Genomic DNA, 144,179 nt, shown 5'->3' with positions numbered 1-144,179 from the left:
AGCCACTTCTCTCCAAAAAAAACATCAGGGACAGATTGATCTTCTGCAGAAAATATGGTGAATGGACTGCTGAGGACTGGGGCAAAGTCCTATTCTCCGATGAAACCTCTTTCCGATTGTTTTGGGCATCAGGAAAAAGGCTTGTCCGGAGAAGAAAAGGTGAGCGTTACCATCAGTCCTGTGTCATGCCAACAGTTAAGCATCCTGAGACCATTCATGTGTGGGGTTGCTTCTCATCCAAGGGAGTGGGTTCACTCACAATTTTGCCCAAAAACACAGCCATGAATAAAGAATGGTACCAAAACACCCTCCAACAGAAACTTCTTCCAACAATCCAACAACAGTTTGGTGAAGAACAATGCATTTACCAGCACGATGGAGCACTGTGCCATAAGGCAAAAGTGATAACTAAGTGGCTCAGGGACCAAAACGTTGACATTTTGGGTCCATGGCCTGGAAACTCCCCAGATCTTAATCCCATTGAGAACTTGTGGTCAATCCTCAAGAGGCGGATGGACAAACAAAAACCCACTTATTCTGACAAACTCCAAGAAGTGATTATGAAAGAATGGGTTGCTATCAGTCAGGAATTGGCCCAGAAGTTGATTGAGAGCATGCCCAGTCGAATTGCAGAGGTCCTGAAAAAAATGGGCCAACACTGTAAAAACTGACTCTTTGCATAAATGTCATGTAATTGTCGATAAAAGCCTTTGAAACGTATGAAGTACGTGTAATTATATTTCACTACATCACAGAAACAACTGAAACAAAGATCTAAAAGCAGTTAAGCAGCAAACTTTGTGAAAACTAATATTTGTGTCATTCTCAAAATTTTTGGCCACAACTGTACAGGACTACAGAGGAGGGTGGGGCAAGAGGGAAAGAGGGACAGTAGCTGAAGTTGGCCCAATAACATTCCCTCCCCCTAAAATTTGAGGACTGTCTTGGTACAGTAAAAATAGCATACATGTAATATAAAAGGGAAATTTATTACATAAAAAGTTATACAATCAATACATGATTAAAATTGAAAAGACAGAGGGCTAGGATGACTCGAGGCAATTTCTGTAATTAACAACCATATGGAATGATCTGAGTCTCAACTAGTTTTGTGGTATAACCACTTCTTCAGGAGAATCATTCTACAAGACAATACAATAAAAAGTAAGACAAGAGAATTGGTAGACACTAATTCAGCTCAAAGTTAAGATAGACAATAAAATTTCATAGGAACTGGCTTACCCCCATAATGGTGGTCATGCGTGGCACCAACCCGCCGGAACAAAATACCCTGTGCGGTGGACTAGGGGGAATATGCGAGGATCTCTAGGGGGGGCATAATGTGAATAAGAATAATGGCGAAGAGCACTGGTGAGAAGTTGGGGGGAGAAGGAAAAGAGGGAAGGGACAGGAAGGGGAAAATAATGTTTTGGTAATCCATCTTTACCTACTGGTGAGCTTAATGTCGCATTGTCTCCCGTCTAATCTCATCTAACCTAGGTGTCGGGCACTCCCCCCCCTTCCCCCTCCCCTTCTTACACTCTTTTCTTTCCTTCCCTTGCCCCCCCCTTTTTACCCCTCCTTACTCACACCCGTTACCTACCCTCTTACATCCCTTTCCCTCTTGCCTTACTTCCACTCTTCTTCTCCTCTCCCCCCTTTCTTCCTGCCCTCCCCTCCTTGTTCCCCTCCCTTCCCACCCTGCCCTTCACTCCCTCTCGCTTCCCTCTCACATGGGTAGTCTCCTTTCTTTTCCCCTTCCTGTCTCTTCCCTATTTTCCTTCTCCCCCCCCCTTCTCACCAGTGCTCTTCACCATTATCCTTATTCACATTATGCCCCCCCCCCCTAGAGATCCTTGCATATTCCCCCTAGTCCACCACGCAGGGTATTTTGTTCCGGCGGGTTGGTGCCATGCATGACCACCATTATGGGGGTAAGCCAGTTCCTATGAAATTTTATTGTCTATCTTAACTTTGAGCTGAATTAGTGTCTACCAATTCTCTTGTCTTACTTTTTATTGTATTGTCTTGTAGAATGATTCTCCTGAAGAAGTGGTTATACCACAAAACTAGTCGAGACTCAGATCATTCCATATGGTTGTAAATTACAGAAATTGCCTCGAGTCATCCTAGGCCTCTGTCTTTTCAATTTTAACCATGTATTGATTGTATAACTTTTTATGTAATACATTTTCCTTTTATATGACATGTATGCTATTTTTACTGTACCAAGACAGCCCTCAAATTTTAGGGGTAGGGAATATTATTGGGCCAACTTCAGCTACTGTCCCTCTTTCCCTCTTGCCCCACCCTCCTCTGTTGTTACATACTTTCCTGGATGATGGTACACTTCTATTGATTATTACTTTATGTATAGGAGGCTATAGAGATACATTACAGTAGCTTGGTACAAAAAACAGTATACAGTACAGTCCCAGATTCAGCCAAGGATCCTATTCAAACTGAGGTCGGGAGCCACAAAGAGGGAAGGGGGAGAGATGGGGAGGGGGAGGGGGAGAGATGAGAGAGGGAAAAAGGAAAGAAAAGAGGAGGAAAGAAGGAATAGATATGGGGGGAGAGGGAAAAGAAGGGCAAACGAAGAGGAGGAGAAAGAAAGGGAGGGGCGGGATCTCAGTCAGCCACAAGCAAGTTCAAACAGCTGTCCAAGGCGACCACACCTTGTCAAATTTCCAGGGGCAACCACGATTAATGTATGTCAATTTGTAGAGTGAAAGGGCAGCATTAATTTTACTTTCCAAGTAGACACCACAGGAGGGGCAGAGGAGGTCCAGTTGCATAAAATTTCCTTCTTGGCATAGAAGAGAAGATAAAAGATTAACAGCTTACTATGATGGGACCGCTGCTCATCATCAATGATACCCAGCAGGGCCAGTTCAGGAGACATGGGGACAGAAAGCTCCAGGCGGACATTTAACTGCTCAAACACTCCTGACCAGAAGGACACCAGAGCCGGGCAGGACCAAAACATGTGAATATAGGTACCCCGCTGCGTCCTACACCTTGGGCAGCATGGGTCCCTGTCAGGGTAAATTCTGGACATTCGTGCCGGAGTAAAGTAGACCCTAAGAAAGAACTTAGTCTGTACCAGCTTATCCCCCGTAGATATAACCAACTTCGGGCCCCGCTCCAGGCAATCCTCCCAGTCCTCCCTATCCAGGTCCGGCACGTCCGCCTTCCACGACTCCCACAATCTATCCAGTTTAGGAGAATCAATAGGGAGCAGTGTGCCATACAAAGCAGAGAGAGACTTCTGCAGGTCCGCACCAGACATTCGGTCCTCAACCGGGTCCAGCTGAACACATGGGGGGACAGGGAACTGAGCCCTAACTGCATTTGAACCTAAAAATATATTTTGCCATTATAGATCCTGCTTGCTATTTATGAATATATTCATATAATAAAATTTTGTTCATGTTATTTATTACACAAGATACACAGTAATAATTTTTTTCAGGATTATGATAACACTACAAATTCTGGACATATTGGCCAATTCATTCTATCTGTTATCTTGTGCTGACATATGGCTTGGTGTTCTCTAACAAAGTCATTCATTATTTAGGGAATCCACATTCTTCTCATAACAGGCTGGCGTATTTTGAAATCAATCTTTGTCTTTTTATATAATGAGCCCCTTGTGACTGTTTATACTGTACAAGTGCTTTTGTCTAAACTGATTAGCAGTTTAAGTAGCAGGCACTCCTTTTCACATTATTAGTAACCTAAATGTAAACATTGCATACCATCTGGACAATTAATCATCCTTAAAATCCATTTCCACTTTTGCAGTCAAATTAAAAAAAAAACTGCTATATGTTTACTATGTGTTCCCACTTACACAGTATATCCTAAAATAATTTAAAAAAATATATATATTTTACTTTTCCAGTTATTTCCTTGGAACACCAGGGGTATTTGATTTCAGGAAATATCCGATTGCCTCCTAGAGGATTAGGTATGAAGGAATGTTTGCCCTACTGAAGCAAACTGGATCATGCTTTAGGGTGTTTGCCTTCCTCTGGATAAACTGTGGATATAGAATGGTGTAAATGGAAGTTTTTTATTTATTTATTCTCTTTTTCTTCTATTGAATAAACTAGGTGGACTTTTGCCATTGTTCAACCTGTCTACTAACTATGCAAAAAACAAACAAACAGTTAATAGAGGATGATTTCATGACATTTAATAACATTCATAATATTTAAAGTAGATATAAACTCTAAAGTTGGACTTTTCAGGTATTATTCTCATTCTAACTGCAAACCCATACATGTCCCTCCTTTAACTCATTCAGCTTTGTGTATACGGTATTTAATTTGATATCCTGCTAGTCAGGTACATTTAAAAAAAAAAAATGTTTCATGGAAACTCAAGTGTAACTGGGTACCTATAAGTTTTGGTCAACACCAAATGTCAATATGACCAATGAAAGAAATAAAGACCATTATGGATGCTGCTGCTGTAATATATTCTTTATTTTTTTTACAGATAATTCTGTAGTGCCAACAATTTATGCAACACATTTACATAATGTACATTCACATTAATCCCTGCCCTTACATTAATCCCTGCGGCGGGTCGGCACGATCCCATGAACCGTCATAGCTGTACGTTGGTCCCTTTATGCGGGATAGCAGGCGCTGCACGCGCAGGTACCGATGCTCATGACCGGTGGTCACGGTGACCACCGGACAGGAGGCATGAGAAGCAGAACAGAGAGACAGAGAGGCAGAACAGGGACGTGTGTGTGCAAACACACACATCCCTGTTCTGTTCTGTGAGGAAAGACAGATCGTGAGTTCCTAATAGCTAGGAATCACGATCTGTCATTTCCTCTAGGTCAGTTCCCCTCCTCATACAGTTAGAAACACACTAGGGAACACAATTAACCCCTTGATCGCCCCCTAGTGTTAACCCCTTCCCTGCCAGTGATTTCTTTTACAGTAATAAGTGCATTTTTATAGCACTGACCGCTGTATAAATGCCAATGGTCCCAAAAATTTGTCAAAAGTGTCCGATGTGTCCACCATAATGTCGCAGTCCCGATAAAAATCGCAGATCGCCGCCATTACTAGTACAAAAAAAAAACTATCCCCTATTTTGTAGATGCTATAACTTTTGCGCAAACCAATAAATATACGCTTATTGCGATTTTTATTAGCAAAAATATGTAGAAGAATACATATCGGCCTAAACTGAGTTTTTTTAAATGGGGATATTTATTATAGCAAGAAGTGCAAAATATTGTGTTTTTTTCAAAATTGTCGCTCTTTTTTTTGTTTATAGCGCAAAATAATTAAATCGCAGAGATGATCAAATACCACCAAAAGAAAGCTATATTTGTGGGGAAAAAATACGTAAATTGTGTTTGGGTACAGCATCGCACGACTGCGCAATTGTCAGTTAAAGCGACACAGTGCTGAATCACAAAAAATGGCCCGGTCATTGGGCTGCCAATTCTTCCGGGGCTGAAGTGGGTAAGGAGATTACAATCTAAGGTCCATATCGCCATATCTCACATGCATACATACACACATACTAGGGCCAATTCAGACAGTAGCCACATAACTTAACAGAATGGCAGTATGTGGGGAGTCTTGGTATACACTGTGTGACAGCTGATTGGAGGAAAGGCACACACCACCACTCCGCATTGGTAGAGGAAGAAAGAAACATGCAAAGTTGTGCTGTGAATAGATCAGCTCTCTGCTAATCTTTTTATAGCAACCTCCCTGACACAAATTTTCGGCTGCTTTTATCTCCTGTGCTCGAGATCTTGTCAGAAGTTAGCATGCTGAGAACAGAAGGAAGAAGCATAAAGACATGGGACTTTGGAGAGAGATATAAGTAAACACTCTCTTTTCAGTTACAGCAAGGTGGTCTTGTGCCCATTCTGAAGATCTTGTCTTTGAGCAAGTGAGGAACTTCTCAAACTCTGTAGGAAGTAAAAATGCAGAATTCCTACAATTTGTAAGCTGTGTACAAGACCCTTTGCAGTTTTAACGGCGTCAACTGGAGAGTCTCTTTTTAAAATGAGAAATTTAGCATTTTCAGGGGACTTATGTTGTAATAATGTGATATTTTTTTTCTTCCTATACTTTGTCTATCCAAAACCTTGATTTTTTTTTATTAATTTCTTTACCAAAGATGTGTCAATGTAAATAGTGCATTTGTTGCCTGATAAATAAAATTTCTTTATTCAGTATTATAACTTTGATAAAGGTCACTCCTATCCCATTTTATGAGCCATTCATGCCTGAAATAAGGAAATTCTTAAAGTGCACTAAAGTTATTTTATTTTTTAAATAACAAACATGTCATACTTACCTTCACTGTGCAGCTTGTTTTGCACAGAGTGGCCCCGAACGTCATCTTCTGGGATCCCACTGCAGCTCTCACGGCTCCTCCCTGCAAGAGTTAACCCCCTCTGGGAAGCTCTCTCCCAAGGGGGTTAGCTTGCGGGCACGCTACCTTGTCATAACTCGGCGTACGCAGCCTCTGAGTGTATGACTCGGCCCCACCCCCAACGGCCACATCATTGGATTTGATTGACAGCAGTGTGAGCCAATGGCTGCGCTGCTGTCAATCTATCCAATGAAGAGCCTACAAGACCTGGGGAAAGCAACGCGGGATTGCGCCCACGGAAATTTGGGGCTCAGATAAGTAAAATGGGGGCTCGGGGGGTCCAGAGAACGCAATGTGTTTTTTCATCTTAATGCATAGGATGCATTAAGGTGAAAAAACACGAAGCTTTACAACCCCTTTAAGGGTACACAAATGTTCTGACTTAATAGTAGCACCTTTTTTTCATATAGACAAACAGTAGCATATATGATTATTTTATAAATGTAGACACTTGGATATAAATATAATTAGTACTGCAGTATTGATGAATCAAATATAGAATTGTATTTCTTAAGCATTTTAGACTCAGGCTTTTTCCTCAAACAAGCTAAGCTTACATGAACAGTATTTTGCAGTGTAATTTTGAACAGATTTCCTGGACGCAGTTGAAATGAGGATGCGCCCTGCTGAACAAATTCTTAGCCATGGAAGGGGGCCTTCCTGGAGACATAGCAGAAATTATATTATACTCTTTCTTGTGCAATTCAGTGTTTTCAGTGTGTTTTTAATCTCTAGACCTTCTACTTAATAGCTTGATATTTTTAACCAAAGGGTATCTGTTGCACTGGGGTTGATTTACTAAAACGAGAGTGGAAAATAGAGTGAAAAATATGGTGCAGCTTGGCATAGAAATCAATCAGGTTTCCAGGTTTTTTGTCAAAGCTTAATTGAACAAGCTGAAGTTAGAAACTGATTGACTACCATCAGATTTTGCTAATTTTTTACTATTTTAATAAATCAACCCCACTGTTTCTTGAGATAGTTTCTTGGCTTCCCAGTCCGTTCCACATGGTTTTGTTGTCATAACTGTATAAATACAGCACTAGCACTGAGATTTTTCCAAGCAGAAGGGTTAATTTTAATAAAGAATAGACAGTGGCGGCAATACCATTAAGGGCACCGCCCCCCTAATCTATGTGCCCGGCCCCTAATCTACTTGCAGGACACCAGACACATGGAATTTTTTTCTTAAACGTGATTAGAGATGGAGACTCTAAATGGTTTAAAAAATGGTGGGCTCGGGGAGCAGAGCACTGTGCCCTGAGCCCACCCAGTTGTGTGACATTAGCGAAATAATATTCGCTAACGCCTTCTTACCTCTCCTCTCAGCCAATTAGGAAGTGGGTCCTGAGACCCAATTTGCCGGGAGTCTTAGGACTCCCGGCCACTTGGGTCTCAAGACCCACTTCCTGTTAGGCTGAGAGAAGAAGCAACAGCCCTGCACTTCCCACGACAAGCTGGAGCAAGGAGCAGCCTAAGGTAAGGCCACTGATCGCCACCTTCCCTTCCGTCTCCCATGGCAGGGGGGCAGGCTGTCAAGTGGTCGCAGTAGTGAGAGTGAGCCCCCCCCCCCAAAATATTGAGTGCCGCCTGCCACTAATAAAGCATGTTCACTTTGCAAAGAATACCCAATCATGAGCAAAAAAATTAAAATAAAAAATATTTGACTGGACGATTAAAGTTAGCAGAGTTTCACCTCATTCGTTAAGCTAGGTGAACATTACCTTGCAAAGTGAAAATTCTTTTTGCTAAGTAAATATATTTTAGCAAATTAACCCCAATTTGTTGCAGCACATCTCACATCTCAAAAAAAAATCCACTTGCATTACAGTCAAAAGTGAACACTGTATTAAGCACATTTAAAAAATAATTAACTAAAGGTCCATAGCTCATGATTGATTATTCATGATGTGCATCTGTGTTAGGTACCTGGAAATGGGGGGTAATGCAGTATTTGGTAACTCTTGAAGAAGGAGGTAAGCACTTGTATTCAACTGCATACCTTCCCCTCTTTGAAACATGGAAACAAAGCAGGTCCTGGGATCTCTTACAAGGCACTGTTGTTAATCAGAAATCGGGACATAACACAACAATTAAAGATCAAAGATTGACAATGTGCCAAATTTAAGTAGCAATCAGTAAAGGGATGTACTGTGTTGGACATCAATCAATGCATAGAGTTTTTGAGTTACCGGTATATAATACTTTTTGTTGGATAGCCTAAGTTATTAAAGATGTAAGCTTTCAAGACAATATGTTAGATTTCTTCTACAATTGTATAATACATGATGAAGAAATCATTTTTTTTCTTACAGCTGTACACCAAAAATTAATCTATAGCCCTGTATGGTCTTTTAACCTCCCTGGCGGTATGATTCTGTCTGGAATTACGTACCAAAAGCGGTACATTTTTTTTCATGGAAATTTGGTGATATGTATTATAGGCCTGTAATTAAGTAATTACTTACTTAAACCTGACCAAAACAAGACTCTAGTAGACATTCCAGATGTGATAAATTTGAAACACAAACACATGAATTATAATTAATCAATAATATAATTTTATTCAACAAAGCAATGAAAAATAAAGAAATTAGTCAAAGAAAGAAATTCAATACACATCCATAGTGTGAAACACTTTGAAGCAAGGAAATAGACAAAGTCCGACATTGCAATCTGGGCAATAGTACCTTGATTCTTTTCGGACTTTTTTCCCATTTTCATACCTCTTGGAGCAGCAAACGACGCACATCCTGGTAGGCGCTAACTTTCGTGCGGTTGGCGGTACAGATTCCAAAAAATGACGACCTGTCAGGCACTCTGGATTCCCAACGTCAACAGAGCGTCGTCCGTGTCTGTTAGCAGACACTGATGCCGTCGGGTGATTGATAAAGATCTGCTCAGCCACCTTCCATATAAAGTCCGAATGAACAAGAGGTATGTTCGTGTTTTCTTTGTAAAGGATATAGGCGTTCCAAAGACATTGTTCAAGGAGATGCCTAAAAATCTTTTTATAGTACTTCTTTTGTTGTTTTCGCATCGCCGGGTAAAATGTCATCGCCTGATCGGCTCGGTCGACACCTCCCATTGTGTGGTTATAGTCGATCACGACTTGTGGTTTCAGCATTTCTTTTCTGTATTTTGTGCGGACCATGGCAGTGGAGGTGCTGTGCACGGTGCTCATGAGACACACATCCTTTTTGTCTCGCCAGCGCATTGCCATCATTTTGCCCTTTTGAAAGGCAACCATCTCTCCTTTTTTTATTTTTTTCTTGCCAAACGTAGATGGCATGTCACGCCGGTTTGGCCTCACGGTACCATACCCGTCCGTTTTATTGAGGAGCAAAACCTCATAAAGTTCTGGTGACGTGTAAAAATTGTCTGTTGTCACGCAGTATCCCTGGTTCAGCAATGGGTCCAGCAGTGACAGGACAGAAGATGTGGCCATCCCATAGCGGCTGTACCTGGGATTGAATTTGGTACCTTTCCCGGTGTAAATTACCGAATTCCATATATAGCCGGTGGATGATTCACATAGCATGTAAAATTTTATCCCAAAGCGCGCTCTTTTGGACGCAATAAATTGGATCCAACTCAGGCGTCCCTTGTAGGCCATCAGACTTTCGTCCACACTTACATCCCTTTCTGGCACATAGGTCCGCTGAAAGTTGGCAACAATCATCTGGCACACCTCCCAGATTTTTTTCAGCTTTGGCGCAGGATGTGTGGCCTCGTCAAATTCTTCGTTGTTGGCGAAGTGCAGGTTTTTCATTATTAGTGAAAAGCGATACTCGGACATCACAGTGCCAAAAAACGGAGTGGCCAGCATCTTATTGGTGGTCCAGTACCACTTCTGGAGCGGTTTGCCCACCACCCCCTGAAGGATGATGAGTCCCAAAAAATTCCAAATGTCCTCCTCGGTGACCGGTTCCCATTTTCTGGACCTGGAAAATCTGCCACGCAGCGTAGCAGATTGCTGATCGTGGTAGCGATTGGTCTCCGTCACAATTTGTAAAATGACCTCCTCAGATAAAAAGAGTTTCAAATACGCCATAGGGTTGTCGGCCTCCACATCTACCTTCATCCCAGGAGATCCAGTAAATCGGAACCTCGGGGGCGCTGTCTGGTCCGCATCGCTGTCTATAGGGCACCAAGTGCGCACATCACTCAGGTCAGGTGCGGGATCATCTGCGGCATCACTTTCTATATCAGTGTCAGTGTCAGATCCAGATGATAAATCTCCATACGATTCACTGTCGCTCTGATCTGCGAGCAACTCTGTGTCGCTGCCGCTATCGCTGTCGCTCAGCTGGTCCAAAAGCGCATTTGGAGGACAGCGCTTTTTTGATGCCATTTTTTATATGGTTTTATAAGGTTTTATATGTCAGCAATGACAATGGCAAGGGGCAATGAAAGGGCACTGTGTCAGTTTTCAAAGTGATACAGTGTAATCCTCTCAGATTACATTGTATCACCACCTTTTTATGTGTTTGTGTTGGTGCAACATTTGAATTTCCCTCCCAGTTCCGTTCCCATGCACCATTGCGGTGCAGGGAACGGAACCAGGAAGTCAGATGACTGATGGACGGCGCGCTGTGTGTCTCGGCGGCGATCACAGCAATGATAGATCATCGCTGGATCGCCTGGACAAGGTAAGGAACACCGCTGCGCTCTCTGCACATTCACCCCGAGCGTGACTCGGGCTAACCGATCGTAACATAAAAAAACAGCCCCGAGTCACGCTCGGGTTTACCGCTCAGAGGGTTAAAAACGATACATCAAATTTGCTTCACATTGCATTGCTAATGCTTCCAGTTTTTGGTATGAAAATGCCATATCTTTTTTAAAGTTGTACATTGCACTACCTCTAGTATGGCAGCATGTTGTAACCCCTTCATCACTCCTTTAGATGGGCTGTACCTGGTATTGGTACACACGAACCAGCACATATGAATAAAAAAACTGCCTAGCTACAGTATGTCCCCTTTCCTGCCTTGTAGGCTTGAGTTACATCAGCTCAGGGACTTGAAAGACAGAGGCATGAGCAGAAGAGAGGGATCACTCATGATTCTTTACTAACACAGCCCTACCACAGATAAAAATAATGAGAGAAAAGTCAGATGAACACCACTAAAAGACAGATACATTGGGATCTGGGATTACAAGCATAATCCGTTTCAGGAGAATGCTCGTATTCCAAAGTACTTGCATATCAAAGCGAGTTTCCCCATTGAAGTCAATGGAAACGAAAATAATTTGTTCTGCATTGACTTCAATGGCATGCAGTACCGCATACGGCCAGAGGTGGGGGGCGCCGGAGAGCCTCGGAAATGACCGGAAAGGCCCGAGGACACCTAGGTTAACCTCGGGAAAACCGTTTGGCTCTGCTCGGCTCCGGCACCCCCCCTTAGACCAAACGCGGTACTGCATCAGCTTGCATTCTTTGGTAAATAGTGCATGCCAGAAAGACACAGCAAAGTGAGAAATTGTAAAAACTGGGGCAAAAACTGGGGCAAAATTACATCAGATATAACCAAGAAAATTAACAGATATGCTATTGGTAGAAAGAGTGTAAAAGGTTAATTTCTTATACACTTAAATATACAATGGCGCAGATTCAGAGTTACGACGGCGTATCTACTGATACGCCGGCGTAACTCTACCTGAATCTGGCTATGTGTGCGTAGGTGCAGAATTTCATTCACACCATGGGGAAGTTGCAAAGAACATTCCCAGGAAGTAAATTCAGAGAGATTCTTCTGCCCTTTTGTAAAATGGCCACTACAATAAAAATAAGAAGGATTAAATAAGATAAGGTAATCAAGAAAACAAAAGACTACATGTAATAACAGATATTTTTATTTAACATTTTATTTGAAAAAATATTTAAATGGATCTTTATTTATTTTTTCTGATATGGGTGTTGATTACATTGCAACACTAAGCTAAAATGTGATTTTTAATTCACTTGACTGCTTTTTTACATAATTATGTTCAATCTGTACTTTTTTATTTATTTTCAAACAGCATACAACATGAAGATGTATGAATGTATCACATACGCAGACAGTACGTGCAGATCATTGAATAGAGTTTGGTACATTATTTTAACATTGAATATGTAGTAGATGACCAATGTCAATGGATAGAGATAGATATCAGCATAAATTTAATAGTTGAGGATGCATATTATAACAACATCTCAGGAATAGCTAAGTATATCTTGGGTTTATTACATGTATACTCTATATATAATGAAAGTTGTTGTTTAAGCGGGAGTTCACCCAAAAACATTTTTTTAACATTAGATTGAGGCTAATTAGGGGAGCAGAAACGGGTATTTTTTTTAAAATCAATGCTTTACTTACCGTTTTCGAGATAGATGTTCTCCCGCCGCTTCCGGGTATGATCTTCGGGACTGGGCGTTCCTATTTGATTGACAGCCTTCCGACGGTCGCATACAGCTCTATACGGCGCCTGCGCACCGACGTTCGGCTACTTTCGGAAACTCGTGACGCGCTGTATGCGACGATCGGAAGGCTGTCAATCAAATAGGAACGCCCAGTCCCGCAGCCCATACGGTTAAACATCATCAAAATGTATTTAATAGTAACTTTAAGCGGAATACCACCAAGACTGAGGCCTTAAATATTTCCCTTCCTAAACCTGTCCTCTTGACCCTCCAGAATAACCCCCCTTTTCATTGCCAAACTAAATCTATAACATATTTAGGTATATAACATATATATTTACACAACTACACTCTCAGTTATAGTCCCCTGCTGACCAAAATTCTGAGATCCTTAGAATCCAGGCATCATCTGAATAAACATAAACAATAAATATCATCTAAATAAACATACTGAAAATGGATATCTTACCTAAATTACTATATTTGTTTCAGACTATCCCGATCACACTCCCAATAGCTTTCTTTTGTACTTTGCGCTCACTCGTGATCAAATTTTAATGGCATCCATGCCTATCCAGATTGAAGCACAAACTCTTGTGTTATCCTAAGTCCGAAGGAGGGACGGGTTTACCCAACTTTGAAATATACCATGCCTTAGCTTTATCCTGCCACGTGCTCAATTGGTTACCCCGTCCTCTGACGAAGTCCACTGTTACTAAAGAACAAGACATGTCCCCTGTAGACCTTTGTGCATTCTTCTGCGGTTATGGTACCACTTACTGGTTTCTATTGTTTCTCTCTCCACTGACTGTCCATCTGGTATCATCGGAGGGAGTCTAATTCTCTCTTTTCAGCCTCGTGACTACTAACCCCTTTGTTTGACAACCTGGCTATACCAGATGGAAATGGTGCATCTGTCTATGGTAACTATGATAGACTATCTTGGCCCATTGTACGATTATTTGTGCACCCTACGCCTGGTTCCTTTAGACCCCATGCAGACAGGCTACCATCTTCTTTGAACTGGCTGACTAAGAAATGCTCGACGAGGCACTGTAAATCATTACACCTTTCCAGACATATACACAGACCTCTAACAGCATTTGAACGACTGTTACTATTTTCAGAGACACCTCATCACACTTTGTCCCTGGTATATAAGATGATCCTTTCCCACACTCATAACACACTTTCTTTTTAGATTGAACTATGGTCATGGGCTTTGGAGACTGAGGTGTTTATTCACACACAAATGTTTGGTCTCTTGCTATGCTCAAGAAAAAAACTTTAAACTATTTTCCAGGTGATATCAAAATCCAATTTCTATTAAGTGGATTTATCCTGAGTCCCCAGACTTGTGCTTGTGCTGTCACGGAGCGAGAGGAACATATCTACAAGTTTGGTGGGATTGCGATCAGATCCACCCATTTTGGACACACATATTTCAGGTACACAATGAGGCCTATGACTAGTCTCTTACCCCCTCCCCTAAAATGGCACTTCGGTCAATCTTGCCAGGTTCCATCAAGTCACATGAAATCAAGTCTACTCAGATTTTTCCTGTTAGCTGCACGACTGCATATTTTCAGGTTTTGGAAATCCTCTACCCTTTACATTTATGGGTAGATATAATAAATGATACCATGCTTTTGTAGGAAATACAAGACAGAGAAATGGACCCCTGTAAAAAATAAATTAAACTGTGGCACATTTGCCTCCATTACTCTACCTTGGACAAGTTTTGCAGTACAATATGCACTTAAAGGATCACTAAAGGATTTTTTTTTAGCTAAATAGCTTCCTTTACCTTACTGCAGTCCTGGTTTCATGTCCTTATTGTTCGTTTTTGCTTTGAAGTTGCTGTAATTCTGCTGTGATCTCCACACTTCCTGGTTGTCTGGCTCCTTATAATAACAGTACTGGGAGCTTTGCACGGTGGTCTAACCTGTCATTACTGTGTGTCTAAAACTTAACAGAACCAATCAGATTCATTTTAATAACAAAACACTGCCCTGGATTTGTTTGTTTTTGTTCTGTGTGTCTCTCTAGTTCACAGGAACATGAAACCAGTTTAAAAGTGAAACTAACCTGCAGGCACATTATATGATTGATTTTTATCTATTTGTAATCATTTTTAAAAGGAATCAGTTAACTTTTCTGTCTCTATACCCTGTAAACAGTAATTTCAGCAAACAAATTTGTTTCCTTTAGTGACCCTTTAATGCAGGACTGGTGGCTGGCTAGGCTATGGGGAATAAATAATTGCCCTATGTGCCTTACCCCTCTTTGCCTGCTCTATCACTGACCTTGTATTGATTGTTGTACTCCTCTACCCTCATTATTGATCTACCTGTTTGAAGGTAAAACATGGCACTCTTGTCGCTTTTGGAATCACCTTGTGTCCATTTTTTCTTTCTTGGCTCTGCTCATTCTCTTTTCTTTCTTTTATTTTCTTGTCTTTTTTTTTATCTTTTATGCATATTTTCTCTGGGCCCTTCCTGTCTGTTTTTAAGCTCATAAGCTCATTGATTCTGTTATTTGTTTTACCCTAATTATATGATTTATCACTCATAAGATACTCATTCACCTTGGCTAATGCCTACCTATGACGATTGTAATATTATTCATGTACTGTTATTGAGTGTTACTCCTTTTTTCCCCTCACCCTCCTTTATTTTGTACCCCTTTCAATTTTTTCATAATAAAAATATGGTATATTTGACCTAAATTTAATTAACAAGAAAGTGCAACAAGTGACAACCATGTTTAAAGTGCAGCAAACCAACTAATGAAAATATTACATTTTTTTCTGATGTGAGTACAGTAAATGGATTTTTGAATTGAAATGGGTTACAGCATGTTGCATCTTGTCTGTATTTTATACAGCAAATTTTTGAACAAACCTGATTTAGTGCTTTCTTATTCACAATTTATGGTTCCTTTAAGCACCTCTGGGTTTAAGTGCATCAGAGTTTTAAAACAAAACACAGGAACAGATAAACTGTAGCTGAAGTTTGCCCATTTCTTTGATCTTTGAAGAATGCCAGCGTTTTTTTTTTTCATTTGGTAAAATTTATAGAAGTCTATTACCTCTTAATTACACAAGTTATTTGATAGTGCTGATGCTGTTGGCTTCTATAATTTGTTTGGCAGTCAGTTGTAACAGTTGCACAAGGCTAAGCACCTTAGTAGATATTACAAAATAATATGTTTAATCAACATGAGTGCATTTACTGCTAATGTGTTTTTTTAAAGCCCAGTCAGATCCTCTTTATTTATTACTGTATTGCAGTTAGACTGCATAAACGACAATAAATTTGCATAAACTTGATGTTGAAAAAAAACCTTGAGAGTCTAAAGCTGGCCATACAGTATGTCTGATTCCTAGGAACCAGCCAAAATGTGCACTATAGGGGGCCTGTCCGCTCCCACTCTCACCCCAACATTAGATCTGAAATTGAAAGAAGCAAGTGTTAGTGGTGCAGCCCCTGGTTAGGTAGGAGAGTAATATTTTATATAGAAACATAGAAAAGTGACAGCAGAAAAAAAGGCCAAATGGCCCATCATGCCTGACCCATTTTCTTTTATTTATCTATATGTGTTTCTGTAAAAAAAAATTGTCTGAGTATAGATCTTTGTTTGTCCCAAGTATATTTAAATCCACTTACTGTTGACTGACTCACTATATCTGTTTGAAGTCTATTCCAAGCATCGACTAAGGTTTTAGTAAAATAATACTTTCTAAGATTAGTTTTGAATTAGATTACTGTTTGCCCTCATGTTATAAAGCGCTGCGCAAACTGTTGGCACTAAATAAATCCTATATAATAATAATAATAATAATAATAATAATAATAATAATAATAATAACTACTCTTTTGCTAAAACAATACTTTCTAAGATAAGTTTTGAACTTTCCTCCTGCTACATTGAAGTCATGTCTCTGTGTTCTTGAGATTGGCTTTATATTGAAAATACTGGCCTCCTGAACCTTTTTTACTTGATGTATTTAATGGTTTCAGTCATGTCTTCTCTTTCCCTCTAGACTGTACATATTAACACGGAACTTCACTCTCTCAATCAACATTGACTATGTTTAGTCCCTATGATGCTAGCATTAGTAAATTGATAGTAGGGTTGTCCCGATACCACTTTTTTAAGACCGTATACAAGTACCGATACTTTTTTCCCAAGTACTCGCTGATACCAATCAGCCCGCTCTCCGCCGCTCTCCACCGCTCTCAGCCCGCTCTCCGCTCCTCTTAGCACGCTCTCAGCCTGCTCTCCGCCCCTCTTAACATGCTCTCAGCCCGCTCTCCGCCCCTTTTAAACCCTGCTCTCTGCCCCCTCTAAGCCCCCGCTCTCCGCCACCTCTCAGCCCGCTCGTCACTTAAAAAAAAAAAGTATCGGGTGAAGTATCGGAGCATTTGCGCACAGTGGCGGCCCGTCCATAGGGGGCGCCTGGGCGCCGCCCCCCCCCACCCCAAAGCCATTAACTAAAGAAAAAAAAAAAAAAAAATGAAAAAAAAATTTTTTTTTTTTTGGCCCTTTAAGAAAAAAAAGGTCCTTTAAAGTGTTCGGGGCGGGCTCTGGGCGCCGGGAACAGTGGGATATTAAGGCATAGGCATCATTGAAACGTCCTGCCAATGCTGCAGCAGGACGTTTCATTTGCAAGTTTTTTTTTAAGCTCTGTGGCTATGTGCAGGACGCCACTCCAGCCAATCACATCGGTCCTGTGTCTCTCCAGCCCCTCACATTGGTTCCTTCTGCACTGCTAGGAAATGAGCAGTGCTTTTCCCGGGCGGGTGGCTGTGTCACTTTCAGTTTCAGTTCTCTGGCTCCAGGACATGGAGGTAAGTAAAATATTCTTATTAAAACTATTTATTTATTCTTTTAACCCAGTGTCTGTCCAGTGTCCACTCCTTCCACACTTCCTTGCTGGATGTATTGTCAGCTTGTGATGGAGAGTGGAGGGGGGGCCATGCTTCACCCGATCTGTGCTGGAGCCTTCATTATCTCCTGTGTGTGAGGGAGGGCTCCCTGCTCTGCGACCTACAGCCATGCTTTACAAGTCTCTTATATCTGTCTCTTATATCTCTCTTATATCTGTCTCTCTCTCTCTCTCTCTCTCTCTCTCTCTCTCTCTCTCTCTCTCTATCTATCTATCTATCTATCTATCTATCTATCTATCTGTCTAATTATCTATCTATCTAATTATCTGTCTGACTATCTATCTATCTATCTATCTATCTATCTATCTATCTATCTATCTATCTAATTATCTGTCTGATTATCTATCTATCTATCTAATTATCTGTCTGATTATCTATCTATCTGTCTAATTATCTGTCTGATTATCTATCTATCTAATTATCTGTCTGATTATCTATCTATCTGTCTAATTATCTGTCTGATTGTCTATCTATCTATATATCTATCTATCTATCTATCTATCTATCTATCTATCTATCTATCTATCTATCTAATTATCTGTCTGATTATCTATCTATCTAATTATCTGTCTGATTATCTATCTATCTATCTATCTATCTATCTATCTATCTATCTATCTATCTCTATCTAATTATCTGCCTGATTATCTATCTATCTAATTATCTGTCTGATTATCTATCTATCTATCTAATTATCTATCTATCTGTCTAATTATCTATCTATCTAATTATCTGTCTGACTATCTATCTATCTATCTAATTATCTGTCTGATTATCTATCTATCTATCTAATTATCTATCTATCTGTCTAATTATCTATCTATTTAATTATCTGTCTGACTATCTATCTATCTATCTATCTATCTATCTATCTATCTATCTATCTATCTATCTATCTATCTATCTATCTATCTATCTATCTAATTATCTGTCTGATTATCTATCTATCTGTCTAATTATCTGTCTGATTATCTATCTATATATCTATCTATCTATCTATCTATCTAATTATCTGTCTGATTATCTATCTATCTAATTATCTGTCTGATTATCTATCTATCTATCTATCTCTATATAATTATCTGTCTGATTATCTATCTATCTGTCTAATTATCTGTCTGATTATCTATCTATCTATCTATATATCTATCTATCTATCTATATAATTATCTGTCTGATTATCTCTCTATCTAATTATCTGTCTGATTATCTATCTATCTATCTATCTATCTATCTATCTATCTATCTATCTATCTATCTATCTATCTATCTATCTATCTATCTATCTATCTATCTCTATCGAATTATCTGTCTGATTATCTATCTATCTATCTCTATCTAATTATCTGTCTGATTATCTATCTAATTATCTGTCTGATTATCTATCTATCTATCTATCTGTCTGTCTGTCTGTCTTATCTATCTATCTATCTATCTATCTATCTATCTATCTATCTATCTATCTATCTATCTATCTGTCTGTCTGTCTGTCTTATCTATCTATCTGTCTGTCTGTCTGTCTTATCTATCTATCTCTCTATCTATCTATCTATCTCTATCTAATTATCTGTCTGATTATATATCTATCTATCTATCTCTATCTAATTATCTGTCTGATTATCTATCTATCTATCTATCTCTATCTAATTATATGTCTGATTATCTATCTATCTATCTATCTATCTATCTATCTATCTATCTATCTCTATCTAATTATATGTCTGATTATCTATCTATCTATCTATCTATCTATCTATCTATCTATCTATCTATCTATCTATCTATCTATCTATCTATCTATCTATCTATCTATCTATCTAATTATCTATCTATCTGTCCTATCCAATCTATCCCTCTGTCTAAATGCAGGTCACATTGTCTGTGAGTGACATTGGGGGGGGGGGGGGGGGGGGGGGGGGGGGGGGGGGGGGGGTTTGGTTGGGGTTTTGTTTGCGCCCCCCCAAAAAAATGGAGCACCAGCCGCCACTGTTTGCGCAAGTACTCATGCAAATGCTCAGTATCGGTCCAGATACCGATACTAGTATCGGTATCGGGACAACCCTACTAGATAGTAAAGTTATTTACTTGTTTTAAACTTTTTACATTTCTTCTCTTTCTTCCTGTAAATGGCCACAGCCAGGAATGCTAAGTAGGTGTTTTTCAATGTGATTTCTCAACAAATTGAAGCACGGAGACAGGTGGGTGTGGAAGTTTGCCTTGAATATTTAAAATGTTTAACTGCTTGCCGACCAGCCGCCCAGTTTTACGGCGGCAGGTCGGCTCTGCTGGGCGAGAGCACGTAGCTATACGTCACCTCGCCCAGCAGCCAATAGGTGAGACATGCCTGACCGTCTGTTCATACAATGTATAAACAGCGATCAGTCATTTCCCCTAGTGAGGCCACCCCCCCCTACAATTATAACACACCCAGGAACATACGTAACCCCTTCCCCGCCCCTTAGTGTTGACCCCTTCCTGCCAGTGGCATTTTTATAGTAATCAATGCATTTTTATAGCACTGATCGCTATAAAAATGCCAATGGTCCCAAAAATGTGTCAAAAGTGTCCGAAGTGTCCCCCATAATGTCACAGTACCGAAAAAAAATCGCTGATCACCGCCATTACTAGTAAAAAAAAAATATTAATAAAAATGCCATAAAACTACCCCTATTTTGTAAACGCTATAACTTTTGCGCAAACCAATCAATAAACGTTTATTGCGATTTTTTTTTTCCAAAAAATATGTAGAAGAATACGTATCGGCCTAAACTGAGGAAAAAAATAGTTTTTTTATATATTTTTGGGGTATATTTATTATGGTAAAAAGTAAAAAATATGATTTTTTTTCAAAATTGTCGCTCTATTTTTGTTTATAGCACAAAAACTAAAAACCGCAGAGGTGATCAAATACCACAAAAATAAAGCTCTATTTGTGGGAAAAAAAGGACGCCAATTTTGTTTGGGAGCCACATCGCATAACCGCGCAATTGTCAGTTAAAGCGACGAAGTGCCGAATCGCAAAAAGTGCTCTGGTCTTTGACCAGCAATATAGTCCGGGGCTTAAGTGGTTAAATAGCTTTTTTGGAAGATGGTGCTCAGATGCGGCGTAGTTCCGCTTTAAGTTCTTGAAGTCTTTCCTGATATGTTTTATCCCTTTACCTTATACCATTTTTGCTACTCGTCTCTGGATGCAAGATTTACTAAAACTGGTGCACATAAAATCTGGTGCATGGTAGCCAATCAGCTTCTAACTCCTGCTTGTTCAATTAGGCTTTGACAATAAAACCTGGAAGTTGATTGGTTTCTTTGCAGAGCTGCACCAGATTTTCCACTCCATTTTAGTAAACCAACCCCAGTGCAACAGATAGCCTTTGGTTAAAAATATCAAGCTATTAAGTTACGTGGTTTCTATGTAGAACTGCACCAGACTTTGCTCATTCATTATTGATGCATCCTAGAATTCTATTCCTTTTTCCACTGCCTGGCCACACTGTTTGCTCATTTTGCAACCATCTGAAATAAGTACTCCCAAATCTATATCCTCTGTAGTGCTGGCCAACACTGTACCCTCGGCCCCAATATTATACTCAAGGGATTCCCTTTCCCTGAGTGCATTATTTTACATTTAGAAACATTGAATGGCAGTTTACAGACACCTCCAGAGACAAATCTCTGTAACTTTAGGTGAAATTTTGAACCTAGCCTTTGCATGCCAACAAAAAAACCATTGTACCATCTTCACATAAATGCTATGCAATACAGCTAAATCTTGTTTTTGCTCTAAGTAAAACCTGAAGTGCTGATGTGTTAAAGTGTTATGAAATGAGATCAAGCTCAAATTGCTGGACTGTTCTGCTCAATGTCATGATTTATAAGGAGCTGTCAAACAGTTGTTTAATGTACCTTGACAGCTCAGCTGGGACAATCTTTTCTGCAGGAATCTGTCTCAGAGTGCTGGAAACACCAAGTAGATCTAAACAAAGACAAATCCCTTAGTCCTTGTTCTACTGATCTAGCCTTAACGCTTTACTTCTGTGGTTTGAACAAACTCATATGCACTCGAGTCTACTAATTTTGTTTAGGAAAATGTCTTTATTTATACATTGCATTGTGTTCTATAAATATGTATGCAGTGGAAACAGCCAGATATGACATAAAACACAAATCATACAGTTATCTTTTTATTTTTATTATGACTACATGTTCAACCCATATGAGTGGTGAGAACATAATGCTGGTTATGGATTGGAGACCAGTTTATTTCAACTAGTTTTACCTTTTTTGGCAACAGAAGAATCCTCAAAAAAATTTCAGTACCCTCCCGGTTGTAGATATAATAAAAAATAAATGAAAAGAGAATATAGTGCAACTAGTGCAATTGACACACATGGGGGGTTATTTACGAAAGGCAAATCCACTTTGCACTACAAGTGTACTGCAAGTGCACTTGGAACTGCAGTCACTGTAGATCTGACATGCAAGGAAAATAAAAAACAGCATTTTAGCTTGCACATGATTGGATGATAAAATCAGCAGAGTTTCCCCTCATTTCAGAGCTTCCCCTCAGATCTACAGCGATCTACTGTACAGCGATTGCACTTTCAAGTGTACTTACAGTGCACTTGTAGTGCAACGTGGATTTGCCTTTCGTAAATAACCCCCATGGTGTATAATTTTGAAGGAACCATCAGGTGGGAAATCAATCCACTAATGCTCACTGCTCAAAGACACCACTAGGTACCTTATCACCGAACACTGGTTAAGAAAAACTGAGTAAGCCATTCTATTTTTGCAAATCTTAGAAGCTACTAACAATTATCACTATCTTCTCTTAGGGCCTGTGCTGACAGATTTTTGTACACACCAGAACTGCCTCTTTTCCCTATAGAAGCCTATGGGAATGCAAAAGCAGCTTATGTAGCTCCGGAAATCAAATGCATGTCAGAAGAAGGTCGATTACAGGCAAAATACGCTTGTAATGAAACTCTGATTTGAAATTGATCTCAAATGCAGACTGAATGCACCTAAGGTCTTGTTCACATGACCGAGTTACTCGTCGGGCGAAACACATCGTTTTCCTCGTCGAGTTCCTTGTTAGGCTTGTCGAGGAACTCAACAAGCTTGCTTTGCGTACACACTGTCAAGACAAAATCTCCTCGTTCTCAAGCGCGGTGACATACAACACATACAACAGCAGGGGAAGTTTGATTTCAGTGGCTAAACTCTTGGGGCTGGTTTTGCTAATCTCATGTGTTTGCGTGTTAAGTAAAAGTTTGTTAAGAGACGATTTGCACTATTCAGTCTGTTACAGCTTGAAAAATGTGTTATCTCCATTACAAATGCTACTTTTACTCCCGTCTCATACTTTATTCTGAGCAAGCGCGGGTTTCTTAGCATACACACGCTCGAGTTTCTCGTCGGAAACCAGCCCGACCAGGAACTCGACGAGCCAATTTGAGACTCCCGTCGAGGAAATAGAGAACTTCCTCTTTTTTTGGCTCGTCGAGTTTCTCGACAGTTTCCTCGACGAAAATGTACACACGACCGGTTTCCTCGGCAAAAAATATCTCCCAGCAAGTTTCTTGCTGGTTTTTGCCGAGAAACTCGGTCGTGTGTACGAGGCTTAAGACTAAGCTGTATTTGCTCATCAAGCCCTAATCAGAGCCCTTTCAATACAAATACTGATTATCAGCAATTTAGGGAAAGAGCAAAGTATTTAGCGACTAATATTCCCGGGAGAAAGTTATCACAACTGGAGCAGAAAGAGTGTGAATCAGCTGTGCACAGTGATCAATCAGCTTCTCTCTCCAGCTTGTTCAGTTAAGTTGTAAGTTAAGTTAAAGTGGAAGCCAGTGACATCTTTTACCGGGCTTCTTCTTATGTTTTTAATGGCCTGGCTGAGATGACATCACTTTCATGCATACACAGCCATTCATTCATCTCAGCATTTACTGAAATTGTACACTGAGTTGTGTGTGCAAGTCAACATCGATACCCTGAAAGTACTTTGTTTAATACATACTATATTAAAGTGCATTTAGAAATTATTTTGTTATACTCGTTCCTTTTGGTCATTTTTGCAAGAGATAAGACATTCAGTCAGTGTTGTGATATCTATGCACAGCATCAAATCAGATTTTTAATAACTGAACTTAAATTACCTCTGCTGCCCATTCACAGAAGCCTTTGTATTTTATGAATGAGTTCACATGATACAAAGGCTTCTGTGATTGGGCAGGAGGAGGGGAGGGGCAGGCATAGCAGCTGCATGGATTCTATTCTTGAAGGAGCTGAGACCAGAGCCTCCAGCTGTATAGCTTTGGAAGCTATTTTCCTGGAGCACAATTAACCTGTCAGATGTAAAAAATAAAGATAAGTTCAGGAGGTGGCAAGTAACTCTTAACATGCCTGTCCTTTTTAGAAAGATGCTAAATTCTTGGAGTTTAGTTTTAAGTAAGCCTAGATGAATTTCCGCTTTCATTGTTCCTGGGTAACTACAAACATTTTCTGCACCAATACAAAGTACATAAGTGATTTTTTTATTGTACATATGTGTTTTTCACAAAATGTATTCTACATAACTTACCATGATCCTTGATCAAACCCTAACTCCTAACACTTATGCCTCGTACACACGATCGGAATTTCCGATGAAAAACTTCAGACAGAATTTTTTCATCGGATATTCCGACCATGTGTATGCCCCATCGGACTTTTTCCATCGGAAATTCCAACGGACTTAGAAAGAGAACATTCGTCTGTATGGAACTCCAATGGAGAAAAAAAACACACATGCTCAGAATCAAGTCGACGCATGCTCGGAAGCATTGAACTTAATTTTTCTCGGCTCGTCGTACGTGTTGTACGTCACTGTGTTTTTGACGCTCGGAATTTGGTGTGACCGTGTGCATACAAGACAGCTTGAGCAGAATTCCGTCGGAAAAAAACGTCTGAGTTTATTCCGACGGAAAAAACTATCATGTGTACAGGGCATTAAAGTAAGTCAGAAATGTGAACTTCAAGTTTACTTAAAGGCAATTTTTTTTTGAGTTATGGACAGCTACAAATTGGCCAGGTTTTTTCTGGTGTCTGTATTCCCACTAGAGAGATTAACGCTTACTATTTGACCTGGTGGCCGTTGTTGTATTTATAGGACAGTGAGTGAAGGGAAATCTTCCCAATGGGACACAGATGACTGTTTTAAGCATTCACTCCATTAAAAACAAACAAAAAGGTTTGGCTTTAGATACACTTTAACCCCTCAACCTAATACCTAACCCTAACCTTCAACTGCGAACATCTAACCATAAAAAAACAAACATAGCAATAAAACTGCAAATGTAATGTGGCAAATCAATCTATGCTGTAGTGTATAAACATCAAAAATGTATGTGTCAATGGACAATATACTAAGTGATCAATGCAAACATATCAAAATGTGTGCATCAAATACAACTAAACTGTGTATTTTGTTAGATACAAAATAAATAAGTACAAAACTACAGAAACATTAAGTGTAAAAACATATATCAAATCTTTTTTAACATAGTCATTTGGAAGATTCCGGTGAGTTACAGATGGAGAGGCATAGATTAGCTGATTACTGAGGAACAATTCTTTTCAGTCTGTATAAACTTCATTCCCAGTGGAGCTGTGTCTTTTTTCCTGTTTCTCTCTAGTAAAGGAAGCCATAATATGTTCTTTGATCTTAGTCCTTTGGAGTCTCTGGCTGGCAAAAATACACACATTTTCCGGATTTTCAGACCAGAAATGTAAAAATGGAATAGAATTCAGTGCATAAGGTTGATAATAAAGGCTAAACACAAATACTAAAAGTACGGAAAACCAAGGCATGAAAGTTTGATGATTGCATTACAGTACATTAACTGCACTCCTCCATGTCTTCCAGTTTATAAGACAGGCAGGTAAGAAAGAACTAATCAATATCTGTCCATAAACATTATATAACATAATCCCATTATAATTCTAGAAGGACAGCAACCTTTTCTAAAAAAGAAAGTATATAGGGACATGAGCACTGAGAAAAGTCACTGTGGATGTGATAGTTGGTACTCTTTACTTGCCCAACAGTATGAAAAAGATAAACCTACTAAGTTGTCCAATTGAGAACAGGTGAGTATGGCTCACAAATGGAAGAGGCTGTGAACAGAAAGGGGTCACGTTTAACGTAGTGCTGCTAAAGTAGCATGTGGAAGGAGCACATTGGAGGTGTGAGGGAAGGGACTGGGGCACTTGCCACAGAACTGGCTGGAGAGATCCAGACAAAAAAGAAAATGTTTGTCTGGCGAGGTTGTCTAAAGGACCTTGTTTACGTTCGCATTTGGTGGTGGTGGTGGGGGGGGAGGGGTAAAAACATGTGGTTGAGGTGCATTTTTACCGCCCATGAACCATTCACTCCTTAAAGTGTTACTAAACCCAGGATCCTGCATTCACTATATCTGTTTTCCCATAGTTCACAGAACATGGAAATGAAATTCTTTTAGTAAATATAAACTGCTAAATACCATTTCTCATCAGCAGTTAGAGCAGTCTTGTGACTTCTACCAATGTCTGGTTAAAGCTTATACGAGGAGTAAGTATAACAAGCATGCTTTACTGTATATACAGACTGATTTTACTGTTGTGGATTTAGTAACACTTTAAGCTGCAAAGACAGTTTATGGGGTGTGCAAATACCACTGCTGTGATGCTTTGCATTGCTGTACAGCAAAAATGATCCCCCATGTTGGGTTTTACCACCCAAAGAACATGACTGATTCAACTGAATGGAGCTACACAACCATGTGCATCGCAGTGTGGTGATGTAAGTTTAAGGCCCTTTCACACTGCCGAGACTTGAAAGTCATGTGATTTCACTGTGTTTTTGCCATGATTTTGCGGCCACGATTTTGACACGATTTCTGACATGAATTCAGGGAATGTCTGTGTATGAGGTCTATGGACCTCAACTCGCATCAAAGTCAGACCAAAGTAATACAGGGACTACTTTAAAGTCGGTACGACTTGAAGGCGTACAGATATGAATGGTTTCATTGGGAATCATGGGGTACGACTTGTCATGCAACTCTGATGTCCAAAGTCACAGAAAAAGTCGCACAAGTGGGAAAGGGGCCTTGGGGTTTAAACAATCTCTTAATGTTCCTAATGCAAATGTAAACAAGCTGTTAAAGTGACCAGACAGCAAGAGACAAAGTTAGGAAACTGAACTTTTAGTATATTGTATGTTGCTGAACATACCACTGCATGTGAAACTTTATCATGTATGGTTATTCAGTTTGGAGACTATAAAAATTGGTTGAAAGTTTTCCTTGTGTGTTGACTAACTCCTTAAAATGCTTCACAATTATTATATGTATATATATATATATATATATATATATATATATAGCGCTACCACCACAGGATCTTCTTGTAGTGGGGGCCAGGAAAATGTTCAACATCATCTAAAGTAATCTAAGGGCTGCCTTTTTCTTTTCAAATTTAAGCTGTGGGATACTCCTGAACACTGAACAGGCATGTGAGAACATTCTTTCCTTTGTAGCTGCTTCTCAGAACAGTCCCTTGAGCAGTAGGTCATGAAGTGAACAGCACTGGGACACAATAAACCTTTCTCCAGGCCTGGAAAGCCCTAATACGAGTGCACCAGGGTTTAACAGTCACTAGGATCCCTCTCTTAGGTCTGTACTCACAGTGTCCCTGGGACTTGGATGTATCCCTCCAGACTCAGGTAGACAGTCTTTTCAGTGAGACTCCAGACCAGATACCTGGTAAAACCCCTATTTTGCTCTCTAGGGACTTGCAGCAGAATAGGCTATGCACAGCTAGGACCTTGGTAAGACTAGCAGAATCTTGACCTGATTTGCCTGGAAGGGCAGCAGCCCTTCTGGCTGGGAACTTCTCCTGCTCGGAAAGAACACTGCTCTTGAAGCCTCCAGACTATTTATGCACTCTCCCTGCCACCATCTGGACACCTTCCCCAAGGAATTGGCTGGAGCTGCACAAATATTCTGACTGCTCATTTGACTCTTCCTCCCACTATATTCTGAAAGCCTCCAGAAGACTGGGGGAAGCAATCAAACTTCCATCCAGCAGAGTCCAGAACTGACCAAAGCGGTACACTGATCTTGCCAGTGAATGGCTGTGCAAGGGGTGTGTCAGTACATGTCTGATCATTGGAGGACAGGCAGGCTGTACTGCCAGCACAGCTAGAAAACTGACCATGATGGGAAAGATATGCTTCTATGCCTAATGTGGTGAGTTTGAAATAGGAAAGTAGGGGGATTGGCATGGACACCGGGTATTTCACAAAAATTAAGTAATACAAATGGAGCAGGATACTTTTAACACTAGTACATGGTACAGCAGACACATATCAGGAATATCTAATGTTGGGGTAACATATTCTGTAATTTCATTTATCTGTTCGTGACCAGATTTTTGTAAAGGTTTGATGCCCAGACTAAGTTTAAAAGGATCAGTATGCATCAGTTAACCTCCCTGGTGGTATGATTATGTCAGATTTTAGGTGCTGAAAGCGGTACAATTATTTTGCATGGAAATTTGGCGTTCAAAAATCAAAAACACTGAAATTTGCTCAGTTGCAGAATTGTCGCTGTCATTACTTTCAGTGTTTGATGACAAATTTCCCCACAAATCGCTATCGCTCAATTCTGCAAGTGATTCTAATTTATTATCGCTGTTTTCTAGCTGCTCTAAAACTACTTTTGACATAAAGGGCCACTTTTTGTTTGCTATGGACAATCTCCAGTTTCCAGGCAGAAAAAAACAGTCTTTATTTTTTTATAAAAGTGCATGCGAGACACTGGACAGAACACTAGGGACAAAGGGGATGTGTAAATATTTTATACAGTACTGTAATCTGTAAGATTACAGTATACTGTATGTGTATTGTGTTTTTATTTTTTTGAATTTGGCGCTGATCTCCGCCCCTGTGCGTCATAACGTCGCAGGGAACAGAGCTTGGCGGCACTCGGGCACTGTGTGAATCGAGCGAGGAGACAGCTCGCTCACACAGCGGGGAGACATCGCAGGATCCAGGGGACAAGGTAAGTAACTTTGCCTGGATCCTGCAATGCGATCCCGAGTCTGGCGCGGGGATACCACTAATAGTACTAAAATTCCACCCCGAGCCAGACTCGGGAATACCGCTAGGCAGGTTAACTTGACTATAACGCTATAAGTATTTTTTCTGTTTTGACAGCAGGTCTAGGAACTAGGAACACACACAGTTGCACTTTCCTACTTCTCTGCTTCAAAGTTAATTAACATTCTCATGGAAAGGGTCATTTTATATATTTTGTAGTTACAAAAAAGTTATTAATTCAGAAAGAATTTTCTCTTTTCAATAATACTAACGGAATGTCTTTTGTAGAAGTAGTCTCCCAAAGGAAACGTTTTAACAGCCTAGTAACATCCCATAACATAACAACACACATATAGGACCCTGTTAAAGGAACAGTTAACAGGATTAATTATTTTTTATTTGGTTATGAAGCACAAAGACAAAATCTCATACCTTAATATTTTCTTCAAAGCAGACATTTTCCCCTCTGTGATGTTCATTTACTCTTTGAACTTCTCTTGCCACAATGCTGCAATTGTTCTAGCAGTTTATGTTATCTTTAATGGAATAAAACTGCTCAGCAGAAGAGGCAGTAGACAGACCTTGGTTATCCTGTTGAACCGTGAAAATGGGAGTTTAATGAGAAAACTTTGCTCAAACAAAGAGTTATCTGTCCCTCTCCCATCATGAGCTAGAAGAAGCATATATCATCAAGGGTTACTGGGCACCAGCATGTTCCAGGGCATATCAGGTGCACAGGAATGTCCTATTAACAGATCTGATGTATCCCATCATCCCTTCATCACAGGGATACCCCTTATCACGATTTTTATCTAGGAAACAAAATATTACTTCCTTCTAGGAGACGACTGGTTAAAGAGTTTTTTATCAAACTATTCAAAGTTTTGTTATCTGAATAAGAAGTGCTGAATGGAGTGGTTCCTCTATTGGTATTGTTCTTCTTGATTAGTATTTCATTCTTTCTATGGAACACAGGATCTAAGAAAAACCATATCTGGAGTTTCTGTTTTCCTGTCATTTGCATAAAGCAGGGGTAGGCAACCTTGGCCCTCCAGTGGTTTAATATGTTCTTGGAGTAAGCCTGCATTGTTGAACTTGCAGAAAGCACAGTTATGCCCTGTACACACGATCGGTTCGTCTGATGAAAACGGACCGATGGACCGTTTTCATCGGACGAACCGATCGTGTGTACAGGGCATTAGTCTTCATACAGTGCTTATTATACAATAGATGACTGACTGCTGTATCATACAATATATGATTGCTTTTTGTTCCATGTTATTAGAGCATCCTAAATGTTTCATTATCTCAGTATGGTCCATTCGTTTTTGCCATTGTGAGTCTGGCACTATAATGGTACACACGACCGTTTTTCGGGTTGTAAAAAATGACGTTTTTTTTTATGTCATTAAAAACAATTGTGTGTGGGCTCCAGAGCATTTTTCACAATGTAAAAAATGGGCATTAAAAATTTCGAACATGCTCTAATTTTTCATGTCGTTTTTAACGTTGTTGTTTTTAACGGTTGAAATGGTCGTGTGTGGGCTTTAACAACGTGAAAAAAACGCGCATGCTCAGAAGCAAGTTATGAGACGGGAGCGCTCGTTCTGCTAAAACTACCGTTCGTAATGGAGTAAGCACATTCATCACGCTGTAACAGACTGAAAAGCGTGAATCGTCTTTTACTAACACAAAATCTGCAAAAGCAGCCCCAAGGGTGGCACCATCCGAATGGAACTTCCCCTTTATAGTGCCGTTGTACGTGGTTTACGTGACTGTGTTCTGACACTATCGTTTTTTTAACTGATGGTGTGTAGGCACGACTGATCATCAGTCAGCTTCATCGGATAACTGATGAAAAAATCCTTACAATCGAAATGGGATAGTTAAGTGATAAAAAAGATAATAACTGTGGGGGATGAGTTGATAAAGAAAGTAAAACAGCATGTAGTTTATCCCCCACACTGGTAAATTTGGTCCTATTTTCTCTCTTCGTAACGCACAAACAGCCAGTGCTCACTGTCATACCCTCCAGACTCCTCTCCTGTACATAGTGCCCAAAGTTAGATCCCTCCACATTCCTCTCCCTCACCTGCACATACTTCCCACTTATATACCGTCCATACTCCTCCCCTATGTCGCTTACCTACAAAAACAGTTCTTTAAAATTATACTGAACTTTTGTTAGTTCAATTAAAGGAAATCTCAGTCCTTATATTTGTTCTGCCCCATTAGTAGTACTCATTTAATTTTTTGATTACTACTGTGATGTATAAATACAAAAAAGTGCATATATGAAGAATGCATATATGACAGTCCTCCTCTGTGCTCCACCACCTATTCAAACTGCCTGTTACCTCACCTGGAAACCCCCATAAAGGTAAGGTCAGCACAAGCCTTCCCAGATCACTGGGTGTAATCACTGCAGAAGCTCTCCAGGAGATAATTAACAGACCTCAGGATCAGGTTACATCAAACTGCTCACTCTCCCAGCCTCCAGAGATAGAGCCAATAAAACTATCATGGTGTAGTATATCAAAATAAGGGACTACTTTATTTAAAACACAGTTGAAATGTATTCACAAGGACAGTGCACTCTCCAATCCAGTGCACCGAATACAACAGGTTGCACAATATCCAGAAGTATCCTTTTACATGGAAACATCCATCTAGTGGAGAATATAGACTGGGCACTTGCCTCATATCGGGCGTGCCGGCATCACGTGGCTTTGTCCTACTGATGCATTTCATCACGTGATACAGTGATTTCTTCCCTATAAAGAAGTCACTGTATCACGTGACAAAACACGCCTGCCAAGGTTGTAGTGATAAGAGTCTGACTCTTTTTGTAGTAAGGGAAGTGAGTGTGTCCAGGGATGATGAGAGTGAACTGTTGTAGACAGAAGCAGCTAGGTAGGGGCAGGACAAGAGTGAGATTTTGCTGAAGAGGTAGTCTTTTGCAGAATAGAGAAGAGAAAGGTGAAAGTGGTGAACTGAAGTAACTGTTTGTTGGTTGGAGGAATAAGGGGGTTGAAGACAGGGAGATCATGGAGTGGATGGGGTAAGTGATAAGAGAGAGAATTTTTTTTTTGAAAGGTTGCAAGGAATACAGAAGTGGGAAAATAGAAGGTCAAGGGAGTTGCAAACCGAGTGAGTAGAAGTATGGTATATTTGGATTAGTGTAATTGGACAGTTTCCAGAACAGACAAGGTACTCCAGTCCCCAAGGTAATTAAAAAGAAAGAAAATGAGAGAGCAATTGTGGTGTCCTTTGTGCAAGGTCAAAAGAGGCAGTTGGGCTAAGAAGTTTAGAAGTAGCTGATGTGTTAACATTAACAGGGATGTTAAAGTCACCAAGAATGACTGTGGGAATTTCAGAGAAAACATAATACCAGTCTAGGAGGATGATAGATCATGGCAACCCTCAAAGAAACTTGATAAAATGTATGAATACAGTGAGTTTCAAGCATGGAAAGGGACAGAGAGGAAGGTGAGGGAAGAACCTGAAAGGTGCTCTGTGGGGATAGAAGCTTTTCAGAGGAAAACCACACCATCTACAAGGTAATAACAAAAAAATACCACAAAGAAATCTTTAAAGTAAAAAAAAATCATTTTTCCAATGTCATCACCAATGCCCTAAACCGCCCCCGTGAACTCTTTAAGCTTGTCACCCAGACCATGAATCCAGTCTGTCTTGAAGCCCCCAACTCTGATACCCAAGAATTTTGCAATTAATTATCGGATTATTTTGTTAACAAAATTGAAAAAATCTGTGAAAGCATTCAGCAAAACAGTACCCCCTTCAACCCCCCCCCTCAATCACTCGCCCAATACCCACATAAACTCACCGCAATCAACAAAGTTCACTCTTAAACTCATCCCCATCAAGGCCACTAAAATATCATCGGTGCCCTGTGAAATAGCACAGCACCCAATGATATTATCCCCACCAAACTGCTGAATGAATGTGCCGATATCATGGCACCGCCTATCACGCAGCTTATAAATCAGTCTTTCAAGGAAGGCATAGTGCCCACTAAGCTGAAACAGGGCATAATCAAACCCATTTTAAAGAAACCCACCCTCGACCCAAAAGACCCAAAACACTGTCGTCCCATAACAGGCCCATAAACGTCTTCTCCAAGGTAATGGAGAAAGTAGTGGTACAACAGCTGCAACAGCATCTAGATACCCATAATGTGCTCGATCCATTTCAATCGGGTTTCCGTCCTGGGCACGGGACGGAAACAGCATTGCTAAAAATATGGGATGATTCTATCGAGGCCGCAGACGAGGGAGAATCTTGTCTTGTTGGACCTAAGAGCAGCTTTTGACACAGTAGACCACAAACTATTACTGACTCGGCTAGCTGAAGTAGCCAGAGTCGCGGAATGTGACTTATCCTGGTTCTCCTCCTTTTTGGAAAACCAATCACAAATAGTGAAATTGGGACCTTTCACTTCTGAAAAACGCACGGTGTCATGCGGAGTCCCTCAAGGATCCCCTCTGTCGCCGGTGCCGTTTAATATCTATCTTCGCCCTCTCTTTGAAATCATCAGTAGCCAAAAGTTACTTTACCACTCTTATACAGATGACACACAATTGTACTTTCGCATCTGCAACAAAAAGGATCATCATCTCGATCTAGAGAAATGCCTCTCTTTGATAGAAAACTGGATGACGAAGAGTTATCTTAAACTCAACGGTTCGAAAACAGAAATTCTTCTGTTTCACGCCAATCGAAAGAATCAACTTGCAACAACTTGGACACCTCCGCCCATTCTGGGCAAAATCATCGCCCCTAGCACCAAAGTCAAAAGTCTTGGAGTCATCTTCGACACCTACATGACAATGGATGCACAAATAGGGTCAGTAGTCAGCGGATCTCACCATCTGCTGCGCCTACTACGCAGACTTATTCCATTTATTCCTAAAGAAGACATAGCAGTTGTGGTGGGAACAATTATCAACTCCAGACTGGACTATGCAAATGCCCTTTACCTTGGACTCCCAAAGTACCAAATCACTCGCCTGCAAGTCGTTCAGAATACGGCCGCTCGACTTGTGACTGGGAAAAAACCATGGGAATCAATCTCACCTTCACTGAGAGCCCTTCATTGGTTACCAGTAAAAGACAGAATCACTTTCAAAGCACTCTGTCTGACGCATAAGTGTATTCTGGGAAATGCCCCCCAATATCTATGCGAAAAAATAAAAACCCACAACCCCAATCGCGTTCTGCGATCCACCAACCAAAATCTACTTCAAATACCCAAAGTCAGATACAAGTCCAAAGGAGAAAGAAGATTTGCGGTCCAAGGGCCTAGACTATGGAACGCTTTACCAACCTCCATTTGGTTGGAGGAGAACCACTTGGCCTTTAGGAAAAAGATCAAAACCCATCTCTTTTGAGTTCAAAGGAGAAATGGACAAACGAGCGCCCAGAGGCGATTCAGTTCGCATGTGCAGCGCTATATACGTTTTTCACTCACTCACTCACTCACTCACTCACCTCTTTTGTCCGCTGAGTCTGGGTGATTGAGTTCAGTGGGCTCAGTGAATCCAGAATACATCTAAATATTGGCTGGGCAGAAATACAAATCCTTTGGCGGGTACAACAGCTCTCTTGAAAACATTTAATCAGTGTATTTAATTGTTCAAGTAAAGTTCAGCTGGTGATAGATCCTGTAGATCTGCAATCATGACCACTAGAACACTTTGGGCCAGATCCACAGAAGAATTACGCCGGCGTATCTATTGATACGCCGCGTAATTTCAAAGTTCCTGCGTCGTATCTTTGTTTTGTATCTACAAAACAAGATACGACTGCATCTGGGCTCGATCCGACAGGCGTACGTGAATGACGCGGCTTGAGACACTGACAGCTCTTATATAGGTAAGGCGGGGCCACCCGTCACGTGACCCATCCACGGCTGGATTTTTTATTTATTTTTATTTTTTAATAAAGGACTTTGTGTGTTTTTTTACTATTATTTACACTTCCTTAGTGAATTGGTACAATGTACCCCATTACCAATTCACATAGGGGGGGCCGGGATCTGGGGGTCGCCTTTGTTAAAGGGGTCTTCCAGATTCTGATAAGCCCCCCGCCTGCAGACCCCCACAACCACCGGGCAAGGGTTGTGGGGATGAGGCCCTTGTCATCCTCCCCATGTTGAGGGCATGTGGCCTGGTACGGTTCAGGGGGGGGGAGCGCTCTCTCATCCCCCCTCTTTTCTGCGGCTGGCCAGGTTACATGCTCGGATAAGGGGTCTGGTGTGGATTTTTGGGGGAACTCCATGGCATTTTTTTTTAATTTGCGGTGGAGTTCCCCTTAAAATCCACACCAGACCTGAAGGGTCTGGAATGGATATTTGGGGGGAACCCCATGTCATGTTTTTTTTAAATTGACGGCGGTGTTCCCCTTAATATCCATGCCAAACCTGAAGGGCCTGGTAATTGAATTTGGGGGGACCCCCACGCTTTTTTTTAATGAATGAATTTTCTATGAATTGCCGGGAGCCAACAATTCATTATAGCCGCGAGTGATTTTAAATGACTTTTTTTTCTTTAGAAATTACACTTTGTGCAGAGACAGTTCTAAGTACGGGAAACATGCGCTATTTCACATGCTTACTTTACACCCCCCCCCCGGTATACGAATTTTAAAGGAATATTTCACTTTTATTGTTTCACTTTAAGCATTATTAAATTTACTGCTCCCGATACATACGCGGCATTACTCTATCTGTGCCTTGAAAAATTACTTGTCAATAGCATATACAAGGCACTACAAATTATTTTTAATTCGGTGTTCCCCTCATTTTCTTAAGCACTCAATTCTCATTTTTTACATTTTATTTGTGATCAAGTCCTTAATAGCCTATGCCCATGTAAACAGGCAAAGTCACCCTTTTGTACATAAGCCATCGATATAATCCGGTTCCCATTCAAATCTAGAATAGACATAACCATACAGCATGATCCCCTGAACCATCTGAGAATTCCCTAATACAACCAACAACAAATCTCTATTGCATATTTCAGCTGCTCTTTTCTTTGCTGTGGAAGTAATCCCCCTGAAAAGAAAGAAGGACCTTTGCGGTTCCTGCACATCGCAAATCCTTCCAAACAGATGAAAAGCCACGCTGGAGTTGCCATGGAGTCTTTTTTAGACTTTGGGCAATCTTAGTTGTTCCTGAGAGAAGATTATTCTTTATTTGAAGTGAGTATAAATCTGACAATGAGCCTGTGTGGCAATGGATTAGTAAGCAAGGGGTGACCTATTCATGCCAGCATTGTGCTCCTCTAATCTTGGAGTAAGAACTGAATAGCTACTGATCCTTGTGTAACATAGCGCCATAAGAACAAAAATCTGCTGTTGTCTATTCATTGCCATATCTGTGCAAATATTATAGAGAAATAGTATATTTTTAGATAATACGCCGCTTTCCTGTCCCACTATCAGTGATGGTACGATTTGTATTGACATTTGGAACAATGGTAATATTGCATGCAATAAGTGAAACACACAGGCTTACATTGGTAATGCATCTTGCACAAGAATGTCTGCATGCAGCTAAGCCTGTGATACTTCAATAGGATTCACAGAGCAGTCACTGTGGCAGTCACTGACTAACATTGTCCTGAGGAGGTGATTTCAGCTGATTTCCAGCTGGGCAGCTCCATTTATACAGATCTCTGTAACTCTCATTGTGTTCCTATTCATTCTTTTTATCCTTCTCTGTCATCTAAAAAGAGAAAAAAAAAAAGGTCATAACTCTGAAAAGATAGAAGGGTGGACATAGCAACTGTTAAAAAACGATGTGTTCTGCATTACAATAAAATTGTGGATTGCTAGAAAATAGTAAAATGCTCTGTATTATGATAGGCTATGTCTTTTCTGCAAAGGGAACACCAGTTGGTAGAATACTGTTGTATGAAGATTGCATATTTTGCTAGCTTGGTAATCATCTACTGTAGGCAACCTTTCAGATGTTGACATCTACCTGAACAACATGGAGGAGATCAAAGATCCCCTGGGGGGGATTGGCTGGGTGGTCTCCTTTAAAAAAAATACATCAATCCCCCCAATGAAAAGACAGCATAAAGAACACATAGTGCATCGCAGTAGTGTTCTTTGCCCCCTTTCATATCACCCCCCCCCCACATATCCTATGTCCCACTTCACCCCCACAGCAGTGTCCTGTACCCCACTTTCCTACCCCCAAAAAAGTATCCTCTGCCCCCTTTACACCCCACAGCAATGTACTATGCCCTCCCCTCCACAGTAATGTCCATTGCCCCTCCCCACAGTAGTGTCCTCTGCCACCCAAAGCAGTTTCCTCTGCCCCCACAGTAGTGTCCTCTTCCACCCCCCCCCCCCCCATAGCAGTGTCTTTTGCACCCTTCACATCACCCCCCACAGTAGTGTCATCTGCCCCCCATAGCAGTGCCCATTGCCCCTGACCCCAACAGTAGTGTCCTGTACCCCCCAAAGCAGTGTCATTTTCCTCTCCTTCACATCACCCCCCAACTGTAGTGTCCCCTGCCCCTCATAGCAGTGTCCTGTGCCCCCCAAAGCAGTGTCCCCTGTCCCCTTCACATCGCCATCCCAAAGCAGTGTCCCCCAAAGTGTCAAAGTGTGCAAAATCTGCCTCTAAAGTGTCTTCTGTCCTTCTTCCCCCTGAAAGCACTTGCCTGTAAAGTTGCGGCGGCGTAGCGTAAATTCTCCGGCGCAAGCCCGCCTAATTCAAATGATCCAGGTAGGGGGCGTGGATCATTTAAATTAGGCACGTTTCCGCGCCGATCGTACTGCGCATGCGCCGTCCCTAAAATTTCCCGACGTGCATTGCGCTAAATGACATCGCAAGGACGTCATTGGTTTCGACGTTAACGTAAATGGTGTCCAGCACCATTCACGGACGACTTACGCAAACGACGTACTTTTTAAAATTTCGACGCGGGAACGACGGCCATACTTAACATTGGTTGCCCCTCATATAGCAGGGGCAACTTTACGCGTCGCAAAAGCTACGGAAACGTCGTAAATTCACTGCGTCGACCGCGCGTACGTACGTTCGGGAATCTCCCGTAAATAGCTAATTTGCATAGACGACGGGGAAAACGACGTCGGCGACACCTAGCGGCGGGAAAAAAAATGCATCTAAGATCTGACAGCGTAAGAGCCTTACGCCTGTCAGATCTAATGGATATCTATGCGTAACTGATTCTAAGAATCAGTCGCATAGATACGCCGGGCCAGATTAGGACTTATGACGGCGCAAATGGCGTTGCGCCGTCGTAAGCCCTTTGAGAATCTGGCCCACTGTATTTATTGGCGTATAACACTCACTTTTTTACCCTGAAAATAGAGGGTAAACTGTGTCTGCGTGTTAGACGCAGGGGGCCATGGAATTTTTTTTTCCTGAAACTTCCCTCTTAAAGTTAGGGTGCGTGTTATACGTCTGTGCGTGTTATACGTCTGTGCGTGTTATACGCCGATAAATACGGTATATCAAGATGAAGTGCTATGTCACTAGTTTTTTTCTTCCAAAATGAATATTAATTAAAAAATATGCTTATCTTGCATAAAATGTTTGTAAGAATTTAAAGCGGTGGTTCACCCTAAAAACGACTTTCCCCTATTACACTGCCCCCCCGCATTACAATACGATTATGCCTTTAATTTTTTTTTGGCTGCTGTACATACCTGGGTACAGCTATTCACCCGTGTCCTCCGGGTTGCGAGTCCCGCGGGAGTGGGCGTTTCTAACATGGCGGTGATTGACGTTTTGACTAAAAAATGAGCTCCCCCCCCGTCGCGTAAGCCGCGTCACGACTGGCGAAAGGAGCCGAACGGTGATGCGCAGGCGCAGTATAGCGCTGACTCGCCGTTCGGCTCCTTTCTCCAATCGTGACGCTGCTTACGCCACGGGGGGTGCTCGTTTTTTAGTCAAAACGTCAATCATCGCCATGTTAGGAACGCCCACTCCCGCGGGACTCGCAACCCAGAGGACACGGGTGAATAGCTGTACCCAGGTATGTACAGCAGCCAAAAAAAAATTAAAGGCATAATCGTATTGTAATGCGGGGGGGCAGTGTAATAGGGGAAAGTCGTTTTTAGGGTGAACCACCGCTTTAAGCAAAAAAAAAAAACCTTTAACAACATCATATATTTTATGGAAGTATAGAGGGGTTGTTATTTTACTCTTTTCTTTATGTTGACCTTTGTTGCTAGAAACTCAAAAAAGGAAGAGAAGCAGAAGTTTTCCATAAGTACATTTTACATGTTAGTTGGTAAAGTGGAGCTCTATGCAAGTATAACAATACACATTTATGGAGCTCTGTAAACATGAATACATTATGTGACAGGAAGTCAGGTAAATCTGTGGGTGTTGTCACAGGTGGGACATACATTTCTGCCTTGTTTAGACAATACACCAATTGTTATTAGGCGTCGGCTGCAAAAGTAGCCAGAAAAGGTCTAAGGGCGTTGGAAAACTTCAGCTGTTCAGAATGAGGCAATTAAGGCCTCTATAAGTAATCCAGAGGATTACCACTGATCTGCTGCATCCTGAAGCTTTCTGAGTGAAGGAGAGCGGTAGCTGAAAGTCTTCTGAGGAGGTGAGGTGGTGATTGATTTTTCTGTGTGATGAAAATCAAAAGACTATTGTTTTTCTGCTGTATGACCAGCAGTGTCTGCCCAGCACTAGGCTGTGCCAGACTACATAGATAGGTTCCTGTGTGGTGAAGATAGACGCCCCAAGTGGCCAGGGTTCATTTTAGTTTTTTTTTTTTTTATGCTGTTTTGGATGCTTGCACTTGTTTCCAGCAAGATGGAAGAATAAACCAAAATCTTTGTTTTCAACTGTCTCCGACTGCCTGTCTGTATAAATTCAGTGTGTAGTGAACCCATCCAAGGGGTCACACACCCCGCTACCGAGTAAACCCCTTACAATTATTTAATATATTTTTTAAATACAAGCAGTGTGGGAGCCTGAGTTTGACCTAAGCTAAACAGGGAAAGGGAACCAATCATGACTAACGTACGTATGTAAAGTCACACAAAAGGAACTGTCCCAATAAATGACAAACATTCAAACTGAAAGAATGAATAAAGAGGGCACAATATGAGCCCACTTTCTTGGGACTGCGGCTCCCTCAGCCCTGCTAGGCAGGTAAGGGTTAAGGGTCTTAATGACAGCACCTGGCCGGCTAAGGAGCTCGGCAGGCCCGGTGGGATTAGCCAATAGGGTACGGTGGAAGCTGCTGGAAGAGCCTGGAGGCTATTTAAGGACCAGCAGTTTCCGGTGGTCTTCCTCTGGCCCTGTGGAAGCAAGCAGCGCGGACCCCACGGACTCCTGTTTGCAACGTCCTACCTGCCCAGATGGAAGACCTGTTGAAGCAGCTCATCGAGAAGGCGGGCGGAGCCGGAGGAGAAGCGTGGCTGCGTCAATGCCTATCGGCTGGGACGGAGAGGGAGGCGCGGCTCGGCGAGGAGGAAGAAGAAGGCGTGTCATGGGGCGGTGAGCTAAGTGTGATGGACAGCTCTGTGCTATCGCCTGCTCACGCCCCATCCCCTCGTTCAAGACGGAGTTCCCCGCCGGAGAGAGCGAGTGCCCCGCCAGTGGCTGAAGCTGGGATGTCAGCGCAGCAGTCGGAGGACGAGGCCGGGGGCGTGGCGACCAGGAGCTCGGGTGGAAGTAAGAAGAAGCGTGCGGCTTCACAGTCCCCCGCGAAGAAGGGGGGTCGCCGGGGTCAAGCAGAGAAGACTCCTCCAAAGGTCAGCAGAGGTAGACAGCCGGCGGCGCAGGCCCTCAGGCAGCAACAAGGTCCACCACAGGCAGGCGCTCAGCACCCAGGGGCGCCACAACAGGCACCTGGTTTACAAGGGAGACAGCAAGGCCCTGCAGCGCTGCTGGAGCAAGCGGCTCAGCAGCAGGGCATCCAGCCCCCAGCAGTGGGTGAGTTAAGCCAGCTATCTTTATTATCTGGGCTTGTGGGTTCATTGTCAGTACTTATCCAATCTTTGAATGCAAAAATACCTGTCAGTCAGAATGAAATCTTAACCCCTCACAACATATCAGGTAACCCTGCTGTTAACCCCATTGCTGCTCCTGTGTTTACTACTCAGTTAGCTACTGCTAGTGGTTCAGGCTCTGTTGAAAGTTGCAAGGAGACTCCTAAAGTCTGCGTACCAGAGAGGTTTATGAAGGAGGCATTACCTTGTGAGGTGTCTCCTTTGGGTTACCATCTGAGCCTGGCTTTAAAAGAAAAGATCTGGAATGGAGATTATGTAGACTTGCTTTCATTACTACCTGCAAATAAAGAGGCTGTCAGCAAGCGGGAAGAAAGAGAGGATGAGAGGCGCAGGGCAATACCTAGGTCTTTCAACAACTGGCTCCAGGCCTTTTGCATATTTGCAGGTGTGCTTGGAGAAAAACACCCGGAGCAGTGCGGTGGGCTTTTCCAGCATTTGGACCACGTGTTGGAGGCTTACAAAAATTTTGGCGGCATGGGTTGGTTCTTCTATGATGAGTCATACCGTCAAAAATTATCGATCCATCCGTCCCTTAGGTGGGGTATGAAAGATGTAGGCCTGTGGTTGAATTTGATGGCCCCCATGAAGCCGCCAGCTCCTAGGCAGCCCCCAGGAGCTACTCCCGCAGCGGCTCTCAGAAAAGGCTGTTGTTTTGCCTTTAACGAGAGCCAATGCCGTTGGAACAGTGCTTGCAAGTATAGGCACGAATGCTCTATATGCGCTGGCGGGCATCCAGCGATAAAATGCTTTAAGAGAAATGCTGTGGCCGTTCCTTCGCAGGCGCAGCATATTTTTCCAAAAAGCCTGCACACCAGTGAGGCTGGAAAGTCTGCGCCCGTGGCTGGACAGGTACCCAGACAGGGAGAAGGCATGTTTACTTGAGGAAGGTTTTGATCAGGGTTTTCCGCTACCTGCTTTTTCAGGGGAAGGTTGCAGGCTAGCGGGTAATTTGAAGTCAGTCGAGCGTTTCCCTCAGGTGGTAAGGGACAAGCTGTGCAAAGAATTGAGAGAGGGAAGAATAGCGGGGCCTTTTGACCAACCCCCCTTTCGGAATTTTAGGGTCTCACCGTTAGGCGTAGTACCGAAGCGGGAACCCAACGAATATAGGATAATCCATCATTTGTCCTTTCCCAAAGGAGAATCGTTGAATGACGACATTGCGGATGAGGTATGTAGAGTATCTTACGCCACTTTAGAAGATGCGATTTTAAAAATAAAGTTGCATGGTTCGGGGGCGCTACTGGCGAAGGCGGACATAAAGGCTGCCTTCAGGTTATTGCCAGTCTCGCCAAGAGCTTTCGACTCTCTCGGTTTTTACTTTGAAGGGCAGTATTTTTTCGACAGATGCCTACCAATGGGGTGCTCGCTGTCATGCGCATATTTTGAGGCATTTGCAACTTTTCTTCACTGGGTTCTCAGTGTGCAGTCAGGAGTGGACAGCATAGTCCACTACCTGGACGATTTTTTGTTCATAGGACCGTCCGATTCCGTTTTATGCGCGGAGCTTTTGTTAAATTTTCAGTCGATGGCGCAAGATTTCGGTGTTCCGCTCGCGGAGGACAAAACGCGTCGGCCCGGTACGTCGCTCGATTTTTTGGGCATCGAATTGGACACCGTAAGCATGGAGTGCCGTCTGCCAATGGCGAAAGTACTAAAGTTGAAAGTTTTAATTGCGTCGGTTCTCCGGAAGAGAAAAGTTCTCCTGAAAGAGATGCAATCGTTGCTAGGCGTGCTGGCGTTTGCGTGCAGGATAATGCCGGTCGGCAGAGTTTTTTCTCGACGCTTGCATCTCTCCATTTCAGGAAAGAAATCGCCATTTGATCATATTAGGGTGACCACCCCTTTGAAAGAGGACCTTTCAGTGTGGGCAAGATTTTTGGAGTGCTACAATGGCAGGTCTTTCTTCCAAGCAGATTTTGTCGTCGCCAGCGATTTTCGTTTGTTTACAGATGCAGCGGGTTCGAAAGGTTTCGGTGCTATATGGAAAACACACTGGTGTTGCGCAGTTTGGCCAGAATCTTGGGTGATTTCGGGAGCGACCAAAAACGTGGTCCTTTTGGAATTATTTCCAATATTAGTGGCTTTGGAGATATGGGGAGCTGATTTTGCTAACAGGCGAATTCTAGTTGAGACAGACAACAAAGGGGTACTTTATGCTGTCAATTGCTTATCATCGAAGTCGTTGCCAGTTATAAGGATCCTAAGGCAAGTTGTTTTCAGGTGCCTCAAATTCAACATCTGGCTGAAGGCCAAGTATGTCCCAGGGGTGTTGAATAATCTGGCCGATTCTCTGTCTCGCCTGCAGGAGGAGCGTTTTCGGAGTCTTTTTCCGGAGGCGGATGTGCTCGGTTTTCCTTGCCCGGCCTACCTGTGGGAGATGATCTAGAGGAAGTATCGGCGGCAATTTCGAGGTCTCTGGCACCCAAAACATGGGCTTGTTACACTGCAGCCTGGAGCAGCTGGATAGCTTTTGCAGGCCAAGAGGGTCATGCGTTTAGTCAGCCTTCTGAGGGCGCGATCTTAGCTTTTTTGTCAAATTTAATGCGGCAACAGTTGTCCTGCAGTCACATTACTAAGGTGTTGGCCGGCATTTCCTTTCATTTCCGTTTATTAGGTTTGAAGCCGTGTTCTTATTATTTTACAGTAAAACAGGCCCTAAAGGGATACAGAAGATCTAATCCGGTGTCGGATGGGAGGAGACCAATCTCGCTGGAAATCCTAAAAGGGCTGTGTAAGGCTACAGAGGCGGTATGTTTTTCGAGATACGAGGCACTACTTTTCAAGACAGCTTTTGTGCTGGCCTTTTTTGGTGCTTTCCGTGTTTCGGAACTGATACCGGCCAGCAAGAAAGGTGGTTCTGGTCTACGGCCAGAACAGGTGTTGGTGGAACAAGTTGGCGTGCGTATATGGCTGCAGCACTCCAAGACGGACCAGGTTGGTAAAGGTAGATGGGTAAATTTAAAAATGCAGAATGAGTTATCTATTTGCCCAGTAGCAGTGGTGAAACATTTCCTAAGTTTCAGACCGCCCGGGGGGGAGTATTTTTTGGCCCATGTTGATTCTCTTCCCCTTACTAAATATCAATTTGACTCAATACTTAAGAGGTGTCTGGCTAATTTGGGTTTGGAAGATTTCAAATTTTCATCCCACTCTTTTAGGATCGGGGCAGCCTCAGAGGCCGCACGGTCCGGCGTCCCGGAAGATGATATTAAAGCGTTAGGTGGGTGGAGATCAAAATGTTTTCAGTTATATGTTCGCCCTAATTTGTTCGTTTAATTTTAGGTACCCAGCTCACAGTGTGGATTCTGGGGCACTCCTTTGTATATTGGGCTCAGAAAAGAGCGAATCAGCGTGTGTACTCGTCCAATTTGTCATTGCACCCGGACATTTTCAGTGTTTCATGGAGAGGTATAAAAGGTCTGCAATGGGCCCAATTGAATTTTCAACTATCTAAACTTTGTCAAATATGGCCACAGCCATCGGTATTGGTAATCCATTTGGGTGGAAATGACCTAGGTAAGGTCAAAACTTTAGATTTAATTTTTGCAATAAGAAATGATCTGCAGCGTTTCAGCTCAGCCTTCCCGGATACGATAGTGGTATTCTCTGAGATAGTCCCTCGGCTCGCATGGCTCTCCTCTGAGCAGAGGAGGGTCATGGAGAAAATGAGGAAGAGGGTTAACAGGGCGTTGGAGAAGTTCATGCCACAGCTAGGGGGCTTCTCCTATCGTCATGTGGATTTAGAGGGTGGCTACCCGGGTTTGTACAGGAGGGATGGGATCCATCTGTCGGAGGTTGGTTTGGACATTTTTAATTTAGGATTACAGAATATGATTGAGAAGGCCGCGACGCTTGGGGGGGGCCGGGCTTGAGGGCAAGCCCGCCTGGTGGGGACGTTATTTGTAAATAAAAGAAAATTGTTGGAGTACTGCTCGAGTTTTCAGAACTGAGCAGGTTTTTTCAGCTACATGGTATATGACGATTTATGTTTGAACGATTTATTTAAAGTTATGGAAATTTATTGGTAAATCAATAAAGGTGTCGCGGCCAAATATTTGCCACTTAAAGTTGTGTCAAGTGTACTAATTTTAGTTATATCCGGGTAGGTTTTGGGCGGGTGGGGCCTGCAGTTCCATGAATAAAGAGGGCACAATATGAGCCCACTTTCTTGGGACTGCGGCTCCCTCAGCCCTGCTAGGCAGGTAAGGGTTAAGGGTCTTAATGACAGCACCTGGCCGGCTAAGGAGCTCGGCAGGCCCGGTGGGATTAGCCAATAGGGTACGGTGGAAGCTGCTGGAAGAGCCTGGAGGCTATTTAAGGACCAGCAGTTTCCGGTGGTCTTCCTCTGGCCCTGTGGAAGCAAGCAGCGCGGACCCCCTCCCTCCCGCCCCAGTCGCGACTACTTTATGTGATGGGTCACCCTGGTATCCAGGGGGGACGTTATTTGTAAATAAAAGAAAATTGTTGGAGTACTGCTCGAGTTTTCAGAACTGAGCAGGTTTTTTCAGCTACATGGTATATGACGATTTATGTTTGAACGATTTATTTAAAGTTATGGAAATTTATTGGTAAATCAATAAAGGTGTCGCGGCCAAATATTTGCCACTTAAAGTTGTGTCAAGTGTACTAATTTTAGTTATATCCGGGTAGGTTTTGGGCGGGTGGGGCCTGCAGTTCCAGAGAGGGAGGGAGGGTGAGGGTGGGAGGTTTTCCAATGAAGGCTTTCTTTCGAGTGAAGATCTCCCAAGATTCTCCTACTGATAATCTCCTGAGGGCCACACCTGCTATTGCCAACCCACCAATCTGGGAAGAAACCCCTGACCCCATTTACTTCAACCTCCTCAAAAAATTCCTCCCAAGCCAAACCCCTTTTAACCCTGTCATGTCGACCCTACGTCCTGGCTTCGTTTTCCTGAACCCGGGCCTAACTTTTCATGTGTCGACAAGTGGAAAGCTGATAGGAGGAGAAAGCAGAGTGCTAGAGAGACAAACTCAGTATTTCTCTGCTTCTCTTTTCACTGGACAGCCTGGGCTCATAGGAAATAGATTGCATGATGCTGGTCATTGGACTGAGAAAATATAGTGAAAGAAAAAAGTTCTGAATTAAAGGTGAACATTGCAGAAAAAGATAGTTTTGTTATTTTATCAATTTTTATGAGCTATTTATTTTTATCTAATTATTTTTGGCTCAACTTTTGCTTTAACTGTCATAGGATGAAATAAAAGTGTATATGAGTGGACGACATATATGTTTGTTTACCTATTTGTAAAAGCCCAGGCACCTCAATATCTCAGTGTTTTTGACCATGCTCACCCAAAAAAGTAAATTATAAAAAAGGAGCTGTGCTAATAGATATTTATAAGTGAAATAATAAAAAACACTAAAGCTCTATACACACGACCGGTTTTCCTGCTAGGAAAACTGCCAAGAGAGCTTTTGGCCGGGAAAACCCGGACGTATGTATGCTTCCTCGCAGTTTTCCCGACAGGAAAACAGCCGGCAATTCCGTCGGGGAAAATAAAGAACCTGCTCTCTATTTTCCCGTCTGGATTTTTTTTTTCTGCCAGATCTACTACTTTCCTATGGGAAGCACTGCGAGGCAATGCCAATGGAGCATACACACGGCCGGGATTCCCGGCCAAAACTCCATGCCCGTTTTCCTGCCGGGTTCTGGGCTTTCCCTTCGGTTTTCTCAGCGTACTTTTTACCGCCGAGAAAACCGAGCATGTGTACAGGGCTTTAGAAAAATATGAAACATAAACCATCAAAATATTGAGCATAATCAGTCCAATAAACAGTGGCCTGGATTCAAGAAGCAATTGCGCCTGTGTAACCATAAGTTACACAGCGCAATTGCTTACTTGCCCCGGCGTAACGAATGCTCCTGATTCAGGAACCTTGTTACGCCGACTGCAGCTTAAGATATGCGCGGCATAAGGCTCTTATGCCCGCATATCTGAGGCTGCATTCTTGCGATGCCCGATAGGTGGCGTTCCCGTTGTGCTCAGCGTATAGTATGCAAATTGCATACTAACGCCGATTCACAATGTTGCGCGAGCCCTGCGTACGCAATTTACGTAGTTTCCGTACGGCGGTTTTTGCGTAAGGCTGCCCCTGCTATTAGCAGAGGCAGCCAATGTTACGTATACCCGTCGTTCCTGCGTCGCGAAATTTGAAAGTTACGTAGTTTGCGTAAGTGAATCGTGAATGGCGCTGGACGCCATTCACGTTCACTTTGAAGCAAATGACGTCCTTGCGGAAAGTTTCCCGACGGAGCATGCGCTCTACGCTCAGCGCGGGAACGCGCCTAATTTAAATGATTCCCGCCCCCTACGGGATCATTTAAATTGCGCGCTTACGCCGGGCATTTTGCCGGCGCGCCCACGCAATTTACGGAGCTGCTGCTCCGTGAATCAAGGGCAGCGCAGTAATTTTGCGGGGGTGCAGGGCAAAATCGTTGCCCTGCGCCTCCGTAAAAATAGCGCAATTCTACCTGAATCCAGCCCAGTAACAATAAACCTTGATAGTTGAAATCCGTGAAAAAATCACAAATCACCCAAAAAAGTGTTTTCATGCTTTTTAAAGCAGTAACTAATGACTTTATGAAATACACATTACAGAACTCTGTATACTTATGTTAAAATTTAGGTTTGGGTTGAAAGGGAAAAGTAATAGTAGATGGTTAAAATGAACCAATGATCTGAGTTTCTGTTGGCTTTGTTATGTGTAGACTTCGCTCAATGCTAGAGTGAAACTTGATGGGTATAATTATACCAACAATAAGCAAACAAACCTGGGTGGCATCGCTATTTTTCCAAGTACATTTTAGGTCAACTTGAGAATACATTTTAGGTCAACATTTTACATTGAAGTGCATGAAATGCATTATTTATAATATAGATTAAAGAACATCAAAACCTCCCTACACATTTCCATAAAGCATGTTTTACTTAGCTGATTACATGTGCGGTAAGTCTGAAAAAAAAAACAAATCTGAAGTTACACTGTACAGTAACGCTGTGATACAATGCACAGTCAGCTACATTTAAAATGCTGGAATGGTGTAATGGGAGAACTGTTTTTTGTTTTTCGTTACAGGACAGTACCACCAGCTTTCCTCATTAACTGGGCAGAACCACCAGCTCTCCTCATCGGTGGGCAGAACATTAGCTTTTGTTACCATCAAATCAGTACCATCTTCTTCCTTTATAAAACATTAATAGCTCTCCTCACCAACAAAATAAAGCTGGGTACACACTGTGAGAAAATCCGAAGAAAAATTCCATATGAAGCACGATCATTAAATTTTCGTATAGTGTGTACACAACTTTCAACCTTCACTTCAGACTTTCCAAATGAAAATTTCCAAAGGGACTAGCTCCAAAATGTTTCTCGTACATGAACAGAATGAACAATTTTCGTTTAATGTGTACTGTTTTCATATGTTTTTGTGCGAGAAAAAAAATCAAATATGAAAGACTGTGCATGATCACAAACAATAAACAACATAAACAAAAAACCTTTGTTGTACAAAAATGTTGTACATTATTTCCACCCTTGGTTCCCATTTGTTGTGAAACATCGAAGAAAACCGGATGATCATTCGCCCAATTTTCTTAGGCTTCATTCACACCTTGGTGTATTTACGCCCGACGCCCGACGCTTGTGCCGCTGGAGGGGTGATTTAACATTGATGTCTATGGAGATGGTTCACATCTCCACGCCGAACGCCGAAACGCCGTACGCCTGAAGCTCAAAACAAGTCCCGGATGGCGGCTTTCGGCGTTCGGCATAGACAACAATGTTAAAACGACTCTTTTTGTCGCGGCAAATCGCGGTACAATACGCCGCAATTTGTTGCGGCAAAATACGCCGCGTTATAGTGTGAATGCAGCCTTAGGCTGCATTCACACCTAGGCGTAGGCGATTTGCGTAGTTTTTTACCGCGATTTGCCGCGACAAAACGCAGCGTTTTTTTACCGCAATTTTCGCTGGAGGGGTGATTACTCATTGTGTAATATGGCCGAATGCCGAAGACGCCTGAAAAAAAGGGTCAGGGACTTGTTTTGAGCTTCAGGCGTTTCGGCGTTCGCCGTTCGGCGTGGAAATGTGAACCATCTCCATAGCCGACAATGTTAAATCACCCCTCCAGCGTATTGCAGGCTGCAATAGCGGCTGGCATCGGGCGTGAAAACGCCTAGGTGTGAATGGAGCCTAATAGTGTATACCCACCTTAATACCATTAGTAACTCTCTTCAACAGAGCAGTGAAGTCAGCTCTCCTCTACTAGGACTGTTGAAAACATAAAATTGATAGTTCCTTGTTTATATATCAGACTGGGAGTCCAATAAAAAACCCCAGTCGTAATCAAATGGCTGATAAATTTAAGACCCCCCTTACAATCTATTGAACATATAAAACTGAAAGGTTGTTGCATTGATGGGTGGGACAAAAACATAAAGTGCACTGGTAAAAATGTAGCAGTTTTAGTCAACTGCTTTGTAAATGGACATAATGTACTGTTTATTAGTCTTGGTGAAGCCAGTTCTTTATTTAGTGAAATGTCAAACACATGGTAATGCAGTCTCCAGAGCAATCAGGAGATATTGTTCATAATGGGGCAAAACAAGCAGCTGGAATTAAAAACGTGACAAACCTTTACATGGGTAGCATACAGTGGCAGCTGGTGCTCAATTCTGAAAAAAAACCCATCAATTGCAGCCTCACTGTGCCATCAAACGCAGCCACTGTGTCATCAAACGCAGCCACTGTGCCCATCAAATGCCGCCACTGTGCCCATCAAACGCAGCCACTGTGCCCATCAAACGCAACCACTGTGCCATCAAACGCTGCCACTGTGCCCATCAAATGATGCCACTGTGCACATCACACGCTGCCACTGTGCCATCAAATGCAGCCACTGTGCCATCAAGCGCAACCACTGTGCCAATCAAACGCAACCACTGTGCCCATCAAACGCAGCCACTGTGCCCATCAAATGCAACCACTGTGCCCATCAAACGCAACCACTGTGCCCATCAAACGCAGCCACTGTGCCCATTAATTTCAGCCACTGTGCCATCAAACACTGCCATGGTGCCCATCAAACGATGCCACTATGCCCATCAAATGCTGCCACTGTGCCATCAAACTCAGCCACTGTGCCCATTAAATGCAGCCACTGTGCCATCAAATGCAGCCACTGTGCTCATCAAACGCAGTCAATGTGCTGATTAATTGCAGTCACTGTGCCATCAAACACAGCCACTGTGCCATTAAACGCTGCCACAGTGACCATCAAACGCTGCCACTGTGCCATCAAATGCTGCCACTGTACCATCAAATTCTGCCACTGTGCGCATCAAATGCTGCCACTGTGCCTATCAAATGCTGCCAGTGTGCCCATTAAATACTGCCAGTTTGCAATCGAATGCTGCCACTGTGACCCCCCCCGCCCGCTCACCATCTGCCTAACACTTACCCTGTCTCGGTGGGGCAGTGGGTGACGGCAACGAGCGGGGCCCTCCATTCGTCTCCTGCCATCCTCATCTCCCATCCTCTCCTCCTGATAGGCGGCGCCTGTCATTTCAGCCAACCAGGAGATGGGTAACAGACCCAAACACCTGATTGGTGGAGAGGCGGTTCAGTGTTATGAAAGCAAATATTAATTTGCTTTTCGAACACACCTGGGTGAACTGTGACCGCCAAGCATGTTGTTCGCAGTTTACCTATTTTGAAGCCTATTAGAGCCTATGGCTCTAATCAGGTGCTTAAAAAAAAACCTGCTGCTGTAATTCAGGTGCTCGGCGCCCGAAAAGGGGTTGGGTACCGGAATAGGGGGTGGCAGTGGCACAGGAATCTATCCTTAAAATTTGAACTTTTGATTTTTCATGTTCGTGTCCCATAGACTTTAATAGAGTTGGCATGTTCACTAGAACCTTTTGCCTGTTTGAGATGTTCTGGTGCGAACTAAACCGAGGGGTGTTCAGCCCATCCCTACCTGGGTCACCAGAACTCTCCTCTATTTCTGTTCTAGTGAGCACTTTAAATGAGGGATTTTCTTTCACTTTTGCTTATGGTGATAATGGTAAACAGGACAAACAGAGATGGAGAATCTCCCTAATGAGGACAAGACAGCAACAAAAACCTGAGTTTGAATCCTATTCTGCTCTACTTAAAATAAAATAAAAATGCATTTAGTTATATTTATTTATTTACAAAAAAATTAAATAAAAAATACAGCACTCTGGGGAGACATACTGGCCTTGATTCACGTAGGGAGGCTTTACGTTGTGTGGGCGTAGCGTATCTTATTTACGCTACGCCACCGCTACTTAGAGAGGCAAGTGCTGTATTCACAAAGCACTTGCGTCCTAAGTTACGGTGGCGTAGCGTAAATCGGCCGGCGTAAGCGCGCGTAATTCAAAGTAGGCAGGTCGTGGGCGTGATGTATTTAAATTAAGCGTGACCCCATGTGGATGCATGGCCAAACGAACGGCGCATGCGCGCACATGTTCAGTATCACGTTGTATTTACGCCCAAAGATACGCAGGCTCAATGCCTGTGACGTGAAAGTAATCTACGCACAGCCCCATTCACGTACGACTTACGTAAACAACGTAAAAAGATACGCTTGTTCCGACGTCCATACCTTGCATGGGCTGCGCCACCTAGAGACCAGCTTTATCTTTACACCGGCGTATGTCTTACGGCGTAACTAATTGCGACAGGCGTACGTAGGTTCGTGAATCGGCGTATCTTGCTCATTTACATATTCAACGCGGAAATCAACGGAAGCGCCACCTAGCGGCCAGCGGAAATATGCACCCCAAGATACGACGGCGTAGGAGACTTACGCCGCTCGTATCTTGGCCAGATCTATGCGCAACTGATTCTATGAATCAGGCACATAGATACGACGGCAGCCATTCGGACTTACGATGGCGTATCTGGAGATACGCCGTCGTAAGTCTTTGAGAATCTGGGCCACTGTATGTAAAATATCACACACTGGCATACTTTTCACATTTTGACGTTAAACGTAAGTATAAGAGTTTAAAATTAATAAAAAAAAACAACAACATAATTTTACTATAATTTTAAATAACTTTTTAAAAAGCAAAAAGAGCAAATGGTTTTTTTTCATGTCAGCTACTCACAATTGTGAGTAACTTTGTTTTTTTATTATTTTGCAAGTGAGTTAACTAATAACTCTTCACAGTTTCCTTTTTTAAGTTTAGTAGGGATTTTATAGGTGACAGGGTGTGCATACAATGAAACAGATAAATTCAGGCTGTCAGTATCTGAATGCATAGGGGTTGAACATTCTAACCTAGGCTCCGTGGTGACAATGTACAATCAGTTACGGTATTTACCGGTTTTTGAAACATATTGTTGTGTGTCGGTTACATAGGTGTCAAGAGATTTTATCTTCTATTTTTATTTTGCTTGTTTGGCCTCAGGGTGAATATAGGATTTAACATTTCCATGATGTGAGCCACGGTTTAGCATTCCAGACATGTCCTGGATGTGGGGTATTTAATGTGCTTGTTAATGGAATAATAACGTTTGTTTTCTTTAACAAATAATCTTTTCCCTGTGGTGCATATGTAGAAGAAACAGAAAAACGGTTTCAATTCTAACATAATAAATTATATCTGATAAATATATTCCCGAATGCTGTGATTTAGGCAGTACCAAAATGAACATTTTTTTTTTATTATTTTAAGGCATCTGTGACACAGCATTGAAGTTGTGAAGCTGAAAACTTCCACATTGTTAAATCTTGATGTACAGTCTTTTAATGATGGTTCCCCACATATCAAAACACCCTTTTTTCTCTTTTTTTTTACCAAATATGAATCTTTCCTTTGCTTAGGCGTTCTATCCAAAATGAATACTTTCCCCATAATGTTCTAAAATAAAATGAAGACAGGTTCTCTTGCAAAGTTAAAACTCCCATGCAAATTGTACAGCCTAGTTTAGTAAAAAAAAAAAGTAAAAAAAAAACCTGTTTGGGGTGGTGTATGGTCTTGGACATGGTTGAATAAAAGTCTATATTCAGTTAAGACATTAAAGAACCATACAATTACCTCCTGGCTTTGTAAAGACAAGAACAGTCAGCTTCCATTTCCAAGCTGACCCCAGGCTTTTCTTTTTGATGGATTAAAAATTCATACCACCTACCGAGGCCCCTAAAAAAGGCAATCAGATTCCTCAGTAGGAATAACTGTGACAGTAAGAATGCCCCCCCCCCCCTTACTGCTGTATTGTAAACGGCAGTGAAAAGATTGCCTTATGAGAAGAAGATGACCAAATTCAATGTGACCTCAAATTGTTACTACTAGGTACATACAGTGCCATGCAAAAGTATTCACCCCCCTTGGCATTTTTTGTGTTTTGTTGCCTCACAACCTGGAATTAACATGGATTGTTTGCGGATTTGCATCATTTAATTTACAGAACATGCCCACAACTTTGAAGATTTATTTTTGTGAAGCAAACAACAAATAGGACAAATAACAGAAAAAGTCAATTTGCATAACTATTCCCCCCCCCCCCCCCCTAAAGTCAATACTTTGTAGAGCCACCTTTTGTGGCTATCACAGCTACAAGTCGCTTTGGATAAGTCTCTGTGAGCTTGCCACATCTTATCACTGGGATTTTTGCCCATTCCTCCTTGCAAAACTGCTCCAGCTCCTTCAAGTTGGATGGTTTGCACTTGTGAACAGCAATCTTAAATTCTTACCAAAGATTTTCTATTGGATTGAGGTCTGGGCTTTGACTCTGCCATTCCAACACATTTACATATATCCCCTTAAACCACTCAAGTGTTGCTTTAGCAGTGTGTTTGGGGTCATTGTCCTGCTAGAAGGTGAACCTCTGTCCTAGCCTCAAATCACACACAGAGTGGTACAAGTTTTGCTCAAGAATATCCCTGTATTTAGCACCATCCATCTTTCCCTCAACCCTGACCAGTTTCCCAGTCCTGACTGCTGAAAAACATCCCCACAGCATGATGCTGCCACCACCATGTTTCACTGTGGGGATGGTGTTCTTTGGGTGATGTGATGTGTTGGGTTTGCGCCTGACATATCGTTTTCTTTGATGGTCAAAAAGTAAAATTTTAGTCTCATCAGACCAGAGCACCTTTCTCCATACATTTTAGGAGTCTCCCATATGCCTTTTTTGCAAACACAAAATGTGACATTTTGTTTTTTGCTGAAAGTAATGGCTTTCTTCTGGTGACTCTGCCATAAAGCCCAACTCTATGGAGCTCACGGCTTATTGTGGTCCTATGTACAGATACTCCAGTCTCTACTGTGGAACTCTGCAGCTCCTCCAGGGTTACCTTAGGTCTCTGTGCTGCCTCTCTGATTAATGTCCTCCTTGCCCGGTCCATGAGTTTTGGTGTGCGGCCGTCTCTTGGCAGGTTTTTTGTTGTGCCATCTTATTTCTGTTTGGTTATGATAGATTTGATGGTGCTCCTAGGAATCATCAAATATTTTGATATTTTTTTATAACCTAACCTTGACTTGTACTTCTCAACAACATTGTCCCTTACTTGCTTGGAGAGTTCCTTGGTTTTCATGGCAGTGTTTGGTTAGTAGTCCTCTTGCTTAGGTGTTGCAGCCTAAGCAAGAGGGTGATATGTGCAATCTCTGTAGTGTGGATTTTAAAAACATTTAATCCCTATAACAAGCTCATGGTAAGTAAATAAATGTAACACAGATCTCAGGACCAGTTCCTGGAAATCATCCGGGGAGAAAGTTTTATTAACTTGTATTTATTTATTTATTACAAGTGTAGCACAGTGTTGCCAATCGTCCGTATTTTTACGGACAGTTCGTAAAAAACGGGGCACTTTTCCCCCCGTTCATAAATGTCCGTGGTTGCGGGAATGTACCAGAAAAAATAGCCAAGATCGGTTCGACTTGGGACTGCGCATAGATATTGAAGGTAGGGGGTGATTGGACGCAGGGGGTGATGGTGGCTGTGGTGGCACCGCAGAGGGGGATGGAGGCAGGGGGAGATTGGAGGCAGGGGGAGATTGAAGGCAGGGGGAGATTGGAGGCAGGGGGTAATGGGAGGCAGGAGGTGATTGGAGGCACCGCAGAGGGGGATGGTGGCACCGCAGAGGGTGGGGGATGGAGACAGGGGTTGTTGGTGGCACCGCAGAGGGGGATGGAGGCAGGAGACAATGGAGGCAGGGGGTGATTGGAGGTAGGGGGCCTGGGGGAGATTGAAGGCAGGGGGGGATTGGTGGTAGAGGGAGATTGGAGGCAGAGGGAGATTGTAGCACCGCAGAGGGGGGGTGAAGGCAGGGGGTGTTGGTGGCAGAGGGGGATGGAGGCAGGGGGTGATGTGACTAAATAATTTGCCCTTATTATATTGAAAATAACAAAAATATGTTTTTTTACCTTAATATCTACCTTGCCTAGCGTGCTTGTTTGTAGCCTAAATACTGAAATTTGCACCTAAAAATGTAATTTAGTAACTTTTGTGAAATGCCAGTAAAAACATGGCTGCACCAATAAATTTCAATCTGGTAAGTTGGCAACACTGGTGTAGCACTACCCCCGAAGGAGCTGCTGGTTTAATTTCGGGCCTGCCGTTACCTTACTGTTCACCACACTCGATCTAGGGGTCCCTCCGGAAGAGTTATTCAAAAATAATGTCCGCACCAACAACCACTGGATAGGCCCACTCTCACTGACCTAGCAGCCAGTGTGAAGCTCATTCAAAAGTCTCTGCCACAGACTCGAGTGTCGTTGGATCGTTATACAGCCCTCTGCCACAGGATCGTGTAACCACGCACACGAAATTTCAAAGAAAGCACACAGCTCACGGTGCCAGGATCTGTCAGCCAGGCCAGCAGCACAGTGAGGCAAGTTGGTCCGGATACGTCCTTCAATTGAGTCCTCAATTGCTCAGCTTCTTCCTGCAGGCAAGACAGCACAGGACCACCCCTGGACCAGTAGGCCCCAGAAACTCCTGGGCCTACTCTCAGTTGCGGAGCCTCGGGCCAGCAGACCCCGAGACTGAAAAAAAACACTGTCAGCGCATCCCTGAAGCCAGGAGGGCTACCAGGTCAGGATCGGAAGACCCCGTCAGAACGGTGGCTGTCCCTTAAGTACCCTCCCCCAGAATGCCCACTGCTTCTGGGAAGAAGGCAACCTAGCGACACCTGCAGGCAAAGGGAACATGTGCAACACAGCTGGACTGGAACAGAAACACACAATTTGGAATAATCCTCTGAGCTAAACTACAGCTCAGGCAACTAAATTTACAAAATAGCACCTACTCAACAGGTAATTATATATTTATTCAGGACCAAACAATTAAGCAGCTCTTATATATTCCTTAATATATTGATAGAATTTTAACATATATACAGTGCCCTTGAACTTTGCAACCTTTTGCCACAATAAATTTCGTTCCACTTCATGATTGTGTCCCACTTGTTGTTGATTCTTCCAAAAAAAATACAGTTTTATATCTTTATGTTTGAAGCCTGAAATGTGGCAAAAGGTCGCAAAGTTCAAGGGGGCCGAATACTTTCGCAAGGCATTGTAACTACCTTGAAAATAGGAATGAGAATTCTGTGCAAAAGAACACACAATCTAAAAAAGTTGATAGATAAAAAAGCTAATCAATGTTATGTTGCAGGTAGCATAGCAATTTAGTGGTAAGCAATTCTGTCTGGCTGTGCTAGGGTTCTTGGTTTGAATACCATCCTGGATGCTACCTGCATGGAGTTTGCATGTTCCCCTTGTGCTTGCATTGGTTTCTTCTGGGTACTCTGCTTTCCTTCCACACTCTAAAGACATGCTGGTAGGTAACTTGGCTCCTGTCAAAACTGGCCCTATAATGTGTATGTATGGATGCGAGTTAGGAACTTTAGAATGTATACTCCTTGAGGGCAGGGACTGATGTTTTTGCACAATATGTAAATTGCCAGTATTATATCAATTTCTGTAATTATATATAATAACGTTTAATTTACAGTCATGAATAATATACCATTTAACATCCCAAACACAGGCAACCTGATACAACATATTGATTTATTAACTGGTGTAAGGATACAATGTAATGCAGGATGTGGTAGGCAATTCTATGAGTCTGATTTACTAAAACTGGAGAGTGTAAAATTTAGTGCAGCTGTACTTGGTAGCCAATCAGCTTCTAACGTTAAAGGGGTTATAAAGGAATTATTTTTTTCCTAAATAGCATCCTTTACCTTAGTGCAGTCCTCCTTCACTTACCTCATCCTTCGATTTTTGCTTAAATGTTTTTATTTCTTCTGAGAAATCTTCACTTCCTGTTCTTCTGTCTGTAACTTCACACAGTAATGCGAGGCTCTCTCCCTGGTGTGGAGAAAGCCTCTTTAGGGGGGAGGGGGCGATCAGGAGTTTCAGGGCGCCCACTAACACAGCTCCTTTCTCTATCTGCAAAGTAGAGAGTGTCCTGACACTCCTAATCGCCCCCTCCCCCCTCAAAAGGCTTTCTCCACACCAGGGAGAAAGCCTTGCATTACTGTGTGTAGTTACAGACAGAAGAACAGGAAGTGAGGATTTCTCAGAAGAAATAAGGAAATTTAAAAGCAAAATGGAAGGATGAGGTAAGTGAAGGAGGACTGCACTGAGGTAAAGGAAGCTATTTAGGGAAAAAAATTACCTATACAACCCCTTTAACTTGGTCAATTAAGCTTTGACAATAAAAACTGGAGGCTGATTGGTTTCTAAGCAGAAATGTACCAGATTTTGCATTCCCCAGTTTTAGTAAGTCAACGCCTGTGCATATACCACTTGAATGAAATGGAATCTGTTTTTAAGGCTAAACACTTTTCATGGGTGGTTGCCACTGTCTTTCGGAACAGATGAAACTGGCAGAGCAAAGAAACATTTTCAGCTGTGTTTATTATTTGAAAACGATTTCAAAGTCTGACATACTATTTAGCAATGTTTTGCCAAATCCAACTATTTGATATCTGTCCCTCTGGAATAGAATTATGTCTAATGAAAATAATGCATCAGTATGACTTGAGTTATAAACAAGTGAGCAGCAACCTCTCCTCCTCCAAACAACCAATGAAGTAAAACAGAACTGTCTCTGTTCACAAATTGTCAAGGCAAATTAAAGAGGATCTTTCAAACCCTTATAAAGAGTCCATCATATCAATCTAAGGCTAAGTTCACACTGGCATTAAAAGCAGGTGTTTGAGCCGTGTTAAAAATGCCCCTCAAACGCTTAAGCAAATGATACAATGAACTGCACCCAGTACTGTTCACATTATCAAAACATAAAGTGTTAGCAGCGCATCACTTTGCTTTAAAATCAAAGCCTCATGCCGAATCAGGAGGCGTTTGAAGCCTTTCAACGCTTCAAGTCTTTGGTAACGCACGGCAACCTGCAAACGGAGCGTTAGTACTGTGTGAATTTTAGCTAGTTGTTAAGGACGTGGCAGCTGGGAAGCTGGCTGCCACATCCTTAACAACTGAAGCCCGCTGACAAAGAGTGAATACCCTGCGCTGCCGGGTGTGCGTAAATGGTAGCTGCTAACACGGCTCATTCAAAAAAGCAAAACAACCAAGGAATACGTATGTGTAGCGCTAAAATTAATAAGTGAATATCAAAATACCAAAATGTGTGTAATAATAAAAAATAAAACACATATAACATTAATAAATGTTAGACACAAATTATGAAATATGTGAAAATTCCTCTGTGGCGAGGAGTGACGACAGTGCCGACTGGCACGTGATCTGATGCACCTAAGGTGATATCAGATATGAAAGCAGAGTCCAACAAAACTCCTAGCTGTGATAATCCGATGTATATAGCAAAGTTCATCAACATCCACAAATCATTCAAGTGAAAAAGTGAATAAATGGAAAAAGCGTGACTTCTTTATCGTGACAATCCCATCACCGGAAAAAGTGCAGGCTTACCGGAACTTGTTGACCACTAGTGGCATATGCCAAAAGAGGTCAGTCAAGGCTTTATATGACAATTGTCAAACAGCGATCCTTGGCAGGAAGCGTAGGTCCAACTGGTGGGTAGGTCCTTAAATGGAATGGGTCCCCAGGAGTAACCCGGAAGCTATACTGATGTTGGAATCCCAGAACCAATGGGCTCAGTGTATTAGTGGTGCATAGGGAAAATAAAGAGAAGTGGCCACATAGCGTAACTCCGTATAAAAGAAAAATACGTGTTTATTCACAGCTATCAAACTTACATTTGGCTGGAAGTAAAAGAGCTCTTGCATGTAAATGGGGCGACTCCACTGCTATATAAAGGTCCTCCCAATATACTCTCTTGTCTACGAGCTTTTGAGGTTACACCACACCATTATTCCTCTGGATGTCCGGGAGCCTTGGACGCCACCATTAGGTTATTTTACCTACCCTTATGTCTGGGTTGGTTGTCCTCTGTTTGGCTCCAATACTTACTGATTTTATACCATAATTTTTTAGACTCCAGATAGCTATTCCCTGTGGCTACTACACCCTATATGCACACTTGATCTCGTGTTGTTGTGTTTGGGGAGGTTTCCTTGCTGTCCCTGCCCTGCGTGCGCTGCAATGCCGCCTCAGCTCCCGTGGCAGACATCCTGTTTTGGCCATGGCTCCATACATACCTCATCCATTTACCTTAGATTCCATGTGAGTACCCTAGGTGGATACTGTTCCATCTTATACTGGTTAATAGTTTATTAATTATGTTTTACCCTAAAATGTATTTATATATTCTCTTTAGATAATCCAAGCATCCGCCCCTGAGATGTGTCATAGACACGAAACGCATCGGGCTTGTATGGATGCTACATGTACCTTCATGATATTATATTTTATATGTCTTTTACCAGTTTTTCACTAATATAACCATTCCGTCATTACTGTTAACATGCCATCTGAACATATATTCATTCTATGCATTCATCGTTCCATGCAGACTAGCATGTGGCAACTGGTTAGGCACTGCCGCACCCCTGTTGCCCTTACTCTATATGCACCTATTATTATGTGTTTACAATATGAAGTAATATCATTTATTTGAAATGTATGTTTTCATTTACATGTTTTCTGTATGTCGATACATGTTCTGCATTCCTATGAATATTAAATTTGTACCTTTTTATTACCCGCACCTTGTCTGCAGCCTCACTCAAAGTCCCAATTTATCCTTTACTTTCATGTTCTGAACCAGGGATGGAGGTGCTATACTCATACACCTAATTTAAAGTCCCAAATTTTCCCCTCCCGCATGCTTGGAAGCATTGAACTTTGTTTTATTCAGCACGTCGTGTGTTTGACGTCACCGCGTTCTGACACGATCGGTTTTTGGAACGATGGTGTGTACGCACATCAGACCATCAAGCCACTTCAGCGGTGAACCGATGGAAATGGCCCGTCGGACCATTCTCATCGGTTTGGAACGACCGTGTGTACACGGCCTTAGTGGTGTGGTTTTAACAAGCCAAAAACGTTTGTCAACTGTGCCACAAATTTGCATAGGGCATTTGGGGGAGTATTTTTAATGCTAACTGAAAGCTTATCAACCGCATCTATTAACGCGCATTAACGCTATAGGTGTGTTTGATAAGCATCAGTATTTTGATCAAGTATGAACGAGCCCTAAGTCATGCCTTTAACTACTTGCCGACCTGCCGCCGTCATTCTACGGCGGCAGGTTGGCTCTCCTGCGCGAGAGCCCGGAGCTCTACGTCGGCTCTCTCGCAGGATACTAGGGGCACGCGCGCGCCGCCGGGCACCCGCGATTGCTTGTTACAGAGCGGGGACCGGGAGCTGTGTGTGTAAATACACAGCTCCCGATCCTGTCAGGGGGGGAAATGCTGATCTTCTGTTCATACAATGTATGAACAGAAGATCAGTGATTTCCCCTAGTGAGGCCACCCCCCCCCATAGTAAGAACACACTCAGGGACATACTTAACCCCTTCCCCGCCCCCTAGTGTTAACCCCTTCACTGCCAGTGGCATTTTTATAGTAATCCAATGCATTTTTATAGCACTGATCGCTATAAAAATGCCAATGGTCCCAAAAATGTGTCAAAAGTGTCCGAAGTGTCCGCCATAATGTTGCAGTACCGAAAAAAAATCGCTGATCGCCGCCATTACTAGTAAAAAATATAGATTAATAAAAATGCCATAAAAATACCCCCTATTTTGTAAACGATATAACTTTTGCGTAAACCAATCAATAAACGCTTATTGCGATTTTTTTTTACGAAAAATATGTAGAAGAATACGTATCGGCCTAAACTGAGGAAAAAAACGTTTTTTGATATATTTTTGGGGATATTTATTATAGTAAAAAGTAAAAAATATTATTTTTTTTCAAAATTGTCGCTCTATTTTTGTTTATAGCGCAAAAAATAAAAACGCAGAGGTGGTCAAATACCACCAAAAGAAAGCTCTATTTATGGGAAAAAAAGGACGCCAATTTTGTTTGGGAGCCACGTCACACGACTGCGCAATTGTCAGTTAAAGCGACACAGTCCCGAATCGCAAAAAGTGCTCTGGTCTTTGGGCAGCAATATTGTCCGGGGGTTAAGTGGTTAACGATAGCATACTTACCATTCCTGATACCCATGCTACTATTCACCACTCTGATGCTGATAATTCTTTTGCTGAAGTCCAAGAAAAAAACAATATTTCATGGGATGGGTCCCTGTCCCTGTAGCTATTTTATTACTGTATCCTGTAATAGGTGCCACTCCTGACCTTTCTTTCTAAAAATTATAGTTGCCTGGCTTCTACCAAACCAATAACTTGAGAACTTTGAGTCACTGGCATTCATTTACAAAAGACATATAGGCTGCTTACTTAGCAAAGAAATTTCCCATCTGCATGAGAATTTGGTCTTATCACCCAATCATGTGGAAGCAAAAATAATGCTTTTTAAAATTCTTGCACATAATTGAGTCTTCGATGCAAAGTGATTTTTCACCATAAATAAACAGCCCTTTTGCCTTTGGTAAAGCAACCCCATTGACTCAAAGTTCTCAAGTTTTTTGGGATTTGTACGCAAGTGAAGTACCCCTTAACTTAAGGATGTGATGAAAAAATCACTTTATAAAGAATAGCCAATCACATATTTGGACCATACTTCACCATTTTCACTAAGCTAAGGCCTCGTACACACGACCGGTTTCCTCGATAGAATCCATCAAGAAACTTGGTGGGAGAGCTTTTTTGCCGAGGAAACCGGTCGTGTGTACGTTTTTCATCGAGGAAACTGTCAAAGAACTCGACGAGGAAAAAAGAGAACAAGTTCTCTTTTTCCTTGACGGGAGTCTCAATTTCCTCGTCGTGTTCCTCGTCGGGCTGGTTTTCGACGAGAAACGGGAGCGTGTGTATGCTAAGAAACCAGCGCATGCTCAGAATAAAGTATGAGACAGGAGCGCGCCTTCGGTAAAAGTAGCGTTTGTAATGGAGATAGCACATTCGTCACGCTGTAACAGTCTGAAAAGTGCAAATTGTCTCTTACCAAATTCTTACTTAACACATGAGATTAGCAAAAGCAGCCCCCAGGGTTGTGCCAGTGGAATCGAACTTCCCCTGCCGCTGTATGTGTTGTACGTCACCGCGTTTGAGAACGAGGAGATTTGGTCTTGACCGTGTGTACGCAAAGTAAGCTTGTTGAGTTCCTCGACAAGTCTAACAAGGAACTCGTCGAGGAAAACGATGTGTCTTTTCCGACTGGTTCCTCGGTCGTGTGTACGGGGCCTGAGAAAAAATTCTCTGGTAAATGAGAAATTCCCTTGCAAAGTGAACAGCCTATTTACCTTTAGTGAATCAACCACTGACCCAAACAATTACAGTATGTGGATCAAGATTCTGATAGAAGATTGACTATTTGTATTCTAGTTGCAGGTAAGTGACACTCAGTATTCAAGCTGCCTCACTTGCTATTGTATCTGTGAAGCAGATGAAATGCTTGGCTGCCACTGCCTAAAAAGGCCGCTCAGAGCTTTCGGCTCACACAGAATAGATTATTTGTCATTGCTTAGAGCAAAGAGGAAAAACATTGGTGAACACTGGGACCCTGCTGTGGGACAACGATATATAATAGTGAGCTGGCAGGATGCTTAAAACATGAAAAATGGTTAATGCAACATTTTGCTGGTAATGATGTGTGCTTTTTCTCTCTGTGATACCATTAAATAAACAAATTAGATTTTTGAGATTTCATGTGCATGGGATGTGTGTCATGTGTTGTGCATTACAACCCTTACCACAAGTTAATGCGAGGCATGGAAGTAAACACTCAGACTTAGCTGCAAGCTATCTGCAGATCATCTAACAAGTACTTATGGATGCAGAGGTGGGTTGGTGCCTAGAGACCTGGCTTCATGCAGCAGGGATTAGGTAGCACTGGTAGTAGGACTGTGAGCCAAACTGTACTGTAGCAGACTGAACTGTAGCGGAATAGACTGTAGCAAACTGGACAGCAGTTTCTCAACCTTTTACGGTGAAGTACCCCTGCAGATCAAAAAAAATAAATCCTAAGTACCCCTGCCTCGAGAAAGTATATTCTATTGTTTGGGTGTCATGGTGTGTGTGTGTAATGTCAGTATGTATTTGTGATGATTTCTCTGTGTGTTTGTGATGGTTGTTGTTGGTGTGCAAAATCATCATCAAATGCAGCCACGCCAGTGTCCATAAATGCAGCCTCGCCAGTGTCCATAAATGCAGCCTCACCAGTGTCCATCAATGCACAGCCTCACCGTTACCCATCAATACAGTCTCACCAGTGCTTATTAATGCAGCCTCACCAGTGCCCAACAATGCGGCCTCGCAAGTGCCCATCAGTGCAGCCTATCAGTGTCCATAGAATGCATAAGGGTGAAAAACCTTCAGCCTTTACAACCACTTTAACTGTTTTTGGGGGATGCTAATTAATCTACCATTCTGTTTGTAATATGCAGCATGAAGGGGTTAATGTATTGCCATTGGTCACTGATTCATTAGTGACCAGTGACAATCTATTAACCCTTTTGTGCTGCATTAGTGGCACCAGTGGCATTATTTATTAGCCCCTTCATGCTGCATCATAAATGGGTTAATTAACACTGCCACTAATGCAGCACAAAAGGGTGATATAATTGCCACTGGTCACTAATGCATCAGTGACCAATGACAATACATTAGGTCCTTCCATGCTGCATATTACAAATAGCATTGTAGATTAATTAAACCCCCCCTTCAAAAAATAAATAAAGAGTTAGGCACTGCAGTAGGAGCACACAGATAAGACACAGCAGTACAGTCAGTAATGTTATCAGCCTCTATTCACTCACTTGTCCATGACAGTGGATGCTCCGAGCATGTCACAAAGGCAACACTCCTCCTCTTCTATGCCGCGTTTCTGGCCTCTAAATGACATCATGCCGGGCGGGGTATAGGAAGCTCCTGTCTGGCGGAGATCACTGACAGGGTAGTGTCTATGTGATTAACACCGGAAGGGTGCAAGAGCGCACTCTGCACACTCGTGCTAAAGGCAGCTCTGCAAATGTAAAACTGTGTAGTGGCGGCTGTATACAGCAAGCTGCCCCTACATTAATGCAGCCTTTTTACCTGGCATCAGAGCGGCGATTGCCACCCTGCCCCTTGCACAGGCGGTGTACTCCCTGCCCTTGGTGCATGTACCCCTAGTGGTACGTGTACCATGGGCTAAGAGAAACCTTGCTCTAGTGGACTGGACTGTAGTAGACTGGACAGTACTAGACTGGACAGTAGTGGACTGTACTCTGGTAGACTGAACTGTAGCAGACTGGACAGTAGAGGACTCAGACTGTATCAAACTGGACTGTATCAGATTGAACAGTGGTATACTGGACTGTATCAGACTGGATTGTAGCAGACTGGACAATAGTAGAGTGGACAGCAGCAGACTAGACAGTAGTAAATTTGACTATAGCAGACTAGACAATAGTGAATTGGACTGTAGCAGATTGGACAGTAGTGAACTGGACTGTAGCAGACTAGATAGTAGAGGACTGGACTATAGCAGAATGGACAGTAGGGAACTGGACTGTAGCAGACTAGATAGTAGAAGACTGGACTATAGCAGACTGGACAGTAGTGGACTGGACTGTAGCAGACTAGATAGTAGAGGACTGGACTATAGCAGCCTTGACAGTAGTAGACTGGACTGTAGCAGACTAGATAGTAGAGGACTGGACTATAGCAGACTGGACAGTAGGGAACTGTACTGTAGCAGACTAGATAATAGAAGACTGGACTATAGCAGACTGGACAGTAGTGGACTGGACTGTAGCAGACTAGATAGTAGAGGACTGGACTATAGCAGACTGGACAGTATGGAACTGTACTGTAGCAGACTAGATAATGGAAGACTGGACTATAGCAGACTGGACAGTAGTGGACTGGACTGTAGAAGACTAGATAGTAGAGGACTGAAATATAGCAGACTGGACAGTAGTGGACTGGACTGTAGCAGACTAGATAGTAGAGGACTGGACTAAAGCAGACTGGACAGTAGGGAACTGTACTGTAGCAGACTAGATAATGGAAGACTGGACTATAGCAGACTGGACAGTAGTGGACTGGACTGTAGAAGACTAGATAGTAGAGGACTGAAATATAGCAGACTGGACAGTAGTGGACTGGACTGTAGCAGACTAGATAGTAGAGGACTGGACTATAGAAGACTGGACAGTAGTGGACTGAACTGTAACAGACTAGATAGTATTGGACTGGACTGTAGCAGACTGGACAGTAGTTGACTGACTGGTAGCAGGCTATAGCAGTGTCAGATATAGGGCTGGTTCACACCACAATGCACACATGTGCGTGTTTCCACATGGCACATTTTTGACATTCATTTAAATGGGATGCCAAACACACGGTACTGAAAAAGTATGGAAGGCACAACTTTTAAAATTGAACTGCATCAAACCGCATGGTACTGCAGTACTTTTCATTTTGGTGGCTGCAGATGGCAAATGGTTTGGTAGAGGTGTTTGGGGTGTCATTAATGATTAATGCCACCGGCACTCAAGAGGGCAATGCGTTCCCATGTGGTGCAGGAAACGAACATGTCTGGCACTGCAAGTGGCGTGAATGGTAATGCTTTGCCTGGCCAGCGCCCCTGCTTAAGTTTAAGAATTTCCTGGTCACCCGATGTGTCATGGAATACGCCACATGATGTGGTTGCGACACTCCAGCACATGTCAACAGCCTCTGGTGGCAGGCGAGGCCCTAGAACAGGAATGTGAAAAGTAAATGACATTAACAATGTACATAGGTATGTACCTACTATGGATTGATATTATGGTAAACCAAACAGCTGCTGCTGATTGAATACTGTAAAGGGGGAAAAGGACCGAGAGGGACCTAGCAGAGGTTTGACATGCATCTTATATGGCATAACTAATATACAGTATCTCACATTTTTGTAAATATTTTATTATATATTTTCATGTGACAACACTGAAGAAATGAAATTTTGCTAAAATGTAAAGTAGTGAGTGTACAGTTTGTATAACAGTGTAAATTTAATGTCCCCTCAAAATAACTTAACACACAGCCATTAATCCCTAAACCGCTGGCAACAAAAGTGAGTACACCCCTAAGTGAAAATTTCCAAATTGGGCCCCATTAGCCATGTTTTCTCCCTGGTGTCATGTGACTCATTAGTGTTACAAGGTCTCAAGTGTGAATGTGGAGCAGGTGTCTTAAATTTGGTGTTATCACTCTCACTCTCTCATATTGGTCACTGGAAGTTCAACATAGCACCTCATGGCAAAAAACTCCCTGAGGATCTAAAAAAAAGAGGTGTTGCTATACATAAAGATGGCCTAGGCCCTGAAACTGAGCTGCAGCATGGTGGACTATACAGAGGTTTAACAGGACGGGTTCCACTCAAAACAGGTCTCACCAAGGTCGATGAAAGAAGTTGCGTGCAGGTGCTCAGCATCATATCCAGAGGTTGTCTTTGGGAAATACACGTATGAGAGCTGCTGTCTGCTGCAAGGGCTGTCGGTACTTGTAGATTACATCTTCTCCTCAGAAACATCTAATGCCGCGTACACACGATCATTTTTCGGGTTGTAAAAAACAACGTTTTTTTTTTAATGTCATTAAAAACGATTGTGTGTGGGCTTCAGAGCATTTTTCGGGTTCTGAAAAACGCCCGAATTTTTTTTTGAAAAATGCCCTATTTTTTCACAACGTTTTAAACGTTTTTCGGGTTGTAAAAAATGGTCGTGTGTGGGCTTTAACGACGTGAAAAATCCGTGCATGCTCAGAAGCAAGTTATGAGATGGGAGTGCTTGTTCTGGTAAAACTATCGTTCGTAATGGAGTAAGCACATTCATCACGCTGTAACAGACAGAAAAGCGCGAATCGTCTTTTACTAACACAAAATCAGCTAAAGCAGCCCAAAGGGTGGCGTCATCCGAATGGAACTTCCCCTTTATAGTGCCGTCGTACGTGTTGTACGTCACCGCGCTTTGCTAGAGCTTTTTTTTTTCAAGATCGTGTGTAGGCAAGGCCGTTTTAATAATCAAGTTAAACGTCGTTTTTTACAACCCGAAAAATGATCGTGTGTACGCGGCATAAAAGCTAAGAATTTTTTTCCTAACTATTTTTTTATTTTTATTTTTAGGTGTGCTGTGTGAATGGGACCACATAACAAACATATATAGCCAGATTCAGAGAGATCGGCGTATCTTTTGGCCGGCGTAGCGCATCCCATTTGCACTACGCCGACGTAACATAGTGAGGCAAGGCCAGTATTCACAAAGCACTTGCGCCGTAAGTTACGTCGGCATAGCGAAAATGGGCCGGCGTAACCCTGCCTAATTCAAAGTAGGCAGGTAGTGGGCATGCTACATTTAAATTAACCGTGACCCCATGTAAATGAAGGGCCGTTCGTACGGCGCATGCGCGCGCATGCTCAGAATCACGTCGCAAATACTCCCTACAATACGACGGCTCAATGCGTACGACGTGAACCTAACTTACGCCCATCCCCATTCACGTACGACTTACGTAAACGCCGTAAAATCCGACGGCACTTCCGACGTCCATACCTTTGCATGGGCTGCGCCATCTTTTTGGTGGTTTATCTTTACGCCGGAAAAACGCCTTACGTAAACGGCGTAGCTTACTGCGACGGGCGTACGTACATTCGTGAATCGGCGTATCTTGCTCATTTACATATTCGACGCGTAAATCAACGTAGACGCCCCTACCGGCCAGCGTAAATATGCACCCAAGATACGACGGCGTAGGAGACTTACGTCGGTTGTATCTTGGCAACAGTGAGGCGTATCTCATTTTAAGAATGAGCGCAAAGATACGACAGCGCATATTCGGACTTACAACGGCGTATCTACTGATACGTCGGCGTAAGTCTCTCTGAATCTGGCCCATAGTGTTGTTTTCCCAAATTGTAAATGTGGAAATATTATTTAAGCAACCTCCTATTATTACTATCTCTTAAGCCTCGTACACACGATCAGTCCATCCGATGAAACCGGTCAGAAGGACCGTTGTCATAGGTTAACCGATGAAGCTGACTGATGGTCCGTCGTGCCTACACTCCAACGGTAATAAAAAGAATGTGTCAGAACGCGGTGACGTAAAACACAACGACGTGCTGAAAAAAACGAAATTCAATGCTTCCAAGCATGTGTCGACTTGATTCTGAGCATGCGTGGATTTTTAACCGATGGTTGTGCCTACTAACGATCGTTTTTTTCCCATCGGTTAGGAATCCATAGGTTACATTTAAAGCAAGTTGTCTTTTTTAAACCTGTGGTTAAATAACCTATGGGGCACTTCCGACGTCCATACCTTTGCATGGGCTGCGCCATCTTTTTGGTGGTTCATCTTTACGCCCTAAAAACGCCTTACGTAAACGGCGTAGCTTACTGCGACGGGCGTACGTACGTTCGTGAATCGGCGTATCTTGCTCATTTACATATTCAACGCGTAAATCAACGTAAACGCCCCTACCGGCCAGCGTAAATATGCACCCAAGATACGACGGCGTAGGAGACTTACGTCGGTCGTATCTTGGCAACAGTGAGGCGTATCTCATTTTAAGAATGAGTGCAAAGATACGACGGTGCACATTCGGACTTACGTCGGCGTAAGTCTCTCTGAATCTGGCCCATAGTGTTGTTTTCCCAAATTGTAAACGTGGAAATATCATTTAAGCAACCTCCTATTAATACTATCTCTTAAGCCTCGTACACACGATCAGTCCATCCGATGAGAACGGTCTGAAGGACCGTTGTCATAGGTTAACCAATGAAGCTGACTGATGGTCCGTCGTGCCTACACACCATCGGTTAAAAAAAAGATCGTGTCAGAATGCGGTGACGTATAAACACAACGACGTGCTGAAAAAAAACGAAGTTCAATGCTTCCAAGCATGCGTCGACTTGATTCTGAGCATGCGTGGATTTTTAACTGATGGTTGTGCCTACTAACGATCGTTTTTTTCCCATCGGTTAGGAATCCATAGTTTAAATTTAAAGCAAGTTGGCTTTTTTTAACCTGTGGTTAAATAACCTATGGAACCTACACACGATCGGTTTGGACCGATGAAAACGGTCCATCAGACCGTTGTCCTCTGGTTAACCTATCGTGTGTACGAGGCCTTAGAGGTGGTAAAAGAGCACTGGCTAGGACCTGTTAGGCCTCGTACACACCATCAAACATGTCCGATGAAATTCCCCGCGGACAGAATACGCGGTGACATGGCAGGGACGTGGCGGCGACGATGACGCGGCGACGTGCGCGACCTAGGAAGTTCAATGCTTCCACGCATGCGTCGAATCACTTTGACGCATGCGTGGGATTTCGGGCCAGCGGACATGTCCGATGAGTTGTACTAACCATTGGACATGTCCGACGGACAGCTTTCCAGCGGACATGTTTCTTGGCATACTAAGAAACTTTTGTCCGCTGGAAACCTGTCCGCTAGGCCGGAAAATTGTCCGGTAGGCCCTACACACGACCGAACATGCCCGCGGAAACTGGTCCGCGGACCAGTTTCAGCAGACATGTTCGGTCGTGTGTACAAGGCCTAAGGCCCCATACACACGAGAGAATTTATCCGCGGATACGGTCCAGCGGACCGTTTCCACGGATAAATCCTCTCAAAGATTTTCGCAGATTTCTATGCGATGGAGTGTACTCACCATCGCATTGAAATCCGCGCGGAAATCCTCTGGCGATGACGTGTCGCGCCGTCGCCGCGATTATGACGCGGTGACGGGCGCGACGCTGTCATATAAGGAATTCCACGCATGCGTCAAATCATTACGACGCGTGCGGGGAATCCCTTTGGACGGATGGATCCGGTGAGTCTGTACAGACCAGCGGATCCATCCGTTGGGATGGATTCCAGCAGATGGATTTGTTCTGCATGTCAGCGAATATCCATCTGCTGGAAATCCATCCCAGGGGAGATTTATCCGCGGATAAATATCCGCTGGCGTGTACACACCATAGGATCTATCCGCTGAAACCCATTTGCTGGGATTTATCTGCGGATAGATTCTATGGTGTGTATGGGGCCTTATACGTTCCCAGTTCTGTTGCATTACAATGCACATCTTTCCATGTTTGCTCCATTAATTTAAAAGAGAAGTTTGTGAATCTGGAAAAAAAAACACAATTATATTAACCTAGATGGCTGCAAAACCGATCTCTGCTGCAGCTGACCCCTACCGCCTCTAGACCGAGAACTGAAAGATCATAGACTGTTGATTGCTCAGTTATTAGTTTTAACTGAGCAGAGAGCCGGTGAGTCAGGGCTAGCTCAGTCTCCTAGCAGCTTGTGAGAGGTTGAACCAGCTGCTGATCCAGGCATCTGGGTGGATCCCAGCTATAAAGTTGAGATTGATGCAGAGACTGGACCACCTACGTGACATTATCCCACTGGCGGATGAAAAGAAGTCACAGGAGTTCAGAAGAAAGTGCACTCCTGTGACCAAGAGCTTTGGTCCTACATCTCTTTTAAGTCCAGTGCTTTTTCCTGTGTTATATGGCTGTCATTTTTTGTTTGTTTCCCACCCCTGTCACCTGTTGTGTGTATATCGTTGCATGTGTCCTTAGTTCTAGTAAGCCCATCAACACAGTCCAGATGTTTAGGACATCTGGGATCCCAGGTGCATAGTTCTTTCCAACAGACATGTGTATAGCTACTGTATGAGTTCAACTGCTTGTACAGTTACTGGACAGCTCCATAGGGCCTCCTGTCTCTTGTAGATTGGGTTTCTGAATGTATCTTTATATGAGGGAAAAACATATTTTCTGATTGTTTCTTGCCTTTCCTCACCTAAACCTATATGGTGATATAATGCCGCGTACAGATGACCATTTTTAATGGTACAGAAAAAACACTGTTTTTTTCAACCCGATTCTCGTCAAGCCTGCCTTGCCTACACACGATCGTGAAAAAAAAAATGTTTGAGCAAAGCGCGGTGACATACAACACGTACAACGGCACTATAAAGGGGAAGTTCCATTCGGATGGCGCCACCCTTGGGGCTGCTTTTGCTGATTTCGTGTTAGTAAAAGTTTGGAGAGAGACGATTTGCGCTTTTCAGTCTTTGTGCTTTTCAGTCTGTTACAGCGTGACGAATGTGCTATCTCCATTACAAATGCTAGTTTTACCAGAACGAGCGCTCCCGTCTCATAACTTGCTTCTGAGCATGCACGTTTTTTTTCACGTCGTTAAAGCCCACACACGACCATTTTTTATGACGTGAAAAACGACAACGTGAAAAACAACGCAAACATTTTGAGCATGTTCTAAATTTTTAATGGCCATTTTTTTACGTCGCGAAAAATGCTCTGGAGCCCACACACGATGGTTTTTAATAACATTAAAAAAAATTGAATTTTTCACATCGTGAAAAACGGTCGTGTGTACGCGGCATAAGAGTCAAGTGCTTTAAGTAAAACACTAAAATCCTTTGATTTCTCCATCTCGCCCTTTTGAAGATCATTGATAACTGATTTGAAAGGTTTACATAAAGTCAAGATATTTAGAATGGTGCTTTTTGCACAGTGGAACCATTATCTTTTATCTCAGTGTTCAGTTTTTAAACCATTAAGCTTGGCAAACAGTTCTAAGGACTGACTGTGTATCTGCAGTTTGTAATGTCAGTCCTCCCCTTTCTCTGAAAGGCAGACATGCCTGCAAAGACTCACTCCAGATTTCAAGTTTTTGTAATATCAGCAAAGAAGTTAAAGGTACCTTCTGTCTTTACATACAGTATCTCAAAAAAGTGAGTACATCCCTCACATTTTTGTAAATATTTTATTATATCTTTTCATGTGACAACACTGAAGAAATTACACTTTGCTACAATGTAAAGTAGTGAGTGTACAGCTTGTATAACAGTGTAAATTTGCTGCCCTGTGGCCCAGTCTCTGAAGGGAGGGTATCAAGCTCTGCTTCGGTATGTCACAGTACATGTTGGCATTCATGGTTCCCTCAATGAACTGTAGCTCCCCAGTGTCAGCAGCACTCATGCAGCCCCAGACCATGACACTCCCAACACCATGCTTGACTGTAGGCAACACATTTGTCTTTGTACTCCTCACATGATTGCCACCACACGCTTGCCACCATCGGAACCAAATAAGTTTATCTTGGTCTCATCAGACCACAGCACATGGTTCCAGTAATCCATGTCCTCAGTCTGCTTGTCGTCAGCAAACTGTTTGATGGTTTTCTTGTGCATCATCTTTAGAAGAGGCTTTGTTCTTGGACGACAACCCTGCAGACCAATTTGATGCAGTGTGCAGAGTATGGTCTGAGCACTGACAGGCTGACCCCCACCCCTTCAACCTCTGCCGCAATGCTGTCAGCACTCATACGTCTATTTCCCAAGGACAACCTCTGAATATGACGATGAGCACTTGCACTCAACTTCTTTGGTCGACCATGGCAAGACCTGTTCTGAGTGGAACCTGTCCTGTTAAACCTCTGTATGGTCTTGGCCACCATGCTGCAGCTCAGTTTCAGGGTCTTAGGCAATCTTCTTATAGCCTAGGCCATCTTTAGGTAGAGGAACAATTTTCTTTTTTTTAAGATCCTCTGAAAGCTCTTTGCCATGAGGTGCCATGTTGAACTTCCAGTGATCATTATGAGAGAGTGAGAGTGATAACACCAAATTTAACACACCTGCTCCCCATTCACACCTGAGACCTTGTAACACTAACGAGTCACATGACACTGGGGAGAGAAAAAGGCTAATTTGGCCCAATTTGGACATTTTAACTTAGGGGTGTACTCACTTATGTTGCCAGCAGTTTAGACACTAATGGCTGTGTGTTGAGTTATTTTGAGGGGAGAGCAAATTTACACTGTTATACAAGCTGTACACTCACTACTTTACATTGTAGCAAAGTGTAATTTCTTAAGTGTTGTCAAAAGAAAAGATATAATAAAATATTAACAAAAATGTGAGGAGTGTACTCACTTTTGTGAGATACTATATATATATATATATATATATATATATATATATATATATATATATATATATATATATATATATATACACGGTGGGCCATTTATATGGACACACCTTAATAAAATGGGAATGGTTGGTGATATTAACTTCCTGTTTGTGGCACATTAGTATATGTGAGGGGGGAAACTTTTCAAGATGGGTGGTGACAATGGCGGCCATTTTGAAGTCGGACATTTTGAATCCAACTTTTGTTTTTTCAATAGGAAGAGGGTCATGTGACACATCCAACTTAATGGGAATTTCACAAGAAAAACAATGGTGTGCTTGGTTTTAACGTAACTTTATCCTTTCATGAGTTGTTTACAAGTTTCTGACCACTTATAAAATGTGTTCAATGTGCTCTCCAGTGACATGCGGCGAGTGCTACGCTGTGGGCTCTTGCTGAATGAAGCTAGGACAGCCACTGATGTTTCTTCATTAGACCCCTTTCACACTGGATATGGCTATAGCGGAGCGTTAAAATTGCGGTAAATTCGCGGTAAAATATCGGTGTTCTACCGCAAATTTACCGCGATTTTAACGCTCCGCTATAGGCGTATCCGAGCAGGCATCGAATTGTTTCTGGACATGCGCCAGAATTATGCACGTCGGAATTGCTACAGGCGATCGGATTTTCCGATAGGAATTTTTTCAGTCGGAAAATTAGAGAACCAGCTCTCAATCTTTTGGAAATTCCGACAGCAAAAGTGCGATACATGCTCGGACATACACACGGTCGGAATTTCCGCTCAAAAGCTCACATCGGACTTTTGCTGTCGGAATTTCTGATTGTGTGTGTGGGACATTACTCTGCACTCCCAGCACAGTGAACAAGCTACCATAGACAGCTACCGGTCTCTAGAAATGAAGGTAGCAAAGTAGGTGGGCTTTAACACCCACATGGCACACATATGTGTCCATGGGCAGCCAAAGTTTCTGTGATGTGAGCCTGCTTACTACATGTTTCCAGCACAGTGAATAAGCTGTCATAGACAGCCCTAGGTCTCTAGTAATGATGGGGGGCCAGTAGGACCAGCTCACAATCATGAGACCACTGTGACTGCCAATCTCAGTGGTTATGTGATTGGGCAGTCCTTCCCAATCATAAGTGACTTTTGCAGGATGTACATGGATACACATTGAGCATGCCCTAAAAAAAAATTGATACTTAAAGGGGTTGAAAAGGTTCATGTTTTTTCACTTTAATGTATCCTATGCATTAGGGTGAAAAAACACCTGTCAATCACGGCCCACCCCCCGTTTTACTTACCTAAACTCGTTCACCTGCTCAGCTCATCCCCTGCATCCTCTTCTCCACAGTCTCGCAAGGATTGGATAGATTGATAGCAGCTCAGCCATTGGCTCCCACTGCTGTCAATCAAATACAATGATGCGGCCGCCGGGGGCGGGACCGAGTCATACACTCGACGTCTTTGGACTCCAAGTGTATAACACAGGAGCGCGCCCGCAAGGTAACCCCCTCGGGAGAGAGCTTCCCAGAGGGAGTTAGTTATTGCGGGGAGAAGCCGAGAGATCTGCCACGTGCAGATCTGTGCAAAATAAACTGCACAGTGGAGGTACCGGTAAGTATGACATGTTTGTTCTAAAAAAAAAAAAATTAACCTTTAGTACCACTTTAAAACAGCTTGTTTCACTTTTTTCTTTTGCCTAAATGCCTATCTTTTAAAATTTATGATTACTGTCAATGGAAAGTTTACAGTGAAAGGTGAGTAAAAATTCCTTGGCTGACTGTATAAAGGTTCTGGTTGGAAAGGTTTGGAAAATTCTGGATCTCTGCATGTTTTGCTAGTTCAGCCTAGTAACTGTAATGTAATATTCAGTGTTTTTGTACCAAGATATTCATTTAGAAGTAAATTGGACGGACGGAGGTCTGGTATTATCCCAGTATAGCGGTATAATATCCAACCATCTGTATATAATAAAGATTCATTCTGTATTAAATACAGTATATCAATGTCATATGTCCATAATTGGTTGTATCTCCCTTGATCCATGTAGCACAATAAAAAAGCTGTACTGTGAGTCACACAAATTGCATCTGTGTTGTCTTACATGTGATATTGTTTTTAATTCATGAATATTTGAGAATGGACCTAGGAGATTACAGTTTTCTGAGATCTTTATGGCAAACTGTGTCATAACAGAACATTATTTTGTTAAAATTGGCAGATATAGAATTTTTTTTTTTAACTACATGGCCAGATTTTCAAGGACACTTCAAAGGTATTAACAACCCCTTTAGTTTAAAATAAAAATAAATGGCAAAACATTTGTGTATAGATATAAAAAACATTATTTTTCAAATTTTTTTATAAGTGATCACATACCATATTGTTCCCAGCTGTGTCCCAGAGCTTGGAAGGAGAAGCTGCAGCACACTGATTTTCCCAGTGAATGGCTGTGCGGGGGGGGGGGGTTGGTAGCCCAAGCCTCATTATTGGAGGAGAGCACACTGAGTTCCCAGCATAGCTAGAGAACTGCCATGGCATGATCTCCTTCTTAGGCCGAGTACTCACGGCAGGACATGTCCGATGAAAACGGTCTGCAGACCGTTTCCATCGGACATGTCTGGCCGGGGACTGCCCGGGGACTTCTGTTCGATGGCTATACACACCATCGAACAGAAGACCGCGCGTAAACAATACGCGGGGCGTGTCCGCGGTGTCGACGCGTCGATGACGCGGTGTCGCCGCGACAATGACGCGCCGGCGTGGGCGGCCTGCCTTGAAAATGCTTCCACGCATGCGTCAAAGTCATTCGACGCATGCGAGGGATGGCGGGCGGCAGGACATGTACGGTAGGTCTGTACAGACGACCGTACATGTCCGGGCGGACAGGTTTCCAGCGGACTGTTTTAAAGCAAGTCCGGGAAACAGTTGTCTGCTCAGAAACGGTCTGTCAGACAATTGTTTGCTGGAATCCTGTCCGCGCGGCTGTACACACGAGGGAACATGTCTGCTGAAATTGGTCTGCCGACCAGTTTCAGCAGACATGTTTGGTCGTGAGTACGGGGCCTTAGTGTGACTGGCAAGTACACCAGGGATTTCACACAAAGGAAGCAATAGAAACAGATTTTTATACAAGTATATGGTTCCACACTCACATATCAGGAATATGAAATGTTGAGTTCACGAACACTTTAATTTACAAATAATGCAGCTATTCCCTTTCATTGGATCCCCTCTGAGCAATGCATACAGTGCTATACTAATCTATGCTATAGTGTACTACACACATATACACTGTACGCCATCATAGTTGCCAACCTTTTCTATTTCCAAATTAGGGGTGGGTGCATTCATTTAAAATGGGTGTGGTTTTATGAGAGGCATATTGTTAACCAAATGCCAAACTTTAATTAAGCATATACAAGAGAGCCACAGTTATAGGGCTAAGGAAATAGACTACATAGAGCAGTATGTAGTGCAGGGATATGCAATTAGCGGTCCTCCAGCTGTTGCAAAACTACAACTCCCATCATGCCTCTGCCTTTGGGTCTTTCATTCTTGTGGCTGTCAGAGTCTTGTTATGCCTCATGGGACTTGTAGTTCTGCAACAGCTGGAGGTCCGCTAATTGCATATCCCCGATGTAATGTCAAGGCGGTCGGTAAGCAGTATGTAGTGGAAGGGCGGTCACTCAGTGAGTAGTATGTTATGGCAGGGCAGTCAGCAAACACTATGTAGTGGTTGGGCAGTCAGTGAGAAATATGTAATGGCAGTCAGCGAACAGTATATAGTAAAAGGGGGGTCAGTGAGCAGTATGTTGTGGAAGGGCAGTCATTGAGTATTTAATGGCTGGGTAGTCAATGAGCAGTATGTATTGGCAGCCAGTGAACTGTATATAGTGGCAGGGCAGTCAGTGAACAGTATATAACGACAGTCAGTGGGCAGTATGTAGTAGCAGGGCTGTGAGTAAGAAATATGTAATGATGGGGCAGTTAGTGAGCAGTATGTAGTGACAGAGCAGTCAGTCGCTTATAACATGGCTAGAGATAGAAGACTTCCTAGGCTGCTATCTCTGCTCCTCCTCTTTTATTATCTTCAGCTGCTAGATGAGCCCCAAAGAAGCAGAAACTGTCTCCCTTTCACTTTCACTATTAGCGCTACATTTTTTCACATCACTTTATAATCTTTGTCACATTGTTGTGTAGCAGCTTTTTCTTTAGTTTATTTATTTATTTATTTTTTCAGATAAGTGCAATATTTTTCTTCTTTCCATATCCAAATTATTTATTGTCTCAACAGTTGCTTGTCGATAGGTAGTATTGTACTTGTCTTTTAGACTCTCACCTGTGGCACAGCAAGTAAAGCATATTGTGCAGGAACAAAGACTATGGTATGTGTGTGCCATGTATACAGGAAGTAGACTCACTGTAAGGCCTCGTACAGACGGACAGACATGTCCGCCCGGAGATTTCTGTCTGATGGTTGTACACACCATCAGACAGAAATCCGCGCGTACACGATCCGCGGTGACGTGGCAGCGCCGTCGCCGCGACGATTACGCGGCGACGTGCGCGGCCCTGGAAGGTTAATGCGTCGAATCACTTCGACGCATGCGAGGGATGGCGGCCGATCGGACATGTACGGTGAATCTGTACAGATGACCGAACATGTCCGACGGACAGGCTTCCAGCGGACATGTTTCTTAGCATGCTAAGAAACATTTGTCCGCCGGAAAATGATCGGCTGGACAAATGTCCGCTGGAAACCTGTCCGGTCGGCCGTACACACGACCAAACATGTCTGCTGAAACTGGTCAGCAGACATGTTTGGTGGTGTGTATGGGGCCTAAAGGTTTTATTTAAAGCTGTATTCCAACTTTCTTTTTGCAACGATTAACCCCAGCATAGATCATACCTCTGTACCATGTTGCTCTGTTGTCTGCTGATCCCCTGATTTTCTGGGTTTAGTTGCTCCTTTAGTATCATTTGACACTCTGTATGTCCCAATGATAGACTCAGCACCTTCCTGTAGTGACCACCCCATACACACAGTTTATTCATACACACATGCACTTCACATTTTATTACTATTACTTTACTAGTGTTTTACTGAGAGCCTGCACCTATTTTCTGACAAAAAGGCAAAGCTGAACACTAATATAATAGGGGCATTAACACTCACTACCAATGTTACAAGGGCCACTGACACTCACCAACAGTGTAAAGAGCACACTGACACTAACCACCACTGTAACAGGATCTCAGACACTCACTATCAGTGTAATCTGGTCATTGACATCACTTGCCAATGTAATGGGAGCATTGGCATTGGCCATCACGGTAACAGGCATTGGAACTCATCACCAGTGTATTAAGGGTATTGACACTAACCACAAATCTAATGGGTCATTGACATTAATCACCAATGGATGAAGGAATTGGGACATTAACATCAATCGTCTATGTAATTAAAGCAATTGCACTGACCCACAAAGTAACATTACAGTTGACAATGGCACATATGCTGTAGTTCAGTCTCTGTGTTATATTGCTACTTCTATGCTAATTTGAGTTTCCTTGAGTAGTTACAGTTTTTCTTCTTTTCCCAGTGTCATATCATCCTTTGTGCCCATACCTCATATGGAACAAGTTTACTCTAATCTAACAGATTCTTCTACTAGTATTCTTTAACCCCTTTACCCCTGGAAGATCTACCCCCCTTCCTGACCAGGCCATTTTTTGCAAAACGGCACTGCTTTACTTTACCTGACAATTGCGCGGCAACACTGTATTCAAATAAAATTTATGTCCTTTTTTCCCAAAAAATTGCTTTCTTTTGGTGGTATTTGATCACCTCTGTGTTTTTTATTATTTGCGCTATAAACAAAGAACAACTGACAATTTTGAAAAAAATATATATATATTTTTAACTTGCTCTAAACCACATTCAATAAAAAAAAAAAATCTTCATCAGTTTATTCCAATAAGCATATATTAATAGGTTTGCACAAAAGTTATAGGCCCAGATTCAGAAAGGACTTACGACAACGTATCTCCAGCTACGCCGTCGTAAGTCCAAATGTGCGCCGTCGTATCTTTATGCTTATTCAGGAAAGCAGATACGCCTGAATTTTGGCAAGATACGACCGACGTAAGTCTCCTACGCCGTCGTATCTTGGGTGCATATTTACGCTGGCCGCAAGGGGGGCTTCCATTGATTTATGCATTGAATATGTAAATTAGCTAGATACGCCAATTTACGAACGTACTTGCGCCCGTCGCAGTAAGCAACGCCGTTTAAGTAAGGCGTACGTCTGGCGTAAGTTTACCCCTCATAAAGCAGGCGTAAGTCATGTTAAGGTATGGGCGCAGGAACAGCTTTGTATTTTATGTCATTTACGTAAGTCGTACGTGAATGGGGCTGGGCGTAGGTTACGTTCACGTTGCATGAATGGAGCCGGCGTATCTTAGGGAGTAAATTCGACGTGATTCTGAGCATGAGCCGTTCGTTCGGCCATGCATTTACATGGGGTCACGCTTCATTATAATACAACACGCCCACTGCCTTGCTACTTTGAATTACCATTTACGTTACGCCGGCGTAAATATGGGAGCAAGTGCTTTGTGAATACTCAACTTGGCTCTCAATGTTACGTCGGCGTAGCGCATAGGAGATGCGCTACGCCTATCTAAAGATATATATATATATATATATATATATATATATATACCGTATTTATCGGGGTATTGCGCGCTCCGGCGTATAGCGCGCACCCCTAAAGTGGACCCGCATTCCTGTGGAAAAAAGATTTTTGCACTTACAGTTTTGGTGTCTTGCGTGGCGTCCATCGGCGGCCTCGTCGGGTCCGGCGTCCGTCTGCGGCTTCGGGTGTCCTCTTCGTCGGGTCCGGCATCCTTCTGCGGCGTCCTCCCCGCTCGATCCCCGCTTTCCCGCGCAGAGTTTGAATACTGTGCCGGCATATACCGAGCGCAGTACACTCGTGTATAGTCGGGCAGGCTCGGTTACTCTCGCGCTCACGTCCTGTACGTCCAGGACGTGAGCGCGAGAGGAGCCGAGCCTGCCCGACTATACACGAGTGTACTGTGCTCGGTATATGCCGGCGCAGTATTCAAATTCGACGCGGTAAAGCGGGTATGGGCGTATATTGCGCGCCCACGATTTTGCCCTGATTTTCAGGGCAAAAAAGTGCGTGATAAATACGGTATATATGATCCTGCGCCGTGCAGCTGCCCTGTAGCAGTAAATCTGCTATGGGGCAGTCAGCAAGTGGTTAAAGCATCATGCAGAGGTCATTGCCGCAAAGCTATTGTTGTTCCATATGCTTGTTTTAATTAACAAGGTAACTGTGTTAAAGACTACTCTTCCATTTTTCAAGTATGATTTAGCAATATTTCTGACATATAATTTTATTCGGTCATGATCAGCATCACCTTTAACCTGACACTCCCCCCCAATATTCTTTCCTATGTAATTAAATAAAATTCATGACTTGATTTTATGGACTCATCCTGGTCAGCAGGAAAGTCTGTAATGACTACCATATGTGGGAAAGATGATGTGAGTCCAACAATTTCACTTATCAAAACACAGGTTAGCAAAGGTAAATGTTATGAAATACATTTAAGTGAATACATGCTCAGCCATATCGGGGTAAAGATAACACAGAGGTCACACAAAATACCGAATCAGATTTTCCTCTCTCCAGGAAACAGCAAGAGAAAACCACATATGTGCCCCTTGGTATTGACACAGAAACATCATTTGCAAAATAAAAATACACAGCTACATATCTACTGCACTGCATGTTCCTCTTGTATCATAATTTATGTATTTTAGTTTATTTAACATTCTTTGCTTTTGTCAGATGACAATGTCATAATGGAAAATCGAGGACAGATACACTGATCCTGTGTTTTGCTATGAGGCCAGCCAGGCTCTCTGCAATCCTATCATGACTTGTTATGTTATTTTTTTTATTGCCATTTAATCATTTATTCCATCAATTCCCTCATACATCCACCTCCCCCTCATCCATTCACGTATTCCTTCATTGGATTAATCAACAGACTTTTCAAAAAGCATATAAACAGAAATGTAGAAACAAGGGATTTTGTATTGTGATATATTTTGTATTAATTGAAATTGTGAATACACACACATTCTTAGCTTCATTTAGAACAGTGGTTCTCAACCTGAGGGTCAAATGACAATTGGCCAGGGGTCACCGAATCCTGGGCTGTTCCTGAAGCCTGCACTGCTCTCCCAGCCTTTTTACAGCCGCCCAGCTGGGCTGTTGCTGGAGTCCGTGGCCACCCATTCAGCTCACAGAATGGCCGGGGGCAGAAACTAGAGGTCAGCTGACTGGTGAGGAATGTGATGTGGGAGGGGCTGGAGGAGACCCTATCTCCTGATTTTGGCATAGGTGTCACTGCTACAAGACACAACAAAGTCGGAGACACAGTGAAGCCGGAGACAAAGTGAGTAACATTACCTGTGATTATAGATGCCATTAAAAGTCCCCACTACAGTTCTCAGATCAGCAGATGATCTTGATCAAGAGCACCTAAGTTGACTGATCAGAACTCATCCCACCCATCCCACCCCCACCAGCCCACCAAGGAGTAAGAGAAGGAATACAAATAGAGAATACATGGAAGGGAGAAGAAAAGAGGGGGAGGGACAAAGAAAAAGGGAGAGAAAGAATTAGAGAAAGAACAAGAAATGTGTCTAGAGAGAGGGATGGGGGGCAAGAAAATAGGATAGCGATAAAAAGGGAAAGAAAGGAAAACAAAGAGAAGGGGTGGTACATCCAAAAATGTACCATAAGGGGTTTTAATACTGTACGAGTGGAAAGGGACTCAGGGAGTGCTAAATGTCCATGGTTTAGGGGTGCAAATTACTTGGCTTGGGTGCTGACAACCCACGCTACAAAAATAATTTTACTGTTAGGGATCCCCACAACTTGGGAAATTTTATCAAGGGGTCACGGCACTAGAAGGTTGAGAACCACTGATTTAGAAACACGATTTTTACTGGCTCTTCGCTATAAAAGGGAGGAAAAAACGTCAAAAACACTACCATAGTAAATAGAAGTCAATGTAGAGTGGCAAGGGTGGGAGGGCTTAGTCTTACCCATAAATACAGTGGCAGATCAACAGCAAGTTGTTGCCGCTGTCTAGCTGGTGCTTGCTTGCACACAAACAAATTGGAGATTACAAGGTATTTTGCCTACAACTGATAGCGGCTAACGTTTTTTTTTATTTTTGTCTAAGGATTGTTTTGAGGGTTCCCCCCTCCCTCCCTTTCAGACCCTTTTTTTTACTAAGTCATATCTTTTTTACAGGAGGTGGACTTCATGTGGTCTTTTAACATCTTTCCTCTCCACCAAGGTCATAGTGCTGTAAGGTAGAAGTATTAAGCAATGTGCTACCTACCTACCTACGTAATTCCTAATTCATCCTACATACTTTTGTTGGATCTTTAGGCTTTTTTTTATATAGAAACATATAGCCGGATTCAGGTAGACTTACGCCGGCGTATCTACTGATACGCCGTCGTAAGTCCAAATGTGCGCCGTCGTATCTATGCGCTGATTCTCTAAATCAGATATGCCTGAATTGTGGCAAGATACGACCAACGTAAGTCTCCTACGCCGTCGTATCTTGGGTGCATATTTACGCTAGGTGGCGCTTCCGTTGATTTACGCGTCGAATATATAAATGAGCGAGATACGCCGATTCACGAACGTACTTGCGCCCGTTGCTGTAATCTACGTCGTTTACGTAAGGCGTTTTTCCGGCGTAAAGATAAATCACCAAAAAGCTGGTCTAAGTCGTTTAGGGTATGGACGTCGGAACTGCGGATTCTTTGTGAATGGGGCTGGGCGTAAGTTACGTTCACGCATTGAGCCGTCATATCTTAGGGAGTATTTGCAACGTGATTCTGAGCATGTGCGCGCATGCGCCGTTTGGACGGCCATGCATTTACATGGGGTCACGATTCATTTGAATCCAACTCGCCCACTACCTGCCTACTTTGAATTAGGCGGGCTTACGCTACGCCGCCGTAACTTAGGGAGCAAGTGCTTTGTGAATTCTGGCCTTGGCTCTCTAAGTTACGTTGGCGTAGCGCATATGAGCTGCGCTACGCCCGCCTAACAATAGGCTGCTCTACCTGAATCCGGCTAATAGAGTTGACCTATATTATGCAGTCAGACGCTGTTATGTTTTTACCTGTGCTACAAAAAAAAATAGCATTATAATTATGTGTATCAGCAACAGAAACAAATTTACTTTCCTTTTATGCATGAGGCCCACTATGATACAGCCATGAACACCCATGAGCGTAGAAAGTTAAACTTTATTTGCCAGTACTGTGTGCAATTTGGTTAAATTGGTTGGTGATAATTTAGCTTTTTTGGGTAGGCTAACATGTAAAACTTAACAGCTGTATAAGTAGAGGAGTCCTCACTATATGTAGGATAGGGCATAGACTAATAGAAGATTTCCACCTTTCCTTGCATTCCTCCTTAGCCTCCTCCTAACTAGAATTTAAAGTAAAGGTCTGATTACTGCTTCTTTGTGTCCAAATACAGACTAATCCATTGCCAGAATATAGTGGATTAGCAACGTGTCACTGAAAAGAATCTGTATGTTTTTTTTGAGAAGAAAAGGATATTGTCAACATCTGGACTGTAGCACAGCAGGATCTCAATGTCCTTTTCCTGTTAAATCTGCAATGGGGCACCCTGTCCTGAGATACACTGGAATCTCTTTGCTCTCTTGGGGGAAGATAAGGGGGAGTTGATGTGTATTGTGTTGACCTTAGATACATTACTACTAATTAGGAAACCAGAAATATTCACTTGTCGAACCAGATTGTAATGATAAATCAGATAATCTGAGAGGTCAAATAAATATATGCTGGTTTCTGGTTTGTCAGCCTTTTAGGCAGTACAGTAGGTAAATTTGGTGAACCGTTGCACTTCAAATGCATTCTAAATCATAAAATCAGCATCCATAGAAATATTATGTATAAAGCATCAGATACTATTAAAATGTAATAGATTATAAAGAGTGCCAAGTCCCTGTGAACCTGATGCAGTAAAAGTGTCGACTTTGCAAATTACCTTAGCTACAGTGAAAGTCCTGCATGTGCTAAACCCTGCATTTATCTTAGTACTATTCTAGTCAAAGTCCCACAAGTGGTCAAAGAAGTGTCCTGGCTGGCCAATACAGAGCCACACATTAAAGCGGAATCCCACGAAAAAAAAATATATTAAAAGCCAGCAACTACAAATACTGCAGCTGCTGATTTTTAATAAATGGACACTTAGGCCTCGTACACACGACGGGACATGTCGGATGAAAACGGGCCGCGGACCGTTTTCATCGGACATGTCCGCTCGGAGATTTTGGTCTGATGGTTGTACACACCATCAAACCAAAATCCCTGCGGACAGGATACGCGGTGACGTGGCCGAGCCGTGGCCGCGACGATGACGCGGCGACGTGCGCGACCCTGGAAGGTCAATGCTTCCACGCATGCGTCAAATCACTTCGACGCATGCAGGGGATTCTGGCCCAGCGGACATGTCCGGTGAGTCGTACAGACGACCGAACATGTACGACGGACAGGCTTCCAGCGGACATGTTTCTTAGCATGCTAAGAAACATTCGTCCGCTGGAAACCTGTCCGCTCGGCCGGGAATCCGGTCCGGTCGGCCGTACAGACGACCGAACATGTCCGCGGAAACTGGTCCGCGGACCAGTTTCAGCAAACATGTTTGGTCGTGTGTACGAGGCCTTACCTGTCCAGGATGCCCGCGATGCTGGCAGCCGAAGCCGAGCAATCGCTCGTCTCTTGTCTGCCCCCGCCGCTATCTTCGGTGAGGGAGTTAGGAAGTGAAGCGTTGCGGCTTCACTGCCCGGTTCCCTACTGCGAATGTGTGAGTCATGCGGCGTGTTCTCACTGGTCCCCGCTGTCTCCTGGGACCAGTGTGTTTCCCAGAAGACAGCGGGGGGGGGGGGGGGATTATATGACGTGAAGTGAAGGGGCTCTTCTACCAGTGGAACAAGGCAAACTGCTGCTCAGCTTTTCCTCCATCACTGAGGCCCCGTACACACGGCCGAGGAACTCGACATGCCAAACACATCGAGTTCCTTGGCCAGTTCAGCCCTGAAGCCGCCGAGGAGCTCGGCGGGCCGAGAGCTCCCATAGAACAACGAGGGAATAGAGAACATGTTCTCTATTTCCTCGTCGAGCTCCTCGTCGGCTTCCTCGGCCGAAAGTGTACACACGGCCGGGTTTCTCGGCAGAATTCAGCCAGAAACTCTTTAGGAAGCTGAATTCTGCCGAGGAAACTGGTCGTGTGTACGAGGCCTAAGGAGTAATCGGCTCCTTATTCTCTTACAAGATGTTCCACCATGTACAGTTGGCTCTGTCTGTTTTGATCAGGGAGTTTGTCTCTGCTATCACTTATACAAGCAGCTTTAAAGGATCACTAAAGGAAAAATGCTGAAATGACTGTTTACAGGGTATAGAGACATAATAGTAAACTGATTCCTTTTAAAAACGATTAAAAATAGATACAAATCAATCAAATAATGTGTATCTTAGATGCAAAAACGGCAGTGCCATAGAGAGTCATGGCTAGGAAAACGAAACTAAACTCTCCCATGACTTTTTTCATACGGAGCCAGACAACCAGGAAGTGTCCAGAACAGAGCAGTTTTACAGCAACATCAGAGCAAAAACGAGCAATGAGGACATGAAACCAGGACTGCAGTAAGGTAAAGGAAGCTATTTAGCTAAAAAAAATAAATTCCTTTAGTGACCCTTTAACTGTAGGTCCAACAACACACCACAAGTATCCGGTGCTTTAAGGATTTATTTTTTCAATGCAAAGAGGACGCTATGTATGTATTTATTTTTATATTTATTGCTGTAATTCCGTATTATAAGGTTGCCAGATTTTCTAAATAAAATTCAGAAACCCCCTACTGACCATACCCACTTTTAACCATGAGAAGAATGAATGAATGAATGAAAAACTTATAAAGCGCGGCGCATGCGAACTGAATCGCTTCTGGGCGCTAGTTGTTCGTGTCTCATGACATCAAAAGAGCAGAGAAGAAAAACACAACCTTATTTGTAGCCACACTCATGGAACCATGCCCCCATTTCTAAAGCACAATGAATCAATTAGTCATCACAGTCTTTTGGAACAAAAGGCAGACAATGAAAGTACAAAGACAAAATACCTTGGCATAAGAAGGAGAATGATGCAGATAATTTTGGGGGTGGCCAAATTCTGGTAACAGTGGGCAGGGCTGAAAGTGGGATGTTCTGTGCAATATCATTGAACAAAGCAGGTAAGTATAACATATTTTTTATTTTAAGACCAAAAAAATGAAACCCTTAATATCACTTTAAGTAACGAATAGACTTCAGGGGTCAGGTTTAAATAACACAGAGAGTTCAGGGGTCAAGGTTAAACAATGCATATAATTTAGGATCCAGCAATCCATAAAGTTCAGGCATCAGGATTAAAGTGGTTGTAACCATAAAAAAGCTCCTGTTCTTTTTAAGTATGAATAACAGCATAGTGTTGTTGCAGTGTAATCTGTCCCTCTCTATGCTGTAAAATACCTGGTTTATCCTGCCTGTTCCTGTGTCCCCCTTAGTGTGCTGACCACGGTAGTAATGGCTACTGATCCATAATACTGAGGCCCGCTTACGTGCCTCCGTCAGCCCGCAGTCTCTCCCTCCCTTTCTGCCTGTCAGCTCAGTCTGTGTGTGAGATCCAATCTCCTCCCCGCCCCTCGCCTCTGCCCCACCTGCTGCTATTTCCACTACAATAAATAACTACATTACTTGTATCCCCTGTGTTTTAGGCAGATCTAAAGTACTGTGGGTCTGTTTTTTTATTATAATCCTAAATAACTCTTGTCACAGCTCTGCTCTGTGGTCACGTGACCTCCCTCTGCTGTCCGTCTGATGTCGGAGGGGAATCTCAGCTCTGCTTAGATCAGGGAAAGAGAATGGAGAGGATCATGTGATTGCAGAGCAGTGTGAGAAAAGGTATTTAGGATTATAATAAAAAGAAAGCACACCAAACAGTACTTTAGATCTTTATAAAACAGATAAGATACAAGTAATGTATGTATGTGACTTAGCAACCACCTTAAGTTATGCACAGAATTCAGAATTAAGTAACACACAGAGTTCAGGGGTCAGGGCTAAGTATCTCGCAGAGTTCAGGGGTCAGGATTAAGTAACACACAGAGTTCAAGGGTCAGGATCAAGTAGCACACAGGGTTCAGTGGTCAGGCCAGGAGCAAGTAACTCACAGATTGTGCCTGTTGGGGTGTCTTCCACATCCGGGACCCCCCTTCTGTTTCAGTAACCTTGCTTTATTACCTATACATGTTTACTTTGGTCTTCATCATATCTTATAACTTCATCACTAAATAGTTTTATCTTGACGCAGCCACAAGCAAACTTTTTCACTAAGCTCCTCTGTTTGTCATTCCATCCAGATGTATCCACGGGGAATTCTGATCAAAGCACACAGTGCGGCAACTGAGTACCACACAGTTAGCTGTGAAATGGAATTACTCCTAGGGAAAATTCTGCAGATCACTGTCATGATGCTTTGATGAGCCCACATGAGAATAGTTATACTGTTGTTCTTAATGTTCTTAGGGGGTTGCCTTTGTTGATGAGCAAAAGATAAATAAAAAAAAATCTTTATTGAAACTGACGTGGGAAAGGGCAAAAGCAATTTTGTCGCAATTGCAGGTTCTAGTAGCAACGGCTTGCACTACATATTCTTATCTGATTTATATTTCTTGTTGAATTTTTTTAATGTTTATAGAAATTAAAATGATCCTCTCATTATTCTGCCAAAAAAGTAACATTTACTAAAGACAGATATTTTTGGTTTGGGCTGTGTATTGCATGGTAAGCGAGGGGAGCAATATATGTATATATATATATATATATATATATATATATATATATATATATATATATATTGCTTGTCACGTACCTGGTTCGTGAGCCTGACATGTAGAGGAGAGCCTCTCTTGTGTGCCCCTGAGGTTGAGACATCAAGCCGCAGAAGCACGGTGACATAGGAGTGCCTAGGACCAGTGCAGTATTCAGTATGGCTGGTTGTCTGTGGCTGGATATGCAGCAGGCAGATCGGCAAGGCTAGGCAGACCAGAACTGTGACAGGCTCAGATCACAGCAGGAGCGGGAACCGGATGCGATTTCAGGTTGAAGGAGCAGATGCAGGGTCAGGCAGGCCGGGTCGGTAACATTAGGGCAGATCAGCAGAGCAGCAGGCAGAAGAGAAGTCCAAAACAAGCCGGGGTCAGGGTATCAAGCAGACAGGTTTAGTGAGAATAAGCCGGATCAAGATCAAAGGTCAGCACAGATAACAGTTCAGACACACAAAAGCCGCAGACCAAACTGCAAAGAGTCTTTGGTGCACTCACTTTAAATAGCCCCTTTGGCACCAACGTTGATGACAGGCGCACGTGTGCGTGCGCGCGATCCAATGCACTGTGAATGCGCGTGTCTGCCGTGCAATTCCTGCTGCATGGCTATGCCTTTCCTGACACTGCTATTTTTACAGAAATATCAAATGAAGGATCACCTTCCAACATACAGGGACTTTTGAGCCACCATACCAAATAGACAACTGAAGTTGATAAAACAGTACATTTATTCAACTTTGTTAAAATATATGGCTGACTAAAACCTTAGATACCATGTAAAATTTGCAGAATATGGTTATACACCAAACATTACAAAATATATACACCAAATATTAAACTTCAGATAGATGTGTGAGTATTAATATATCCCACTGGTAATAGCCACCAACACATTTCGCAGTCGTCAGCTGCTTCATCAAGGGCGCTGCAGGAATATCACAACATCTAATATAGATATAATAAATACTAGTTTCTGAGAAGGTGTCATACAAGAGATCCTAATACCACTCTCCCAGATTTACCAACAGGGAGGGTAAGTTTGACACTGAACCAAACAAACCGGAGGCAGGGGCCACAGCCGGCAAACCCAAGCGCCACGGTTAGTGTATTAGAATACCCAGCCAGGTCAAGGAGCATGTGTATTCTCAAATTTTTTAGGAGTTCCTATTAAAGTCTAGGTTGGCCATAAACACTTGGGGGTAGATCCACAAAGAAAGTACGCCGGCGTATCTATTGATACGCCGGCGTAATTTCAAAATTCCCGAGTCGTATCTTTGTTTTGAATCCTCAGGTGTACGTCTTCGTACACCTTCGGATCTTAGATGCAATTTTTCGACGTCCGCTAGGTGGCGTTCCCGTCGTAATCCGTGTCGAGTATGCAAATTAGCTATTTCCGACGATCCACAAACGTACGAGCGGCCGTCGCATTTTTTTACGTCGTTTTCGTTCGGCTTTTTCCGGCGTATAGTTAAAGCTGCTATCTGGTGGTGTACTCAATGTTAACCACTTAAGCCCCGGACCAATATGCTGCTAAATGCCCAAAGGCGTTTTTACAATTCGGCACTGCGTCGCTTTAACAGACAATTGCGCGGTCGTGCGACGTGGCTCCCAAACAAAATTGCCGTCCTTTCTTCCCCACAAATAGAGCTTTCTTTTGGTGGTATTTGATCACCTCTGCGGTTTTTATTTTTTGGGCTATAAACAAAAATAGAGCAACAATTTTGAAAAAAAATCAATATTTTTTACTTTTTGCTATAATAAATATCCCCCAAAAACATATATAAAAACATTTTTTTTTCACAGTTTAGGCCGATACGTATTCTTCTACCTATTTTTGTAAAAAAAAATCGCAATGAGTGTTTAACGATTGGTTTGCGCAAAATTTATAGCGTTTACAAAATCGGGGATAGTTTTTTTGCATTTTTATTAATTATTTTATTTTACTACTATTGGCAGCGATCAGCGATTTTTTTCGTGACTGCGACATTATGGCGGACACTTCGGACAATTTTGACACATTTTTGGGACCATTGTAATTTTCACAGCAAAAAATGCATTTAAATTGCATTGTTTATTGTGAAAATTACAGTTGCAGTTTGGGAGTTAACCACAAGGGGCGCTGTAGGAGTTAGGGTTCACCTAGTGGGGGTGTGGCTGTAGGACTGACGTCATCGATCGAGTCTCCCTATAAAAAGGATCACTCGATCGATACGCCGCCACAGTGAAGCACGGGGAAGCCGTGTTTACACACGGCTCTCCCCGTTCTTCAGCTCCAGGGAGCGATCGCGATGGGGCGGCTAGAAACGAATAGCTGCGCCGTCGTCCCGGGTCGCTCCCCGCGGGTTACCGACCGGCACATGTACCGGGGGGGGGTGGGTCCCGATCGGACCCCTGACCCGCGGAAAGGCGGGGACGTACATGTACGCCCATATGCCTGTACGTGCCATTCTGTGGACGTACATGTACATGCGGCGGGCGTTAACCGGTTAATGTTGAAAAAATCATTCATTTATATATATTTTTAATTTATATATGTACAGAGGGACAGACATATTTGCTCATTACATATGCAGGCTATGCTTTTTTACATTTTCTTTAGTGCATTTTGCCTGTACCTAAAACAACAGACTCCCCAAAAGGCTTAAAGGGTTAATAAAGGAAAAAAAAAATGTCCTTTAAAATAACAAACATGTTATACTTATGTAGCGCCCCCTTACTTTCAGTATGGGCACTACGCTAAAGTTAGTGGGGAATGGGAGAGTTATTTTTGCTCCCATTCATAATTTGCTAAATCTGGGCTGCTGTCATTCCCGAACTGTCCTGTAGGTCAGTCTGCGCTCCAGGGGTGCCGATTCCACCCCTGGGCGACAGTTGGCGCTAGAGGGGTTCTGGCAGAGCTGCTTTTCCCCAGCAGCCAATATGGCCTACCAGGCCGGGGTCGCATGCTACGCGGAGTTCCATGCTACTGAAAGGGGCCCCAGTGACTCCCTGGGTCCCTGGCTCTATTGAAGAGATCCCAAGCTGTGTGCTGAACGGTGGGGGATTGGCTCAAGGAGAACCCAGAGGCAGGTTATCTGAGGGGCTTGAACGAACCATCAGGGATCTGGTGACCGGGACATTGACAGGTATACTTCAACTGTCACCCGGTGACCCTGACTTAATTTACTGGGAGAATTCGCTCAATCCATTTAGCTCATTCAAGTACTAGGCCTGTGGCAGAGGTCCCTAGAGCCGGGTCTGTGGCAGAGACCTGTTCCTCCCAGCAATCTAAAGTGACACTTCGGCTGCCAAACTCGTGGCAGGAGTTTGTCTGGGGGCACTTCACCCACTCTGGCTAGAGTGGCGACGAACTGTGTTTATTACTACTGAGAGCAGGATTGCTCGCTTCATATCCAGGCCTGATACCGCAAAGTTCTCTATTGCTTCATCAACCTTTCCTCTCTACCTCATGTTGATGTTGGTCATGTTGGGCCGAGAATAAAGCATTCAGAAAGCCTTTACTTATTGTCTGGACATTCGCTCACTGGTCTACTCATCCACTTCACCCCTAGACAACGGTAAGAGGTAACTTAGCATGCCGATCCCAACAACAACCAGTGGCTCCTGAGGGGGTAGCGCTACACTTACCTCCACTGTGCAGTTCGTTTTGCACAGAGTGGCCCCGATCCACGTCTTCTGGGGTCCCTAGGCGGCTGGTCTGGTCCTCCCCGCAAGTACTAACCACAGTCATGCGAGAGCTCGCATGGTGGTGAGTAATTGTGGGGCACGCTCCTGTGATACAACGAGCGGCCATAGCCGCTCACTGTAACGCTCTGCCCCGCCCCTCGGCGCGCCGCGTCATTGGATGTGATTAACAGCAGCGCCAGCCAATGGCTGTGCTGCTCTCAATCCATCCGCTCTAGCCAATCAGCGGCCAGGCTGAGCGGCGAAGAGGATCTCAGGACCGTGCGGGACTTTCAAAGGGGTTAGGTAAGTATAACGGGGGCTTGGGGGGGGGGCGGCGGCAGCATCAGATGTTTTTTCCCCTTAATGCCTAGATTGCATTATGGTGACATTTTTTTTTACTTTACAACTCCTTTAAATAAGTTATTTCAACAGTAACATTGAGCAATGGTAAATCTGTGTATGAAACAAAATAAATAAATGATGGAACTACAAGTATGCAAAAATATGAAAATCCGGACAGAAATAATTTTTGGTTGATTACTACACTAACAGTACAAAATATTTATTTAAATAAAAAATCATATTGTTTCCCTTTATAGCCGACATTTGATTGATTGCTGGATTGTGCATTAGTCATTGCTTTTTGCTCTGCCTGATTGGCTCTTATTGCTGCATGCCCATTCTTGTTAAAATGCTTACTGTGCAAGGAATGACACATTAAAGTGATTGTAAACAATCGTCTTGTAAAACAACTCATTCAGTTTAAAAAATAAATGAAAGGCAAAACATTTTTGTATAGATATAAAAAAACATTTTGTATAAGTGATCACATTCCCTCTGTTCTTAAAGTGGAGGTTCACCCGAAAAATACATTTTTAACATTAGATTGAGGCTATTTAAGGGGAGCAGAAACGGGTATTTTTTTTAAAATCAATGCCGTACTTACCGTTTTCGAGATAGATGTTCTCCCGCCGCTTCCGGGTATGCGGGACTGGGCATTCCTGTTTGATTTGACAGCCTTCCGACCGTCGTATACAGCGCGTCACGAGTTTCCGAAAGAAGCCGAACGTCGGTGCGCAGGCGCTGTATAGAGCCGCACCGACGTTCGGCTTCTTTCGGCAACTGGTGACGCGCTGTATGCGACCGTCAGAAGGCTGTCAATCAAATAGGAACGCCCAGTCCCGAAGATCATACCCGGAAGCGGCGGGAGAACATCTATCTCGAAAACGGTAAGTACGGCATTGATTTTTAAAAAAATACCCGTTTCTGCTCCTCTTAAATAGCCTCAATCTAATGTTAAAAAAATATTTTCGGGTGAACTCCCGCTTTAACTGCAAAAGAGCTGGGGGGGGGAGAAGGAGCAGCACACTGAGCTTCCCAGCGACAGGGTGTGCAGCAGCGACATGTCAGGACAAGTCTGATCATTGGAGGAGAGTACACTAAGTTCCCAGCATAGCTAGAGACCTGACCATGCTGTGTTCTCTTGCTTAGTGTGGTCAGTTTTTAATAGGACAGCAGAGGGACTGGCAGAAACACCAGGGATGTCACACAAAGGAAGCAATACAAAGACAACAGGATACTTTTTCATACAAGTACATGGTACAGCAGGCACAGATTAGGAATATAAAATGTTGGGGCAACACATGCTTTAAATATATTTTTAATTAATACATATTTGCATTAATTAATGTTTATATCCACTTCAGCTTTTAAATATAAAGAATTAGTAGCAATATATAATATACCTTCTATCAGGCCCCCAGCACACTGGGCATTAAGCCCCAGTGAATGAGGTTCCATCATTTAGCTGCATCGGGGGGCACAGGTGTCCCGTTCAGCCCTGCTGCCAGCAGCCTGTCAAACTCTATTCGAGGCCAGGGATGGACTGGCCATTGGGACTACAGGGAGTTTCCCGGTGGGCCATTGGCTCAGTGGGCCGGCTTCAGTGACAGCGGACCGCCACCCCCCCTCCGCTCCTCTGTCTCTCCCTTCCCGCAGTGCTCACCTCCTCTCCCCGCAGCGCTCACCTGGGGGGGACCAGAGGAGCAGGGGCAGGACCATAGGAGCAGGGGGAGGGCCAGATGAGCAGGGGGGGCAACAGAGGAGCATGGGTGGGGGACAGCTGACTCAACAGCTATGGCCTGGGAGTATCTCACTTCTGCCCAATCTTGTCCCATAAGTTGGGGCACCGAACTGATTCTTTACCCCGGGTGAAATAATGTCTAGCTTCCCCACTGGTACTGCCTATAAGAGTACCAGTACCAGCCGTTCTACTCTAATAAAGTAGATCGGCTAGTGGCTAGTGAAAGAGGGAGAGGGGGCTTGGGTGGGTGGGGGGGGGGGGATTGCGGGAGTTGTCCGGCCACCATGGGAGAGACCTGTCAAAGTGGGCCAGTCTGGATGAAGTCCAGGGCCAAATTTTTGTCCCAGTCCAGCCCTGTTCGAGGCTGACAGCTTCTGCAGCTAAATGGTAGAAACTTTTAGGGCAGTAAATACCCAGAGACAAATGTGGTTTGTGTTCCATGAATTCATCCCTAAGGGACTGTTCACACCTCAATTTCACAGGAATGTAGTTCACAGTCCTGTGCAATTCTTGTGTGACTCACTGCGGTCAGCCTATTCATTTGAATGGGCTGAAATCACACGGGATCACACCAAAAGTAGTGCATGCACTACTTTTCAAAAAACCCTTTTCTTCAGGGCGCATGGTACTATGGTACCTTATGATCAAATGCAGGCAAACATGCTGCGTTTGGGGTGTTGTTGGGATTATATTTACACCTGAAGCAGATTGCACACTAAGTAGGTTTGGTGGAATGTGGTGAAGGAAACGCTCACAAAATACTGGTTTCCCGCATACTTCCCTAAACATTTATTCCATTAGGTCCCCATCTAACCCCATCCACCCACAGCAGCTGTCAACTTCTCATATCAGTTGATAGTAGGGTGACCACATTTCCAAACTACTATTCAGGGACACCCCACCTTCCCAAAAATCAGCTTGTGCTGTAACAAATCACAGCATAGTGATTGGATACAAGAAGCAGGATTTATGATTCTCCAATCACAAACAGGGGGCAGGGATTGTGCTCCTCCAGATATTCCCATTTAGGACAAGTACTGTCAGTGAGTAAAGCAGTGATGTGGCAGCCTTTTTCGGGGGCATCAGATTGGCCCAGGGGGTGGCTTTGTCAGTTTCATTCCAGGACACTGTATTGTCCGGGAATGAAGGTGCCCGGGACAGACCTGCAAAATGCGGGACTGTCCTGGGCAATCCAGGACACGTGGTCACCCTAGTTGATAGGCTCCTGGTAGGAGGGCTGGACAGGATACCTGTGTCCTCCGTCTGTAGTTGCATGCCAGAGAGCTAAAAACCCAGTGTGCATGGGGCCTACTTAAAGCGGAGGTTCACCCATACCTTACACATTTTCCCCTTCGCTTTATGCTCGTTTTGTCTAGGGAAATCGGCTATTTGTTTTAAAATATGATCCGTACTTACCCGTTTACGAGATGCATCTTCTCCGCCACTTCCGGATATGGGCTGCGGGAATGGGCGTTCCTTCTTGATTGACAGTCTTCCGAGAGGCTTCCGACGGTCGCATCCATCGCGTCACGATTTTCCGAAAGAAGCCGAACGTCGGTGCGCAGGCGCAGTATAGAGCCGCACCGACGTTCGGCTTCTTTCGGCTACGAGTGACGCGATGGATGCGACCGTCGGAAGCCTCTCGGAAGACTGTCAATCAAGAAGGAACGCCCGCTCCCGAAGACCCATACCCGGAAGCGACGGAAGAAGATGCATCTCGAAAACGGGTAAGTACTGCTCATATTTTAATACAAATAGCCGATTCCCCTAGACCGAACGAGCAGGAAGCTAAGGGAAAAAAAAAAAAAAAAAAAAGGAATTGGTTGAACTCCCGCTTTATTAATAGACTTGTTAATACAGACCTATCAGTCCCTTATACATGAACCAAGGGTCCACATTTGTAACCCATTTCTAATATTAATAAAAATGTTATTGTTACTTGTCTGCTCAGATTATTTCTTAGTGCTTTTTTTTCTGTACTGTAATGCTAGGTTCACACATATGCAGCTCTGCAAGCCACGCTTTGCATGGGCACAGCAGCTTATTTGTTTTAATGGCCTGCAGTGCCTTCTGAAATACAGGAAAATGGTCCCTGCAGCATTTTAGAAATCTCAGCACACACGGGAACCACAAGTGCAGTTCACAGTGAGGGTGCGATTTCCAGTTCATGCAGTGCGCCTTTAGGATTAGCATGTATGGACCCACGGTGGGAACCACCTGCACAGATGTGAACCTAGCCTAAGAAGTTATGAAATAATAGAAGTTTAGCTGAGAATTTATCCACTTCAGCTCCAGAAGGTTTTACCCCCTTCCTGACCAGGCCATTTTTTGTGCTTTAACTCAGGGTTTCTCAACTCCAGTCCTCAAGGCGCCCCAACAGGTCATGTTTTCAGGCTTTCCATTATTTTGCACAGGTGATCTGATCAGTTTCACTGCCTTGTAATTACCACTGCCGTTTCATCTGAGGGAAATCCTGAAAACATGACCTGTTGGGGCGCCTTGAGGACTGGAGTTGAGAAACACTGCTTTAACTGACAATTGCACATTCATGTTAAACTGTAACCAAATAAAATGGATGTCCCTTTTTTGCCACAAATAGAGCTTTCTTTTGGTGGTATTTGATCACCTCTGCGTTTGTTTGTTTTTGCGCTATTAACAAACAAAAAAAAACACAATAATAAAAAGAAAAAAACATTATACTTTATTTTCTGCTATAAAACACATCCAATAAAAATATGTAAAAAAAAACAAATTTCTTCAGAATTTTAGGCCAATTCGTATTCTGCTACATATTTTTGATAAAAAATATCCCAAAAAGCGTATTTTGATTGGTTTGCACAAAAGTTATAGCTTCTACAAACTATGGGCTACATTTATGGACTTTTTATTTTTTTTATGTTTTTACTAGTAATGGTGGCGATCAGTGATTGTTTGCAGTACTGCGACATTGCGGTGGAAAAATCTGACACTTAAGTGACACTTTTTGGGGACCAGTGACACCATTACGGTGATCAGTACTAAAAAAAATGCACTGTCACTGTATAAATGACACTGGCAGGGAAGGGGTTGACACCAGGGGTGATCAAAGGGTTAAGTGTGCTCCTAGGGAACTGTGTGGGGGATGGACTGACTGGAGGAAGAGAGAATAGAGACATCTGTGTTCCTGATTAGCAGGAACACAAGATCTGTCTCTCATGCCGCTTACAGACGGTCGTTTTTTGTGATGAAAAAAAAAACGACATTTTAAATCATGAAATAAAACAACGTTTTTGAAAAATTACAGGTACGTGATTTTGCACTTAAGAGCCCTGCCTCAGTATATGTACGTGGGGCGGTCCTTAAGTGGTTAAAGAGGTAAAATATATTGGGGGGCATTTATCAAATGGAACAGACAGAAGATGAGACAGCTATGCATGGAAACCAATCAGCTTCTATCTTTAGCTTGTCATAGAAGCTTGTAAAATGAAAGATAGAAGCTGATCAATTGCCATACATAGCTACTCCAGAATCCGGCTGCTGTAATTTGGTAAATTGTGCCCTTTTTCTTGTTTTCTAAGAGCTAATAAAGCTGAACTATACTGTGATAGATGTTTGCCCTACAAATCTTTGACTTAAAGTGTTACTAAATCCACAACAGTAAAATCAGTCTGTATATGTAGTAAAGCCTTCCTCCTTCCACTGTCCCCAATATATTTCCATGATAATACAGAGCCAGGGGACAGGCTGCACATGCTCAGTTTAGTGTGTATTTGTAGAGAGTTTTTCTTTTCTTGAGAGGGTTCCTGTACATGTACAGGTACATTCAGCACTGTCCAGATAGAGGGTCAGGGATCCTGCATCCTGATAGGACAGTCAGTGCAGAATGAAAATTCCTCCTTCAAGCTTTAACCAGACACTCATATAAGTCACAAGACTGCTATATACTGATAATGAGAAAAGGTATTTAGCAGTTTATATTTACTAAAAGAATTGCATTTCTATGTTCAGTGTAGTATGGGAGACTAGCTATAGTGAATAACACTTTAACACCAAACTACATTTCCTGCAAAGAAGCATATGAAAGCTTAACATTTTTATGCTGCAGTTTATGAGCAGCTATGATACTTAAAGGGCTGACGATGATATTGTTTACTTTCTAGTTTTATGTCTTTCAACCTTTCTAATATGATTAGCAGTATGGAGAAATGTAAGCCATCTGGAGAGTAGAAGAGCACTATGCTATTTAGCAGGTGCTACACAGTCAGGGTAGAATATAATGAAAATCATAGAAAACAGTACTGACCCAGCCACTAGTTACTGAGATGAAAGAAACCCTCTTGGATTAAACTAGATTTAAAGAATAAAAGGATTACTCAAACACAAAAGGTAGATTTACAAGGTTTATTTGACCAGTGCAGTGTGGCATGATGGGATCCTGGAAATCAGAATAAGAGATGAAAGTTAAATAAAAAGACAAATGGAAGTGGTATTAGACCGGCAGCAGATCAGCACATTACCCAAATCTCTCATTAATTGGAAATGCTAAGGATATAGAAGAGGGGAATATAATTAACCATTGAAGTATTTGAATGAAATTCTGAAATGTTTCAGTGTTCTCTGCTCAGAAACAGTTTTTTTTAAATCTTCTTCAGTGGAGGATGTAATTATTTTGGTTTCATTATAGTATCAAGTGAATATCCTTTAATGCACATGTATTGTGTTAATTAGTATTCGTGTCAAATTCAGCACATATTCCAGGGAAAATACAATAGTAAAAATATAAAAAAAATCAAATTTCGACGCGGGAACGACGGCCATACTTAACATGGCAAGTCTATCTATACGCCACAAAATACCAGCTTTAACTATACGCCGGAAAAAGCCGACTACAGACGACGTTAGAAAATGCGACGGCTGCGCGTACGTTCGTGGATCGTCGTAAATCGCTAATTTGCATACCCGACGCGGAAAACGCCGCGAACTCCACCCAGCGGGTGCCAAAGTATGGCATCTAAGATCCGAAGGCGTACGAAGACGTACACCTGTCGGATCTTACCCAAAAGCCGTTGTATCTTGGTTTGAGGATTCAAACTAAAGATACGACGCGGGAAATTTGAAAGTACGCCGGCGTATCAGTAGATACGCCGGCGTACTTGCTCTGTGTATCTGGCCCCATTTTATTAACCACTTTAAGACGGGACCTTTTTTGGAACTTTTTGTTTACAAGTTTAAATTTGTATTTTTTTGCTAAAGCCCTCAAACATTATGGGGCAGATCCACGTACATCGCGCATATTTCCGCCGGGCGTAGCGTATCTAAGATAGACTACGCCGCCGTAACTTTTTTTTTTTCGATTCCTCAAAGAATGCGCACCGTAAGTTACGGCGGCGTAGTGTATCTTTGGCGGCGTAAGGGCGCGCAATTCAAATCGATGTGATGGGGGCGTGTTTTATGTAAATACGTCATGACCCGACGTAAACAGCGTTTTTTTTTAACGGCGCATGCGCCGTCCGTGGGGGTATCCCAGTGCGCATGCTCGAGATTAAACCGGAACAAGCCAATGCTTACGACGGTGACGTCATTCTACGAAAATCCCTATTCGCGAACGACTTATGCAAACAACGTAAAACATTAAAATGTTGACGCGGGAACGACGGCCATACTTAACATTGAGTACGCCACCATTATAGCAGCTTTAACTATACGCCGGAAAAAGCCGAACGCAAACGGAGTAAAAAAATGCGCCGCCCGGATGTGCATTCGTGGATCGCCGTATCTAGCTAATTTGCATACTCAACGCGGAATTCTACGGAAATGCCACCTAGCGGCCAGCGTAAATATACACCTACGATCCGACGGCGTACTAAGACGTACGCCTGTCAGATCGATCCCTCATTCTGACGTATCTTGTTTTTTGGATACAAAACAAAGATACGACGCAGGAACTTTGAAATTACGCGGCGTATCAATAGATACGCCGGCGTAATTTCTTTGTGGATCTGCCCCTATATATTTTTAGCAGAAACCTTAGAGAATATTTTATGTCACACCGTATTTGCACAACGGTCTTTCAAACGCAATTTGTTTGGAATAACAAAAACTAAAAATAGTAAAGTTAGCCCAATTTTTTATATATAGTATATATTATACTTTTATCAAATGCAGAATCGCCCACAGTATAAAAAAGTACTAGGGTTATGGCAGCATGCTGCCATAACAACGTTATTTAACCTCTTCCCGCCCGCACAGCAGGTTTTTACGGCAGCAATGCGGCTCTTAATTGCCGGAAGGCCGTCTATATATGGCCCCCAGGCCACTGGGGGGGCGCGCAAACGGCGCGCGCACACGCCCGACGCGTCAATCAGGTGCCAATGCGCGTGCCTGGCGGCCACGATGTCCACCAGGCACCCACGATCGGCGGTCATGGAGACGGGGACGTGGAGCACTGTGTGTAAACACAGAGCTCCACGTCCTGTCAGGGAGAGGAGACTGATGGTGTGTCCCTTGTACATAGGGACAACCATCGGTCACCTCCCCCAGTCACCCCCCTCCCCCCACAGTAAGAATCACTAATTAGGGAATACATTACCCCTTCCTCGCCCCCTACTGTTAACCCCTTCCCTGCCAGTCACATTTATACAGTAATCAGTGCATATTTATATCATTGTTCGCTGTATAAATGTGAATGGTCCCAAAAATGTGTCAAAAGTGTCCGATGTGTCCGCCGCAATATCGCTGTTCTGACAAAAATCGCAGATCGCCGCCATTACTAGTAAAAAAAAATAATAAAAAAAAATGTCATAATTCTATCCCCTATTTTTTAGACGCTATAACGTTTGCGCAAACTAATCACTATACGCTTATTGCGATTTTTATTTTTACCAAAAATATGTAGAAGAATACGTATTCTGAGAAAAAATTTGTATTATTTTTTTATTGGATATTTATTATAGCAAAAAGTAAAAAATAGATTTTTTTTTCAAAATTGTCGCTCTATTTTTGTTTATAGCGCAAAAAATAAAAACCGCAGAGGTGATCAAATACCACCAAAAGAAAGCTCTATTTGTGGGAAAAAAAGGACGTACATTTTGTTTGGGAGCCACGCCGCACGACCGCGCAATTGTCATTCAAAGCGTGACAGTGCTGAAAGCTGAAATTTCACCTGTAATCTGCGGGACTGGGCGTTCCTAATTGATTGACTTTCTTCCAACCGGCGCATACAGCGCATCACGAGTTGCCGAAAGAAGTCGGACTGCGAGTCGGCTCTATACGGCGCCTGCGCACCAACGTTCAGCTTCGTTCGGCTTGCTTTAACAACCAATAATTGCCAGGATTTTTTCTTTATATTTCAGCTGTTAGAAGGGAATTCCAACTGACAGCTGAAAGTACCAAGCCCGGAGGTATCAGTTTCGGGTATCGGGGCATTTGCATGAGTAACTATACTCGTGCAAAGGCTTAGTATCGGCACCGATAACAGTATCGATATTGGTGCATCCCTAGTGCCTATATTTTAAAAAGGGATCTAACTTATTTACCAAATAGCTGTAGACCTGTTAGTTTAACCTCCAGAGTCAGGAAAATGCTTGAGAGTTTGTTGAAAAAAAAACACATTTTTCCTAGAGGGCATCATTATAAGCAATAATCTTCATGAATTCACAAAAGCCTGAAATTTTCTAATTTTTTTTTTAATTTTTATGAAGCGGTAAGCAACAACTCAGACATAGGAGTGACAATTGATATAATATACTTGGAATTTACAAAAGTGTTTGACACAGTTCCCCAGAAATGGCTAGTGTCTAAGTTGATGTATATAGACTATAGGCTTAGAAAATTCAGTTTGTAAATGGATAAAAAGTTGGCTATAAAACTGTATTTAGAGAGTAGTGATTAATAATTCATACTTCATGACTGGTCTAAGTTTATTAGTGGTGAACCCCAAGGTTCAGTGTTGGAACCCCTACTTTTTAACCCTATTTAACGATGATATAAGTTTGGGATTAAAAGTATAAAAGTATAATTTCAGTATTTACAGAGGGCTCTTACAAGCTGACCTCAATGCACTATTAAATTGGGAAACTCTGTGGCAAATTATGTTTACTATTGATAAAAATATTTTTACATTCAGACAATATGGTGAAATACTCTGCCTGCATTCCTACTTAGGCTAAGATATATAGATGATATTTTTTGAATATGGGCTGGCCCTGTTGAGCTATTACGTAAGTGCCTTACAATCATGAATTACAATTTTTGCAATCTAACATTCACTATGTCATTTGACTATCATAAAGATACCTTTTTGGATTTGGAAATTGAGGTCAGCAATGATGGTACTCTTGAGTAAAAATCTATATAGGAAGCTACTGCTGGGAATACAGTTCTTCAAGCACAGAGTTTTCATCCCAAACCCCATGTGCAATCCATTGAGTATTCACAGTTTTTGCGCCTTCGGCGAATTGCTGTGATGAGGAAAATTCTTTAAAAGCTACTGATAAACTTAAACTCCACCTCCTCGATAGGGGCTATTCTAAATCCTACAATCAAGCTATTCAGTAATCTAGGTCACAGTTATTATTTGACCCACAATCCACTCAGAATAACGAGGCCACACTGCGCATTATAACTCCCTATAGTGCACAGCATGCAATTATTAGAAAAAAAAAACGCATAAATATTGACATCTCCTTACATCTGATCCCAAAATTGCCTAAATTGTTTCATCATGTCCTCAGATCACATTCTTCGTGACAGGTTGGTGCCTAGCAACTTCATGGCTAGTGGTGCATCTGCTATACAAACACAGTTGGGTACTTTTCCATGTGGTATTTGCAATTATTGTAAATACATTTGTCCCAATACCACTCCCCCTTCCCAATGGACAAACTTTTCACCCTAGAAGGTATGTTGATTGCCAAACAACTTGACTTGCCCCGTGACACATTTTTATATTGGCAAGACCATTCGTGAGTTTTGGAGGAGAATTTATGAGCACACCCATGCGGCAGAAATAGACAATTTTTTGGACGACACATTATTAAGAAACACATTTATCATGTTCCCCAACTTCTCTTCTGTGCTGTGGAATGTGTGGATCCAGATACCAGTGGTGGTGACTGGAATAGGATTATATTGAATTAAATATATTTGTTACCTATTATTTTATTTGTATCAATATTGTTGGTTGTTATTATACATTTTCATTTATATGTGCAGACACGCTTCTGCACATATAAATAAAGATACAATCTGGATTAAACTGATTATATTGAAACATCTACAAAAACATGATGCAAACAGATGAGCCCAACATGTTTTGTGGAATCACTCCACTTCCAACATGTTTTGTGGAATCACTCCACTTCCTCAGTTGATTCACATGTTGGGCTCATCTGTTTGCATTATGTTTTTATAGACGTTTCAATATAATCAGTTTCATCCAGATTTTATCTCATTATCTTGTTTCTGAATTGACCGATGATATGGAGGATAATTGTTATTTACCATATGATATTATTTTGCTGCTATGATGTTATACGACTGTATGGTCTCTAACCTGTTTATTCAGCATGTATGTAAGTATTTTATTATGTTATGCTATCCAGTGTCCAGGATAACAAATAAAAAATATATGGCTTTCCACTATGACTTAGTTTCTTTAGCCTTGGTACACATACCTCCTTTAAAGTCCCAACTTTTAATTTGTTTGCATACTAAACAGGGATGGAGATGTGTTTGTTTCCACACATTTAATTTAAAGTCCCCAAATTTCCCCCTCCCCTCAATAAACTTTATTTTAAAGCCGTTGTAAACCGCTGGTGGTTAGAAAACAAAAAACCTTAAAGGCAATGTAATAAAGATAGTATGCATTGCATGCTAGTACATTATGAGAAACTTACTTTAGAAAAAAGCCCTCCATTGCTGCAATATCAGGGCTCAGACGGCTGACATCTTCACCTGTCTTCTTTCAGGGTTTGCGGCCTTCTGCTTCATAAGCATCCGGGACACAATGACGTCACTCCTGCTCATGTGCACAGAACCTTCCGTTTCGGCATGGTCTGTGAAGGTCCGGCACTGTAACCTGGACCTTCAAAACGCATGCACCAATGATGTCATTGGCAGCATGTACTCTGAATATGTCCTAAACTGTGCAAGTTTAGGAGATATTCACAGTACCTACAGGTAAGCCTTTAACCTAGTTTAGATTGTACGGCCCTATATAAATTTACGGTTGGCTCTATATAAATTCTGTATAATAATAATAACAACACTAATTTAGGTCAGTTGTGTTTATTATGTTCAATGTTTTGTCTTAAGCCAATAAGGTCAGTTAACCACTTGCCGCCCGCCAATGACATATTGACGGCGGCAAAGTGGTTGTCTGATCCTGACCGGACGTCATATGATGTCCTCAGGATTCTGAGCCGCTGCGCGCCCCCGGGGGCGCGCATCGCGGCGATCGTTGTTGCGGGGTGTCAGTCTGACACCCCGCAACACCGATCTCGGTAAAGAGTCTCTCACGGAGACTCTTTACCACGTGATCAGCCGTGTCGAATCACGGCTGATCACGATGTAAACAGGAAAAGCCGTTGTCGGCTCTTCCTCACTCGCGTCTGACAGACGCGAGTAGAGGAGAGCCAATCGGCGGCTCTCCTGACAGGGGGGGTTCGCGCTGATTGTTTATCAGCGCAGCCCCCCCTCGGATCGCCACATGGACCACCAGGGAAGCCCACCCTGGACCACCAGGGTGGGCAAAAAAAATAAAAAAAGTCTGTAAAAAAAATAAAAAAAGTCTGTAAAAAAAATAAAAAAAAAAAGCATTAAAAAAAAAAAGATGCCAATCAGTGCCCACAAATGGGCACTGACTGGCAACATAGCTAAATCAGTGCCGCCCCAGTGTCCATCAGTGCCACCCCACATTGTCCATCAGTGCCACCCTACAGTGTCCATCAGTGCCACCCCACAGTGCCCATCCATGCCCAGTGCCCACCTATCAGTGCCCATCTGTGCCACCCATAAGTAGCCATAAGTGCCGCCCATGAGTGCCCATCTGTGCCGCCCATGAGTGCCCAGTGCCGCCCATGAGTGCCCATCAGTGCCACCCATGAGTGCCCATCAGTGCCGCCTATGTGTGCCCATCAGTGCCGCCTATGTGTGCCCATCAGTGCTGCCTATGTGTGCCCATCAGTGCCGCATACAAGCGCCGCCAATCAGTGCCACCTCATCTGTGACCGTCGGTACTACCTCATCGATGCCCATCAGTGCCATCTCATCGGTGCCCATCAGTGCCATCTCATCGGTGCCCATCAGTGCCGCCATATCAGTGCCCATAATTGAAAGAAAACGTACTTATTTACAAAAAAATTAACAGAAAAAAATAAAAACATATTTTTTTTCAAAATTTTCAGTCTTTTTTTAGTTGTTGCGCACAAAAAAAAAATCGCAGAGGTGATCAAATACCACCAAAAGAAAGCTCTATTTGTGGGGAAAAAAGGACGCCAGTTTTGTTTGGGTACAGTGTAGCATGACCGCGCAATTGCCATTCAAAGTGCGACAGTGCTGAAAGCTGAAAATTGGCTTGGGCGGGAAGGTGTATACGTGCCCTGTATGGAAGTGGTTAAATAAATAAAAAAACAAGTAATTTAAAATTCTATATTTTTAAATCACTCAGCAAATACTCCAAGTATGTCCTTGGCTTCAGAAAGTCTAAGTTTGTGCTAAGCATGGTGTTATAATTTCCATAGATGTGCTAGAAGTTGTTCAGCACTTTCTTACTAGTTGAATCAAGTAGTGAATGATCCTTTTAAAATAACACAGCTTTCACTCTCCGCTGCTTGCTGCATTATGTTGCTGAGCTTGGCAAGTGTAGTACTTATTTACAAGGTGTAATGTTTAGTACAACATAAAATCAATTCCCTTGGTCCTCGTGAATATCCAAATGGAAAGATTACGGGAAAGGGACATCAGTCCTTGAAATAATTAAAAGAGGGATAGGCTCTTCAGAGCAGGAATTGGAACAACACATTTCAGCTACACCATGAAATATACTCTTATCCACATAAACAACATGCCTTGCTAGGAATAGGAGAAAAATATTTGAATATTAAAGTTTTGTAATATTAAAGCTTAACTAAACATTCCAATACTCACCTCTCCTCTAAAGGTGTGATGTGTGCAAGCCCCCGTGCTGGCACCAATATCTTCTTTCAGGCTTCTACTGGGTTCTGATTCTTTGGCCGTCTTGATTAGTTGGGATGGCGCAACTTCCATCTCTGAACAGAGGTGTGCTGAGAATGTACACTAAGCTGCACAGCATCTTGCCAGGCGGAAGGTAGAAAGGTCTTTTGCAGAAGACACATCATTTCCTTCTTTAATCTAAAAACACGCTTGTATGCTATCTGGCCTTTTCACTAACTGGCCCTAGTTTGTATCTAAAGCTTGCCAAAGATGGGTAGACTTGTTAAAGAAAATTCTTAGGAAAAGAATGCTTTATTTCTAATCATTAGAGGGTCAAATTGAAGTTCGTTTTCTACCAATTTTTGACCAATTTAAAAGTAAAGGATGGAACTTTTTCTCAAACAAAATAATTTCAATTTTATTATTTTAAAATAATTGGTTTTCGCTCAGTAAAATTAATTAATTCCAAAATCCAATTTTAAAAGCAAAAACGTATTTTAGAAGACATTTGAATTCTCTGAGAATGTTCTGATAATTTTGGTACAAATTTTCCTCAGAATTTCCATTCAAAAATTCTATCAATCTATGGCCAGCCTAAGTATGGTATTTATTTCATTCATAAAAGCTCTGATCCCTACAGTAATTCTGTGATTGACCCACAGCTATCACATGGAACCTGGGCCAATCACAGCACCCTGTATCATGTAAAAACTTCACAGCCAATCACAGCTTTCATGACAGTTCAAAACATTGCTATTTGCAGTGATCATCACTGTAACAGAAAAGTGTAAAAACAAAATCCCCACAAATTGAGCTTTCTTTTGGTGGTATTTGATCACCTCTGCGTTTTTTTATTTTTTGCGCCATAAACAAAAAAAGAGCGCCAATTTTGAAAAAAACACAATTTTTTTTTACTTTTTGATATAATAAATATCCCTAATTTTTTTTTCTGTTTTTTTTCCCCTCAGTTTAGGCCAATATGTATTCTACATATTTTTGTTAAAAAAAATGCAATAAGCATATATTGATTGGTTTGCGCAAAAGTTATAGCGTTTACAAAATAGGGGAAAGATTTATGTCATTTTTATTTTTATAACTTTTGACACTATTTTGGGACCATTCACATTTATACAGAGAACAGTGCTATAAAACTGCATTGATTACTGTATAAATGTGACTGTCAGGGAAGGGGTTAACACTAGGGGGCGATCAAGGGGTTAACTGTGTGTCCTAGGGAGTGATTCTAACTGTGGGGGGGAGGGGACTGATGCGAGGAAGAGACCGATCGTTGTTCCTATATACAAGGAACATACGATCAGTTCTCCTCTCCCCTGACAGTACGTGGATCTGTGTGTTTACACAGATCCATGTCCCTGCTCTGTGATGAGCAATCGCGGGTGCCCAGAGACCATCGCGGCTGCCGGGCACGTGCATCAGGCACATAGCGAAGTGATGGAATGATGGGAAAACAAAGACGTCATATGACGTCTGCCCGGAGGGAGAAGGGTGCCTGCCACCATCATTTTACTATACAGCAGTAGGTTAACTATAAATATAATATAAAAATATTTAAGAATTCTTTGTGGGGTTTTTTTTATGTACTGTCACCAGTCAGTGATGACCGCCACACCAGTTATTTGATCACGCAGTACTGCACCGGTTACAGTATGTAAAAAAAATGTAAAAAATAAATAAAATAATGTTCCAAAAAATTGTGACAAAAATTACAACTTCAAAAAAGTCATTATGCTTCTTTACTAAATACCTCAGACTGTCTACTTTTCAAAAAGGGATCATTTGTTGGGTATTTGTACTGTCCTGGCATTTTCAGGCCTCAAGACATGAGATAAGCTATCAGATATACAGTGCCTTTTCCACATTTTGTCATGTTACAACCAAAAACATAAATGTATTTTATTGGGATTTTACGTTATAGACCAACACAAAGTGGCACATAATTGTAAAGTGGAAGGAAAATAATAAATGGTTTCCAATTTTTTTTACAAATAAATATGTGAAAAGTGTGGCATGCATTTGTATTCAGCCCCCCTCAGTCAATATTTTGTAGAACCACCTTTAGCTGCAATTACATATAAAAGAAACAGGGGGGCGCCTCTCAGAGGCCGCGTACACACGGTCGGTCCAAACCAATGAAAACAGACTGAAGGACCTTTTCATCGGTCCAAACCAATCGTGTGTGGGCCCGATCGGTCAGTTATCCTTCGGTCAAAAATTTTTGAACTTGCTTTAAAATTGAACCGATGGACGCCTAACCGATAGGTCAAAACCGATGGTTAGTATGCAAAAGCAACGGTTAAAAACCCGCGCATTCTCAGAATCAAGTCGACGCATGCTTGGAAGCATTGAACTTAATTTTTCACTGCACGTCATTGTGTTTTACGTCACCGCGTTGGACTCAATCGTTTTTTTAACTGATGGTGTGTAGGCACGTCAGACCATCAGTCCACCAAATCGGTCCGTTCTCATCAGATGGACCGACCGTGTGTACGCGGCCTAAGTGTTGGATTAAAACAGTAACATTTATTGCACAAGATTAAAAACACTTACAAGATATAAGTCATGCTCATCATAAGTATGTAGTCGTGGCAGTTCTACTGCGTCCCACAGTTTCCTCGCACGATACGTGTAGTTGGGAAAAGTTCTGGTGTGATGTTGTGCTGAATAGCTGTACATTCAGGAAAACCAGGAAGTAATCAGCTCCATGCTGACTAGCTTGAACCGGAAGCGGAAATGGCGTCTCGAGTCTTTTGCAGACACGTTTTCTATTAAGATTGCCCTGTATTTGGCTCCATCCATCTTCCCATCATCTCTGAACAGCTTCCCTGTCCCTGTTGGATGGTGTGGGGATTGTGTGTTCAGGGTAGTGTGCAGTGTTAGTTTTCCGCCACACTTACCATTTTTCTTTTAGGCCAAAAAGTAAAATTTTGGTCTTATCTGACCAGGGCACCTTCTTCCACATGTTTGCTGTCTCCCCCACATGGCTTCTCACAAACTGCAAATGGGACTTCCTTTGGCTTTCAACAATGGCTTTCTTTTTGTCACTCTTCCATAAAGGCCAGATTTGTGCACAGATTCTCCCACCTGAGCTGTGGATCTCTGCAGCTCCTCCATAGTTATTATGGGCCGCTTGACGATTTCTCTGATTAATGCTCTCCTTGCCCAGCCTCTCAGTTTAGGTGGACCACCATGTCTTGGTAGGTTTGCAGTTGTGCCATACTCTTTCCATTTTCGGATGATGGATTGAACAGTGCTCTGTGAGATGTTCAAAGCTTGGGATTTTTTTTTTATAACTTAACCTGCTTTAAATGTCTCCACACCTTTTATCCCTGAGCTGTCTGGTGTGCCTTTTTGGCCTTCATGTACAGAAAGTCATCCAATTTCTTCTGAACCAGACAACTTTCAGTACATATGTACTGGGCTTAACACAAAACTTTCCTGTAACCCCAAACTCACATTTCCCTTCCTTATGTAAACATAATCCTTTTTTAACGATTAGGATCCTCGTAGCCTAGGACATACTTGTTTGCATCAAGAGATATCAATATCATGAGTAGATAACCAGTGCAGTATTCTAATGGCCCCCGCTGCTGTCTCAGCCAATCAGGAGTTTGAATCCTCGAAGAGCCGAGGCTCTCATGCACATAACTGGATTGTAATGGGGCTCAGGAAAGTATTAGGGGGGGCTGCTGCACAGAGAAGGTTTATTACCTGGAGCCTTTACAACCACTTTAAGAACTATCCTGTTTGGCAGTTAAAGCAGAACTACCATTAAAATTCACTTCCATAATTCAAGAGAGCATGTGAGTGGCCTTGAGAGGGCTCCAGGACACTGCAGAAGAGTATAGTTCTGCCTTAACTTGCCAGCACCCCACAAACTCATATACCCGTGTATGGTGTATCCTGGTTTTAATGTGCACTACTAACATACAATTAGTTGCTATATTACTGTTGTCTGTTTCACTCACAAAGAGCCCCGTTTCACTAAAACAAAATGTGAAACAAGGACAAATATTGTCTGGATTTTAAATCCAGTTCTACAATTCGATCACTATTCTTACTCATAGGATGGAAGTTAGTACAAAGTAACAAAAATGAGGCAGATAAAAGGATAAAGACAAAACTCCCAGGAATTCCCTGTTCCCTGTGTTTTAAAAGGGCTGTTAAAATGTAACCTGGTTTGTAAATATTCTACAATGGGCCATGAATGCAATTAATGCTTTTAGCATATTGATATGTTTGGTATAGCATTTTGTCAGTCAATATTTTCAAAGTCGTCTCCTAAAACCAGACCAAAAAAAGACAAAAGTGGCATGCAATCCTACATATTTTTTTTGTTTCTGTTAATGTGTAAGTTCCTAAGTATTGTTTGCATATTATAAAAGTTTATTCCATTTATCAGCTAGCCACTAAGTTATGTGAGTTTGGTTTTTAAAATATAAAAATGAAGGCATGCTTGCAAAATGTTCTGCGCAGGCAGAAGTAGCCAGTGAGTACTACCTCACAAACAGCCACCTAACACTAAAACTGGCCATACACCAAAATAATTTTTTATAAAAAAAACAAAAACAATAAAAACTTGCAACGTTTGTTCAATTTTCTAATAATGAATGGAGTCAAATGAACTATCACTTTCAACTGTAGTGATGAGAAATTGCTGTACCTGTGCTTTCTTTCAGGAAAAACCCCCCCACAATTAGTGTATTGTGCATGTGCATCCCAAAATCAAACTCAGAATTTGCATGGCAAACACAATTTTTCAGGGTTTCCATATGAAATTTGTTGAGTACTCTGACAAATGATTAGACTGAATTTCCAAAGACATGTTGGTAGGTTAATTGAATTCTGTCTTTTTTGGCCCTAGTATGTATATGTATGAATGTGAGTTAGGGACTTTAGATTGTAAGCTCCTTGAGACTGATGTGAATGTATAATAGATATGTAAGGCGCTGCGTAAATTGACGGCGTTATATATGTACCTGAAATAAATAAAAATAAAACATTTCTATATAAATGTTAGAACAAAATTCTATCACTCGGAAAAGCTGTTCAGCGCCACTCATCATGGCGTGCACGTGCATGTGAAAACATGGCGCGCTCGTAGGTGGGGGGAGAGGAGAACGATGGGATTGCCGGGGGATGGACTGCCCTCCTTCACATGCTGACAATCCGTGCTGTTTACCGCCGCATACCAGGGGATCCGAGCCGACACCACCGTGGCGGGAGCGACTGTCAGGCTCCGTTGGACACACCGCACCTGCACCGGAGGACACTAGAGATCTGTCGGTGAGGAGCGGAGACGGACGGAGTAAGGTAGGAGATGGGCTATACAGCGGGTGGATGGAGCTAGGAGAGCAGGCAAGCATAGCCACACCCCGCATGTATAAGCTGCAAAGTTAAACAGCTAGTTGGAAAGTCAGCCCAGAGAAACTCACCGCTAGAATTTCAAAACATATAGGAAACGCCGGAGGTGTGGAGAGGAGAAGACACCGAGTGAGAGGCTAAGGAGGACTGAGAAAAGCGGAAAAAAAAGTGATATTATCTATTATTTACCAACTATCTCTGTACGGGAAACCAACAGAAATGTGAAATGTGAAACAAGTGTGAAACAAAGGCACTAAAAGTATGGTGATAATATGGCCCTAAATATCCACTGCTTGCGACAGACTGACATGTGTATGTATATGTATATGGTACCATCAAGACTGCATAAGCTCAAGTGATAGCATTTGAAACACATGGTGAGAAGATCTAAAGGATAAAACTTGCACTGCAGTGAAAGGTGCGAAAGGGAAATGACTTTTAGAATCAATCTATTAATATAAAACCCATCTCCTTGTATAAGAGCACCAATACAGTACACTCACAAGCTTACTGAGAACCGTGAATTTTGATTGGGTTAAACGAGCATCTTTGTTTTGGCCCTCACTCTCTCTTTCCCTCTTTCTCTCTCTTTTTCTCCTTTTGTGTCCCTTCCTTTCTGTTTTCTCTCCCTTTTTTTTTTTTTGCGCTTGGGACCTCAGATATTGGTCAAATAATTCATCTGAACGAAGATTGGGATATATTAAGCAATTCTTACTCAGGGGGAGTGAATGAGAAAGAAAACTAAAGAAATTTCAAATTCGAAGGGGGATAAGACCTGGTCATACTGGGTTCTTCCCTGACACTGGATTCTCTATTAACCCGGTGGGAATAAGAGGCCAAGCTGGGGAAGAGAATTAGAAGGAAGGAGACTAAGATGAGCAGAATGACGAGTAGATCAACAAGGGGGGGACCCCCAACTACTCCAAGCAATACAACAGCAACAAGTTCAATAAGACCATTCGTGACAAGAGGGGAAAGTCCGCGCGTTCCTGAGGCCCAGGGGGTAACAAAGCAACAACAAGCGAACAAAGTCAAAAAAGCTGAAAATAAGAAACCCCAGAGTGATATCTCCAGAGAAACATCTATAGAATCAAGAGAGGAGGGGCCTACAGAAAGCAGACTGGAAAGTAGCAGGATGGATGAACGAAGCGCAGACACTCAGTCCCCCTCAAAAGGAGAAATGGCAGAGATGCTGTTAAGGCTGGAAAACGTGATAAAAGGTGAAATACAGAATTTACGGACAGATTTTGTCCACATGCTCTCTAGTATCGAAACAGCAGAAGAACAAATAGAGAAACAGGAACAGGAATCAAACGCACTAAAAGCCCAGATGGATCAGATTCAATTACAACAGAGGCATATTCTCTACAAACTGGAGGATCAGGAAAATAGAAGTCGGAGACAAAACTTAAGGATAAGATTTATACCAGAGAAGAGGGACGAGGACCTCAGGCCAATAGCGCAGAGGATATTTAATCCAATACTGGAAAGAACAATAGACAACCCAATTGGAATTGAAAGGGTCCATCGAGTGGGAAATCCGAAAAGAGCGACCCCCGAGCGAACAAGAGATGTCATAATAAGGTTCAGATTTTATGAAGATAAAGAAGCAATTTGGAAGAAGCTGAGGGGACAACCCCCGATAGTGTTTGAAGGGACGGAGCTGCAGATATTCACGGATGTGGCCCCAGAAACCCTGGCAAGGAGATGGCTGTTAAAACCGCTTTTAAAACAGATGATAGACTTGAACATTAAATATAACTGGGGGTTCCCTGCTTGCCTAATTGGAACAAAGGAAGGGAGATCTGCGACACTAAGATTTCCCGAGGACTTAAGGGAATTTTGTAGGAAATTAGATATCCAGGTCCCTGACCTACCAGGTTGGGGGTAGGGGGGGGCGGGGACGAGAGGGAGAGGGGGGAGAATGGAAACTCCCCCCCTCCCCCCTCTCCCTTGTTTTCCCTAGTTGCCCTTTTCTTGTTTTTTTTTTTTTGTCTTCTTTTTTTTTTGCCTTTTCCTCCTTTGCTCTCTTTTATCCCTGGCTTGGGCTTCCCTCTGACTTCAGGCTGGGGTTTTGTCCCCTCCCCCCCCTTCCGGGTGGAAAACCGGGAGGGGGGGGAGGCAATCTCAGACCCCCACCCAGAGCGATCTGGACCAAGACATGGAAGATGGTTCAGAGGCCTTTAATAGGCCAAATAGGGGGGGAGGGAGGGAGGGGGGAGGAGATGAGAAGGAGGGAGGGATGGGTTGGAGGGGGAGGGGACGGGAGGGCGGGAGGGAGGGGAGGGATGGGAATGAGGGAGGGAAGAAACCGTATCTCACCAAAACAATCAGAAGAGAGCATAATTTGAAGAAAGGAAAACAAGGATGCCAGTGATTAAATGTCTGTCCTATAACGTAAAAGGCCTTAATAGTCCAACTAAGAGACATAAGATATTGAGGGAATTGAAAAGGTATAGGACAGACATTGCCTTTTTACAAGAAACCCATCTTACATTGGGGTCAAACACAAGGATATACTCCCCCGACTTTCCCAGATGGTACTATGGAGATACCATCTCAAAAAGAGCTAGAGGGATAGCAATTGGAATAGCGAAGGGGACACGGTTTGTTCTAACAGATAGAATGACAGATCCGGAAGGGAGATTCCTCTTTTTAAGGGGAAAACTGGAGGAGGAGGAATACACTCTTGTAAATATATATGCTCCGAATACCTCCCCGATGAAATACCTGTTGGGAATACTAGGGAAATTAAAAGATTTTAGGAGGGGAAAGTTATTATTGGGAGGTGACTTAAACTTTTGTATGGACCCGAAAGTAGATAAAACTCATCAGACATCAGATACCCAAGACATACAACTAAAAAAGGTTAAGGAAAGTTTGTATAGAAATCAATTAGTGGATACATGGAGGATCTTTAACCCAGGCCAACGAGATTACACGTTTTTTTCCCCGGTCCATGGTAGTTATTCTCGGATCGACCACATACTGGTAGATCATAGAATGCTGGAAATGGTGGTCGAGACAAGAATAGAAACCATGACGATTTCGGATCATGCCCCCATTAGCATATCCATAAATATCTCAGGGAATCAAAAGCCCTATCAAAACTGGAGACTTAATGAGGAGCTAATAATCAAAGAGAAAAGTTTCCTGAGGGTTAAAAAAGAATTAGAAGAGTACTTTAAAACAAATGAGATAGATGGAATCTCTAAAGCAACACTATGGGACGCCCATAAGGCGGTGATAAGAGGGGTCCTGATCTCTGAAGGAGCAAGGAAGAAGAAAGAAGAGAGTAGTAAAAGGGAAAAACTTATAGGGGAGATTTTTAATCTTGAACAAAAACATAAGAAAATGGGAAAGCAACAAGACTTATATCTAAACTTAGTAAACAAGCGAAATGAGCTTAAAGAACTCTTAGATCAAGATACAAAAAGGGAATTTAACTCAATAGCAAGGGAAAGATACAGGTGGGGAAATAAAACAAGCAAACACCTTGCTCGGATGGTACAAAAAAAGAAATCTAGGAATTATATAGACAAAATTAAAAACGAAAAAGGTAAGGTCTTACATACAACAAAAGATATTGCAGAATATATTCAGAATATACTATGAAAAACTATATTCGGTAGAACAAAAGAACTGGCAAAAAGGGGAGAAAGAAAACAAGATTACAACATTTTTAAAAGAAGCAGGAATATCAAAAATTGATCAAACGGAGGCAGAAGGGATGGATAGGCCTATCACAGAAAATGAAATTAAACTAGCATTAACAAGTTCAGAAGCAGGAAAAAGTCCGGGCCCGGACGGCTTCACAGTGTTGTATTACAAAAAATACAAGGAGATCCTTCTCCCAAAACTATGCCAGTACTTTAATGGCCTTGGAAGAGAGTATGAATTAAGTAAAGAAGCATCAGAGGCAACCATCACCGTTATTCCAAAGGAAGGTAAAGACACAGGAAGCTGTTCAGGGTACCGGCCGATATCTCTGCTGAACACAGATATAAAATTGTACGCAAAGGTATTGGCCGGAAGAGTTAGACAGGAAATGACAAAACTGGTACACCCGGACCAAACGGGCTTTGTTCAGGGTAGAGAGGGTAGAGACAATGGAGTAAAAACACTCTTGTTGCTCCAGAGAATGAAGGCAGTAGGGTCCCCAGGTTTACTTCTGTCGATTGACGCAGAAAAAGCGTTCGACAGAGTAGACTGGGGACTTATGCTGCTGACTCTGAGAGGCATGGGGTTTGGACAGAGAATGATAGACTGGATTGCAGCCCTTTATTTGTCTCCCACTGCCAAAATAAAGATAAATGGCAGTCTATCTCAAACTTTCTCAATGAAAAATGGTACAAGGCAGGGGTGCCCTTTGTCGCCACTCCTGTTTGTGCTCTCTTTGGAGCCGTTGCTGGCCAGGATCTGTAACTGCAAAGAAATAAAAGGGGTTAAAATAGGAGAGGAGGAATACAAACTTTCTGCCTTTGCAGACGACGTCCTCTTCTATTTGGACAAACCCAAAACATCAATTTCAAACCTATTAAATCTATGTAGAGATTACGGGGAAATTTCGAACTTTAAAATAAACCTCACCAAAACGGAGATTATGAGTATAAATATAAGTAAATTGGAAGAGCAATTCTTGAAAGTGAAGTACCAGTTCGCCTGGGTTAAAGAACTCAAATATCTAGGGATACTGTTAGCAAATTCTATAAAAAAAATGTATAAGATAAATTTCATCCCCCTATTAAATGAAATTAAGACAGAAACAAAAAGAGTGGAAATAGAGCAATATCATGGATAGGACGAATCAATTATTGCAAAATGGTTATCTTACCTAAAATATTATATAAATTTCAGATGATTCCCATAGCCCTCCCGAGAACACTATTTTCCGCACTAAAAAAAATAATTATGAATTATATATGGAGAAATAAGAAACATAGGATATCACTCCAGACCCTAAAACAACCAAAAAAAAAGGGGGGCCTAGCGGTACCGGACGTCAAAGGATACTATGACGCAGTGGTAATGACAAGGGTGGTGGAGTGGGCCAGAGCCAACAAAGAAAAAAGGTGGGTTAGTCTAGAAAATGAGTTAGCACAGACGAGGTTGGACAAGATAATATGGAATCCTCCCCAATTTAGAACACTAGATAAAAAGCACATGAAATAACAAAAAATGCACTTAAAATATGGGATAATGTCTATAAAAAAATTGAGAAGGAATATAATTCACCTTTCATAGCACTAAAAAATAATGATTATTTTGCACCAGGTAAAACACAAGTCGGGGGGAATTGGATCAAACAGGACACGGCTCAATTAAGGGATATAATGAGGGAGGGCCACATAATAACACTACCCGAGTTAAAAGCTAAAAAGAATTTAATGGAAATTAATGAATGGAGGTATCAGCAGCTTAAACATTTTATCCAGGATCTACCAGGCCCACTGAGAGCGGGAGACCAGTTAACAGATCTAGAAAAAATATGCTTCATGGAAAGAGCAAAAGGAACTACCTCAAAGCTATATAGAATTCTATTGAAGATGGACGAGCAGAACATACCTCCATTCATTAAAAAATGGGAAAGGGAATTGGGAACACAACGGGATAGGGGCACAATAGATAAAATGTTGGCTTTGACACACTCCTCTGCGGTAGATAGTCGTACGGCGGAGATGTGTTTTAAATGCATATCCAGATGGTACATGACCCCGGATAAGCTAAAAAAATTCAAAGAAGAACAGACAGGAGAGTGTTGGAGGGGATGTAGATCACCAGGAAATATGGCACACCTTTGGTGGGGATGTACCAAGGTTAAGAGGTATTGGGAAAAAATTTTGGCCTGTGTGGAAGAGATCACGGGGAAAAAGATCAAAATGGACCCATGGGTCATCCTATTCCATGGGGGGGAGGAAGGTATAAAAAGTTACAGGAAAACGCTTGTACCGCATCTACTCAATGCCGCTAAGAGACTTATTCCAAGGAGGTGGCAAGAAGTGGAGTGCCCCTTAATTTGGGAGTGGATAGATGCGGTCGAAGAAACTTACAGAATGGAAGAATTAAAAGAGGGCATAGAGGGTAACAACATCTTACAAATCACGAAATGGGATAAATGGAGGACTTTCAAGAAATCGTTGAGTTACGCAGAAAAATTAAGGGTAGATGCTTAAAAGATACACTAGAAGAAAATTTGAAAGAACTAGAGATATAGGAGATTGTTTAAGGTGAGATAGGGGGGATGGGGGGGAAGGATAAGGGGGGGATAAAATGAAATTGTAATCCTTTCGTGCCTCTGAAGCATGAGGAGTGACATTGAATAAATAACAATAATATATATTCATATATAAAATAAAAAAAAGAAAAAAAACAAAGAAAAATAAAAATGTTCACACAAGAAGAAGCGACACTTATGATGCAAAACCAACATAGAGATGCAATGGGCTGGCGCGCAGAACATGAGCATATAATGCACACTCTATAAGGTGGAGTCTGAAGTGAAAAAAAAAAAAAAAAAAGAACAAAATTCTATTAGCATAAGGCAATTCTCCATTTACACTAAACCTAAGCTGGTCATACATGTGACAATCTTTAGTCAATTTTAACAATTTTTAAGGCTTCAAGAATCACAGGTAAGATCTCAAGTAATAGCCAGAAACTAAGTAATCTACCAACCTTGTGTTAAGACCATCAGAATTTGGTCAACTGTGAAGTCAAAACTATGCATTCAATGGACTACTTCAACACAGTTTCTTAAAAGACTGAATTGAAATGAAATTGTATGTGAAAAAAACTACAGTCATTTAATTAAAAGTGACTAGATAATTTTAAACCCATCTCCTTGCATTCAACTAAAACCAAAATGTTATTCCTTCTAACCTCTAATGCTGGTACATACGATGAGATTATCGAACAAACGATCCTCTGTTTTTTTGCATGTTAGTCTTATATAAAAAATTAAGAGTTTACTAAAGTTCTGAAAATTCTTGTACGACAGGATAAAAATTCAGAAGTGATGTAATGTGTCGTAGTGTATTTGTATTGTATTTTTCGAGCGACAACGGTACTGATTAAAAGAAAATCGTACAATCTGGTATCGTACAAGAACATTTTTCATGCTTATCTCATCGGATAATTTCGCGTGATCTGCTCTGGAAAGCTTTGTTCTAACGATCAGATTATTGTATGATCGCTTCAAAAGCAGTATTTTTCGTATGATTTCTGATTGGGTGTACAGGCCATTACACTTTTAACACAAAATAAAATTGAAATTTGATTACTCTATCACATTGACAGATTTATGGTTAACATTAAATTGGGTCTACACCATAACTGGACGATGTTTAATTTGCTAAAGCACTGTATGATCTGGTCTGTCATGGCCTTCTAATTGCTCCCCTGTGTTGTCATCCTGTCAAATGTGCTTTCCATGTAGACTTTAAGTGCTTGTGGTATCATTTTAATGGAGCTTTATTAGAATTGGAAAGGTCTTCAAGATTGAAATGCAATCAACCTTTGAGCATTGGGATCTACTGCACCGAGTAAGAATCCTGTGCTGACAGATCCCAGTGCTGCTGTTGTGTATATACTTTTTATTGTTATTACATACAGTTTTGACATCCATAATAATGAATTTATGCTAATGATGAGAAGGTTGTATTCATTTTTTTTTTTTTATAGTTGGAGCTTTGAGTTCTTGGTGTTTGGAAAGAAAAATGTCTAATACCATTGGCCTTGGTGTGTCTATAATAAGCATGTAGGAAATACTGACTAAAGTAAAATTAAGAGCTTTGCTTAGAAATACCATGCCAAAACGTATTTGTTTGGAAATCTACCATTAGTTATGTCTGTCTTCAGGAAGTGGCAGTATTCAAAAAGTGAGTAAGACTGAAAAATCATAAGCTGTTTGGTTGGATCATTGTATGTGTTAATGCTTTTGGGTGTGTTTATTTGGCGTTAATGCTCAACTATGTTATGCAAGAATAAATACAGAAATTATTTTTGCTTTAATTATTTATGAATAATGCTTAATGAATTGGTGCACTGTTCTCAAGTTTTAATGCTTGGCCAATTTTTTAATCTTCTAATCTTCTTCTATGTTTACAAGTTTATAAACTGATATTTTATATGATTTGCTCCATTTCATTATGTACAGTACATCTTTGTTTTACAAATAAGCAGTGGGGGCTGGTGATAAAATAGTTTAGGGGGTGCAAACACCCCCAGGTCCAGGCACAATGAACTCGTTATTGGTGAGGATACTCTCAGTCCATAGTCTTTCCTTCTGCTTTGGAAAAGCTCAATGAAGAGGCTCCTTCCTAACACAACACAGGGAGCAGCCAGCAGATCAGCCGGCAAATTGGATTCCCCAAAGCTTGCATGATTCCTGAGCAGGCAGATATAGGAGAGGAGGAATGCTTGTTAAACCCAATAGGTGCAAGGCATACACAGCCCGACTTTAATCCACAGCTCAGACCACAGCACTGATAGCAGAGGCAGATGGAGGAAAGGCTAAACCGAACTTGTTACAGACAATGTTCCGCCTGAGGGATACTGAAGCAGGGCACTTTAATTGCTACTCCAGGAATTTGGAGGAGGGGAGCAGGGACAGGGCTGCTATGTCCCTTTCTCTCAGTGTCTAAACAATTTCTCCCAGCAACTGATCAGAGCATTCTGTATGCAGCATCTCAAAGTTCTGAACACCAACCTGCTCCACCTGATCGGGTTGACACCCATAGATAGTCAGTCCATGTACCTTACTGGCCCAGGGGAAAAATGAATACACACAAGCTGCAGCTAGATGAACAAACCCCCCAGCCAGCTATGCACTTACCCCAAACAGATCGCGGCTTCCCCGGCTTCTCCTCCACGCTAATTCAGTCTTAAGATCCACCTCCTGATTGGCCAGGAGGAGAAGCCAGAAGACAATAGTGAATATTGATTCGCTAACTGCGCCCCAAGCCCAAAAAACAACTCATGGAAACCTAGGAGTCTGCCACCCCACATGGAGGATAGAGGGTGGTGCATGGAGATTAGAGGGGCAGAGCTCCTGCACCCCTTATTGACCGACCGCCGCTGCAAATAAGCATTTAAAACAGTTTGCTTCTAATATTTTACAAAGCATGGTGGGCTTTCTAAAATGAAATCCCAGCACTGGTTCTGCACTCATGATTGTTTGGCTTTAATTGAAAAGGCCTACAACGCAATATCAGCAGCAGAGGGATGAGGATGTCCCTCCTCTGAGTCATTCAGCTCTTTGTGTATATTGAGTAGAAATGTATAGCTAAAGATTACAAAATACAATGGGTTATTCAAGATCTTTGAATCATAGCAGTTAAACACTGCAATTTTTTTTAAATAAATTGAAATCAGCGCCCCATGTTTTGGTTGTATTTGTGTTTGCATTTCAAATGTGTGTTTGGCTGTGTGCCCGGTGTTATGCTTTAAGGGTACAGTAAACCTTACAAATTACCTTTTCAAAAATAATCTTTGAACAAGTCATAGTTATTATCATGATACGGGTGTTGCTGGCGCAAAAGAAAAAACAAAATTAACCTGTAATGGTGGGTGTGCTGCAATCAGAAAAAAAGTGCAAGACACCCTATGGTGTCTTGTCCAAAGATGAATGAGCGCAATCCACATACCATACTCATAATTATTATCAGCCTACTTTATTCATATAGATGAAATACTGTGGGTAATACATTACATTTTATAAGGAATTGGAAAATTACAAACTCCACCACAACAAGCACGGAAACAGTGCCAATAGCAGAAAAAGTGGACCTCAACAAAAAGAACATACATTGTAAGGAATGGGGACATGCTAGACATAAGAGGTCTAGAGACTAGGCAGGGGTGGCTACAGGTATTAGGTGGGTGGGGTGGGGTGAAGATAATGGGCATTTTTAGGTGTTGTAAAAAAAAAGGTAATTATGTCATGCTGAAACAATCACCCCCAACAAGAGTGGGGGCCTTTGAGACGATCTATCACTCACATATGAGACTACATTAACATCCTTAACCTGTCAAGTTAAAAACTATTTACTCCTTCAGCCTTGTAACTCAGTCAATTGACCTGCCCCTTACTTCATGGAGCCAAGATGATTGGAGAATGTGAACAGAACAGGCTGATTTCACACCCTTAAAACCCGTTATGTTTCTAGACAATCAACATCCCTTGACACATTCCATGACACTATGATTATTGTAATAAGGTTTTAAAGCGATTTAGCTTCCACTTTGGCTATAAATGCTGCAGTATTTGTAAAATCACTATTGTTTATCTAAGCTGAGTGTGGAAGTAAACAAAAAGAATAGTGTGCTGAAATCAGCTGACAAACTCGTGCTGTGTTCAATCACTGCACGGGACAGCAGGGGGCACGTGCTTGCGCTCTAAACCCAGGAGCAACCTGACACCATACAGGTACTTTGTCTGGCCTGCCTATGCTGCCAGCATGCATCTACTGTGAGTGGGCAGCAAGTATTTAATATTATTATTCTGCAGACTTTCCACTCCATTTAATTTCCAGTACTTTTTCATATACAGTATTTCAGGCAGACCCGGAGCACAGTTATTTTTAAAGGAATATTCACCATGGGCTAGCACAAGGATTTTGTGCAAATATAAGGTAAAATAATAGTTGCAGTAATACTAATATTATGAAAAGATAATTTTTTTTGTCTTTTGCCTTTTGCTCCCATTTTCTGATAGAGTTTGTTTGTGGTCCAATTTATTGCATGTGAACAACTTACAAAGCTATCCACAACTCTGCCCCCAGCTACATCACTAACCTTGTCTCAAACTACCAACCAAATCATTCTCTTCGTTACTCCCAAGACCTCCTGCTCTCTATCTCCCTTGTCACCTTCTCCCATGATCACCTCTAGGACTTTTCCAGAGCCTCTCCCATCCTCTGTAACTCTCTAATTCAATCCATCTGTCGAGATATAGAAATAGAGAACTCCGGCGCTGACTGATGGACTGGGGGGGAACTGCAGCAGCACCTGTGGATCTGATCCTGACAGAAAAAGTGATAATAATGTGAAGTATGGTAGCTGCGCTGTGGGGGAGGGAATGGGAAGGTGGAAATGAAAAGGGAATGCAAAGTAAAGGGATCGTGGGTGAACTTAAACAGTGAGATAAAAAAAAATAATAATACGATTTCGGCACTCGTGGATGTTTTATTCTACTTCACTACCTAAATGTGAATTTGTTTTTTATTAAATGTATACGTTATATGGAGTCACGCTATGGTCTCTTTTTCGCTCTTCTTAATGCTCCCATGATACATTGAGCCTTGCCATTTGGACGTATGAGGATCAGATCACACTCTCACTTGTATAGCTGACACTCTGAGGGGGATACGAGTTCGGCACTTGTGGATTTATGCCCGCTGTCCTTCATTCATGTGAGTGCATTTTCTCAAATTTTTACCTGTTCGAGGTACCCTCACAGTGTCAAGCTATATGCATTGCATATATCTTCTCTTTTCCATGACACACATTGACCGCTGAGAGCTGTCTTAGGAGTCAGGAGGTGTTTTATCAGCCCACACATCCAGCTGCGATCAGGATCTCGGTTAGCTGTTTGGATAAGCAGCCGTGAGGTGAGCTGCCAGCACATCAGAGGTATCATCACTGAAGATTTCATTTGTGCACATTGCAATTTTGGTGGAGGTGTTTTATCTAGACACTGTTCTGTGGAGGAATTACTGGACTGCTAGATTTGATCCTTATTTATGGACAGGACTTTATCACATGTGTGATTTTTGATAGTTTTGCACATTTTTTTCCCACTTATTTTATGCTATTTTTGGTGTTTGTATATGTAGTAGCCATTTTACTTTGTATTTTCACTGTTAAATCTTTACAGGATTATAGGTGTTTGTTCACTTTCATCTGTCTTGTTCATTGTAGTACAATCTGTCTGTCGATCCCTGAATACCCATCTTTTCAGAGAGGCCTCTCTTGCCCCATCTAACAACTGTACATTTTTTTTCTTCATCAGCCTGTTCCCCCACATCTTTTACCTTTTGTATCTCTTGACCCTCCCTCTTAGATTGTAAGCTCTAAGGAGCAGGGCCCTCTGATTCCTACTGTATAAAATTGTATTCTAATTATACTTTCTGCCCTTTTGGTTGCAAAGCAATCCATAAACTGTTGGCACTATATAAATTCTGTATAATAACAATTGCAGATTGGTGTGGCTTATGATTAGGGTTGAGCGAACCCAAACTGTAAAATTCGGGTTCGGTACGGACTTTGAGTTTTTCCCGAACCCGAATAATTGAAAAAAGTTTGGGTCCGGGATCGGAGTTCGGGAAAAAAAAATGCGCGGAGGTCCCCGCAAATTCAATAACCAGACCCTTTAGGTCTGGTATGGATATTAAGGGGAACCCCACCGTCAATTTAAAAAAAAATGACGTGCGGTTCCCCCTAAATATCCATAACCAGACCCGTTATCCGAGCACGTTGACCTGGCCGTCCGCAGAAAAGAGGGGGGGACAGAGTGCGGCCCCCCCTCTCCTGAACCACACCAGGCCACATGCCATCAACATGGGGAGGATGTCCCCATGTTGATGGGGACAAGCGTCTCATCCCCACAACCCTTGCCCGGTGGTTGTGGGGGTATGCGGGCGGGAGGTTTATCAGAATCTGGAAGACCTCTTTAACAAAGGGGACCCCCAGATCCTGACCCCCCCCTGTGTGAAATGGTAATGGGGTACACCCTACCATTTCACGAAGGAAGTGTAAAGTCTTGTAAAAAAAAACACACTGACACCGTAGAATAAAGTCCTTTATTAATAAAAAAAAAAAAGAAAAAAACTCCAGCGGTGATTATCGTTCCCGGCTTCCAGCGTTGTCCTGATCCTGCGACGGCTGCGGGTGATCTCCAGCGATGAGAAGATCCTGCGACGGGTGATCTCCACTCCATTGATGAGAAGATCCATCCATCCAGCGCAGCAGCATCCCCGACCTGCTCTCACCGCTGGACACAGCCCAGCGAATGAGCGGCTGAAGCTGTGACATTACTTATATAGAGGAGGCAGAGCCACCCGTCACGTGACCCCGCACCCTCTGACGTACCCTCTGCTACGTCACTGGGTAAGCCCCGTCTTCCCTCTCCGTGGGAAGACAGGGGGGTCAGGATCTGGGGGTCCCCTTTGTTAAAGGGGTCTTCCAGATTCTGATAAACCTTATAGGCTGCTATACTGGAAGGCAGCTAGGTCAGAGGAGGTTAGGTCAGGAAGGGTAATATGGTAGCAAAACATCCCTATCTTCTGTAGCGCTACCCCCGAAGGAGCCGCTGGTTGATTTGGGATCTACTCTCTTTTGGCTCAACTGACCCCTGTTTAACTAGCTCAAACCCTCCCTTGACACATCAGAATTCTGGTAGTGGGATATTGTGACCCCTGTAGGGCTGGAGTCACAATAGCAGGTACACAACATGCAATGATAATAAGATAATGAATTACCTGCTGTAATGGACGGTCCCTCCAGACAAGAAAATACACTCCACACAGTAAATATAGTTGAATGTATGGGATAAGTTTACTGTATAGAAACTTAGAAACAACAGGTATACGATTTAGACATAAACACAATCAATAAGTGATAACCCAGTCTGATTCGCAAGGGCCCTTGCAAAAATCAGCAATTAATGTAAGTTAGTGAGATTTCTATTTAAACCTAGGAATGGTACCATCCGTCTAAACTAAAAGGGAGTCTATAGTCGCGAGCGCCCCTAACGGGCAGTTCTACAGATCAGTCAATATCTGTGTTGCGGACGGTTGGTGCACATTAAAATTGTAATCCACGGGTAACAGTTAATGAGATAAGCTATGCAACAAAATGCCTGAAGGCAGCAGAACGTTGGTGGATTGATCGCTCGTCAGCGTCAATCTCTTCTATGAATCACTGATACTATTAACTAGGCCTCTAAATTTCGGCTATGGGCCGAACGCGTGTCTGCGGCCTGTGAAGTAGCACTGGGTGTCTATAGTAACCCGAAAGTCAGAAACTGAGCATGTGCTCTCTCACCCAACAGGCCGATCCGCCTGATTTCTCCTCAGAAAGAAAAGGGCCGCGTTGGTAAGGCACTGCTCCACAGCACGAAGGATCCCGGACGGGGGTGCTCCACTGTTTCCGTTGTCAGCTGGGCCGCCTCTTCGGTCTCCGGGAACATGGGCTGGATGCTGGGGTCTTGCTTCTGTATGGATGGCTGGTCTCTCTGTGAAATAGGCCCAGGCCTCCGGCCTAGTAGTACGGCTGAGATTATCAGCAGCTCCGCTGAGGAGAGTGTGCGGATCCCGAGAGAGAGAGGTCAGCCCCTCCCTTCTCTTAAATAACTTCCCACGTCTGTTCTAACTGGCTGAATGGAGTTGTCACATGCTCCAATGGTACGGGGCATTGCAAGGGGCGTAGTCAGTTTTCTCCTTAGAGTCAAATGGAGTCCATATCTCCTGCTACTCAATGTATGACTTCATAACAATGTCTAACATATTTACAAATGTGAATGTAATTCCTGCGGGAGGACCTGCCGTGAGATTCTGACAGGGTGACCCCGCTACACTTCTATTTTACAAAGCACCTGCAAGAGAACACTGAAGAGACAGATGTATCCTGTCTATGTAACTAATCTAGGTTTAATTTAGAAGTCAGTTCAGCATGCTGGATCAGGGTTTCGACAACAAGAGACCATCCTATTCACCCATTGAGCGAGAAAAGGATTTTTTGGTAAGATCACATCTATAAGGGTGATCCAAAACCCCAATGTGTCCACCTTTAGATTAAAGTAGCAGATTAATTTTAAACCAGCATGCTATTGCAGTATAGTTCTGGTCTCAATAAATGCGGTCAGCTAGCTAATGGGTGGGTGTCGAGAAAATAGGATTTTTGTGGAAAGCTGTGATGATAATCCATATTAAGATGGCAGAATTTTCTTTTCTATTTAACCTTTTCCTTTGATCACTGATGTGTTGCCATTCCACTCCACTGCCCAAAGAAATTAAATGATGAAATAAAATGCCTTGAAACATGATACACGTGTCCCGCTTGATTTCATGGTATTTCAGAAAAGCAAGGTAATTTACAGTTGTTAAGTTTACTTTACCTGAAAAGTCACATAGTATGTTTAAACTGTATTAATCTTAAATATAAATTGTAAAAGAGTTTCTCAGAAAACTTAGTTACATAGGTTCCTGTTTTAAGAGCCAGTTCACACCATAGAAACACAGTCTGGATGCATTTCGCATGCTTTTCTGCATGCACATTTTTGATGCGTTCTAATGCATTTTTTCTCCCCTTTTTTTCTTCATCTTTACTAAGGACATGTGTGTTTCTGTGGGTTTTTGGTGCTTTTAGGTGTGTTTTCCAATGCGTTTTTGATGAGTTAACCACCTTCCAGTACAGTTCCGTGCAGAAAAAAAAGCATAATTTTCTACTTTTTTTCTGGAACTGGAATGCACGGGCACTGACCGCGCTGATGTGAACTTTGCCATTGAAAACCATGTACCCTACTATGCATGCATTGTTAATGCAGAAAAAAACTGGACTGCACTGGACTGCATGTGGTGTGAACTGGCCCTAAAAGGTAACCCCACTTTCATAGAAAAAAATACCAAATTACATTTTTTTTTTTTCATATACAATTGCTACACACGTTATAATGTAATTGGATGTTATTAAAGTGTTTATAAAAATTTCTTAGGAGCCTGTAAAATTAAGCATTGCACCTGCAACCGGCAGATCACAGATGCAATTTCAGACTCCTGCAGACTGTCTGTGTAGCGGGAAGGCAGTTTCTGAATGACAGGAAGAATCAATGAACACCAGTCGGTACGGACTTTGGGTTTTTCCCGAACCCGGACCCCAAACCCGAATAATTGGGAAAAAGTTTGGGTCCGGGATCGGAGTTCGGGAAAAAAAATCCGCGGAGGTCCCCGCAAATTCAATAACCAGACCATTCAGGTCTGGTATGGATATTAAGGGGAACCCCGCCGTCAATAAAAAAAAAAAATGATGTGTGGTTCCCCCTAAATATCCACAACCAGCCCCTTCAGGTCTGGTATGGATATTAAGGGGAACCCCGCCGTCAATTAAAAAAAAATTACATGCGGTTCCCCCTAAATATCCATACCAGACCCGTTATCCGAGCACGTTGACCTGGCCGGCCGCAAAAAAGAGGGGGGGACAGAGTGCGGCCCCCCTCTCCTCAACCGCACCAGGCCACATGCCCTCAACATGGGGGAGGATGTCCCCATGTTGATGGGGACAAGGGTCTCATCCCCAAAACCCTTGCCTGGTGGTTGTGGGGGTATGCGGGCGGGAGGCTTATCAGAATCTGGAAGACCCCTTTAACAAAGAGGACCCCCAGATCCTGACCCCCCCTGTGTGAAATGGTAATGGGGTACACTGTACCCCTACCATTTCACGAAGGAAGTGTAAATTCTTGTAAAAAAAAAAAAACACACACACCGTAGAATAAAGTCCTTTATTAAAAAAAAAAAACTCCAGCGGTGATAATCCACTCGTTCCCGGCTTCCTGCTCCAACGTTGTCCTGATCCAGCGACGGGTGCGGGTGATCTCCAGCAATAAGAAGATCCAGCAACGGGTGATCTCCGGTCCAGCGATGAGAAGATCCATCCATTCAGAGAGCAGCATCGCCGACCTCCTCTCATCACTGGACACAGCCCAGCGAATGACGCGCTGAAGCTGTGACATTACTTATATAGGGGAGGCAGGGCCACCCGTCACGTGACCTCGCACCCTCTGACGTACCCTCTGCTACGTCACTGGGAAGCCCAGAGTCTTCCCTCGCTGGATCTTCTCATCGCTGGAGATCACCCGCACCCGTCGCTGGATCAGGACAACGTTGGAGCAGGAAGCCTGGAACGAGTGGATTATCACCGCTGGAGTTTTTTTTTATTAATAAAGGACTTTATTCTACAGTGTGTGTGTTTTTTTTTTACAAGAATTTACACTTCCTTCGTGAAATGGTAGGAGTACAGTGTACCCCATTACCATTTCACACAGGGGGGGATCAGGATCTGGGGGTCCCCTTTGTTAAAGGGGTCTTCCAGATTCTGATAAGCCTCCCGCCCGCATACCCCCACAACCACCGGGCCAGGGTTGTGGGGATGAGACCCTTGTCCCCATCAACATGGGGACATCCTCCCCATGTTGAGGGCATGTGGCCTGGTGCGGTTCAGGAGAGGGGGGGGGCCCGCACTCTGTCCCCCCCTCTTTTCTGCGGATGGCCAGGTCAACGTGCTCGGATAACGGGTCTGGTTATGGATATTTAGGGGGAACCGCACGTCATTTTTTTTTTAAATTGACGGCGGGGTTCCCCTTGAATTTGAGGGGACGCATTTTTTTTCTAAAAGTCCGTGTCCCATTGACTACAATGGGGTTCGGAGTTCGGGTTCGGGACCCGAACATCCAGGTGTCCGCTCAACTCTATGTCCAAATTGTTCCATATGGAATCGTATGTAATATGCATTGCACCAATGTTTCTGTGTATATACCGAGATCGGATTGAAAAAAAGCATTTCCAACAATTTTTTCTTTAGGAGTCCAAGGTATACAATATAGTTGTGTAGTGTTGTAGATACATATCAGCCAATTCTGAAAACAAAGGTCTTTGTTTCTCCAAGAGAGTTCAAGATGACAGGCGTCACCAGAGATAACATGGACAGCACTGAAAAACAGGTATGTAAACAATCTCTCCAGCCTCCTCATACAGATAAACCACATCATGTGACGTATGTGTATAGTGCAAAACAAGGAAGTTGTCAAATGTGAAGCCTGTTTTCCTTCAATCCATTTAGTTAACATGCATACATGGGGGAAGAGCAAAGTATGCCCCCCCCCGAAGTTTTACAAAGTCAGTTTGCCAAAGAAGAAAGCTACTTTAACATGTTGAAAGCTGTTAGTCCACTGTGCAGGGTTCCAGACTAATGGTTGTCTATTAGGTCCGTAAATGTGATATAAGCATGTGATTTCAGTCTTAGGCTCTAATTGACTTGATTCAGGCTGTCCTTGGGCACAGAGCACTGCGCCCCAGACCCTCCCACTTTTGATTTTAGTGAATCAAAATTCGTCAACATGTCACTTTTGGTTTCCAGCTTCTTGTCCAGCAGAAATGATACTGCCAGGGAAAAGTGCTGGGCAAGGTAATGCGGAGGACGCAGCTGTGGATTATATTGTCTGTAATATTAACTGCCCCCCCCAGACTGGATCTCTGTATTATGTGAGTGCAGACCTGGAGAGGTTGGTTTGTGCCCCCCCCCCCCCAAAAAAAAATGTAAGCACCAACTGCTACTGATCCTAATGCAGCTCCATCATTGTCTAGTTCAGGGGGCGCCCTATCCATTAAGGGCGCACGTGCGTCCGGCCTCTTGCAGGATGCTTGATGCATGCATTCCATTGGGGGTGGAGCTGTCATCCAATTGGCTATAAGACAGGCATTCATATTAGAAGCCTAGTATGTGGGAAAGGACGATGGAAGCCGATGTGATGGAGGAGAACACAGGAGCCGCTGCCCGCCACCAAGATGGGGTTACCCACCGGCAGACAGCAAGGTGGGGTGGTTGTTTGCCACCTCCCTAAAAAGAAAAACACCAGCTTCCACTGGTCTAGTCATAGGCTGGGGTGGGTCCTGGATTAGACTGTCTTGCATGGCAACAGTGTAGTCTGCATGAAGGTCCAGGACCTTCCTACGTTTTGTTCTGAGTCACTGAGCATGGCCTATGCAGCCCGAATATAAAGATTCACTAAACACCCAGGTTATGTGGATGAACATATATTCCCAGTGGATGTATATGATTATTCAACTATTTAAAGTATTTGATCACTCTGCAGGCAGGGCTGATCCGCCCTATAGGCTCACTATGCAAGGCGCTTAGGGCCCCGCAAAGCTGCGAAGGGCCCTCCAAATTACTAGAGGCCCCGCCTGGTGAGAAGTCATTTTTGCCCCCTCACCCCGCTTCTCAACTCGCTGGCTGCATGGGAGAAGAGGTAAGAAGTCAGCACCCCCCGCTTCTCAATTTAATGTAAGATGTCATTTCTGACAGCAGAACACCCCCTCCCCCCGCTTCTCAACTTTCTTTAATGTGACATGTCACTGTCGTCAGCGCTCCCCGCTTCTCATTTTTAATGTGCCATGTCATTTTGCTTAGGGCCCCAGGGAGGTCAGGATCGGCACTGTCTGCAGGTCACCACTTTTTCATATTTGCATGCTGCATTCCTTTTTCAAAGCTATAGACAATTAACTATTCCATTACAAATACCAGAAGTCTATTTATGTGTGCTGTATGAAAAGAAAACAGAAACATTTTTACAGCAAAGTTGTATATGTAATTATGGATTCAGCCGGATGCACATGAAATCCATTTGTATTAACACATATGACATCATAGGGACTTTAAGTCAACAACATAATAGCATTAGCAAGTAAGATTCTCTTGTATTGGTGTAAGAGTAAGCATGTAAATAGGTGAAGGAATATAAAGAATTTTTTTGTTTTTTAAATTCTCCTTCTAGATGAAAGAAAGCATCTATGTCACTAACTAGTTGAACAAAATATAATTACAAGTTCTAGTTATAACATGTCTGTGATTTTTTTTAGCAGATCAGATGATGCTATTACCCCTGAAAAACATCTTGAGCTCTCCAATAAAATAATGAGCTGCTACAAACATAATAGTATAACCCTGTACAAGCAAAACGGTTTATTGAAACTGCAAGCGTGTGCAATCTCATAGGTAATCTTGATCTTGCATCTGGAATGTTTCAATGTAATTCTCTTACTTTTTTCTACTTCCATCAAACCTTGGCAAAATGTATTGAGGAAATCCAAATGCTGGCTATTAAGTGGATAAATAGCAAAGCAAAATTTAGTTTTTATAGACTTAAATAATGGACCTTCTCAAATGTCTTTGCCAAAAAGAAGACACGTCTCTATGATAACATTAAAAATAAATCTCCTTGGTGTTATAATTTAAATGTACACAAACAGTAGGATGCAAACCCCTGTACTTATCATTATATCATATAAAAACAATCTGTGTATTGTTCTAACCCTCCAGAGGACTGAGTGATAAATGTATGTATATTTACAGGCTCAGTTCACAAAGCTTTTACACAAGGATAAGGAGGATCTTCATTTTCAGCCATGTGGCTGTCATTTTCAAATCTCATTGGACTTAGCTTAAAAATAACTATAACTGCCACTTTTTTGAAAATAAGTACATTTATCCTGGGGTGTGAGCTTTCTCAGGTATAAAAAACGAAAGCAACTACCTCCAATTTATACCTAGCCTTTGCAGTAAGGCAGGCGCGTCGTTAGGGGTGGGCTAAGGAGGCTGGAGCCCCGAATATGCCGCCGAAAAGCCCCGAGTCTCGGGCATGGAGTGTTTAATTACGAGCCCCGAGTCAGTGCCGGCAGATCTCGCCCGCCATGTTTGGTGTCCGACTCCAGCGCCCTGTGATTGGGCGTTTGGGGTCATATGCGGCGTGGGGCTGGCCTGTTTGCGCTCGTCTTGAAGTCCCGCCTCCGCACATGACCGCTGTACGCCCAATCACAGTGCGACGGGGAAATACGGATGTGATGGCGGGAGATGCCTAGGCTGTCTGCGAGCTGTCTTCTTCCCCTCCGCATGCTCCTCTGCTCTGTGTCCCTCGGAGGCGGCGTGTCTAGCGGAGGGGCAGGGCGACTCGGCTGGCTCGGTAGAGAATGATGATGGAGGTGCAGCGACGCGTCTTGCACCATAGAGCGGGCTGCGGGTGGATGGCGCTGGCGGGAAGTCGGGACAGAGACACAGGTAAGGAGGACGGATTTGCACCGAGCTGTGGGAAGACTGTAGGTGTCGGGGGTCAGGTGGGTCAGTGTAGGTGTGGGGGGGGGGGGGTCAGTGTAGGTGTCAAAGAAAAATGAATGCAGAATCCAAAAAGAACATAACATAGTCTGTGAAGAGTACATTTCCAAAAACAAATCCGTGAAGGGTTAACTCCCCAAAAAAAAGACACATTGCTTGCCAAGAAAGTGAAGATAAAGTTTGGTGAATAATAAGTCCCAAAATACTCTGGCAATACCATGTTTTATTTTGGGACTTATTATTCACCAAACTTTACCTTCACTTTCTTGGCAAGCAATGTGTCTTTTTTTGGGGAGTTAACCCTTCACGGATTTTCTTTTGGAATTAACTCTTCACAGACTATGTTATGTTCTTTTTGGATTCTGCATTAGTTTTTCTTTTAATAAATTTTTCACGTATTATTTGTTTACACTTCAAGGTATAACATTTATTTCACACATGGTTTTAACCACATAGCGCTGCACTCTTTCCATATTTTGCTATCTATCCTAACTTTTTTTATTTTTTGTAGTGAACTTACATGCCACCTGCTTTCTCATACACTTTATCATCATTTTTATTTTTTATTATCTTCTTAAATTAGCGCAGCGTTTGCCTTAGGGCTTCTTTTTTTCTAATGTCACATGTGTTGCAGGGTTAAGTGGTTCAGGGCGCAGCCAGGGCGTCAACAATCCTCGCACCAGCCCTGGTGGTCAGTGTGCTGTGTGGGTTAGTGGTCAGTGTAGTGGTCAATGTGTGGGTCAGTGGTCAGTGTGTGGGTCAGTGTGCAGTGTGTGGGTCAGTGGTCAGTGTGTGGGTCAGTGTGTGGGTCAGTGTAGTGGGTCAGTGGTCAGTGTGTGGGTCAGTGGTCAGTGTAGTGGTCAGTGTGTGGGTCAGTGTAGTGGGTCAGGGGTCAGTGTGCAGTGTGTGGGTCAGTGGTCAGTGTAGTGGTCAGTGTGCAGTGTGTGGGTCAGTGGTCAGTGTGTGGGTCAGTGTAGTGGGTCAGGGGCCAGTGGGCAGTGTGTGGGTCAGTGGTCAGCGTAGTGGTCAGTGGTCAGTGTGTGGGTCAGTGGTCAGTGTGTGGGTCAGTGGTCAGTGTGTGGGTCAGTGTGTGGGTCAGTGTGTGGGTCAGTGGTCAGTGTGTGGATCAGTGTAGTGGGTCAGTGGTCAGTGTGTGGGTCAGTGGTCAGTGTAGTGGTCAGTGTGTGGGTCAGTGTAGTGGGTCAGGGGTCAGTGTGCAGTGTGTGGGTCAGTGGTCAGTGTAGTGGTCAGTGTGCAGTGTGTGGGTCAGTGTAGTGGGTCAGGGGTCAGTGTGCAGTGTGTGGGTCAGTGGTCAGTGTAGTGGGTCAGGTAGGGTTGCCACCTCATCCCTTTAAAAAGGAACACATCTGAATTACACAGATTCTGAGGCTAATTTAATGCAGATAAGGCACCAAGTGAGTTTAATTACCACCTTAATCAGCCACAGAACCTGTGTAATTCAGATGTGTTCCTTTTTAAAGGGATGAGGTGGCAACCCTAGGGTCAGGGGTCAGTGTGCAGTGTGTGGGTCAGTGTGCAGTGTGTGGGTCAGTGTGCAGTGTGTGGGTCAGTGTGCAGTGTGTGGGTCAGTGTGTGGGTCAGTGGTCAGTGTGTGGGTCAGTGGTCAGTGTGTGGGTCAGTGGTCAGTGTAGTGGGTCAGGGGTCAGTGTGCAGTGTGTGGGTCAGTGTGTGGGTCAGTGTAGTGGTCAGTGTGTGGGTCAGTGGTCAGTGTGTGGGTCAGTGTAGTGGGTCAGGGGTCAGTGTGCAGTGTGTGGGTCAGTGTGCAGTGTGTGGGTCAGTGTGCAGTGTGTGGGTCAGTGGTCAGTGTGCGGGTTAGGAGGAAAAGGGAGCTTTGGCCACGGGATGGTTGGAAGGCCAACCATGGAACCTTAGACTGGCCTGTACCATAGAACTCAAGACATGTCAGTATGTGTATGTACTGACACACACACACACACACACACACGCTGACATGTAGGTCAGTGTATGTGTGTCAGGTAGGTCACACAACCCCACTGCCCAGCCAAAAAATTCAGCACCGCGACCGCCCCCCCCCCCCCCCGGCCGGCTTCGGGCTGAAGCCCCTGGTCTTTTTGCCAGGTAGCAACGCCCCTGCAGTAAGGTGCACATGGAAGGGCAACACACATCTCTGTCAAAAAATTCCCAAGCACACTTACCAGATAGCCTGCAAAAAAAACATATTGACCCTGTCTGACAATTCACATTAAAAACAGAGGGTCAGATTCAGGTAGGGGCGCGCATTGTTACGGCGGCGCAGTGTATCGTATTTACGCTATGCCGCCGTAAGTCAGAGAGGCAAGTGCTGTATTCACAAACCACTTGCCTCCTAAGTTACGGCGGCGTAGCGTAAATGGGGCCGGCGTTAGCGCGCGTAATTCAAATGAGGATGAGGGGGCGTGTTTTATGTTAATTTTTGGTGACCCGACGTGATTGGCATTGGCATGCGCCGTCCGTGGAATTTCTCAGTGTGCATTGCTCCAAAGTACGCCACAAGGACGTCATTGGTTTCAACGTGAACGTAAATTACGTCCAGCCCCATTCACGGACGAGTTAGGCGAACAACGTCAAATTTTCAAATTTCGACGCAGGAACGACGGCCATACTTAACATTGGCTACGCCACCAAGGGGGCATGTTTATCTTTACGCGGCATATCTCTTAGGAAACGGCGTATCTTTACTGCGACAGGCAAGCGTACGTTCGTGAATCGGCGTATCTAGTAATTTACATATTCTACGCCGAAATCAACGGAAGTGCTACCTAGCGGCCAGCGGAAAAACTACACCCTAAGATATGACGGCGCAGGCCATCGTATCTTAGCTAGGTTTAAGTGTATCTCAGTTTGAGCATACACTTAAACTTACGACGTGCTTAGATTCCGAGTTACGTCAGCATATCTACTGATACGCCGGCGTAACTCTTTGTGAATCCGGCCCAGAGGGTTTAGTTGCACACATTTGCAAACATATGTAGAAGCTGCAGCGCCTAAGTCAAGGCTCTGCTGTTTACTGCAGTCCTAACTCTACATTTTTGAGCATCTCCAAGTTGGAGCACATATAGCAGTGGATAAATTAAGGACGGGTTTGCCTGGATAGAACTCACTCCTCTTTAAAGGCACAGGGACACAATGGAGACTCAGAAATAGCACTACGGCAGCTGAAGTCATCCTTTGCTAACAGAAAACAAGCTATACAAAAACATGGCAACCATACTAATTTATTACTAGCTTTTGCAGTAAGGTGCACATGGAAGGCAACATCACAAACAGACAAAACAAAATTCCAGCTGACTTACCAGCTAGCCTGCAAAAAAAAAAGTTTGCAGGCTAACTGGTAAGAATGCTGGGAATTTTTGCCTGGTTGTGTTGGCTATATGAATTGATGCTTATATATACTATATTACCAAAAGTATTGGGACATCTGCTTTTACACGCACATGAGCGTTAATGGTATCCCAGTCTTAGTCCACAGGGTTCAGTATTGAGTTGGCCCACCTGCTATAACAGCTTAAACTCTTCTGGGAAGGCTGTCCACTAGGTTTAGGAATGTGTCTATGGGAATGTTTGACCATTCTTCCAGAAGCGCATTTGTATGGTCAGGCAAAGGGGTTCTATCGGGTTGAGGTTAGTACTCTATGCAGGTCAGTCAAGTTTCTCCACCCCAAACTTGCTCATTCATGTCTTTATAGACCTTGTATTTTGCACTGGTCCAAATTATTTTGTGGAGGGGAATTATGGTGTGGGGTTGTTTTTCAGGGGTTGGGTTTGGCCCCTTAGTTCCAGTGAAGAGAACTCTTAAGGCACCAGCATACCATTTTGGACAATTATATGTACCCAACATTGTGTGAACATTTTAGAGATGGCCTCTTCCTGTTCCAACATGACTGTGCACAAAGCAAGGTCCATAAAGACATGGATGAGTGAGTTTGGGGTGGAGGAACTTGACTGGCCTGCACAGAGTCACACATCAGTGCCTGACCTCACAAATGCGCTTCTGGAAGAATGGTCAAACATCCCATAGACACACCCCTAAACTCTTCCCAGAAGAGTTGAATCTGTTGTAGCTGCAAAGGGTGGGCCAACTCAATATTGAACCATATGGACTAAGACTGGGATGCTATTAAAGTTTGTGTGCATGTAAAAGCAGGCGTTCCAATACTTTTATATATAAAAAAAAGTATCAGTATATGGATTTACCATAAAGTGACAGTGGCAAAGAAAAGTCTAAAGTTTGTCAGGTTTGATGTATAGGGGCAATCTAAATGAGCTAAATGGCTAATCCTGCTGTCGTACAGCTCCAGGTCCTAGGTTAGAATCCCAGCAATGCTACTCTCTGTTTGAAGTTTGTATGTTCTTTCCTTATCATGGGCATCCCCCCATGATCCAAACTCATATCGATATGGTACTTGGTATTTTTGCAATGTAATATGATGAAAAAAACTGATGCAAAACATTGCCTCCATCCAGATGGGTTTTTATCCTTTTTGTGGAAGGAGCCTGTTTTTTAAAGAGCGCAATAGCTCAAACTCCAAATTCCCCACATAGCCAGACAGATTTAAGGAGTGAATCCCCTTTCCTCCATCCAGTCTGCACCATTCATACAGGAGGAGAATATGAATATTCAGTTAGAGAAAGTCTAAAAGCAAGCAGGTTCTGTTGTTCTCTCTCCAGAAATCCCATAATTTAATTTTATAGATTTTCTTTTGAAAAGCTAAATACTATCACTATTCACATGTTTGCATGACAGGAACAATGTCAATAACTCTTAAATCATTTGTATACTGGCATTTGAGTGTGGTTAAACTGAATTGCATATATGGTTTCAAAATAACTGGGTAGTACTCATTTGGATATGCTGAGTTCTGGATTTGAAAATTAGAACACAAAGGAGACGAAAAGTCTTTTTCAAAATATTTTATTTTTATCTTAGAGCCAAAATATGTCATACTTAAGAGGAACATATTTTCTATAACTTAGGAAATTAGACTATTGAAGAATAGAAATGAAAATAAAATAGTTGGTAGAAATACAAGTCTAGACTTATACACACGATCGGTCAAACTGATGAGAACGGTCTGATGGACCGTTTTCATCGGACCAAACCGATCGTGTGTAGGCCCCATCGGTTATTTATCCATTATTTATCCATAGGTAAAAAAAAAGCAATCTTGTTTTAAATTTAACCGATGGATACCTAACCGATAGAAAAAAAACGATTGTTTGTAGGCACGTCCATCAGTTAAAAATCCATGCATGCTCAGAATCAAGTCGACACATGCTTGGAAGCATTGAACGTCGTTTTTTTCAGCACGTCGTTGTGTTTTACGTCAACGCGTTCTGACACGATCGGTTTTTAAACCGATGGTGTGTAGGCACGACTGACCATCGGTCAGCTTCACTGGTTAACTGATGAAAACGGTCCATCAGACCATTCTCATCAGATTGACCGATTGTGTGTATGCGGCATTAGAGTTTGAATTTTGAGGCTTTCCAAATTTAGTTCCAAGCTGTGCTAATGTTTCTGCTCGTTCCTTTGTTTAAGTTAATAGGTGAAGCTTCTAATATACCAATAGTTTTTAGATAAAAAATACTATTTGTATATTCTGTTACAGAGTTTGCACTCTTCTTATGTTTGTAGGCTAGATCACCAACTACAACAATTTATTACAGTCAATAACTAACTGTAAAATAATTGTCACTAAAAAAATATCTCTTTGAGAAGCTTCTGGTGAGAGCAGCTATTGTGGACGGCAAAGTTTCATCCTAGTTCTGAAGCAGTCACATCACTTGCAGTAACAAAAACAAACTGGAATGCAGTGGCGACTGGCGCTAAAGATTTTGGGGGGCGGCAAACAACCCCCCCCCCCCAGGTCCGCACTCACCCCCTCCAGCGGTCACAGCGCCACAACTTCATCACAAGGCCAAGCAGAGGAAATCAGTGAAATCAGATTGCCAATTTTCAGATTTATCTAAATACTTGCATGAAGAATTGCCTTCTTTGTTTTGAATTGTACAATTTATAAAAAGCTATTTCCTAAATGTCTGTATTGCAAAACACTCTTTGGATTTCATAGTTCTGCTTAAAATCTTAAAAAAAAAAAAAAAAACATTAGACAATTGGAATCAGTAATTTCACTAATTTGATCACAATTTGAGAAAAGGATTTTCTACAGACTGCAAATACTTATCACTTTTTAATAACATACTGCGAAGAAAAAAATGGGATACTTTTTGAGGAAGTAGTGGTAGTATCATCCAAAATGATAATGTGGCCTAGGTGAACTGCTTAATGTTAAAAACATTTGAAAGTTAAAGTGTAAATGTGCATGCTCTACTTTTTTTCCTGAATTTTGATTGTAATACATCATCCACGACCTAACATAGGATACAAAATGAAACTAGATTGCATGTAGCTTCGGAGCCAAACCCTTACAACAAATGTAAAGGCAAACTACTTTTAATATTTTAATTAATGTCTTCCTGTGCCTCAGTTAAGTTGCCAAGTTCTGTAATTCAAGACAAAGAGTTCCCAGTGCCAAGATGAGAAGATCATAGCCAGATTTAAGCTCTGTGTCAACAAGAAGTAAGCTGTTTTATTACACTTATATTATCTGGTTTTAGCATAATTTTCTAAATACTATCAGCTTACAAAGAGCTTGCTCTTATAAGAAGAGAAATTCTGCTACTATTGCAAAGAAAGTCTCTCTGCTTAAAAAGGTATTAAATTCAAACCCAAAAATGTAATATATTGCAGCTTACCAGTCATTAGATATGGTGGCTGCATTAGCTTTCTTTTTTTAGGCTTTCATCCTCTGTATTCATTTAGTGATCTGGCAAGTAACACACCTCCTGTATCCACAGGGGACACCTTTGGACAGTAACATTGTCAGTCTTGGGGAAGGAGAGTGTTAATTGTACTAGCAGATTTAGAAAATCTAACAAATTGAAGCCAAACTCCAATTAATACTTTATAAGAAGTTACAGCAAGCAGTTTTTTTCTTCTTTTGGGAAAAAAGTTTAAAATAAATAAAAGCTGATCATTGTATGCACCCCTGTCAGGGGTAAATGGTTTGTCGCAAGCCTTTGGCCCCGTACACACAACCGATTTTCTCGGCAGAATTCAGCCAGAAACTCAGTTCAGAGCTGAATTCTGCCGAGAAACCCGGCCGTGTGTACACTTTCGGCTGAGGAAGCCGACGAGGACCTCGGCGAGGTAATAGAGAACATGTTCTCTATTTCCTCGTTGTTCAATGGCAAAAGTCGGCCCGCCGAGTTCCTCGGCGGCTTCCACACTGAAGATATGTAGAAAAAGACCGTGAAGTCTGAGACTAAGAGAAAGTGGACTTTGTAGGCACCAGATTTAAAAAATATAAATATTTTAATTTGAACAGTACAAAAGCACAGAATTACTAGACAATTGCTCAAAAAATGATGAGAGAAAAAGGAAACAGAAATAAACAATAAGATACATAAAAAACTCAATTCCTATCCCTTTCTAAAGACACGGCTGATAGCCACAGGGCTGGATGTATGAAATACACTGTGAGCACTGGGTGGCGTTGTAACTTCAAGAGGTGGTACAGGATGAGTTTTGATTAAAATGGGGTTCAGCTCGACATGTTTCGCGACGTCGTCGCTTCTTCGGGAGCTTCTGGGTGTTTAAAAGACAATATAATGTTGTCATTAGAGATATAAGTATATAAAGATACAATACAGTATTGTTATACATGAGGCATTTTGTAAATATACATAGAGGCCTCTGAGCAATTGGAAAAAGCATATAACTATGACCATAATACTCACCGATAACCGGTGTTTAATGAGTTTGGAGAATGCTCAGCAGCGTCCAAGATATAGATATACGATCAGACCATTTACCTTTTGAAGATGGAATCAGATACCATAGGTCATACCCACATTCACCATACACCACCGGGCAAGTTAGAACCAGTTGGGGTATCTGGAAGTGAGTAGTAAACATAAGTAATGGGTCCAAAACTAAATGGGACCATGGGATGTAGAGTGAGAAGAACAAGGGGAGAAGGAAAGCAGATGTGAAAAAAATATATATTTTTGCTAGTATAACATACCTTATAAAAGGTATAATGGCCTGGGCATAGAGAGGACAATTACAGGGGCCAAAAACGAACACACACTTATAGAGACATTGTTGGGACAACAGAAGGCAAAGTGTCCGCAGAAATCCCCTCCTGACTGTAAAAAAGCCAAAAAATAGGCACTGTACTAGTAGTCCAAAATAGGGTTAATGAAAAAAAATATAAAATAAAAATAATAAAAATGTGCTATATAACATTTGCCATATAGAAGGCTTTATGGTAATAAGCACTTCATTTATTTGAAATATTATTAATGTTTTTTAATAAAACCTTCCATTAGAACATGTATTGATGCATTAACAGTCAGTTACCTTAGTTGGAAGATAGGTTTGGAGATTGGATTACAGGTCTATTCAAAAACTGCCACTAGATGGCACTGCGGCAGTGATGATCGTTAGGCTGATGCAGGAAGAAAAATCCCCAAGGAGGGAAGGCAATCAGCTGTTGGTAAGGCAGAAAAAACGCTCTTAATAAGAGCATGATAACACAAAGTCACTCACAAATTGATGTGAGAAAGGGTGTACATACCTGAAGCTGTGCTCACATATGGGAGAATCTTGGGCAGTGTGATGGCGTGCGGCCCCGCTGGACGTCCGTCCTGGCTAGCATTCAACAAGAGCACCTGATTACACAGGCTCTTGTTGAGTTTAAATACCCCGCGCGGATGACGTCATGATGATTGACAGTCATCCGGCTGGCCAGGAAAGTATACACCGCGCATGCGTGTACTTCGCGCATGCGCAGAGAGAGCCGCGATCGGGTTCTCTGTGGAGATGGAAAAGGGTGTATAATATGGTGTTTCCCAGGTGGTAAAAGAAAAAAGGGGAAATAGACACCATATTGTGGTTGCCATCACACGGTCTAAGGTCTGGATGATAAACATCTGACCAGACAGTGTGATGGCTTACCTGGCCACTGGTTCAATTGCTCAGCGGCGCATGGTGCTGTGGTGACTACTGGTATAGCAGGTACTGGTCTGATCATATCTTAACGCTTGGTGAGCAAACCATAAAAAAGAAAAATGACAGACATTTATGTATGAAGACATGCAAATACATGCATAACAATTTTTAAATCCATCACATGATGGGCATATAAAAAACGTTGGTCAATAATATTGGATGATGCTATTTCTACTTATTTACACAGAAAATAAATAAGGAAACTGCACATGATTTGTCACAGAAAAATCTTTTTAACCTGGAAAGTGGAAAAGGGAAATGGGAAAGGCCCTTATTGGGGCCAATTACACCACTGAGCGGACTAGCTAGATCCTGTTGCTTGGACAGCTTACTGGAACTTAGAATATTATTTGATCAGAGTTGTCCGTAATGAATTTTTCAACAGGGATAGTGTCAAAGCATGGTTGGATCTATGATAGTCAGACCAACAGTGGCTCAAACATAAAAAACAGACAGATGAAAATACGGGTAAGAATTGAAAATGAAAATACAATAGAAATTGAAAAAATTATGAAATACTGAAAGAAAAAACTGATTGTGAATGTTGGTCACTGATGACAGTGTTATAGACTATTATATGATTGGATGAGTAAAATCCAGTCATCATTAAGGAACTAATATAGGTGTGATGAGTAGATCTCTGGGTGTGGGAGCTGTCATGCAGGTATATCCACATATATATTTCTTTATTCTTACTAATTTCGTATTAAAAAACTGTTGCTACACAGAACTTCCTTCTAAACCTGGAAATCCCCATTACGCCACTATCAATAAACTCAAACCAACACTTATATACATGATCGATGGTGTTCTGCATTGGCATAAATCTCTGTGTGTAACCTGTCTCCCCCTTCCTGTTTAATATTTGGTTTAACTAGGCTCGAGAAAGTATGGACTTTGTAGGTACAGCATGGTCAGGATTAATGACTGAGTTCCAAACGTCATATAATGGAACCAACAAAGATATTGATGATCTTAGGCTATTTTTTGGTAAGCTAAAATATCTACTAAAAAAGAAATCAAACCTCTATTGGCATATGGAGTTCTTTAAGGAATACATTAAGGAAAATATCAGCCCAATGGGTTTAAGGATACAAATGTTTCCCACCATTAAAAATGCATCACAAGACCTAAAAAACTCCTGGGAAGGAGTCTTGAACAAATGCAGTAAGGAATGTATGCAATTGTTATTGATTCAATACCAATCGGATACTAATATATTAGATCGTGATTTAGCACTCCTTATTACTCAATATGAGCATGTCAAGACTCACCCTCTTTATGCTGATAAACACCAAGAACTAAAGGTTTTTCTTGATAAACTCAATAAGAGTATAATTTCAAAAAAACAATCCAAAATGGCCAAAGACCGCATGGCCTTTGTTGAGGGCTATGCCTATAGATGGGACTTTCCAGCCAAAGGTCGAGGTAGAGGCATTCGCAAATACCCACCACCTGGCTTTGGAAACTCAGGGCTATCTGAAGAAGATCTTGAATCCGACTCATCCTTATCCTCTTCTTCCTTTTCGCAGATACAACAAAGACCGACGGCAGCACGAGCGAACTCTCGGACACGTAAGAGGGAATACCAAGGTGGTGGGCATCCAACTACACCCAATACCAAAAAGAAACCCACCAATGTGGTGGGTTTTAATCCCATGCAGGGTCACTCACAAGGTGTTCCCAATAGGGGTGAAGGGTCATCACATAATCTAGGATTATCTCACTTTTCATACACGGGACCCCTAGCAGCTAAAGCGGTTAAACAACTCCAACCGCCAAGCACATCCCAAACCCCCAGACCTAATGCAAGCTTGCATTCTGAAGGAGGATTGATGGAGACGGGAATACCTGGTCCGTCAGGTACCCCCTCCCACCAACCACGCTCAATATCCACACTGGGTAACGATTTACATCGAATAACCCATACACGTCCAACGCAACTAGAGATCCCTTTAGGGGAGACCCTCCTGGGGGCATCACCTATGAGGAACTGAGCGTGATTAATCTCACACCATACCCCCTTTCTGATGATGAGTTGGCAGTCCTCAAACTAGGTTTAAGCTTTTGCCCGAGTAACAACATGGACAAATATGAGGTGATCAAGGACCTATATCTGTTCGCCAGGAAGCTCACCTATAAATACATCTTTGATCCAGATAAACAGCGAATAAAGGCAGAGAGAGAACTTTCTGAACAAATAAAAAAATATACAATAAAAGAATTTCGAGCCTTGAAGGACCTTATATTATTGCTTGAGGAAAACGAAGGCACTACCACCCCTATATTTAATGAAATTAATGAGAATTCCTTACCACGCAAAAAAGACATCAGTGCTTTTAAGCGCAAATCAAACCAATTCCCGGATTTACACACCAATGAGCAAGTCTCAGCATTTCTAATTGCTATGGTCCACGAGGTCAAAAATAT

The sequence above is a fragment of the Rana temporaria genome, chromosome 5 (genome assembly GCF_905171775.1).
Source record: "Rana temporaria chromosome 5, aRanTem1.1, whole genome shotgun sequence".
NCBI lineage: Eukaryota > Metazoa > Chordata > Amphibia > Anura > Ranidae > Rana > Rana temporaria.
This window is presented reverse-complemented; position numbering follows the sequence as displayed.